Source organism: Bos taurus, chromosome 5 (genome assembly GCF_002263795.3).
Source record: "Bos taurus isolate L1 Dominette 01449 registration number 42190680 breed Hereford chromosome 5, ARS-UCD2.0, whole genome shotgun sequence".
Lineage (NCBI taxonomy): Eukaryota > Metazoa > Chordata > Mammalia > Artiodactyla > Bovidae > Bos > Bos taurus.
The window spans coordinates 87,671,343-87,815,521 of NC_037332.1; the positions used below are offsets into that span (position 1 = coordinate 87,671,343).

General features: G+C 37.6%; 1 protein-coding gene and 1 non-coding gene across 17 annotated transcripts; one reads left to right on the top strand and one right to left on the bottom strand.

Moving 5' to 3' along the window:
* Positions 1-20,384: 20,384 nt before the first annotated feature.
* Positions 20,385-112,186, top strand: C2CD5 (C2 calcium dependent domain containing 5). 16 transcript variants are annotated; one of them, XR_009494401.1, is made up of 28 exons: positions 20,385-20,569; positions 20,730-20,848; positions 33,367-33,453; positions 35,355-35,526; positions 37,583-37,678; positions 40,250-40,405; positions 41,880-42,078; positions 47,144-47,295; positions 52,400-52,485; positions 58,250-58,358; positions 61,341-61,406; positions 70,335-70,449; positions 73,817-73,912; positions 79,505-79,696; positions 83,072-83,258; positions 85,038-85,202; positions 87,013-87,153; positions 89,048-89,111; positions 89,499-89,560; positions 89,786-89,884; positions 90,510-90,599; positions 91,078-91,165; positions 92,230-92,316; positions 103,800-103,850; positions 104,747-104,848; positions 106,165-106,355; positions 108,243-108,367; positions 110,017-110,122. XR_009494401.1 is itself a non-coding variant. In XM_059886435.1 (28 exons), the coding sequence occupies exons 2-28, from the start codon at positions 20,759-20,761 to the stop codon at positions 111,017-111,019; spliced, it is 3,195 nt and encodes a 1,064-aa protein (XP_059742418.1). In that variant the 5' UTR covers positions 20,385-20,569; positions 20,730-20,758; the 3' UTR covers positions 111,020-112,186. The 16 variants fall into 16 exon arrangements, 15 of the variants coding, with proteins under 15 accessions (XP_059742418.1, XP_059742428.1, XP_059742416.1 ...); XM_059886435.1 differs by lacking the exons at positions 47,144-47,295; positions 108,243-108,367 and adding exons at positions 45,987-46,111; positions 110,888-112,186 and having other exon boundaries at positions 110,017-110,163; XM_059886445.1 differs by lacking the exons at positions 61,341-61,406; positions 108,243-108,367 and adding exons at positions 50,590-50,781; positions 110,888-112,186 and having other exon boundaries at positions 110,017-110,163.
* Positions 28,029-28,101, bottom strand: TRNAG-CCC (transfer RNA glycine (anticodon CCC)). Its single transcript has one exon. It is a non-coding gene; the product is annotated as a tRNA-Gly (tRNA).
* Positions 112,187-144,179: the final 31,993 nt, after the last annotated feature.

Genomic DNA, 144,179 nt, shown 5'->3' on the forward strand with positions numbered 1-144,179 from the left:
TGCAATCGCCATCTGTAGTGATTTCGGAGCCCAAGAAAATAAAGTCAGCCACAGTTTCTTCATCTATTTGCCATGAAGTAATGGGACCAGATGCCATGATCATAGTTTTCTAAATGTTCAGCTTTAAGCCAACTTTTTCATTCTCCTCTTTCACTTTAATCAAGAGGCTCTTTAGTTCTTCACTTTCTGCCATAAGGGTGGTGTCATCTGCATATCTGAGGTTATTGATATTTCTCCTGGCAATCTTGATTCCAGCTTGTGCTTCCTCCAGCCCAGCGTTTCTCCTATGTAGTCTGCATATAAGTTAAATAAGCAGGGTGACAATATACAGCCTTGACATACTCCTTTCCCTATTTGGAACCAGTCTGTTTTTCCATGTCCAGTTCTAATTGTTGCTTCCTGACCTGCATACAGGTTTCTCAAGAGGTAGGTCAGGTAGTCTGGTATTCCCATTTCCTTCAGAATTTTCCATAGTTTATTGTGATCCACACAGTCAAAGGCTTTGGCATAGTCAATAAAGCAGAAATAGATGTTTTTCTGGAACTCTCTTGCTTTTTCAATGATCGTGCAGATGTTGGCAATTTGATCTCTGGTTCCTCTGCCTTTTCTAAAACCAGTTTCAACATCTGGAAGTTCACGTGTGTTGAATGCATGTGTTAGGGAGGGGGAAGTTTCCTCTTCTCCCCTTCTTGTGTTCTTGTAACTGGAGTAATAATAAAATTGACACACGACTGATTCATATGAGAAAAAGGAACACAATTTGATTCATGCACATGGTAGTCCCATATAAATGACACCTAAGAAGTAATGAAAACAGGCAACTTTTATACTTTTTATACAAAGAAACAATAAATTTGTGAGGAATTGACCTGACAAAGAAATTTAGGTTTGGGGCCCCCAATTAGTGAAACATCTGAACTGCATTTGGGCTTGGGGTAGTAAATTTTAAAAGTGGCCAGGTTTATTTACAGAGGCTTCTCAGCCCCAATTTCCTACCTCAGGACATAAGAATGTCCTTCTGCCTCCAGGTGAAAGAAGGGCATCTTTCACATGAGACATTTATTTCCTGCTTTCAGGGAGACAGAGAGGAGAGTCAGAGTGGCCCTGTTGCATTGGACATTTCTTTAGCAACATTGTTTCAAAATAATCAATATGCTATTGAGGTACATTTTGGAGTGAAGTAGTCTGAACCCCAATACATGTAACATTTCAATTGAAAAAAGCCTGCCTTTCAAGGCCCTAAGTATAAAAAAATAAACTTTTTAAATGGTATCATTTTAAGTATCAAGTTCACTTTGCAAGGAAAGAGGAGACTGGGTCATGACAATGGTTCCTGACTGTTAGGTGGACTTTGGAAACTTCGAAGGCAAGAAATTTCAGTGACAGACTGTTTCTGCCCTACTGGAATGCTGGCTATGTCTACCATATTAGAGCCAGTCTACCCCACCACAGGATGGAGCACATTCTCAGGAGACCTGAGACCCCCTAGTTAACAGCCAGTGTCGAACCCCCAGTCTTGCAAATTCCAGCGTTCTTGCAAGAACAGCCATTCTTGCAAATATGTAGCTGCATGAGTGGGTCGGCAAAATTGACAGAGGAGCCATCCAACCAACTCAGAATTGGCATAAGAAATCCTTGCTGTAAAGTCACTGGGTTTTGGGATGCTTAAAGCAGATTGGGACAGTTGAGGAAGACTTCATGAAACTCAATGTTTTAAAAAAGAAACAATAGTCCCAAAATAGAGTCATTTATGCTAAGTCCACGTCACCAAATCAAGACTTAATACCTAATCTAATTGCTGTCTTAACTCCCTTGGAATGTGATCTTTAACCAGTTAGCCTGAAATTACCTGTCAGCACTAACTGAAGCAATTTGGCCAATAGGTACTTTCTCTCCCCTTAGAAAGGTGATCCTGTCTGAAACTGCATTGTTTGTTAATAATTTTCTATTTCTACCCCCTTTCTGCCTTTAAAAACCTTTCCTTTTCCATAACTCAAGGGAGCTCCTATCTGTTTACTAGATGGGTGTTGCCTGATTCATGGATTGTTTAATAAAGCCAATTTGATGCTTATATTGACTCGGTTGAATTTTTGTTCTTTAAAAATATTACAAAACTTAACTCATTTTTCTTGATTTTCGTTTTCCCCCTTTTCTAGTAACAGTGCCTTCATTTCTGTGTCCTCATGTTTCAAAACTTGAGGCAGTCTTTTTCTTTCATTTTATTTCCCTTTAATGTGCAGAGCTATGTCTCATCAATTCTTCCTTAATAATTTCCGACTCTACTTTCCTTTCCACTAACAGTTACCATGTTTATGCTAATTTAATGGCTAAAGCACAGCAATGATTCTTTGGCCTTCAGCAGTTCAATTTATCCTGAATCCTCATGGAATTTTCATTTAGTAAAATATTGCTCTAATTATGCCTCTTTCCTCCAAAAAAATCCTTGGATGGCTTCCTTTGCTGACATAACAATGTTCTTGTTCCTTCGATTTATTGATCAAATCACCTCCCTCCCAATTCTGGTGGCCATTTGTTGCCCTGGGGATAACCTATCCTTCTTACATGTTACCACTTTTCTCCAAAATCCAGCCATAACTCTAGTCATTATTTCTAGACTATTCCATCAGCATTCTTTCTTCAATAGTTTTGCTCTTGATTTTTTTCTCAAAGGAACCCCCACTGCTAATCCTCAAATTGCCAACTCAAATCTGTCTTTTATGTGAGGCTTCTTCCGTGACTTTTCTCAGATTCCTTAAGTCCTTTAATATTTTGTCCAAACCATTCAGTTAACACCCAAAAGGTTGCTCAGTGGTAAATAATCTGCCTACAATGCAAGAGACTGCTTGCAATGGAGCAGACATGGATTCAATCCCTGGGTTGGGAAGATCCTCTGGAGAAGGAAATGGCAAAGTACTCCAGTATTCTTGCCTGGGAAATACCACAAACAGAGGAGCATGGCGGGCTACAATTTATGGGGTCACCAAGAGTCGGACATGACTTAGCGACTAATCAACAACATGTAGTCATTTATTATAGTTAACATTTTTCATGTGTAATAAATGTTTCATCCACATACCTGAACTACAAACTTCTGGAGATCAAGATCCATACCTTACACCTGTATAAGGATAAAGCATCGTCAGTAAATAGTAACTGGTGCTAAAGGAAGCAGTAGATTTGCATAATTGGGGAGAGAAAGGGCATTCTAGAGGAACAACAGGGACAATAAAATATGCAGTTTGTTCCAGAGACTAGAAAGATGATATCAAATAAAGGGTCAATTTAAGTCCCTAACAACAGCAACGATAAAAGCAGTGCTCAACTATCCTTCCACTTGCTTACTTTTCTCCAAGGCACATCGGGGCTCATTTTTGCCTCAGGACTTCAACACTTGTTGTGGAAAATATGATAACCAAAACAGAATTTTAAAATTACTTTGTTGTTTGCAAGAGGTGTGTTACAGGAAGGAAAGAGGGGGCGTGTTCACTAACCGTAGGCAAATTACCACTGAACCCCAGTTCCTTAACATATGACAGGATCTATTTATACCTGTCCGCCCACCTCCCAGCCTCTCTTCCTCAGAGTTGTCTTGTGGCTTAGCACAAGGAAACGCCTCCCTAAATGAGCAGGGTGGCAGAAGAGAGGGCCCTGTAGTCAAAAGTTCTAAAGAGCTGTTTAAAAAGGGTGCTGTTTGCATATATTTGAAAGATTCATGCAGTTGGTCCAATAAAACACTCAGTAACCACTATTTACATGAGCCCTTAAATTCTCTAACAATCGACATGTAGTGGTGTCACCATTCAACAAATTCATTTATTCAACAAATATTCTCTGAGTGCCAACTATGAGATAAACACTATGCTAGGAGAAACATGCCTCACAATAAAAAATATGAAAAATTTATATACAGAGAAGTCTTATGAGGTGGCTCAGTTGGTAAAAAATCTGCCTGCAATGTAGAAGAGACCTAAGTTCGATCCCTGGGTCAGGAAGATCCCCCGGAGAAGGGAATGGCAGCCCACTCCAGTATTCTTGTCAGGAGAATTCCATGGATAGAGGAGCCTGGTGGGCTACTATCCATGCAGTCACAAAGAGTGGGACACGAAGAGCAAGTAACATTTTCAAGGGCAGGAATATACCACCAAGGCAGCACAGAGGTAAAGAATCTGCCTGCCAATGCTAGGAAACACAGGAGATGTGGTTTCAATTCCTGGGTTGGGGAGATGCCCTGGAGAAGCAAATGGCAACCCATTCCAGTATTCTTGCCTGGAAAATTCCAAGGACAGAGAATATACTGTTGAGAATATTGACCAGTCAAGAGCTGGTTGGGCAATATTAATAGATAAATGTTCATTAAAAAAATATTGTGAACAGTTCACTTTGTAATGTTGAAATGATCAACAGGAAGAGATCACAATTTTATTTCTGTGTCCTCTGAATAACAGCCTCAATATATATAAAACAAAAAAAAATTGATAGAACTGTAATGGAAAATAAATAAATCCACAATCATAATAGTTTATTAAGGAGAAGCTAATTTCTTTACCATCCCTTCTCCCTCTACATCGTTACATTGTGTATTCCCCTCCTTTTTTCCTGATAGTATCTTCTAAAAGGGCTATTTTCAAGTTATTCTATTTAAAATAATTCCTATTATTCTTTACTGTGCCTATACTTGCCTGAGATTACAGTATTCGTTTACCTACTTCCTAATTTCTCCTCTATTGAAATATATCCCATGAGGGTAGTGATAATATTTCTCCTTCACCATGAAATCTTTGGTTCCCTGAACAGTTTCTGCCACATAAAAATGTTTGCTGAATAAATGAGTAGCTAAACAATAGTCAATGGTTGTTGGATACTTCTGTGTTCCAGAAACTGTTTTTTTATGTTTTTTTTTGAAGAATTACTTACTTATGGCTGTGCTGGGTCTTAGTGGCTGCTCCTGCTTTTCTCTAGTTGCAGAGGGGGCTACTCTCTTGTGGTACAAGAGCGTCTCGTTGCAGTGGCTTCTCTTGTTGCAAAGTGCGGGCTCTAGGGCAAGGGGGCTGCAGCAGTTGCGGCTCCCAGGCTCCAGAGCACAGGCTTAGTAGTTGTGGCCTATACGCTTAGTTGCTCCACGGCATGTGGGATCTTCCTGGACCAGGGATCAAATCCGTGTCTCCCGTATTAACAGGCAGATTCTTTACCACTGAGCCACCAGGGAAGTCCCTCCAGAAAGTTTAAATGCATTATTGAAATGCTCCCAGTACTTCTTAATTTTATAGAAATCCTTAGTTTTTACAGTGTAAGTAATTTACTCAGTCTCAAACAGTAAATGAGGAGTTAAACATTTAAATCCAGGGCTCTTGTCTCCTTGCAAGTCCTTAGCATTTCATCAAACTTGAGAATCTGTCACAGGGACATGACATTTTATTCATTTAATAAAAATATACTGTATTGCCTACTGTGTGTAATCTGCCAGCAATGCAATGATGAGACAGAAATGGACAGTGCTTGATTTCACAGGGCTTATTACCAGGGCAGAGGGCTTTAAACAACTACTCACGTAATTAATTATTTAGTTACAATTATTTTAACATTAAAAGGGGTAACTTAAAGTACTACACAATGCTGACCTAATCTGGGAATGCAGGGAAGGTTTCTTTGAAAAAATGCCAATTGTGTTGAAATTAATTCCCACTCATCTTTCAACTTAAATGTCTTGAGCACCCTAGACACAGGATGAGTAAAATAATTCACGGTAGACTTAATTTTAAAAGAAAACATTTATTAATTCTATATATTTCTTGTAGGGGTGAAAAAATTTCTAGGTTCTTGGGTTGGTCTAATAATTAAATAAGATAGAATAACAGGAGAAAAACACATTTAAATATATATGTACAAGAGACCCTCAGAGACAATGATGGTCAAAATCTGTCAGGAAATTGAGGATTATATAAGGCTGTGTCCTCTTCAGCTAAGGAGACACAGGTAGGGGCCTGGGACTTCAAAAGGAGGAAGACAAGTCCCCAGAACATGAGAAGAGTTTGGCTTGCCACACACAAGTCTTTCAGATAGAGAAGTCATCTCTGAACTGATTCAGCTAGATACATATATTTTCCTTTACAGTTTATTATAAGGTATTGAATATAGTTCCCTGTGCTATACACCCCAGACTGGTAATATTTTAATTTTACTATTCCTTTATTTATGAACTGGAATATATCTATAAAGAAAAACTTTCCCTTATATATTATTCCCTTAGGTTATCCTGAGGTGAAATTCTTCTAGAAAAGGCAAGATAATACTTTATTCATTCTCTTTAGTTTCTGTTCTCAGAATAAAGTGTTTGTTTCCTAGCATTCTCCAAAGGGAACAATGAGGCTTTTTATTCTATTGCTGTAAATATTATGAACATTGGATTTTTACACATTTGATGTGTTCCAACAAAATATACATGCTATTAAATTTGATGTGGCCCAATAATAAATATATATATATACACACATATATTCAATATGGATATTATTACTAAAGATTTGATCATATAAAACAGATTAAGATTTCTTTGTAGTTATTTTCATCCCTGGGATTCTTTGCAGTAGGGATACATAGATGAACTTCTATGTTGTAAAGACATTTGGTTTTTTGTGTGTGTGGTTAATTTACCGTTTTCCTCTTTGAGACCCACGGACTGTAGCCCGCCAGGCTCCTCTGTCCATGGTATTTCCCAGGCAAGAATACTGAGTGGGTAGCCATTTCTATCTCCAGGGTGATCTTCCCGACCCAGGGATTGAACCCAGGTCTCCTGCATTGCTGCTGCTGCTGCTAAGTTACTCCAGTCGTGTCTGACTCTGTGCGACCCCAGAGACGGCAGCCCACCAGGCTCCCCTGTCCCTGGGATTCTCCAGGCAAGAACACTGGAGTGGGTTGCCATTTCCTTCTCCAATGCATGAAAGTGAAAAGTGAAAGTGAAGTTGCTCAGTTGAGTCCGACTCCTAGTGACCTCATGGACTGCAGCCTACCAGGCTCCTCCGTCCATGGGATTTTCCAGGTAAGAGTACTGGAGTGGGGTGCCATTGCCTTCTCCGCTCCTGCATTGCAGGCAGATTCTTTACCATCTGAGCTACGAGGCAAGCACCTTCTATATAGTTAGATTTGCCTTATTTTGATTTCAATTAAAAACATTTTTTTTGTACTTTGTTTCCAAAGCCTGTGCGACAGAATAAAGTACTTTTCTAAAAAGGCTAGCTTCTTTCCTATCTTCTCTCTCTCCTCACAGGTAACCATTTTTATTAGTTTTAATTTATTCTTTGCTTCAAAATAATATATGTGAATACTTTTCTATTTATTATTATTCCTCCCCTTCCTTCGAGAAAAGATATTTGGTGGTTGTTTTTTTTTCCCCCTCAACTTGGTTGTTTTCAAAACATGCTTCTTTTTTTCATGCTTAGCCTGTATATCCTGGTAATTGTTCCTCAGTAGTATATAGATACTGTCTTTACTCATATTACAGTTGCATACTATTCATATTAAATATGCAAATGACATAGTACTTTATTCAGCCTTTCATGATTTTCAGTCTTTTTCATGATAGGTGTATGTGTTCTTAGTCTTTTGCTGTTACAAAGAGTGCTATCATTAATAGCCTTGTGCACACAATCTTCTGTGTTTTTGTTAGTGTTTCTTTGGGATATGTTTCTCGAAGTGGGATTTTTGCATCAAACAAAAATTCATTTGTAATTGTGCTAAATATCCCCACATTCTTCTCCACATGGATTATGTTTTGGCATTCCCACCAGAAATGTATGATATATGTTTCCCTGCAGCTTTGCCAACAGAGTATGTTTGTCAAACTTTTGGGTTTTTTTCCTACCAGATATATAAGAAACGACAATTCATTATGGTATTATTTGCACCTTTTAAAATTATGAGCATATTTTATATGCTCCAGGACCATTCGATTTTCTTTTTTTTCTTTGTTTGCCCCTGCTCTGCGAAGCTCTGGGGATTCTAATTCCCAGACCAGGGATTGAACCTGTGCCCTTGTCAGTGAAAATCCTAAGCACTGGACTGCCAGAGAATTCCCTGATTTTCTCTTTTCAGGTGGTTCAGGGTACAGAATCTGCCTGCCAATGCTGGAGATGCAAAAGAGAGATGTGGGTTTGATCCCTGGGTCAGAAAGATTCCCTGAAGTAGGAAATGGTAACCCACTCCAGCATTCTTGCCTGGGAAATCCCACAGACAGAGGAACCTGGCAGGCAAAGGCCCATGGATCACAGAGTCAGACATGACTGAACACCCACAAACAGGATGGACATGAACTATGTTTATACTTCTTAGTCATTAAAGATCTTTTTTAGAAGCTCTTTATATACAGAGCTATTAATCCTTTTTCTGTGATATAAGTTCCAACTACTATGATGTGAGGAACATGTTCAATTTTTCCTTTTCCATACAGCTATTTAGTTATCTCAACATTAATTATTAAGAAACGGAAAATGGTATTGTTTAAAGGAGACCAATGCAGTTGGAATAGGTCAGTGGGAGGGAGGGTCATGAAAATTAAGCTAGTAAAGTTAGGCTTCCCTTGTAGCTTAGTCGGTAAAGAACTTGCCTGCAGTGCAGACCTGGGTTAGATCCCTGGGTTGGGAAGATCCCCTGGTGAAGGAAATGGCAACCCACTCCAGTATCCTTGCCTGGAAAATCTCATGGACAGAGGAGCCTCGTGGGCTGCAGTCCATGGAGTTGCAACGAGTCAGGCACGACTGAGCAACTAACACTTACTTAGTGTTTGTAGGGGCCAAATCACATAAAATCTTATAGTATACTTTAGAAATTTTGGTTTTTCTCTTTGTAGCAGTAGACAAATATTCAATAGTAATATATATCAGGAGATGTTTGAGCAAACTTCCTTTGGCTAGGTGTGGTGGTGGTGAGTCAATTTCTTTACCCAAGTGGGAGTGAAGACAAGCCACAGGAGTTAAGTAGGAACTAAAGTCCCAAGGTATGTAGCTGAATTTATTCTTGGAATATTCAGATCCCTACATCAGCTGAGTTTTGTTGTTCCAACCCCATAGGTATTGCTAAAATTTCAACTGGTTGCATCTGAATTGCAGTAGCTGTCTGTATGTATGTTGCCTGTAACGTGTGAAGTTACTTTCTCCTGTGGGAAGCAACTCAATCCATAGCAGGTCTAGAAATCCTTTACGCAACTGTTTGGAACAGACTGCAAGTGTGTCATATCACGGTGAGCTGTACAGGGATACTAGCCATAGATTAGGTTCACTTCTGTTCTTCCCATCAATTGCAGTAATTAGTAACTGCCTCACTTCTTACCATCCCTCCTTTAAATAGTCCACAGTGAGTTCAGCCTAGGAGCTGAATCTTGCTCATTACAGATTTTAGTAAATATATATCTCTAGCTTTACTTTTCAAGATACATTGGAACATTATTGAACATCTCCTCTAACAATAGGAAAATACTGGACATTAACAAAGGGGTTGAGAAATTTATACCAGTGTAATTCGATTAATGTTACATTCAGTGTCTCTGTGAAGATAATGGCCTATAGGGTCAGGAAAACTCTATTAATGTCATGTAACTGGCAAAGGAAAAATAATCTGCATCAGAGGAAATACAGTGGCTGAGTTAAAACTTTTAAGGGTCAGTATCTAATTTGTATATGACTTCCCAGGTGGCTCAGTGGTAAAGACTCAGCCTTCCAAGGCAGGAGACGTGAGTTCAATCTCTGGGTCAGGAAGATCCCCTGCAGAAAGGAATAGCTACCCATTCCAGTATTCTTCCCTGGAGAAAACAATGGATAGAAGAGCCTGGTGGGCTACAGTCCAAGGGGTGGCATAGAGTCAGACAAAACTGAGCATGCATACACAGGAGGCAGTCTAACTTGTATAACTTGTAATGAATTATGGTGAATTGGGATCTATTTCAGTCTGTGGATACTGAAACAAAACAATTCATTTGAATAACAATCCCTTAGAAATGGAATAATCTACCATTAGGTGATAGGGTAACACAGGTGGAAAGTCATAGTTTGGCTTTAAACAAACCCATCAAGGCAAATATTAAACTAAAAAGCCACTTCTGATCTCCCTAAGTTTTGAACATTTTTACTTTCTTATAAAGAAAAGTCTCTGACAAGAAAAAAGGGATGTCATCTAATCTTTGGCAAAAATATTCCCCTAAAATAGAGTGATGCAAATATATTTGCTATTTAAAAACATCTCTTTGGCGGCTTCATAGATTTAAAACAAAAGTGGAAGTGGGGTTACCAGACATCCAGGTGATAAATAGTGAAGGAAGTAGATGGATTTGAAAGATACTTATTGGAAGGACTGATACTAAAGCTAAAACTCCAGTACTTTGGCCACCTCATGGGAAGAGTTGACTCATTGGAAAAGACTCTGATGCTGGGAGGGATTGGGGGCAGGAAGAGAAGGGGACTACAGAGGATGAGATGGCTGGATGGCATCACCGACTTGATGGACATGAGTTTGAATAAACTCTGGGAGTTGGTGATGGACAGGGAGGCCTGGTGTGCTGTGATTCATGGGGTCCCAAAGAGTCGACATGACTGAGCGACTGAACTGAACTGAACTGAACTAGGAGTAAAAAGCCACAGGACTTGGCAATTCTTTGAGTGTTAAGGGTAAGAGGAAGAGTCCAAGGTAATTATCAATTGTGGTTAGAGTTTTCCAGAAAGATCTTCAATTCAGTTCAGTCTCTCAGTCGTGTCCAACTCTTTGCGACCCCATGAATTGCAGCATGCCAGGCCTCCCTGTCCATCACCAACTCCTGGAGTTCACTCAAACCCATGTCCATGGAGTCGGTGATGTCATTCAGTCATCTTATCCTCTGCCGTCCCCTTCTCCTCCTGCCCTCAATCCCTCCCAGCATCAGAGTCTTTTCCAATGAGTCAACTCTTCCCATGAGGTGGCCAAAGTACTGGAGTTTCAGCTTCAGCATCAGTCCTTCCAAAGAACACCCAGGACTGATCTCCTTCAGAATGGACTGGTTGGATCTCCCTGTAGTCCAAGAGACTCCCTCTTCTCCAACATAACAGTTCAAAGGCATAAATTCTTCAGCGCTCAGCTTTCTTCACAGTCCAACTCTCACATCCATACATGACCACTGGAAAAATCATAGCCTTGACTAGATGGACCTTTGTTGGCAAAGTAATGTCTCTGCTTTTGAATATGCTATCTAGGTTGGTCATAACTTTCCTTCCAAGGAGTAAGCATTTTTTAATTTCATGGCTGCAATCACCATCTGCAGTGATTTTGGAGCCCCAAAAAATAAAGTCTGACACTGTTTCCACTGTTTCCCCATCTGTTTCCCATGAAGTGATGGGACCGGATGCCATAATCTTCGTTTTCTGAATGTTGAGCTTTAAGCCAACTTTTTCACTCTCCTCTTTCACTTTCATCAAGAGGCTTTTGAGTTCCTCTTCACTTTCTGCCATAAGGGTGGTGTCATCTGCGTATCTGAGGTTATTGATATTTCTCCCAGCAATCTTGATTCCAGCTTGTGCTTCTTCCAGCCTAGCGTTTCTCATGATGTATTCTGCATGTAAGTTAAATAAGCAGGGTGACAGTATACAGCCTTGACATACTCCTTTCCCTATTTGGAACCAGTCTGTTGTTCCATGTCCAGTTCTAACTGTTGCTTCCTGACCTGCATATAGGTTTCTCAAGAGGCAGGTCAGGTAGTCTGGTATTCCCATCTCTTTCAGAATTTTCCACAGTTTATTGTGATCCACACAAAGGCTTTGAGTGTCAAGGCATAGTCAATAAAGCAGAAGTAGATGTTTTTCTGGAATTCTCTTCCTTTTTCCATGATCCAGCAGATCTTGGCAATTTGATCTCTGGTTCCTCTGCCTTTAGCTTGAACATCTGGAAGTTCATGGTTCACGTATTGCTGAAGCCTGGTTTGGAGAGTTTTGAGCATTACTTTACTAGCGTGTGAGATGAGTGCAATTGTGCAATAGTTTGAACATCCTTTGGCATTGACTTTCTTTGGAATTGGAATGAAAACTGACCTTTTCCAGGCCTGTGGCCACTGCTGAGTCTTCCAAATCTGCTGACATATTAAGTGCAGCACTTTTAAAGCATCATCTTTCAGGATTTGGAATAGCTCAACTGGAATTCCATCACCTCCACTAGCTTTGTTCGTAGTGATGGTTTCTAAGGTCCACTTGACTTCATATTATAGGATGTCTGGCTCTAGGTGAGTGATCACACCATGGTGATTATCTGGGTCATGAAAATCTTTGTTGTACAGTTCTTCTGTGTATTCTTGCCACCTCTTCTTAATATCTTCTGCTTCTGTTAGAAAGATCTTAAATGGACATAAATGGAAATCCTCTAGGCTTTGCAATATAGGCACTAATAAATGGAGTTTGTCACAATAAGAAATAATAAGCTTGTCAAAATAAGAAAGTCAAGGCCTTTAACCTACCCATTACACGTGGGTGACTTGGCTCATTGAGAGCATTGTTGGTTACTGACACCAAACAATGTGTTCCACTTCAATAATGGAACAATCTGGAGAACATCTTACTCAATGTGGTCAGGATGTCCACCATTATGGCTTTATGAGATTCAGAGGAACCAGTGGGAAGATGATCCTACTTAGCTGCCTATTTGGCTCATTTTTATGCTTACTATGGAGAAGGAAATGACAACCCACTCCAGTACTCTTGCCTGGAAAATCCCATGGACGGAGGAGCCTGGTAGGCTGCAGTCCATGGGGTCGCTAAGAGTTGGACACGACTGAGCGACTTCACTTTCACTTTTCACTTTCATGCATTGGAGAAGGAAATGGCAACCCACACCAGTGTTCTTGCCTGGAGAATCCCAGGGACAGGGGAGCCTGGCGGGCTGCCATCTATGGGGTCGCACAGAGTCGGACATGACTGAAGTGTCTTAGCAGCAGCAGCAGCGGAAGAGAAAGTGAGAGTGAAGTCGCTCAGTCAAGGTGCCTTGATCTTCGTTTTCTGAATGTTGAGCTTGAAGCCAACTTTTTCACTCTCCACTTTCACTTTCATCAAGAGGTTTTTTAGTTCCTCTTCACTTTCTGCCGTAAGAGTGGTGTCATCTGCTTATCTGAGGTTATTGATATTTCTCCTGGCAATCTTGATTTCAGACTGTGTTTCTTCCATTCCAGCATTTCTCATGATGTACTCTGTATATAAGTTAAATAAACAGGGTGACAGTATACAGCCTTGATGAACTCCTTTTCCTATTTGGAACCAGTCTGTTGTTCCATGTCCAGTTCTAACTGTTGCTTCCTGACCTGCATACACATTTCTCAAGAGGCAGATCAGGTGGTCTGGTATTCCCATCCCTTTCAGAATTTAGGACAGCACATGTAGACAACCCTTGAGAGGCTTAACTTTGAGGGGATGGAGAGAGATGAAAGGATTTTAGGAAATCAGGAAAGAGCGAGCAATGTATTAATACTGTAAGTGTTACTTAAATTTAATTCAACAAGTATTTTCTTGATCACATGAAGGGCAGGGAACTGAGAACTGAGAGATGAGTGAGCAGAAAGAAGTCCTCAAGTTGCTCAAAGTTGAATGGGGAGAGACAGGCCAAAAATTATGTATATGGACAGTGCAATATTACACGTGTTAGATTCAGTGATAGCATTGTACGTTTATTAGGAAGGAGAACAGGGAAGACATCTAAGTTACATTTAAACTGAGTCATGAATTTTTAGGTGTCCCTGGTAGCTCAGCTGGTAAAGAATCCGCCTATAATGCAGGAGACCCTGATTCGATTCCTGGGTCGGGAAGATCAGCTGGAGAAGGTATAGGCTACCCACTCAAGTATTCTTGGGCTTCCCTGGTGACTCAGACAGTAAAGAATCTGCCTGCAATGCAGGAGACCTGGGTTCCATCCCTGGGTTGAGAACATCCCCTGGAGGATGGTATGGCAACCCACTCCAATATTCTTGCCTGGAGAATCCCCATGGACTGTATGTAGCCTGCTAGGCTCCTCTGTCCATTGCTTCACAAAGAGTTGGACATGATTGAGCGACTAAGCACAGCACACACATGAATTTTTAAATGTTTTATATGATTACTATCTCAGAAAGGCATTTCAAGCAGAGAGAAAAGCATAATTTATTGAAAAACTACATGTAGCCTTTACATAAGAAGGGTTCTTGGAATGGCACTGTCTAGATATAAATCCTGCCTCCAAGTTACCAGCTCTATGACTTTGGGTAATCACCGTGTGTTTGCCAAGCCTCAGTTTCCTCATCTATAAAATGAAAGCTGATAATTACTATCTCAGGTTTTTAGGGAGGCTTAAAAGTTGAGATGCGCTGACTGTTGCACATCAAATATTCAATATACATTAACTTTGGTTAATATGGTAGGATATAAAATGTAAAAAGTGTGAGAGGGTATGAAGCTAAAGAGGTAATCAGGAAGCAGATCATGATGGATTTGTCAGGAAAGTCAGTATTGTTCACAGAACTAATTAAAAGAAACCAGTACAATTATTAGATGACAAACTGAAGCCAGATTTAATTCTGCTAAAAAAAAAAAAAACTTCAGGAAGCATCTTAATTATAATCTCCTGTTGATAAGCCTAAGGCAACAGCTATGTACAAGTACCTCTCAGGCTACTAATTAGGAGGCTGAATGACTAATTTCTAATTGTGCAATTTACAAATTTTTTTATTACAACATCCTGTAACATAACGCAGTATTTTTCCATTAAGATTGTTGCTAAACTTCATTTATCTAATTCTTCTCTTTATATATATATTTTTTGGTATTAAAAAATGATACTATAGCTACATTTTGATTTCAGCAAAAAAGCTCTTTCACCTCTACCATTGAAACAAAATAAAACAAACCAAGATTAGCTGATCATGTACTTATTATAGCTGACCTTGAGAGTATTGTAAGGGCATTTTAAGTGTAGAGTTACACTCCACAAAAACTGCAGGTAGATTTAAGGAAATTTGCATTGAAACTGTTGCCTCTATTCATTTGTCATAGTTTGGATGGGTAAAGGTTTCTCTAGTTTAATCTTTTAGACTTTAATTTTGAGGTAGTCTTTCTTTTTTTTGGAGGGGGGAGTTCAACTTCTTACTTACATGAACAGTATTCCTTCTGTAAAGAAATTTTTCCTTTGAAAAGATAATTCTGGGTCACCACTGTCTAGTATACTTAATTTAACCTGTTGAGTATTTTTTTTTAATTGAGGTAAAACTAACATATAACACTGTATTAATTTCAGGTATACAACATAATAATTTGATATTTCTGCTTTATTGACTATGCCAAAGCCTTTGACTGTGTGGATCACAATAAACTGTGGAAAATTCTGAAAGAAATGGGAACACCAGACCACCTGACCTGCCTCTGGAGAAACCTATATGCAGGTCAGGAAGCAACAGTTAGAACTGGACGTGGAACAACAGACTGGTTCCAAATAGGAAAAGGAGTACGTCAAGGCTGTATATTGTCACCCTGCTTATTTAACTTATATGCAGAATACATCATGAGAAACGCTAGGCTGGAAGAAGCACAAGCTGGAATCAAGATTGCTGGGAGAAATATCAATAACCTCAGATACGCAGATGACACCACCCTTATGGCAGAAAGTGAAGAGGAACTCAAAAGCCTCTTGATGAAAGTGAAAGAGGAGAGTGAAAAAGTTGGCTTAAAGCTCAACATTCAGAAAACCAAGATCATGGCATCTGGTCCCATCACTTCATGGGAAATAGATGGAGAAACAGTGGAAACAGTGTCAGACTTTATTTTTCTGGGCTTCAAAATCACTGCAGATGGTGATTGCAGCCATGAAATTAAAAGACGCTTACTCCTTGGAAGGAAAGTTATGACCAACCTAGATAGCATATTCAAAAGCAGAGACATTACTTTGCCAACAAAGATCCGTCTAGTCAAGGCTATGGTTTTTCCCGTGGTCATGTATGGATGTGAGAGTTGGACTGTGAAGAAAGCTGAGCGCCAAAGAATTGATGCTTTTGAACTGTGGTGTTGGAGAAGACTCTTGAGAGTCCCTTGGACTGCAAGGAGATCCAACCACTCCATTCTAAAGAAGATCAGTCCTGGGTGTTCTTTGGAAGGACTGATGCTAAAGCTGAAAGTTCAACACTTTGGCCACCTCATGCAAAGAGTTGACTCCTTGGAAAAGACTCTGATGCTGGAAGGGATTGGGGGCAGGAGAAGGGGATGACAGAGGATGAGATGACTGAATGACATCACCGACTCCATGGACATGAGTTTGAGTCAACTCCGGGAGTTGGTGATGGATAGGGAGGCCTGGTGTGCTGCAATTCATGGGGTCGCAAAGAGTTGGACACTACTGAGCGACTGAAATGATGAAGTGATCAACACAGTAAGTCTAGTTACCATCCATCACTATACAATTGACCACTTTCACCATTTTGCTCTCAGCCCTCTTGTCCTCTAATCATCAGTTTTTTTTCTGTGAGTTTGGTTTTGCTTTGTCTGTTCTCTGTTCATTTTTTTTTTAGATCCTGCATGTATGTGAAATCATATGGTATTTGTCTTTCTCTGACTTATTTCACTTAGCATGATACCCTTAATGTCCATTCATGTTGTCACAAATGGCAAAATTACCTTGTTTATGACTGACTAGTGTTTTATTGTATATACACAGGACATAGGTTGCTTTCGTATGTTGGCTAGTTTGTAAATAATGCTGCAATTAAAATGGATGCATCTTTTCAAATTAGTGTTTTTGTGTTCAGTAGACAAATATCCATAAGCTTGATCATATCATAGTTCAATTTTTAATTTTTTGAGGTACCTCCATAATGTTTTCCATAGTGACTGTACCAATTTACACTCCCACCAACAATGCGCATGGACTCCCTTCTCCACATCCTCTTCAACACTTGTTAACTTTTGCCATTTTGAGAGTAGTCTAATATTGTGTGCTGATATCTCAATGTAGTTTGATTTGCATTTCCATGATAGTGATGTTGAACACCTTTTCATGTGCCTGTTTACCACCTACATGTCTTCTCTGGAAAAATGTCTATTTAGATCCTTTGTCCATTTTAAAATCAGATTATTTTATTTACTATTGTTTGCGTTCGACATTTTAGATACTAACCCCTCATTAGATATATATTTGCACTTCTATTCAGTAGGATGCCTTTTCATTTTGTGGATGATTTCCTTTATTGTGCAGCTTTTTAGTCTGATGTAAGCTCACTTATTTTTGCTTTTGTTGCCTTTAGTTTTGCATGCAGTGTGCAGTTGTGTCCGACTCTTTGCAACCCTTTGGACTGTAGCCTGCTAGGCTCCTCTGTCCATGGGGTTTTCCAGGCAAGAATACTGGACTGGGATACCATTCCTCCTCTAGGGATCTTCCTGACCCAGGGATCAAAACTGCATCTCCTACGTCTCCTGAATTGCAGGTGGATTCCTTTACCCGCTGAACCATCGGGAAAGCCCTAAAAGGCTTTGCTTTCGGATTCAGTCTAAAAATTTAATGCCAAGACCAAAGTCAAGGACCTCATTGCCTATGTTTTCTTCTAGAGGTTTTATGGTTTCAGGTCTTATATTTAAGGCTTTAATCCATTTTAAGTTAACTGTTGTGTATAGTGTAAGATAGTGGTCTAGTTTCGTACATTGCACGTACTTATAAAATTCTCCAATGTATACTCTTGGCTCCTTTATGGAAATTGCCCATACACTTGTGGGTCTATTTATTGCTTTGTATTCTGTTCCACTAATCTGTGTGCCTATGTTTATGACAACATCACTCTATAACTTTGCAGTATAGTTTGAAATTGGGCAGTGTGATACCTCTTTCTCAAGGTTGCTTTGGCTATTTGTGGGGTTTTTTTGTTTGTTTGTTTGATTCCATAAAAATTTTAGAATTGTTTCTTCTAGTCCTGTGGAACATGGCTTTGTAACTTTGATAGGGATTGCATTGAATCTATACAATGCTTTTGGTAATATGGACATTTTAACAACAGTAATTCTTCCAATGTATGAGCATGGAATATTCTTCAATATTTTGTGTCTTCTTTCATCAATGTCTTAACAGTTTTCAGTATACAAGTCTTTCATCTCTTTGGTTAAATTTATTTCTAGATACTTTATTCTTTTTGATAGTTGTAAATGGAATTTTAATTTCTCTGATAGTTTTAAAGAAAGCAATAGGTTTCTATATATTGATTTTGTATCCTGCAACTATAGAGAATTCATGTTAGTTCTAACAATGTTTTCCATGGAGTCTTTCTTTATACAGTATCACATCATCTGTAAATAGTAAGTTTTACTTCTTGCCTTCCAATTTGGATGCCTATCTTGTTGAGTATTTTCAAAGTTAAAAATATCATCTTGATATCTTCATCTGGAATTTTCCACTCCTGATGAATCCCAGTGGTATAATATTTCTACTGAAATTGCTAATGCTCATTCTGGTATTTAACATGCCATGCATCGTTAACGCTGTTTTTGATACTTTTATGGAGTGATTTGTGTTACCTCATATGTGTGTTTCAATTTCTCTTTTTCTGATGGTCTGAACCTATAAATTAGGCTTGATTTTAGCAAGTTTATGTATATATACAATTGGGTCGAGTCTTCAAACTGTTTAATCAAGTACGTCCAATTAGCTGAACATAATTTCCTATGGGGTGTGTATTAGTTGCTCAGTCGTGTCTGACTCTTTTAGTCCCCTGACTATAGACCACCAGGCTCCTCTGTCCATGGGATTCTCCAGGCAAGAATACTGGAGTGGGTTGCCATTTCCTTCTCCAGGGGATCTTTCCAACCCAGGGATAGAACCGAGGTCTTCTGCATTGTAAGCAGATTCTTTACCATCTGAGCCACCAGAAAAGCCCAACTTCCAATGGTAGGAGGTCCTGAAATTCGGCAGAACTGTAGATGTTTGCTGCCGCTGCTGCTAAGTCGCTTCAGTCGTGTCCGACTCTGTGCGACCCCATAGACGGCAGCCCACTAGGCTCCTCTGTCCCTGGGATTCTCCAGGCAAGAATACTGGAGTGGGTTGCCATTTCCTTCTCCAATGTATGAAAGTGAAAAGTGAAAGTGAAGTCACTCAGTCGTGTCCGACTCTTAGCGACCCCATGGACTGCAGCCTACCAGGCTCCTCTGTCCATGGGATTTTCCAGGCAAGAGTACTGGAGTGGGGTGCCATAACCACACTGAAATGAACTAAGATTGGAGGGCAATTCCCTTCAAGAAGTTATAAGAGTGTCAGTGCAGGGGCAAGCTATAGCCGCTCAGCTTTATAGCCATTGGTTAGCACCCAATGGGCTCCTCCTCCAAGCAGTTGACAGGGAGCAACTGTCAACCCGCAGCTGTTACTGGTTCTGCTCAGTGATTTGGACTTCCCTGGTGGCTCAGACCCATAAAGAATATGCCTGCAATATGGGAGACCCAAGTTCGGGAAGATATTGTGGAGAAGGGAATGGCTACCCGCTCCAGTATTCCTGCCTGGAGAATCCCATGGACAGAGGAACCTGGCCGGCTACAGTCCATGGGGTCGCAAAGAGTCAGACACGACTGAGCGACTAACACTAACAGAGTGGGCCCCTCTCCCACTGTATAAAAGGAGCCTGAATTGAGATTAAGCAGAGGTAGCTTTTTGAGGCCTTAGTCGGCCATCTTCTCAGTCTGCTAACTTTCCAATTAAAATCGTTATTTTTTCTTCCAACAACTCATCTCCTGATTGATTGGCCCGATTTATGGCCAGCATAACCAGCCTGCGATGACCTAAGGGTACGAGGCAAATTCCTGCAAGAAGTGCCTTTGGATTTCAAAAATTTTCTGTCCAAAATCTACCTTAACATCTGTAACCCAGTACACGTGTATATGACTGAATAAAGAATGTTACTATAAAATACTCGACTATCTTACTCCAATACTTACTCGACTACCCGAGAGGTTCCTGAAATTTCTCACTCTATTTCATGTAAGACAAAAACTGTAGCCCTTCCAGGTAGAAACCAGGTAAGCTGATTTCACGAACTACTAAATGGTCGTTAAAGGCAAACTGAAACCGCTCCTCTATCCGTCTCTGCTGCTGCCTGGTCTCTCCTGGCCCTTTGGAAACGCGGCGCTGGCTGCCGGGAAGGTAACGGCCCGCGGAGAGGTTAGGAGCTGCACCTGCGGTCCGCCCTTGACCGGTAGACCGGTTTCCTCTCCGGAAGCAGCTGGGCTGCAACTCACAGCCCGCGCTCGCTGGATGATGCGGAGCTCCACCAGTTTCCCTGCCCTCCGCTTCCTCGAAGTCCGTCCCGCCTCTCATCTGCTCTCAGTCAATTTCGCATCTCCTCTGCGAGGTGGGCCGAGCGCCGAGCAATCGATGCCTCCTCCTCCGCCCCGGGAGCCGCCATTTTGGGGGGAGGAGAAACACAAGTAGGGGCGGCAGCGGCTCAACGGGATGTCGACTGGCTCCTGCTTCTCTTGCCAGCGCTGTGGAGCTCGGGCAGAAGCCTCCATAGGGGCCACTCCTCCGCCTGCCTCTCCGGAATGAGGCCTAAGTTCCCGCACCGGAAGGCCCCCTTTCTCCTCCAAGAGTAAGTAGCACCAGGCGGCGCAGCGCGCCCCCGCGCGCCCTCCTCTGTCAGTTACCCCGCGCGTCCCCGCGGCCGCGCGCCGTTCCCTGCGCGCTCCCGCCCTCCCCCTCCCCCTCCCAGGCTGGGCGCTCGGCGCAGACTCGCTTGTTTGTGTCTGCAGGAGCCCGAGAAGAGGCCGAAGCCGAGACGATGCCTGGGAAGCTGAAGGTGAAAATCGTGGCCGGGCGCCATTTACCAGTGATGGACCGAGCTAGTGACCTGACTGATGCCTTCGTGGAGGTTGGTGCAAGGTCCTGCCCCTCCAAACACAGGGAGCGCCAAGCCCTGTGAAGGATCCTAGCCACCTTGCCCGCAGTCCCTCAGCCCGTTCCCCGCCCACCGGCCTGCCGGGTGCGGTGCTTAGCCAGCCCTCCCTGGAGAGCTGGCTGCTGAGGCTGCAGCCCATGTAATGGGTGCACGGCTCGCAGGCGTCAGCGGCACGCTCAGCCGCGAGGGAAGGCTGTTACTGCTCTGTCTGCAGGGGTGACCCTGATGTCAGGACTCCTAACAGGCCACCCGCCAGTCAGGAGATCGCAAGGCGTGGCCAGGCGGCCACTGAAACACACACACACACACACCCACACCCACATCCACCCTTCTCTGGGGGCAGGGTACCTGGTTTTTTAATGTTAGAGTGATGGAGATATTTAAGAATGTAGATACAGTCTGTTATGGACTCGGGAGAGCTGCAAGGCGATCTCCTCTTTAGCATAGTGATTTCTGAATCATCAATGCAAGTTCTGAAACCCAAGTGTAACACTTTTCTGCTCTTGTATAGACTGGTAGGTCTGATGAGCTGTTTCAGGGTAATTTAGTGCCTTGAGGTAGGAAGCCAATTAAGTGCCATGGGTTTAAATTGCAAAATTGCTTTTTAAATCTAATGATTAGTTTAAAACTCATGCAAATTAGCACAGGCCTGGGGCGCAGAAAGTAATAATCCAGAGTCTGAAAGAAGCCTAGTAATACTGTAATAAAAAATTGTCAGGACGAGCCAGAGCATTAGAACAGTAATTGTTTGGGCTATTAATGCTTCGAGTTGATAGATACATGATAATATACAGCCTGATTCCATCTCAATATAAAATACTGTTCATGGTCCCTAAAGATTCTCTAACTCAGTCAAATATTGACACAAACATTTACATTCTTAGTTTCAACTTCATTTTTATTTGAGCAACAGTTACTGAGTATGTTCTTGGGCCAGATGATAAGTCATGGGGTTGCACAGATTGCAAAAGCATAGTCTTTGCTCTCAGGTATATCAGAGACTGACCTGCACAGTTTAGGTTAATAAATAGTAGCTAACATGTGTTGAGTCTTGTTATTGCCAGGTCTGTGCTAAGTATTTTTCAATTCTTAGTCTTTATATCTTAAATTTTAGTCTTACGTCTTAGTCTTTATATCGGACTTCCCTGCTAGCTCAGGCCGTAAAGAAGCTGCATGCAGTGCAGGAGACCCAGGTTTGATCCTTGAGTTGGGAAGATCCCCTGGAGAAGGGAATGGTTACCCACTCCAGTATACTTGCCTGGAGAATTCCACAGACAGAGGAGCCTGGAGGGCTACAGCCCATGGGTTCGAAGAGTTGGACACGAGTGCGGGACTAACACACAACCCAGCCTTTGTATCAGTCCTACTGTTGTATTATTTCCCATTTACAGTGGAAGTACTGGAAGGACACAACAGATTGGTTTGTTTTAATAGCATATGAACTTTTGTTTCCAAGCAATATGTACATATAATCAATTAAAACATATCTGGAAAGAATCATGATACCTGAGAAATGCTATGAAGACTTGCTGGTGCAAAGGAACCTGGCAAGTTCAGGAGCCAGGGGAAAATGTTCTGAGATAACATTTGCATTGTCAACCTGTATTGACTGTTTTTACAATTAAAAATGCTTTACAACTTGGAAAAATCCTAGGAACAGTAAGTATTTTGCCGAGGTAACTTAACCTTGTAATTCTCCATAGCCTTGTGGTCTGTTAATCCACTGTGCTCATACTGCCTTTCCGGACAAGATGATGGGTGTTTTCTGTAGACTCTGGAAACTTAATTCTGTCTCTGAAGGTTGAGGGGTCTTCCTAAGAAAGAGACATCAGAGCTGGGCTTTGTAGAATACCCAGAATTTTCCAGGCAGAGTGAAAAGGCGCAGAACATCAAAGGCACCGAGTGGGATACGTGGTGTGTGAGGAGACCAACTTAGTTTGTGATGTGCTTGGTGTCAGAAGGGATATGTGGGTAGTGGAGCTTTGGGGGGTTAAAGCTAGAAAGGTAGGTTTGCGCCAACCTCATTTTCTGTATTAAAGACAATTTTCCTTTATTTTTTTGAGTGTAGGGTCGTTTGGGGAAGTTTTTCAAGCAGAAATGAAATAAGATCATTTTTGTATTAGGTTGTTTCTTTCTAGGATGACTTGAATGGTGATGTTATTGATAGCCTGGATAGATGAGAGACGAGGCAAGGAGATCAGTTGAGAAGGTGGTAAAATTATCCAGACAATGTGTGCGTGTTTAGATGATAGTGGGAATGAATTAAAGGAGAAAGATTTGAGGGACGTTTCTGAGGTAACATTCTCAGGCCTTGGTAACAAATGGTGTTTGCTGGAGAGGGAGGAGTTGGATTTAATGGTGACTCATTCATTCCTTCTTTCAACAAATAGTTACTGAGTGTCTGCTGTTTGCCAAGCCTTGTGGTAGTCACCGATCTAGCCGATGCATATGTGATAGTGAATAAAATATTCTTGGTTCCTGTTTTTATGGACTGTATATTTTGGTGGGAGAACCAGATGTTAAAAAGTAAAGGAAACTTAAATTTATAATTAGAAATAGTGGTGAGAGTCATGAAAGAAAAGTGATAGAGAATCTCAGGGGGTTTACCCTCACTGTTCACCTGAAATTATCACGACATTGTTAATCGGCTGTACGCCAATCCAAAATAAAAGGTTTTAAAATGGAGAAGGCAATGGCACCCCACTCCAGTACTTTTGCCTGGAAAATTCCATGGACGGAGGAGCCTGGTGGCTACAGTCCATGGGGTCGATAAGAGTCGGACACGACTGAGCGACTTCACTTTCACTTTTCACTTTTCATGCATTGGAGAAGGAAATGGCAACCCACTCCAGTGTTCTTGCCTGGAGAATCCCAGGGACGGGGGAGCCTGGTGGGCTGCCGTCTATGGGGTCATACAGAGGCGGACACGACTGAAGCGACTTAGCGATTAGCGACAGAATAGATGCTGCCTTGAATTCTGTAAAGCAAATACTACTTTTCCTATTGGTATTTATTGTAGATCAAACATTCATTTCACCAAAAAAAAAAAAATTTTTTTTTGCCCTGACGTAAGGTATACAAATAAATCAATCTAATAATAGTTTGCTTTTTGCATCAAAAAGTGTGTGGATGGATGTGTTAGTTTTTCCTTGTTTCTTTCTTCCACCTAAATGGTATGGAAGGAACAAAGTACGTGGTAGAAGTCACAGCATTTCTTTCACCACAGAGACAGAGTATGTGATTTATTAGCTAAACTTGTCTATATCCTGAACTACTTCTATTATTTTTGCTTTTTGCCTACTCCTTTTTTCCTGTCAGAGGCTAAGTATATTTCCCATGTGTAAAATGGGACCTAAGAAAGTGAGATGCAGTACAATCAAGATTTGGTCACATCTCAGTGCAAATCAGTGAACAAATCAACTCATAATTTTTACAGATGTAAGAAAGATACTAAAGGTACCCCGGCTGACCCATTTTACACATGAGAAAACTGGACCTCCTTTTTTACATCATCATCAGTTCAGTTCAGTCGCTCAGTCATCATACCTTTTCATTTTTTCCCTAAATGTACTAATTTCTCCTGCCATGCTTTGGCAAATCTGATTTGTTTTTCTTTGTTTCACACTCATATTTGGTACCATGGATCACTCTATAAACTGGTCATCAGTGGATATTCTAAAACCACAAGTATAGAGACCTTGCAAAGAATTCCTGCCCAAGAGGGACTATGCCATGCATCCAGTATTATCTGACCTCAATTTTTTAAGCTACAGATTTTAAAGTTTCTGTTCTTCAACCTGTAATTGTTCTCGATCTTCTAATAAATGAAGTGGCAGCTCCAAAAAAAAAAAAAAAGGTTTAAAAAAAATTAAATACCATGTACTTGTACCCTTTTAGAAGTACTAGACTGTTAAAATTTAATTTTGCATAGTCACTGTCCTGGAGTAAAAAAATAAATATATGCAGATACTCTTTTCTAATTGTCAGTAACTATTAAAAAAGAAGAAGAATCTCTGGAACTTTTGGTTGGATTATCAAGGGAGGCCCCCGAGAAAGTGCCAACTAGGCACAGACCTGCTGGATGAGAAGGAATAGCTGCTTGGTGGCAGTGGCGGTGTATGTGTGTGTAGCGGAGGGGCTGGAGGAGAAGGAAACCTCAGCAGAGGGAAGATCCTGAGGATTTGCTTATTGCAGGAAGTGAGGGAAGAGATGTGTGCTGGCAAGTAATAAGGGAAGGAGCGAGTGCTGTGAGAGAACACTGGACAGTTAATCAGGGAGCCAATTGTGCAGGATCCTAGAGGCCATGACTGAAGTTTGGTTTTGATTGTCAGTTCAGTGGGAAGCACTTATTAAAATGAGTATTTCTGTTATTGTCTAGAGAATGGACTGCAGAGGGGAAAGAGCAAAAGCAGTCAACTAGTTAGGAGATTTCATAATAGTTCAAAAAAGAGATCGTGAGGGTCAAGGTGATGGTTTTGGTAATAGAAGTGGATGGATTCCAGATACACTTTGAAAGTAGACAGTAGAGGACTTGGTAGGTTGGAGTAGGGGCCAGGGAAAGGGAGATGTAGAGATGATTCCTAGCCTTCTGGTGTCACTGGAGTAATTTTCTCAGTCTCCATGGGGTTCAGAGAGATTGGCTGAGTGGGTTGAGCATCAGCTTCCGTTTGGGCATGTTCAGTTTGAAGTGTCTTTGGGTCCTTTAATTGGAGTTATTTAGGAGAAAAGGTTGGATTTGTGAGGATGGTGTTCTGAAGAGAGGTATGAGTTAAAAATAAGCTCCCACAGTCCAATACTTCTCAACTCTGTGAGACCCAATCTCGCATTTATATAGCAGGTATTTTGGAATCTTCCCTTTACTATCTTTACATGCTTACAGTTCTAAATAATCAATATAATGCTCTAACTGTAATATGATACAGAAATAAAAGTATTTTATAATATGTATTTTAATATGGACATACTTGTTAATGACCATAGTAGAAGACATGAAGTAGTCAGATTGAGTCCATGATATTTATTGAGGCTTTGTATATATCAGATACTGTACTGGCTATAGTACAGCATGCAAGGATAGAGCAGTGAGCAAAACAATTTCTGTAGTCCTGGAATGTAGGTTTTAGTGGGAGGAGAGAGTTAATCAGGAAAATTGTTAAGTAAGAGAGAAACTATGCAAGGTGGTGAGAAGTGCCCCATGTGGAGAAAATAAAGCAGGGATTCAGGATAGCAAATACCTCACCTCCACGTACGATCTCCTGAACACGGCTGCTCCTCGAACAGAGTGAGACAGTTGTGTAGTGCTGGCATCTCAGATGGGCCTTCACGGCCATAGGTGATCTGGGTTTCCAAAATAGTCAGCTCATGGGAAAAAAGTTGTCCACTGATTTTTACAGTGGTCATATTTCTTGACAATTATGTATATTAAAGTGAGTGTATATTTAAACCACACTATAATACTTATATTTGTAAAACTGATTTAGGTTCTAGGTAGGTTTTTGACCCATCTGGCTATCTGGTGCGGACATTTTGATAGTCATGACATTGGACAAGTCTTCATTGTTGGGGACTGTCTCTTGAATTGCAGGACACCTAGCATCTCTGAGCTTCTTCGCTTAATAGTACTACTGTTTGTCCCCAAAATACCTGGTGGCAATTTTTAAAGTTCCATTAGAAGTTGGTTCTGTCCCTTTTGCAAACCACTGACTAAGGGGGAGAGAAGAGGGAGCAAGAAGAAGGATGGATCCTTGAACAAATTTGACATTAAGAATTTATTAGAAGTTGAGGATTGTGGAATGGAAACATACTGTCAGCCAGTGATTTTAGGAGAGAATCAGGAAAGTAATGTCTCAGATGGCATTGACACTCAGAAGGAGTGACAAGGCCGGAAACGCATACTGTAGAAAAGTAAGTACGCAGGAGGGCTTCGCGGGTGGTGCTAGTGGTACAGAACCCACCTGCCAAGACGGCAGACATAATAAGAGACCCACGTTTGATCCCTGGGTTGGGAAGAGCCCCTGGAGGAGGGCATGGCAACCCACTCCATGGGAGAACCCCATGGACAGAGGAGCCTGGTGGGCTACAGTCCACAGGGTCGCAAAGAGCTGGACACAACTGAAGCGACTCAGCACACACGCACTGTACACAGGAATAAGGAAGTAGGGGTGGCATGAATAGGCAACTGTTTCAAGAAATAAGGCTGTGAGGGAAGAGGAGAAACAGTGTGATATTGAGGGGGTATGCAGCTTTTAGTACTTAAAAAATAAATTAGAAGATATTAGAACATATTTGTGTGCTAGTAGGAATAATCCAGCAGAAGGGGAAAGATTAATGCAGGAAAAAGGGGATAATGAAGGATTATAATATAATAAAGGGATACATTGTATGGGGTAGACTCTAAGTACTGTATGAACACATAGGAAAGGAGCATAATGAAGTCTGGGCTGGTGATAAGAAGCCTTTGTGCTGGACTGGAAGGATAGTAACATCTCCACAGGCAGAGAGGAAAAGGGAGCATTTTTTGGATGAATAGGACAAACTTGATAAAAGCAAAAGGAGGTGATAGAGCACATGTCATTGAAGAGAGGGTTCTTGTTGAATAGAACTGGGAAATAAAATTTGGCTGAGTAAAGGGGATACGGGCCCCCTGGTGGCTCAGATGGATACAGATTACCAAGGGGTCTGAAAAGGACGGGGAGAAGTCTGTACGGTGGATGCTCTCTTAACCAGTTTCTACCAGCTGACTCATTACGGTCTCCAGTGCTCTGCGTTTCTACCATAAACACATTTTTGAATACCTCGTATCATTAGATTCTGCTCCAGTGTGCCTGTTTCTCTCATCAGTTCTGATATATTACTAAGAGGCAGTTGTGTTTATTTATGCCCTACCCTATTTATGCCAACTCCATTTGTTATTGTTATTTGTTTAAACCTCATACAAATCAGTGATTTAAGTGGGATGATGAAGTTGATAATGCTGTGTAAAGATTTATGGATACAGTTGCTAAAAGTTACTCCTGAATTAGATGAAGATTTTAAAATGAGTATTTTCTATCCATAGTTTTTTACCAGCAATTTTAAGTCTACTGCATGAAAAAAAAAAATTATTTGTTTATATGGCCACACCAGGTCTTTAGCTATGGCATGTACAATCTAGGTCCCTGACCAGGGGTCGAACCTGGGCCCCCTGCATTGGGAGTTCAGAGTCTTAGCCACTGGACTACCAGGGAAGTCCCTCTACCACATTATAAGGAAACCCAAACTGGTAAACACAGATGATACATTATGAGTGTTGTTTATGCAAAAAAGATGCCACAGAACTATCAGCAGTGGATCCTTACTCAAAGATGAGGCCTTTAGTCTTAAGATAAAAGATAGAGAAGTGAATATTTGTTTGCCTGTTTTATTTGAAAATGTTTATTGCTTGTATCATTTTTAATTATTATCTGACTACAAATTATTTGACTGACTACTCAGATATTGGTCCTGGTTGTATTGGTTGAGGGAATTTCTGCTGTATTTGATGTGAGGCTTTCAGGAAGCCAATGAAGACCAAGTAGTACTTAAAGATGATTATTAAATGGGAATCTCCAGGATGAATGGGATGGGATTCTGTACAAGGGAAGTATTAATCAAAATATATCCCAGTATTAATGTGCATGTTACAAACTGTTCTGCTAAACTACATTATCATGTGGTGTTTACCCAGGAGCCTTTGAAGGAACTGGGAGCGGAAAAGAAATTAATAGTTAATGAGCATCTTCTACCAGACATTTTGCTAGGTCTCTACATGCATTATCCTGATTAATGCTTACAGCAACTCCTCTTTTCAGAGGAGGAAGCAGCTTTAAATAACAGGTTAAATAACTTTCTCAAGGTAATTTAGCTAATGAGTGGGGAAAGAGAATGCCTTTACCTTACCAGGGAATCTCGTTAAAATCCCTGATGTTCTTTAGCTAAATGGTGAGGCATTCATTTAATTGCTGAGTAATAAAATCTCCTTTGAATTAAATAAGACCAAATGAACTCTGATTCTTCTTTAGTAGGTGGGGAATCACCGCATTGTTGGCAGAGTACCCGCTCTAGCCTTTTTCTTCTAAAATCTTTTGTTGGTTTAGAGTAGTATGGGGACTATTAGATTTTTACTGTAGATGAAATGGACAGTTGACCGTCCCCACCCCCCCCCCCCAAAAAAAAGCACATTATGGCACTACATGGTAGTGGGACAGAACTCAAGAGGGTGCCAAAATCATAACTTAGGGAATGATATGCTGGTTTTTGGCAGTTGAGCCAAAACCCTTGGGTACATTTGGCTTTTGAATGGTGTTGAATGGTATTATGAATCCTAGTGATATTTTACTTCAAATAAAGTAGTTTTTACGTAAATTAAAAAATAAATATTTCTTTGGTGTTTTGAATATTGAAATGTAATAAACATTAAAGAAGTAGTAATCAGGTTTCTTCTGAGGGGTCTTTTTCCTCATTTCATTTCTTTTACATTTGTGGTTTAAAAGTGAAAAGATAGTTACAGAGTAATACAGTTGGCCCTTCATGGCCCTGGGGTCTGCTTCCTTGGAGTCAACCAACTGCAGGTAGAAAATATTTGGGAAAAAAAATTCCAGAAAGTTCCAAAAGGCAGCAGTTGAATTTTTTGTGTGTGGCAGCTGTTTACATAGTATGGGCTTCCCAGGTGGCATTAGCAGTAAAGAACCTACCTGCCAATGCAGGAGACATGAGACAAGGGTAGGGTTGAATCCCTGGGTTGGGAAGATCTGCTGGAGAAGGGGATGGCAACACAATAGTCTTGCCTTGAGAATCCCATGGCCAGAGGAGCCTGGCAGGCTATAGTCCAGAGAGTCACAGAGAGACAGGACTGAAGTGACTTAGCATATACACATGTTGTATTTACAGCTATTTACATAGCATTTTGGAGAAGGAAGTGGCAACCCACTCCAGTATTCTTGCCTGGAGAATTCCTTGGACAGAGGAGCCTGGTGGGCCACAGTCCATAGGGTCGCAAAGAGGACAGGGCTGAAGCGACTTAGCACAGGGCTTCAGCCATGTCCTCTTTGCGACCCTCTGGACTAGAGATGATTTCAAGTGTACAGGAAATTATGTGCAGATACCGTACCATTTTATATAAGGGACCTGAGCATCCACAGATTTGGATATCTGGGGGTTGGATGAGGGGTAGGGAGGAGTCCTGGAACCAATACCTGGGTACTGAGAGACAGCTGAGCACGAATAACTCCTGTTACAAAAGATTTAGATACTCAGATGTAAACTTGAAAGTCCCATACTTCTTGCTACACTGTACTGTGTTATCTGCTCCCTTATCAGTTCCTTCTTCAGAGATCATTGCTGTCTCTTTTTTGGCATGTCTATATCTACTCCTCCCTCTAAAAAAAAAGCAACTCTTACATATCATATGTTTCTTGTTTTTTTCATATTCCCCTCCCAGCATATATAGTTAACCCCGTTCTTTAGTAGGGAGTGTGTGATTTAGTCCCTTTCTTGTTCTCACTAGGTTTTTGTGTATTTTTTGGAGGAGGAGCCACATGTGAAAGTACTACTTGAGGATAAATTCCTGGACGTGAATCCAGAGTTCTGTAATTCGAATCTAAACAGAGTTTTTGCCATTTGAATTTATTTTTGATGTTTTTGACTTTTAAAATAGCCCATTTAAAAAATAGGTAATATACATGCATGTCAAAATTCCAGCAGGTGCAAAATGAGTCAGCCTCTCATTGCCTCTCTTTCAACTGATCTGTTTTGTTCTGTTCAGTGGCCTCTGTTAACATTTGTTGTATATCCTTCCAGAAATAATGCGTGCACATATAGGCATATGTCATATGCCTTATGACATTTTGTCATTTTTTTCCTCCACAAAGAATACCATACACACTGCCCTGCAGTAGAGATGTATCATAGACATTGTTCCTTTTAAAAATTTTTTAAATTCAAATTATTTTGGCTGCACTGGGCTCTTTGGTTCAGCACACAGACTTCTCTGCTTGCAGCACATGGGCTTAGTCGTGGTATGTGGGATCTTAGTTCCCCGACCAGGGATCAAACCTGGGCCCTTAGACATTGTTCTGTACTAGTGTTTGGAGAACGGCTTCATTTTTCTCTTTAGCACTGCATCATGCAGCTTTCCCATACTTGATTTAGCCAGTTCCCAATTGATGGACATCTAGGTTACTTCCAGTCATTTGCCACCATCATGCTGCTTGTATATGTCATTGTGCATCTCTGTATGAGTTTAAAGGGTATGGGCATTTAACATTTTGATAACTGTTGTCAGATTGCACTTTGTGAAGATTGTTCAGAGTTGCACTTACAGCAACAAGAGTACGAGTATGAAACACTCACACTGTTTTTTCGGACTTTGGACCTCTACCAACCCAAGCAGTCAACGTGTTGGTTTAGTTTGTTTTCATCTTTTGATATATTAAAAAGACATCTACGTTCCATTTCTTTGAATTTCTTTTTTTCAGTTGGTTTATTGATCTTTTTCTTACTGCTTTGTAGGAACTTGTTAGAAATCAAGGAAATTAGCTGTTTGTGACATGTTGGCAAATCCTTTTTCTCAGTTTTCTTATTTATCATAGTCCTTACCAAGCGTGATGGAGTAGGAAATGGCAAATCAGTATTCTTGCCTGGAAAATTCCATGAACAGAGGAGCCTGGCTGGCTACAGTTCATGGGATCGCAGAGTGGGACACGACTGAGCAACTAAGCGCACTCACCGTGCAAGAACTTACTATTTTTGTGTAATTTCTTAAACTTTTTCTACTCTCTGATGCAACTACCTAGGTACAAAATGGTGGGTATCATCCCTGATAATTTAAATTGTGTGATAAAATGTACAGAAGATAATGACTATAGTTTTGGGTATTTTGCTTTTAGAATATTTTCTGGACTGATTAAACATTAATGTCTGCCAGCATTATAATACCAAAAGTAGGATTGTCAGTCAGGGAGGAAAGGAGATTTCATGGGTAATCTGACTGAACCAACATTTCCTGAGTATCTACAATGTGCAAAATTCTTTATTGGGTATTGGGATAAACCTTTAGTGAATTTTGAGGGTGGGACATACACACTGGTGAAAACTGATAGAACTGGGAAAGAGCTTGGCAAGATCAAATTTAGGAAAGATGAGACAGTCTAGGAAGTAGTTTCTTATCTGTTTTGCTCTTAAGCTTCCTGACCGCTTCTCAAGTCCAGTCTAAGGTTTCACAATCTCCATTCTTTGTTAGAAATGTCCCAGGGATTTAGCCTGCTTTCCGTCTTCTTCATTTCCTTATTTACTTTTTCTTTTTGATTTAGTGCCCACCAAGACTGACTGTGAAACCAGATAGACTCCCCATCCAACCCCTTTTATTGTCCCCTGACGTAGGAACATAAAACCCATAATGACCATAGTTATTGCTGATCACTGATGCTGGGAGGGATTGGAGGCAGGAGGAGAAGGGGACGACAGAGGATGAGATGGCTGGATGGCATCACTGACTCGATGCACATGAGTCTGAGTGAACTCCGGGAGTTGGTGATGGACAGGGAGGCCTGGCGTTCTGCGATTCATGGGGTCGCGAAGAGTTGGACACGACTGAGCGACTGAACTGAACCGATGTATACACAAGTAAAGATTAAAAAAAATAACAAATATGAGGAAGTAAGAAAATAGGGGAGTATATGTTACCAAGTTCCTGTAATAATAGGCTGTAGTTCTGGATTCCCTTGATAAGCTGGTAAGACAGTTGTCCTTTTTACCTTCTGATTTGTTTTGCTGGTCCTCCACCCTTAAGACTTTCCTCTTTTGTTTAAGCTCCTGTTTAGTGAACGCCGTGTTGAGTACTTCCTCCATACGGACTTGGTGGTGGATTAGCCACTAAGTCTTGTGCCACACTTGTGGCCTCATGGACTGTAGCCCACCAGGCTCCTCTGTCCTGGGATTTTCCAGGCAAGAATAGTAGAGTGGGTTGCCATTTCTTTCTCCAGGAGATCTTACCGACTAGGGATTGAACTTGGGTCTCCTGCATTGCAGGTGGATTCTTTACAGACTCAGCCACCAGGGAAGCTCTCACACTGACATAATGGTCTGATTTTAATTTCCCCATGCCGTGCTGTGCTTCATCACTCAGTTGTGTCCTACTCTTTATGACCCCCGTGGACTGTAGCCTACCAGGCTCCTCTGTCCTTGGGGAGTCTCCAGGCAAGAATACTGGAGTGGGTTGCCATGCCCTCCTCCAGGGGATCTTCCTGACCCAGGGATCGGCAGAGCTAGTCAAACAGAACAGTGGGCAAGCCCTTGTTCCCAGGTGTAATCTATCAACTTACCTGGGCCTATCCTATTTTCTCCCCTTTCATCTCAGGGATAGTTGTCTTTTTCCCCCTGCATGGTTAATCTTCCCATTGCTTAGCTGACGTTAAATTTTATTTTTATTCACATTTTTGATCTTTATATTTGAATTATTTCTCATTTGTTTTTAGGTAAAATTTGGTAATACTACCTTTAAAACAGATGTGTATCTCAAGTCCCTCAACCCTCAGTGGAACTCAGAGTGGTTTAAATTTGAGGTAAGTTTTTAAATGTCAGCATTTTTTGTGTGTGTATTTTTGATATGACCCTTTTTTCTCCTCTCTCCAGGAATGATTGCACTACCTTTTATTTCAGGTAATGTAGTTTTTGTACACCAGGAAAATATTTCCTGTGTGTGTGCTCAGTCACTCAATTGTGTCTCTTTTCGGCCCCATTGGCCTCTGCCCATGGGATTCTCCAGGTAAGATTACTGCAGTGGGTTGCATCTTCCAGGGCATCTTCTCAACCCAGTGATCAAACCTGCATCTCCTGCATTGGCAGGTATATTCTTTACCACTAGTGCCAGCTGGGAAGCCCTGCTGCTGCTAAGTCGCTTCAGTCATGTCCGACTCTGTGCGACCCCAGAGATGGCAGCCCAATGGCAGCCCACCAGGCTCCCCCATCCCTGGGATTCTCCAGGCAAGAACACTGGAGTGGGTTGCCATTTCCTTCTTCAATGCATGAAAGTGAAAAGTGAAAGTGAAGTCGCTTAGTCATGTCCGACTCTTAGCGACCCCATGGACTGCAGCCTACCAGGCTTCTCCGTCCATGGGATTTTCCAGGCAAGAGTACTGGAGTGGGGTGCCATTGATTTCTCTGTGGGAAGCCCTACGAATATTGAATTTTCAAAAAAATTATGTTACAGTTTAGAAAAATGGTGTATGAATAGGAGAGCCCAGATTAAAAAGGTATTATATTATTATGTAATAATTTTCCTCTGGATTTTAGCATATACCAAAAAACACATATGCACTGTGTATAGATTAAAAGTTTTTGAATTTTGTAAAAATATGTCATAAATATTACCATTTTAACCATTTTTAAGTGTACAATACAACAGCATTAATTGCATTTACCTGCATACAATGATACGCAAGCATCACCACTATTTCCAAAACTTTTTGGTCACTTCAGAGAAACCACTCATTCAGCACCAACTCCCTATGCCCTCCTCTCCCCTGCCCCTTGTAGCCTCTCATCTACTCTCTGTCTCTGAAGTTGCCTATGTAAGTATTTCATGTAAGTGGAATCATAAGTATTTGTCCTTTTGTGTGTGGCTTCTTTCACTTAACATGATGTTTTCAGGGTTCATCTGTGTTGTGCAGTGTGTATCCAAATTTCATTTCTTTTTATGGCGGAATAATATTTCATCTTATGAACATACCATATTTTGTTTATTCTCTTTATCTGTTGTTGAACACTTGGATTTGTTTCTGCCTTTTGGCTGTTGTGACTAATGCCACACCAGTGAACACTGGTATACAAGGATCTGTTTGAATCTTTGTTTTCAGTTCTTTTGGATATATACCTAGAAGTGGAGTGGGTGAGTCATATGGTAATTTCTGTGTTTAGCTTTTTAAAGAACTGCCAAACTTTTCCACAGTGGTTGCACCATTTTGCATTCCCACCAGCATGTCTTGAGAGTTTCAGTTTTTCCATATTCTTGTCCATATTTATTTATTTTAAAAATGTAAGTCATCCTAATAGGAAGGATAATTTAATTATATAAATTATCCTATAAATTATATACATTATTATATAATTTTAATGTGCATTTTTATTATGAATGAGGTGAGTTTGATTTCTTATGGCTAAGGCTCATTTGCATTTTTTTACTTTGAACTGTACCAAAGGAAGATATGTAGATTTTTGAGGTAGACTTCACCAGACTTGATGACCATTTTAATACAAAGAATGTAAATGTGAGGTGGTATCTCATTGGTTTTCTTCTGCATTTCTCTGATGACTAGTCTCTCTACCTTTACTTGGAGATAAATCTGTGTGATTTTTTTTTTCCCCAGAGATAAGTAATCTTCTACATTATGCATACATTTATGGTAATGAAGATTTTTATTATATTTTTATTATAAGATTTAACTTTTAAAGTATCCTTTTTTAGGTGGATGATGAAGATTTACAAGATGAACCTCTCCAGATCACAGTTCTTGACCATGATACATATAGTGCAAACGATGCCATTGGTAAAGTGTACATTGACATTGATCCTTTACTCTACAGTGAGGCTGCAACTGTCATCTCAGGATGGTTTCCAATTTATGATACCATTCACGGTAAGCAGTACATTTTAAGAAAATAAGTCACGATGTTTTTTAAAAAATTAAATCTTCAAAATTATTTTTGGTCGTGCCAGGTCTTTGTTGCTGCGTGGGCTTTTCTCTAGTTGAGGTAAGTGAGGGCTTCTCTGTTGTTATGGAGCATGGGCTCCAGGTGCCCGGGCTTCAGTGGTTGTGGCTCATGGGTTCCAGAGCTCAGGCTCAGCAGTTGTGGTGCATGGGTGTTGCCCTGGGTGTCATATGGGGTCTTCCTGGACCAGGGATTTGAACCCATGTCCCCATTGGCAGGCCTATACTTAATCACTGGACCACCAGGGAAGTCCTCACAATCTTTTAATTTATCTTAAAGACTTTTGTGCTAAATTTGGTTTTTTTAAAAATATGACTTTTGTTTTAATAGACATGTGGTAGTATGTATTGTTGGTAGAGTTGTAACTTTTCTGACTGTAATTTGGAATAATGCTTGCTGAATTTGTGCAATATAATAAGCAAATACATCATTTGAAAATCATCTAATATTAGTACTCTGTTTCTAAAGCATACTTTAAAATGAATGATTTTGAAACTTTGTAAAAATTCTTGAAAGGAAGAAAAGTGTTCAAAGGCTTTTTGTTACCTAAAGTAAAGTTCTCAAAGTATGGTCTAGGGACATCTGTGTGTCCCTGAGATACTTTCACAGGCCCTGAGAAGTGAGATGAGAACTGTTTTCGGCATGATACTTACATGTATGTCATTTGCCGTTTTTAGCCTCATTTTCTTAGGAGGGTACAATGGAGCTTTCTAGAGGTATCTTAGATAGCATATGCAAAAGCAGAGACATTACTTTGCCAACAAAGGTTCGTCTAGTCAAGGCTATGGTTTTTCCTGTGGTCATGTATGGATGTGAGAGTTGGACTGTGAAGAAGGCTGAGCGCCGAAGAATTGATGCTTTTGAACTGTGGTGTTGGAGAAGACTCTTGAGAGTCCCTTGGACTGCAAGGAGATCCAACCAGTCCATTCTGAAGGAGATCAGCCCTGGGATTTCTTTGGAAGGAATGATGCTAAAGCTGAAACTCCAGTACTTTGGCTACCTCATGCGAAGAGTTGACTCATTGGAAAAGACTCTGATGGTGGGAGGGATTGGGGGCAAGAGGAGAAGGGGACAACAGAGGATGAGATGGCTGGATGGCATCACTGACTCGATGGACGTGAGTCTCGGTGAACTCCGGGAGTTGGTGATGGACAGAGAGGCCTGGTGTGCTGCGATTCATGGGGTCGCAAAGAGTCGGACATGACTGAGCGACTGATCTGATCTGATGTGATCTGATGATAATATCATGTTACCACACACTGAATGCAGAGCAGAAATGAGAATCTAAATATTTCATTAAGTTACGCACTATAAAGGTTCGAAAAAATGTAATGCCATTCTTATCATTAAACATTTTTTTGTTTTTCAAAATATAGTTATTTTTATAAAAATGTTTATTTTGACATAGATTTCCTGTTTAAATGAAGTAATAAGTAAATATTTTTCTGAATTCTCAGTTTAGATTTGTAACATGGTAAATATTGAAGATAGGTTTTGACCCACATAGACAAAGACTCTTTGAGATCCTCAATAGTTTTTGAGATTAGAGGGGCCCAGTGATCAAAAAGTTGAGAACCACTAACCTAAAAATAATGTCATCTCTTTAAAAGGGCAGATGGACCCATAAGAAACTGGCAGATACTTCTGCCTACAGTCTTGTACTTTTTGCCTATTTTACATTTTTGATCTGGCAATTCCATCGATAGTAGTTTATTATAAGAAGTAAGATATTTGATGAGATTTGTGTGTATTGTGACATTATTCATATTCTGTATTTTTACTGATATTTAAAATGGTAAAATAAGTTGGGAACAATATTTACTTAGAGCATCTGTAGAACAAAAATAATTAGGAAACAAGGTTAGCATTGCTATTATGATCGATACATTATTTTAAAATCATTAATTGGCATTTATTTGCTGATTATTTAATTATACTTTATTTTCTAAAGGTAGAAACTTGATTTTCCTTTTGAAATTACAGGTATCCGTGGGGAAATCAATGTAGTTGTCAAAGTAGACCTCTTCAATGATTTAAATCGATTCAGGCAGTCATCATGTGGAGTCAAATTCTTTTGCAGTAAGTAAATATATTTTATTACTCATTTGACAGGAAATTTAATGCATTTATTAATAAATATGAGAAATTTTGTTAATTTATACATATTTATATTAATAAATATGAAAATGTATTAATAAATACGTTAAGTGTGAGAAATCAAATTAATATTTCAGAAGGCTGACAGAAAACCTATTTATACTTTGGTCTTAATGTCAAAGAGAAAATTGCTAGTTTTTCAAAACTAATTGCTGTAGTTCTGGAAACTTATCTGATTTTAAAGTAGATGATAGCCAATTTTCACAAGTTCATAGAAAGTTTTTTCTAGAAAAATCCAGTAGGGCATGTCTGTGCATGTGGTTGTCATGACGATGTCCCTGTGGCCTACAGGGAGGCTGCCTTTGGTTGTTCCCCCCTTCCCTGACTTCTCTAGTCTCTATGCCAGCCTCCGCCCAGGCCCACAGAGCGTGATTAGAAGGAATCACATTAGTCACTGCGGGTTACAGTACTTAACACCATTAGAAAGAGTAACAGGTGAGGATTTTTGAATCTTTTTCAGAATTTTTAAAGAAGAATCCATATGTTAATGAGAGAATATTTACTTAAACCTTATGTTTAGTGATACTGGGTTTGAGGTGGAGAATTGATTGGTAAAGCACTACATAAGAAATATTTAAGAAGGACTGGAAACAAGATTGAAGATAAAGGTGAAAAGTTTTTTCCTGCAATGCAACAAATTAATTCAGCCTTAGAGAAATTAGATATGGGAATGCAAAGTGTGCTAGCATTTGGTACAGTCTTAACTCCAAATGCAATAATTAAGGGAATAAACCCAAACTGATATATAATGAGCCCACAGTTCATCCAGGCTACATGCTGAAAGAAAATCAGTGCATTCTTAAACTAGGTGTGAGCCCATGTGTAATATAAAACATTGTGATATAAAACAGCTGATATACTGTATTTGAACATAGCCTACGCTATCTTGATGTCAGCAGGTAGTCAGTGGTCAGAGACAACACGAGGGGAGAGAACTTGTTGCACTTTCTCAATCAATGAAGACAAATCCCATTAATATCTACATTTGGGAAACATACTGGATGAGGCTACATGTGTGGAATATTCAGACCTAATTCAAATAGGTTGTTCAAAATCAGACAATATAGATGTGGAACCATTTGTGGTGGATGGACATGTATATCTTGCAGAAGTCTGACATGGCTTTAAAAAGCAGAATTATTTAAAAAGCATAATTACAGGACACTAACTTATAGAGAAGATTGCAAGCTACTCATCTGGTTTGAGTTTTACTCTTGTACCAGTAGTCAACAAAATCTTAAAATAATTTGCACATATTTGTCTTATTTTATAAAAATTAATATTTTATTGCCTATTACATTTTTTTCATAAATTAGAACAAGTTATTTTTGTCAAATGTGTAAAAGATCTGACTATAATTAAGCTTTGACTAACTGTCCCAAAAAAGAAAAATCCAGTGGCATTTTATGTTGGTATAGGATGCTAAAAGATAGGAGTGGAGTACCGTGGTACTATCCAGAACGACATAAACACCTACAGGTATGGAGCCCTACAAATGCCATGAAATATAGGGTTGCAATTAAGCAGTTCTGGGCAATTCATAGCCAGCCTGAACTAACAAGGTTGAAAACGCCTAAATAATTGAATTCGTTTCAAGGTACATGAATGGCTTGAAACTAATGACTCCACCACAAATGGCTCCATGTCAGTATTGTCTGATTTTGAACAGCCTATATGAATTAAGTGTAAATACGCCACACATGTAACCTTATCAGATTTGTTTCCCAGATGTTGATATTAATGGCATTTTTTTAATTGGTTGAGAAAACGTGAATTCTCGAATTCTCCCCTTTTTGATAAATCCACTGAGCTTTGTTGTTCTCAGTATTGAATGAGTCTGTTAAGTAGTGTAGTGACTACTGAACCAGTTGGCCATGGAGCCATGGATTATTAGGAACTACAAACCTGTAGGACTTCTCAGATTAAGTCAGAAAGGTAATGGTGTGATTTTTGAGGCTGCATTATGAGGTGTTTTTAAACTTTTTAAAAGGGCTTCCAGTAATTAGAGGTTTTTGGTATTCATTATTTGCTTTCTGATGTTTTGTATAATACCTACTTAGCTCAGTTGAATTTTGACTTTTTTTATATTCTGTATTGAATACTACTTAAGATGGTGTGTAGCTATTTTCTGTATTATAAAAGTAAAGTTTGTATCTACTATGCTTATATGAGAAAGGTGAGAAGCCTCATGAAAGAAAATTATTGTTTCTAAGAATAATCATTAGAATCAATAGATTGGAAGAATCAATTAGAATCAATTGATTCTTGATTATTCTAATATTATTCGAATAATAATATTCTAATATTATTCTAATCAAGAATCATTAGAATCAGTTGTTTGATTGGAAGTATTATTATGGTTATACTGAGGTTATCACAGTCAAAGATGTTCTTGTAGTATGTATCCACAAGGTAAGAACTAGTTGTACATTTTTAAAGGGTTGAATTTAACTTTGTGATAAACAGAGCATAATAAATAATTTTTTTTAACAGCAACATCCATTCCAAAATGCTATAGAGCTGTAATAATTCATGGATTTGTAGAAGAACTTGTGGTCAATGAAGACCCAGAGTATCAATGGATTGATCGAATTCGCACGCCAAGGGCATCAAATGAGGCCAGACAGAGGCTCATTTCTTTAATGTCAGGTATTTGAAAAATAATAATAATAACTTCATGGCTGATTGACTTAATCCTCGAGAATTCTTCACTTCCTTTTGACATTTTACTAAAACTTTACAATGAAGACTGAATTGTAACTGACTGTTTCCCTATCCTTGGCCCCATTCTGCTAAACACATGTGCATTGTTGTCTTATAACAAGAAATCTGAATCAGAAGCTTATGGTTCCTTTTTTCTAGGTGGTGAAAGGAAATTGCGCTTATGAAGTGGAAGAGAGGGAAGTAGTTTCCCTCCTTTGAGTGTTTATTTGTATGCAGAGCTTAGGTGATCTCTCTGAGGCTTCCTGTTTGCGTGCGTGCTCAGTTACTTCAGTGGTGTCTGACTCTTTGCAAGCCCATGGACTGCAGCCCACCAGACTCCTCTGTCCATGGCATTATCCTGGCAAGAATACTGGACTGGGTTGCCATGCCCTCCTCCAGGGACTCTTCCAACCCAGGGATTGAACCCACGTCTCCTACATAATAGATAATTTTTCCTGTATTGTGGGCAGATTCTTTACTGCTGAGCCACCAGGAAAGCCCCTAGGCTTTTTGTTTAAATGTCTTTTCATAGTCCTTCTCTGACAATTTATACCTCCTTTTATCCCCTACTCCCCTGCCACTCTTACCCCATTACTTTATTTTCCTTTGAAGAACTTATTTCCATCTAAAGTTTGTATTTATATGTATGTGTGTGTGACTGCATACGCACACACACGCACATACATTCATTCTCTCATATATATCAGATAATAAACACAAATGTGTTTATAATAAATTTGCATATTTAAATAGAAATATAGATATATTTATAGTTATTAATATATTATTAAGTATATTAAACATGTACTTAATATGTATAATTTTTTAATATAATTGATGAAATTTTAAATATTTAAATATTTAATGTTTGAATGCATATGCATGTTATATTTAATATGTTACTGTTAATATATTAATTTAATTAAATGTTTTTTGTATTTAGTCTACATATTAAGAAATATATAATTTATTATATTTATTTATAATATATTAGAGTATATTATGTGCTGTATATTCTATGTATTTTATTTATATTATATATAATACTTGTTTACTTGTTTTTTATCTGTTTCTCCCCCTAGTATGTAAATCCCACTAGTTTTAGGGCTTTATCTTTCTTGTTCCCCTCTGTATCTCTAGCACAGAAGAAAAGAATGCCAGGCGCACAGTATACGGTGAGAAATTATTTAGTAAATGAATGCACGAATGAGTGAACCTTACTTAGCACATCTGTAAAATGTAGCTAGTAATATCTTACCTCCTTGACTATAGGAGTATGTACCAGGTAATCTTCTAGGTTCCCTTCAAGTTCTCAAAATCTGTGATTTTTCTGAACTCTTTCAAATCACCACCATACCCAGCTTTGTATTTTGAAACATACAGATAAAAAGCTGACTGAATTTTCTTCCCTTTTTTGTAGGTGAACTGCAGAGGAAGATTGGCTTAAAAGTTCTTGAAATGAGAGGAAATGCGGTTGTTGGGTACTTACAGTGTTTTGATCTGGAAGGCGAATCTGGGTTAGTGGTACGAGCCATAGGAACAGCGTGTACGCTGGATAAATTAAGTAGCCCAGCAGCATTCCTTCCTGCATGTAATTCCCCGTCCAAAGAAATGAAGGAGTAAGTATGAATTGATGAATTGTTCTTATGGAGCTTTTTATCTTTTGCTTACATATTTTCATTTGATTTGGGACAGTAGAGTTGTTCAAAATACATTTTTTCCTGTGGCAATTTTACTTATCAGAGATGACTATCACAATTTGAAACTTAGATCTTTCTAGTATTTTTTATACTGTCTTGTGAAATTCATATTAAATAATGTATAATTAAACTTGTTCTACATCTTTAGGCACTGTGTACCTAAAGCATAAAATGAACTTTTATGCATTGTGGGGAATTTTACTTGTTTTATGGGAAATGGTTAATACCCCATACCTCATAATCCAATTATGCATATTATTAGCAACATAGTATAGACAGCAGGGACGAGACCTGTTCAGGGGTCTCAAACTTCAGTGTCTACAGAGGTCAAGCAATTTATATAAATAAAATAATTGGGTATAATTAAATGGTGAATACTGGCACTACATAGAGCAGATGTTGGCAAACTTTTTCTGTAAAAGACCAAACAGTAAATAGATAGTAAATATTTCATGCACTGGACATATAGTTTTGATCTTTATTTATCAAAAAAAATTTAAAAAAAAGGAATTTGGTGATTTTGACCTTTAGGAAGTTTAGTTGATTTTGACCTTTAGGAAGTTTAGGAAGTTAGAGTCTCACATTTAAAAAAAAAAAAACTCCATCTGATCCAACAAAACATTTCTGTTGGCTTGATTTGGCTTATGTGTCATCGTTTATGCTTAAGGCAGAGATTCTCAACATGGTGGTGGTGCTATCAAGAAGGAGTACTTGAAATGAAAAGTTTCTGTTGTAATGTCTGGGGTAAGGTGGATGATTCTGTTGGAGACCAGAAATGCTGCCTGTTCTGCAGAGCAAGGGACAACTTATATAACAAAGACTTGTTTTATACTAAAAATGCTGATAGTATTTCCACTGAGAGCCATTGCTGTAGAGATTCTTGTAGATCACAGGTCAAAAAACTTGTTTTGGTAAATGACCAGAATGGGAATAGCAAGGACTCAACTTTGCTGTTGTTGCAAGAAAGCAGCCAACAGTAGTTTGCAAATGAATGGGTGTGTCTTTCATTCCAATAAAACTTACTTATTTTTGAAAAATGGATGGCAAGATGGATTTGGTCTGTACTGTGTGGTGTGCTGACCTCTGACTTTCATCATCAGGGAGTCAGAGTTCTGTAGTAAAAAAACCGAAAATGTTTCCTAGTTCAGCAGTAAAGAGAGGTTGCCTAGAAAGCAATCACAATGTTTTTTCAAACAGTCTTTATAAAGGTGAAATTTTTCTCTTTGTCTCAACTTAACTCTTTTTAATTATTTCTTTATGCTGACCTTTAGTTATTTGAATTAAATTTTAGTCACAAGAGGGAGGACAGTATTGCGTATGCTACCTAATTTTATTTAGAAGTATTGATAAGTGCAATTGTTTTAAATAAATTGAGTGAATTTGCTTTATATTCCATTTAAAATATGTCTTAAAAAAGCTGTGAACTACCTTATGCTATAGATGAAGTTGGATGGCAGGTATAACCTTTTGGGGGATTGAGATTTTTTTCTTTCCATAGCAAATTTACTTGAAGACCTGGGTCCCTCCTCCTTCCGCCACCCTCCTGCTTTATCTGTACTGCCTGAAGGGGCCTGGCCTTTACAACTGTGATGTCTGAAGTTTTCCTCTTTTCACTAAATTACTTAGTGGAAATAAAGCTGCAGTACCTGTTGTTGTCTTAAAATGATATATGGATAGTAGAGAAATACATTTTGCCTGCATTCAGGGAGAGTTCCATTTATAGTAAGCCTGAGCTTGTCTAAGTTTTCTCTTTTTTCTAATTTTGTTGCAGCCATTTGCCTTAAATTTTCAGATATTCACACCATGAAGAATTTAAGTGGCTTCATTAAGATTTTCTGATGGCATCTTATTACTTAAGTCACGTTATTTAAAAAAAAAAAAACACTTTCAACCAGCTTCTTTGTCTTTTTGATAAAGAATTAGTTTGGGTGCTAGTTTAAAATTGTTTTATGAGTCATCTGATTGTATTACTTTGCTATTTAATTTTAACTTTGTTGATTCTAGACAGGAATTTGATAAAGGTAATTTGGATTATGTTCTTGTCTGAATGGACTTAATGTTAAGAAATACCACTGACATATTCTTGTAAGGCAACCTCTCATATAAGACCAATAAGAATTAGGGCTCCAAGAATACATTATGGTGATGCTCCTTCCACTGTGCTTGGATTTTAATTCGATGTAATAATTTGAACATTTAACAGTGTTCATTTTATTTTGCTTTTATTAACCATGTGTTCTACTCCATCAGTTTGTTTTCATTTTAGATGTTTAGTGTATTACAGAGTATAAATCTCTTTGGTGTTTCCTAGTTGAACTATCTTAATGGTAGAAAGTGCATTTAAATATGATTTATCAATTCCCTACTCTTTTTTAAAAAGTACTTTTTAGGAGCTTTTAGTTATAGTTTCTCTTCTGTATGGCACTGATTCTTATACTTTTTAACCATTAGTCTCTGGAGCAGAGAAAGAAAAAAACAAAACCTCACTTAGTTGCTTGTATAGAAATTGGTCACCCATGAGATATTTGATTTTTATCCATTAAACACTTAAAAATTTAAGTTAGCAACAAAAGCAGAAACATTTGTCCTGCAGTAAAAGCAGTGATATTTTCAGAAAGTAGATGGTCTGTAAAGGACCACTGTTGCCAGTTAATGAGAACTCATGTTTGAATCTTGACAAACTGTGACTTGGGAATGTTTACTGGGAGATGGAAAAGGAAGAAAGGCCAGGAAAAGTTGGGCTCTTAAACTACTATTAATTTGAATTCTAAAAAATGGGAGCATGAGAGCTTTTCAGAGTATAGTCACTTATTTGTTTCTCCCCATTGGGAGAAACATAAGGGAAGGAATTGCACAGTGAAATAATTGATTATATGAAGTCCAGGAATCTTAATTATATAATATGCCTTTTTTTCTCTCCTTTTTGGCCATCCATTGAAACTGCTCTTTCAGCTAAATTTCTTTGTGAAAATTTTAAATGTCATAGATGAATGTATATCTGTGTATCTGGTCTAAATATGTATCTTTACCTGTACATAGATGTGATCTGTTGCAAGATATAGTTGATATCCTACAAAGTTTCAGTTTAGAATTTAGTTGAAATAAATTCTGTTTAAGTTTAAATAATATTTTCTGTTTGAAAGTTACAGAAGAGTCATTTATATTGTTTAATGTTTTTATTTTTTAAGAGTAGTGTTCCTTTGCTTTGTTTTCTTCCCATTGTAACCTGATTTTAAGGTAGATATTTGGTGTGCAGAAATATGGATGATTGGATATACATATATATACATTCTATTCACTTATTTATCTTTATGCTGTCATTTTTCATATTCTAATGTACCCCAGTCTTGATATTCTAGACAGAAACAGTTCTGTTATTAAACTTTCTTTATAGAAAAATATAATTAATTATATTAGCAATTATTCATATCTCAGTTTCAAAGTCCGTGTAAGAACTTCATATTTGACTTTCATTTTTATGGGTATTTTCTTCCTGAAATACTGTTCAGTAAGCTCAGTGATGATCAAAATAATAACAGGCATTTTAAAGTAACTGAAAATCCAAATCATAGTCTTTTTCTTATTTAATTCCACTGACAGTTCTGCTTGCTGTTTTTCTATTCACAGTCATAATTTATTAATCTGATTTCTAACAAATTAATATCTAGCTCTTCTTTTTTATCTCAACTTGTTTTGTGCATGCTAGGGATTAAAAAAATAATTCCTCTCCCCTAACTAAAGCTCATTTTAAACTGTTTTAACATAACTTTGCTATCTGTTGTATGTATTGTTTTCTTTTCTTCCACTTTGACCACAAACTCCCTCAGGTCTCCGCTGGTTCATCCTCCAAGCCATGGATGCCGCTCGACTCACAACAGCCCAATTCACACTGCTACTGGCTCACGACTTACTCAGAACTTCTCTGTGTCTGTTCCCACTCTCATCTATACTGGTACGAGACTGCTCAGACTCCAGAGCTGGGGAAGCAGGCCACGGGCAGAGTGGCTGCAGAGGGCAGGCAGGCAGGTAGCGTAGGCAGGCCCCCGCTAGTCTTTGCTTCCTCCTTTTCTCACTCCTAGTCCAGCGGCAGTGAAGAATCCTGTATTTAGCCGCTGCAGAGGCTCTAACTACATGGAAGTGAAAGTGTTCTTCCAGCTTCCAAAGTCTCTTCCATAGATCCTCTAAGACCCCTATCTTGTGTGTGTGTGTGTGTATATATATATATACACACACATATATATACACATACATATAGATACTGTGAGTTTTGGGAGAATCTTCCAGTGTATATTTTTGCCATTATTTCTGCATTAGAAATAAAATAGATAATTGGAATCTAAATGAAATAGCTGCCAAAGCTTCCAATTTGCTTATTTTCTTTATGTACAAAGCTTGTTACAGTAGGGTCTGTTTCGTTCTGTGGAAGAGAGCTATTGGAAAACAGGTAAGCGACTCTTGTGCATAAAATGCGATGTCTCTATGTAACTGTATTCATTTTCCACTCTGCTGTGTTTTTAGCTGTGGCACTCTTGATGCTATAGGATAAGGAAACATGTTTTTTTTCCAAGATACCCGTGTGTGCAAATATAAAAACTATTGTGAATATTTACACACACCATTTGCAGTCACCATTTTTTATTTTGTAACTTAAAAAAGCATTGTTTGTTTGAAAATATTTTTAATCATGTATTGATCCTTTTTGTTTATTTCTTCTTTTAATATTTTTTTACCCCTTGAGTCTGCCATTTCATGCTTTTTTGCTTTTTCCCTTGGCTTATTAACTGTTTCAATGCAGATAATTACTTATCTGGAGAATGGTGAATGGTTAAACAACAGTTGGATGCCTTTGGCCTCAGACCCAGCTCCACATTTAAGAAATGACTACTGGCCCTGCCCCAATCCTTCCCTGGTGTTTGGATCATGCTGCCTCTGTCAGGTCCTTTGGCACATGATTGCTTAATATTTCTCCACCTTCTTCTGGCAGGATTCCCTTCAATGAAGATCCCAATCCCAATACTCACTCATCAGGACCCTCAACCCCTCTGAAAAACCAAACTTATTCCTTTTCACCTTCCAAGTCCTACAGTCGACAGTCCTCTTCTTCTGACACAGATTTGAGTTTGACACCCAAAACTGGTAAGGCACTTCCACTCACCTTTTCTTTTGTTCTTTTATTTTCCAAATTTGTTTTTTGTTCCTTATTAGCTTTCCATCCAAGCCTTTCTTCCTGTTTTTGGCATTTAAGTTAAAAGCTAATGGAAATACTGATCATTTTCAGTGATTACAATTAAAATGTGAAAACTTTGTATAGTTCAGAAGTTATTTTGTTTAAAGCATGACATTTTGTTGATTTAACTATAGTTTAGATATGAAGTCCAGGATTTATTTTTGCATGTAGGTATTTTTCATTTCATGCTCAAATTAAGAGGAATAACATCTCAAAGCATTTGAATAGAAAGTAACACTAGTAGCTTGCAGTCCAGTTCCTCATGCAGTATAAACAGTTTTGAATTCATTGTTTCTATTTTGAAATTTAATTCTAAGATTTTATTATGAAAAAAACCTTAAGAACAGCTGATATTGTTATACTGGAGTATATATATTTATTAGCTTTTATTTAAAATGTATGGTTTTGCTAGTCGTATTCTCTAGGTTAGAAAATAGCATTTATGCTTTACTTATTCTTGCATATTTCTCAGTATATGAAATTTATAATTTTTCCCTCTCCTGTTTGTATTTTGCTGATCTCTCAGTTTTGTGAATATGTTTTATGATAAAAATTGATTAATGAATCAAATTAGTTTCTTATGCCTTAAAATAAAATTAGCTTATTTAAATCATCAAATTAATATTCTTAAGAAAAATAAAAGATAAATGAAACATTTAAAAGTTAATCGTTTGCAGTTTTTGCAAATAGCATGTTTGGGAGTTTCCTTGACAGATTGAGGAAAACGTTTTGCCTAGTTCATGTGTTATTTTTAATTTGTAATCTTTAGTAACTATTTTTATGTTAGACAAGAAATTTAGAAAATTTTATGAAATTTTTATTTGAAATTTTTGATTTTATGAAAATAAGGAGAAGATTTTATGAAAATAAGGAGAAGAAATCTAATTCTAGAACCAGTGCTACTTTCAAAGTAAAGATAGGGTGTTTTTAAAAAGCCTGTAGTCATAATATCTAGAGAAGGAAATAACAGCAGACTCTAGTATTCTTGCCTGAGAAATACCATGGGTGGAGGCACCTGGCAGACTAGGGTCCATAGGGTCACAAGAGTTGGACACAGTTTAGTGACTAAACCACCACCACCAGACACAATATTATTTTTTATAAATGTAGTCACAAAATGTAAAGAAGATAATTATTAATACCTAATTCTTTGAAAAGCATTACTTTATTTTTACATGTATAACTATGAACAAAAACAAAAAAATGTGATATTTGATAGTAATGGATGCTGTGGAATGTGGCATCTTAACCATATTGGTGTCATAAAAACAGAATCATTGAAATTGTAGGGAATTGGGGGTGTTTTTTTTTGTTTTGTTTTTTTAAATTTTGTTTTTAAGTAAAGAATAAGATTCTGGCTTTGAGATTCATAATATCAAAACAATAAGGACGTAGCATAACATTTGATGAGTAGTTTCTTAATTTTTTGAGACTTTGTCCACTGCTTGTTCATTTTTGTATTCCAAGCCACTTTTCAGTATTCCTTATCTTTTTTTTGCCATGCTACAGACACATTTTTTAAAGTATTTTCCTTTGTCTTTCTGTTTCTTTTTAATTGATCAGGAAAACCAAATCTAGTGAAGATTGTCAAGTAATAAATTAACCAAACCAGACTTCTATTCCCTTAGCTTTCTAGTAGGCAATCAATTGTATTATCAATGGAAACTTTTTTTGTATTTTCTAGCTCCAAATTTTTGGTTTTTAAAAATTCATTTACAAAAAAAGTATTGTTCTCATGTATTTCTATATAAGCTGCTTCTAAGTAAATTATTTTGTTTTGCCTGTAACTATTCACTACATCAGTTGCATTTTCATAGGATATTAACAGTTTTTAGGTGCTTGTCCTAATCATGGGTCCTTAATACTTCTGAAAAAGTGAAAGTGAAAGTGTTAGTTGCTCAGTCCTGTCTGCCTCTTTGCAACTGCATGGGCTATAGCCCGCCAGGCTCCTCTGTCCATGGGATTCTCCAGGCAAGAATACTGGAGTGGGTTGCCATTCCCTTCTCCAGGGGGTCTTCCTGACCCAGGGATTGAACCCAGGTCTCCTGCATTGCAGGCAGATTCTTTATCGTCTGAGCCACTAGGAAGTATTCCTATTTTTCATGGAGATTGAAAGTGCCAAAACTGTGAATGTTCTAAAATTTCTAGAGCTGTAGGTCAGCATGTATTTCATGATAGATTGGTTGCTCATGATTGATAATTATATGTACATTGGGAAACAAAAACAGAATAGAATAAAGTTAATAGAACTTAGACTGAGAAAGTTGTTTTTCTGTTTGTAGATAAAGCTCTCATCCACCTTCAGATGAGTCTTGTTTTAAAAAAATTTCACACTTATTTCTGTAGATTTTTATTTTTTGACATTTTACCAGATTTTATTTTCATGTTTTTTTTTCAAGTATTCAACTAGGAGAAGTGGAATTTTAGAATGCTAGTGTTAAGATACTGATGTGACATCTGACTCAAGCTAATTTTTACTTTTTTTTGATCAGGCTTTTTGCCATGTGTGTTTTTTGTGGTTCAGAGCATATTCCTTTGACTCTCAGGTACTCAGATCTTTGTAAATGCAAACAGTGCTATGATCAGATTTGAGTATTTAAAATTTTAGAGGAAAAAGAAAAGCATTAACATACATCCTGAAGCATGACAGAAGGTAGTTAATATTGTATTTATTTAAACTTAATGATGGCTATCTGCTTAATGTGGTAGCAGGTGTTTGATTTTTTTTTTAAATTCAATTAAAATACTCATAAGTCATGTGTTTTAGCTAGTAACATTGGAAGAACTATACTCTTACCTCTTTAAAAAGGTTTTTGTATTTGAGACAACAAATTTCTGGCTTTAAAAAATGTGATACATTTTGATCTTAAACAGTCTTAAGCAAAAAAATGGGAAGTAATTTAAATGTTTTTAAGGAGTCAGCTAAAAGTAATCAGAATGGCATAAAATCCTGTTGATTGATTTAAAAATGTTTAATGAGTGCAGAGTTTGTAAAGGTTTTGTTAAGTTTTAGACTATGCCTTTTATTTCTATTACGTTGAACAGATGATCTTGCTAATGACTTCATATGCTTAACTGTAATTTGTGTACGCATTTTACAGTTCATTTTACTGTTACGTTTTGCTTCACCATTGCTTTCCTTATCCTGCATTTTCTGGTCATCTTCTGAATCTGCATCTTTTCTCTGCTACTTTCCTCCACAGCACCTTACCCACAGGGGCCTAGGATTTACCTGTGTCCCAGCTCCCCCTCTCTCCCTTGTGGGTCCCTTCATCTTAAAAAGTCCTGTCTCCTCCTCTCGGAATCTAGCCTTCCCCCTCATCCTTCTAGCCTTGTCAGCCCAGTTCTGAGGAAAAGTGTTTCTTTCAGTGAAGAGCTGTTCCTGGCTGCTTCTGGTAGGATCATATTATGTCAGCTTTTTAATCCCTTTATTCGAAATCATTTTTGAAAAAAATTAATTATTTCATACTATACAGAAGTATTGAGTATTTGACACAGGATGTATTTCTTATTTTTCTTATTGGCAGACAGTAAAATTACCATGAGAACACGATTGAGGATTACTTGATGGATAATTATGGATATTCTGCTAAATAATCTTATGTATTAAAAATTGTATGTCTAAGTGCTTAGAGCTGCATATTTCCAGTAATTATTAGGTTCTCATTACTAGAATTTCTGTTCTAGATGCTTTTACTTTCTTTCCCTTCACACCAACTCCATTCACGTTGGACCTATGCCATCATGTTGCTAAACCATATGGTTACATTAGTAAATTATTCTGTTTGAATCAGTTTAAGTCTCATTTTAGTGATATTCTTTCATTATCTATTTTTTTTCTTGTCCATTGCATTAATTTTCAAGTTATTCTGCTCTATTTTCTGATATTTCGTTTATCTCTACCAAATTACATTTTATTTCATGGCTTTCAATATGCTTCATATGAAGATCTTAGTTTTGTTTCTGTGTTTAGTATTGTATGGTCTCTAAAAATTATGTTTAGGTTACTACAAGAAAAATACATTTCTTTTTAATTTTTAAAGAACAAAATGGGACTATACACATGCTAACTTTGTTTCCTTATCCAAGAACAGCTAAAAATATAAAAGTAAATTAGTTCCTTTCTTAAGTCATTGTAGTAAATATGCTTGCATGTATCTTCAGATTTAAAAGGTGGGACTAAATTATTAATTTTAGTTTGTAGAGCACTGGCTTCTCACCTGCCCCCTGCTTTCTTTAATTCTTTGACCATAGTTGGTCTATTAGTACTATCAAAAGAACAAAATAAGGAAAGACATTTAAACTTATGCCTTAAAAATAAATACGTCTAAGAGCTTGGGAAATGTAATTCTTTCATCCATAACCATGTACATTTGTGATGTGTCTATTCTATGTCTGCAATTTTTAGTTTTTAAAAACTTTATGCCAATTTTTGCAAATGAGTGTTATGATATGAATATTAGTGCTATTTTGTAATGAATATTATGTTTATGAATGCAAAATTATCAGAAAATAGATGTGACTATATTTCAAAATTGCCTAAAATTCATACTCCTTAGAGAATTTTGGAATATTTTAAGCTCAATTAGTGCTTTCTCTATATATATATTTAGTTTGAAACAAACATTTAATGTTTCTCTTATTTCTTTTAGTACTTTTCACTTGTTAGCAGGGTATAAATAATTGATATTACATTGATTTTTTTATTAGAAGATTCAGCTTTGAAAATTGAATATTACATAAAAAAGTTTATCACCTTAATGTAATTTTAAAAATGATTTTTAGAATAAATTAAGTCCACACTCACTGTAATCAGAATTTTGACATCTTGCTTCTAAAGAAAACCTTGTGAATAAAAAAGAGTATGTGCTTAGTTGCCATCACAAATACTTAAAATGTTTAGATTTTTGTTTTTAACAGATTTTGTTCATGATGTTTATGAAGATAAATGCAATTAAACTTTCTATGTCTCTAGTTGTTTTTGGTCGTTATTTACATACTGATGTTCTGTAGGAATGGGAAGTGGTAGTGCTGGAAAAGAAGGGGGGCCCTTTAAAGCTCTTTTAAGACAACAGACTCAATCAGCATTGGAACAGAGGGTAAGGTTCACTCAATATTCTTTCTTCTTACACTGTTAATATGATTTTATTCTCATGCTTCTATGTACTTACTTGTTTCCATATACTAGTTTTGATTAATATTATAATTTCAGTCCAAAAGGTATCATAATAATTTGCTTATAAATGATTACTTTTAATTTGGAATAATTCTATAACTATTTTGGTCTTATCTCCCAAAGTTATATTAGAAATAGTCTGTTTGGAAATATCCACTGAATAATGAAATCATTTCTAATTTTACATTAGAGTTTAATATATAAAAGGAAATAGTGGATAATTTTCTAGAAAAAAGTTTATTAGTGTTGTATTAAAAATAATTCTTTAGTATATTAATATAGATTTGCTGAGATGAATTTTATCAGTGGCCAGTCTCTTTGGGATTAAGAAATGCAGATTCCATATTTTTACAGATTAACATAGATAATATGATTGTTCAGTATGTGAATACATCTGTATTAAGTACTGTAAATTTATTTAATTAAATATGCTGTATGAAGAGCTAAAGTGTTTGGATGATTTTCTCTCTTTATTTTTTTGTATAAACTTCATTGCTAAGGGAGGATCGCCTCATAGGTTCTGTAGAAGGCGGGTATGTTTCTGAACATGTGTGAGAGCCTATTTCATGTATTGGTAGCTTTTCTAGTTTTAATCTTGGTCATTTAAGTTTTATTTAAGCATTTAACAAATGTTGCCAGCTTTTTTTCTTTTTATAATGCAAAATTGTTTGTTTTTTGTTTTAATTTAATGGCACTATGAGACTCATTTTTTCCCCCCCTAACTAATACAGTGCATGGTTTTATATGTCATGTCAGTTATTTTAAGGCACAGTTCCATAGCTTTCATTATGTCTGATTTGGAAGTTACAAGCATTTACAGAATTTTCTTTTACATGTTCCGTTTTATACTACAGTAAAAAAAAAAGATGAAACATATCAAATGCCTGTAAAAGGATGCATTTTATAAAACAAAGGTATTTATTTGCTAGAAGTTGGCTTTCGACAAGAGTGTTTTTCAGATGCTATTATTATAAACAATACAACAAGTAATTTTTTTAGACTTTCTTTCCTTGTGCTGAAAGTATCTATGCGTGCAGTTTGCCTGTTATGAAAGTCTGGAGAGAACAGAGCTGAACTAAACTTGGGACTTTGGTAGGACTTGGGTGGTACCTGGTTCTTTGCCTTTGAGCTACTACTCTTACATCGGCAGGCATATCGTGCCAACGGCTGCCATCAAGTAGCTCACCTAAACATTCAAACTATACATTGAAACCAAATATAAAGAAAGACTAACAGCGTGGGGAAGAGGATCAGAGTTAAAGTGTGTGTGTCACTTACAGTTTTTAGGCCAGAGAACTCTTATTGCCTACCCCCTCCCAGTTTTACATTTTCTGGAGTCCCTTACGCTAGGAATATTTTCTGTAATCTAATTACCATTCTAGAATTCACATGAACAGAGAAACTTGACTTGCCTTGACGTTTGATATAATGAGACTTTGCCTGTGTGTTGAGTCCGTGACTCTCCTGTCTGTACTAAGAGCTTTAAAAAGCACCTAGTTTTAAAAGACAAAAGAAATACTAATCATTGAAAAGGTTTTGGATTTAGTTTGGATAAAATTTATGTTTTCAAATATGCTTTCAAACATTCTTAAACTTTTGGGCGCTTTAACACATTAGACATACATTACTAGATAATCCTCGAGGCATTAGCAGCAGAGATGTGGAGGTCTATAGTTTTCGTTTACCACTCTGTAAACCTTAGTTGGCAATATATTTACATTATCAAACCTTGCAGTGGCAGTGAGTTGTATGTGTGAGCCTCCCTCTCTACCCTGTGTACATAATGGGTAGAAAAAGCATTGTCATGCTTGGCTTCCCCATTTACCTGTGGCTGCCATCAGTATGGGAAAATTTGTGCAGAAATAATGTAGAATTCTTCCTATATGTGGTCACTTATGCTTTAACTCTGCCAAGTTGAACACTAGATCAAGTTGAACATATGATCTATTTATCATTTTATATATTCATTTTTAAAATATTCACTTCTGCCCCTTGCTACCCTTAATATATTATATGGCCTTTTGTTTCTTGTGGAAAAGAGGAACTTTATTTGTCCATCGTCTTTTATTTTGAGTTACTCAAGTAGCAGTTATCAAAAATAAAAGTGCTTTTTTCTTCCTCACAAAAGCATTAAAAAATGAATTGACAAGATCGTGGTAATTGGTATCAGATTATTGGGAGGTAAAAGTTTAGATTAAGGTTCTGCCTGTGAAGTATTTGCTGTGAAGCAAATAGATTTATTTTTCCAATATGATTCTTTTTTAACTTGCCAGAAAAATGAAGTTACTTTTTAGATTCTGGAATGTGTATTTTTCTTCAATAAAGAATCCTAATTGACTTAGTTTAGTTTAGTATTTCCCAAATGTATTTTACCATGAAGTCCTTCCATTTAAAATGCCTGTTAGGAACCCACTTTGGAAAACTTAGATTTAAAATGGATTCTTTTGATAAATTATGATATTTTTTGAAGTAGGGATAAAATTATATGATAAATCATTGTAGGAACCTAGTGGGGACTTTTGTATCTAGAAAGTTTTCTGTGGTGTCTTGGGATAATAAAAAAATCTCTGATTTCAAAAAATGAAATTGATTAAATATCTTTTGAGAAAAATCCTATTTAAATCTTTAAAAAAAATTCCATTTGTTCTCAGAATTTTCAGGTAGCCTGCCTCTGAGCACATGCTATTAAATGATTTATGCTGCATGCACTTGGCTTATGTCAAAGCATCAATGTATGAAGTCTTATCTAGGCTCCACAGGGCAAAATAAGGGCTTTCCAGAGAAAATGTGGTCCCTGGCATTCCCATCTGGACACTGAAGGCAGGGTGTGCTTGGGCGGATCTTAACGAAGCTGTCCTTTTCAGTGGAGGAGAGCCTATGGATTCATCAGGTGTAGTAATAGACTAGAGATTAAAATCAATTCTTTTACTCAGTGATTTAACCAGCAATGGTAAGAAGCCAGGTGACAAAGTTTGTGGCTCAGAGAGTGTAGGCCTCCTCATTTCAGTGTTTCACCTGAACCCTGGATTTGATAGGACATCCATCTCAGGGTATGGTAACATCTGTGAAGCCTAGTTTTGAGGTACTGTGTACAGGACTGGCACATTGGAAGTGCTCCATAATAGTTACTGGTGATGCTGGTGGGAGGACAGCTATTTAACCTTCAGTTGAGATACTGGCGGTAAGCTCTTCTGAAAGTGTTGTTTGCCAATCATAGTTTGGGTTGAATAACAATGCCATTTTAATTCTAGGTTAAGTTTGTTGGTTTGTTTTTGGCCACGCCCTGTGGCATGCGGGATCCTAGCCCTAACCGTGGGTGGAACTCATGCCCCCTGCAGTGAAAGTGCGAGTCCTAAGCACTGAACTTTCAGGGAAGTCCCTCCAAGGTTAAGTTTTGTGTTAAACTGGGGGAGTGTGCTGCCTGGATGAACTGGGGACAGTTAGGACAGAGTCTAAGTTGGCAGGGCATCGTCCACCTCTGAGGTCAGCTGGTCCCTACTACTTCTGCTCTGACCAGCTCTGGAGTGAGCTGTCTCCAGATCCTGTCTCCCCATCCTGTTCTTCCATATTCTGAAGTTTGGGGAGAAGGGTCAGAGACTCCCAAATAGAAAAATCATTTAGGTTCATTTTCTTTTTCTATCTTATCTAAAATCTTATATGCATATTTCCAGCATGGAATTTACTTATTTCTCAAGTTTAGGTGGAAGTACTACGTTCCATTTAGCTTCCAAAATTTGCATTTTCACTGTTATCCAAAATATTTAAAATGTTAAATATAAAGATAAAGTGTAACATGCTTTTTGGGCTTTACCACAGTAGTTTGAGGAAATTTAAAAATTTTTAAATTAAAAACAAATCTTAAGGATCTTAAGGACACAACTCAGAGACTGAACAAAAGACTCATGTTTCCAATAGTATGACCTTATCTGTACATTTCTCATTTAAAATTTATATGTAAAAAATTTAGGTGGAAATAAGGGGGCCTCTACCTATCAACTGGGTCAGACCTGTCCACTTCCACTGTTTTTTTACTCCCTTTTTACATAGCATAGGTTTTTCTTGCCTTTGTTAAAGATTACTTTTAAATTTTAATGAATTTATTTCTGAATATGAGTGTGTGTGTGCACACACTCACACATGTATATATATTTTAATACTATACCTCATGGGTTATTGGGGTGTGCAGGACTGTTTGCCTGTGTGCTAAATGACTCCAAGTTGCTTTGCTGTGTGAATTATGGTCAGTTCATATCCCCATGCTTTAAACAGCCAGTCAGTAGTCTTGCTGTGGTTAATGTGCCTGCTTCTTGTAGTATTCTGTATCTCTTTATCTCCCAACTTTTATTTGCTGCATTTAATCTGCTATGGTCCAGAAAAAAAAGATACCAGTAGATTTTAGAATATAATTGTAATGTTATACACTTGTAATTACCGTATATCATTGTATGAATATAGTCTATGGGGATCTCTTAGGAATGAAATACATGAAGTTTAGTCCTTGCAACTTTAACAGTTCATTTGATTGTTGAGAACTCTGTTTTGCTTAATTTCCAGTTCTCAGTTATGTTCTGAATAGCTGAGGCTACTGCTAAGTGACTTGTGGTTAAGTGAGCTACGTTAATCTTGGCCGCCAGACAGGTCGGATATTGTTTTCCTTTCTTGCATCCAGTTTTTATCATATGAGCGGCCTCAGAAACTCTCCTTTCCTTTGGCTGCTGTTTCAGTAAATTTTCTTTCTCTGCTTTACCATTTCTCTGTTGCCTGCATCTCTTCATTTCTAGACTTCCCTGGTGGCTCAGACGGTTAAGCGTCTGTCTACAATGTGGGAGACCTGGGTTCGATCCCTGGATCGGGAAGTTCCCTGGAGAAGGAAATGGCAATCCACTCCAGTGCTATTGCCTGGAAAATGCCATGGACAGAGGAGCCTGGCAAAGAGTCGAACTTTTCTAAGTTGACAAATTTGATGTCCGAGAGAGAGAGAGAGGAGAATAAATCTTGGAAGAACTTGTAGAATTTGATTGCCTCCCTTGCTGTCATCTACATACCTCTCCCTTCTTAATTTGCATTTATATATTTAGATTTTTTTTCCTGCTGCCCCCTTGTTGATAGAGGAAATAAGCCCACACAATAATTCTCTGCCTACCTGAACTTGACATTGGCTCTTCTCTTCACCTTTCAATGTAGGGTTAACCTGCTCTGCTCATCCTCTCCCTCCTCCTCCCTCAGCCCCACCTTGTTTTAGACCTCCTGCCCCAGAACTTCAGAGTCTGCCAGTAGCCTGGAACAGGGTAGGTGTCTGAGGGAGACTCTGCCCCGTCGAGAAGTAGACGTGGATTGTGGTTCTGGCAGATTCCCCATCTCATTGCTAAGTTGGATCGCAATAGGCGATTGAGAGGAAGGAAGAGTGTGTTCAAATATCTCAAATTGAAACTCTGAGAATTTTTTTTTTTTTCTCGTTTAGAAGTGATAAAAAAGGTGTTCGGATTCTCTATAACATAATACATATGGGAAAATGGATTGGGAACTCAACATCCAAGGAAGCTTTTCATTACAAAGCATCTGTAATGTATAATTGGTAGCCTTTTGTTAAGGGGTAGAATTCATTTCTTTATGACAGGCTTTTTAACAGGCATGCATTTGTACTTCACACATGGTCAGGCATATTTTTCCCCCATTCTTTCTACTAGGAATTTCCATTTTTCACCCTGACGGCATTTCCTCCTGGATTCCTTGTGCATGTTGGGGGTGTTGTTAGTGCACGCTCTGTGAAGCTTTTGGATCGTATCCACAATCCTGGTATGTTCTCTAAACATTTGTTTTCTGTGTTTCATTTACTTACACTGTGATTATTATTAACACTGATTTTGATAGTTTTTTAAGCTGAATTTATCCAAAAAGAAAAATGACGAAAAAAGTATAAACTAGCACACATTGCTTATAAATATTTGCAGCAATCTTAACTAAAAATAAACTAAGTAGAAGTGTATATTTCAGTTACTTTTTTTAATACAAAGCAAATCTTGATTCATTTTTGGCCAAGGTATATCACTCTGAGGCAATCCTTAAATCACTTTTGAGTCAGCTGTTTTCTTTGACTCAGGCAGATAACGAAATTTACAATTTGATCATTGTGGCCATTAGCTTAAGAGGTTAGGTTAGTTCTTTTCACTGGAATAATTCTTTATGGGTTGTTTGAGTAATTTTCTTATTCATAAAAGAAGTCTTAGTTTGAAATGTATAAATTGTGTAGAGAACCTAAAAGTTTTAAAAAAATAATTATTGTCTCTGGGTCCTTGGTTTCTTTCAGTAGCTATTTATTCCATTTAAGCAAACAGGAGAAAATGGCAACTCACTTCTTTAAGACATGAACCTTGATTATAAAAGAGAAAAAAAGCATGCAAGTCCCGGTAATTTCAGACCCTTGGATTAGAAATGCTTTGCTGATTTTTCTAAATCTAAAATAAGCATGAGAAGTATAGTAGGAACTTTCCCTGTGGAACTTGTTCTTGCATCTCTCATTGACTGGATGCCCAGTAACTTGCTCAGGTCACTTATTATTTTGATGACATACCTTAAACTTGAAGTTATGTTAGTATTCTTACCTGGCATGTATGCGAATGTGTTTTTGAAAATTGAAATGGTCACTTCCAGTAACCTCTTCGGGGCCTTGTACTGACAGCTATGAAAAAAGAAAAATGCTTTGAAATTACTGTATGCAAAACTCAAGTAGTGATTTTGAGGATACAAAGCATTACCGTTCTTTTAGATTTTTAAAAAATTTAATCTGGGCCCCATAGTTTGATGTCATTTGAATTAAAACAGAATGGAATTTTTCTAGACCCTGAATGGAATTGCAGAAAAGCAATACTATTTGGGATTAGTTAAACTCCTAACGTTGGGCAAATACATATTTTAAGTGCCAGTCTTCTCTTTTTCTTCTCTGGTTTATTATTTTTTTCCCCTGTATCTCATTTTTGGGGTCAATTTAAAATCTTTTCTTCATGCAGTATTTTATGCATTCTGTAGTAATTAAATGGAGAAGGCAATGGCACCCCACTCCAGTACTCTTGCCTGGAAAATCCCATGGACAGAGGAGCCTGGAAGGCTGCAGTCCATGGGGTCGCTAAGGGTTGGACACAACTGAGCGACTTCACTTTCACTTTTCGCTTTCATGCATTGGAGAAGGAAATGGCAACCCACTCCAGTGTTCTTACCTTGAGAATCCCGGGGATGGGGGAGCCTGGTGGGCTGCCGTCTATGGGGTCGCACAGAGTCGGACACGACTGAAGCGACTTAGCAGCAGCAGCAGCAGCAGCAGCAATTAAAGGCAAATTTAGACTGATGCCAGTTTTAATGGATTGAGATCTTGAAAACTATGCCAAGTTTCATATCTGTGCATTTAGGAGCTTGAATTATTTGAGAAGTGCAAGGAAATACTGAGTTAAGATACCTGACACTAACTGGGTGACCCAAGGCCAGTTAGCTGAGTTTCTGTGTACCCTTGACTCAAGTATTTTGATAGCTGGCATCCACCAACTCCAAATAGCTCCAAAAATGGTTATAGGAATATATTCAGTTGTTCGTGATGGAAGCATTTAGACTTCATCATTGCTTCCATGTACTCTGAGTAAGCTGTAGAATCTAGGAGAAGAAACAAAGGTTATTTAAACCAAATTTAAGTAGAGAGCCAAATTTTAAATTGCATTACTTAAAAAAAAAACCCAAAAACCTGCTTTTGAGCGTTTTCTATACTTGCCAGTTTATTTTTAGTTGTGTAAGAAATATAAAATTCCAGGCCCAGGGAAGAAAAAACAAGTTCTTCCTTCTTATAAAATATGATTTGTATATTGTAACTATAGCACATCCATTTTCTTCCTCTCCTTCCCTATCAGAATATTTTTTCAGTTTACGTGGAGAAATTCTCAGTTACTGATGGTTTATTTTCCAGAAGATTATGGGCATATATAATACATATAAATACTTGTAATGTTATAAATATTGTATTTCAGTTTTGTTTTTATTTTCAGTTAAATACAGATCATATTCTAATGGCCCTAATATTATATTATTTTGATACAATTATCACATTATTTGGATTGTTTTTTATATATGTATTGTGCCTGAAAAAGGAACATTTGTTTAACATTTTGTTAATCTTCAGGCCCCGTAAATAATTATGTGTGAAAAAATTTTAATTTGTTTACAGAAGCTAAATGTCAGAACAAAACTCAGTTAGCATCTACCATAATAAAGATTTATTAATTTTATGATTCTGAGTTACTCTGCTGAAAGAAAATTATGACAGATGAGATAACACGCGCTAATGTTAAAAGACCTATATTTGCACTCTCAGATGAATCTTGCGGCTATTTTTTGACTAGTGAATATGGGAAATTTTCATTTCACACTAAGTATAAAAGGAAAAGCCTTATTTTAAAACGACTACCACCTGCTAACTATTGATTATTATTTTGGAGTTACTTCTTTAGAACTTCCTCTTCTTCAATATTAAACAAACAGGTCATACAATAAGGGAGAGAATGGGATGGTTTTAAAAGGTAATTGTCTGAAATAATAATTAGACTTCAGTTAATGTTAGATTACTATAGCATGTTCCTTCTTCTCTATTTCTACTTCTTATTAACTCTGCTGTCTGTGTCTTTCTAGTTCCTGTCAAGTGGTGTTGTCAATTGTGTTCTTATTTGTAGTATTTTTTGTTTTTTTTTCCTACTATTCTGCACCTAAAACTGATCTACTAATTTGCTGTTTTGAACTCAGCCTTTGTCGGAATTATGGGTAACACAAGATCTTACAAACTGCTAGACTGGAATAGTTTCAATTCAGGTATTTTAATGGTCATTCAGTACTACATATGCTGACAAAAATTATGGCAGCTCAGTGAAGTTTTTAGAAATGTTCTCAATTAAATAGGCTTAATGTCAATTCAGTTAATACAGATACATTTTGGAATACATATGTGATAACTTTTGTAATTTCCTTGGAAATACAAACATAAAAATGTTTTTACTAAAATGAATTAATCAAAACCATAGAAATACCATGAATTATGAATGACTTCTGTTAGGTGATGAACTTTCAGAGTGATAATTTTAAATTTATTACATTTTTGTACAGTTTTTTTCATACCAGGTGAATGATACTAGATTAGCTTTATCATTAAGGGAATAGTAATTATTTAAACTTCAATTTAGATTTGAATATATTTAGTGTTCTATAAATATTATAAAAGTATAACTGTATTTTTAATTTTTTAAAATTTATTTTAATTGGAGGCTAATTCCTTTACAATATTGTGGTGGTTTTGCTGTATTTTTATTTATAATTCTAGAAGTGTTCTAAAATTTGGTAAGTAGGAGCAGATTTTGGGGGGATTAACAGCTTTCATAAGCTTTCCTCTCTCCCTTTCCAAATAGAATATATTTTTTCTTTTTAAGTAATTTTACATATGAATATAGTTTGTAGCTTTTAAAGAAACTTAAGATAGCTTTACAGCTGATGATGTGGTTTAGAGTCAAAACAATTTTTCTTTTTGATTAAAAGCATGTTCTCTTAACATAAAAATGTAGATATTTATATTAACTCTATTTTAGAATTAAATAATAGAGCTATTTTGATTCAGTCTCAGAAACTGGCATTTTCCTAAAGAACTTTTTTAGTTGTGTCAGAAAGTACATCTATTTACAGAAAAACAAAAGCAGAAGCACCAAGAGGCTCAACATTTGAGATAATATTCCATAGTCTTTTCAGTATTATAAACTTCTTTTGTTTTTAGGAGTCCAGGAGTAAGTTCTGATGTAAGTAGTGCATGTTTGACTCTGAAGTAACTCATGTTCATCATGTGGATTTAACCTAAAGTCAGTCTAGTAAACAAGCTGATCTGGTCCAACCTTTGCAGATTTGGACTGACGTCAGTTGGTAAATCTTTGAGGAAATTACCTCTATTTCCTATCTAAGTTTTTGCCAGCATGTATCACATTGGTTAGAGTTAAAGTAATCTCTTGTAATGTCATGCTTTATATTGGTTTCTTTAATGAGAAATTAAAAATGTCCTGCTGGATTCATTTAATAAGAATATATTTTAGAAAAACATGGGCAGATTATGGTGGTGGGCAGAGAAAAGGCTAGTTACATAAGAATAGAACATTGAGGCATCATCATTAATAATTTAAGGAGCTGAAAGTTTGTGAGGGCAACGATGTTTAAGATGAGAGATATAATAGATGATAGAACTGTTTTGAAATGTGGAAAAGGCAAAAGTTTTTAAAGACACAGTAAAGACTTTGTTCCCTGTAAACAGAATTTGGTGAGGAGGAACATGGTTGAGGAAGCAGTATATCTTGCCATCATTTAAAATAAAATCCAGTAGGAAGTGTAAGAAAGAAAAGATGGATATGTTACAGCATATTAAAATAACATAAAAAGTGATGCTTTCAGTTTAATATGCTTATAGTTTTATGTTTTTGATTGGGGGTATTTAGAGTCTTTCTGATAAGAATTGGTACATACTTAGAAACCAGGGTTTTTCTGATACTAGTTTCAGAAAAATAGCTTGATAGTTCTGCAAAAAAAGTTATATATTTGGTAAATGTATTCAAATCCTTTATATATTTTTCTGTGTAATTAGGCAATATTTAGCCACTCCTGTCCTGAATTACCACAGAAAATCAAAAATTGTAGAAAAGTAGTTGTTGATACAGTTTCTATTAATGCTAGAAATTATTTATCAATACTATATTTCCTGGTCTCTGATACCAGCTATAATATGACATATCATTGACTTCATAAAAGTCTTCTAAGAAAAAAGAGGAACACGTGGTAGTCAAATGTACTAATTATTCGACATTTTTATTTCAGAAACATTAAAATGTGGAACAGTATAGGAAAACATTTTATATCACACAATAGTGTTTCATGCAAAACAGTAAACCATGTGGGCAGTTATTAGAATTTATTTTGTACTATGCAATTTGTTAGATAAGAGATGTGCAAAGGTGCCTGTCCCCCTATTTTTATATTCTGGGAGGATAGACGAATATGTAAACGGCTTACTGTGTAGTATGGTGTGATAGTAGATTCAGAGTTAAAGAGAAAGTTACGATTAACTCTGTGTGGCAGGGTACCTTATAGAGGTAGTAATCTTGAGCTCAGTTTTGGATAGTATATGAAGATTCACTTAGATTTATATTTCAGACAGTGCATTTGGAACCATGTTAATATATTCTTTGAGTTTAGTTCTGAAACTTCAAGCATTTGCAAAACAATATCGTAGCCATTACTCATTCAATGAAGTTTATTACATAGCTAGTTCATACTTTTTGTTTGCTATTAATACAAAATGTCTTAGTTTACCTTTTTTCCCCACCCCCTTTTCTTCTGCTTTGTCCTGTTAGTTTGTGTATTTTTATAGAGCAGGAAGAAAGGAACTCAGTATTTGAAAATTTATTCAAAACTCTTACCTTTTATTACCTTGTTTCTTTTTCTTTGGCCTGTTAATACACTGAGAAAGATAAAATGAACCTTGCTACTGGAAGGAGAATGTAACATTTAAAGATCTTGTGTGTGACATGCCAGGGAGGAGATTCTCAGAAGACGGAGTAGTCAGATTTGCATTAAATTGCTGCCTGCTGGTTCAGAATGAATTTAAAAGCAGCAAGACTAGAGAGATCCCAGTTAGTGCAGCGCAGGAGTCCTAGCCAGATTGTGACCTGGGATCTGATGGTGACAGGAGAGCTAAAGTTTTGTGGTGCACTTACTACGTACTATTCTAAGATTTTATGGTAGTAGCTCATTTAGTCCTCAAGCACAGTGCTCACATACGTGTTCTCATTTTGGACGTGAGCAGTATGAAACATAGCCATTTGTCCGAGGTCAAATAGGGAGTGACTGAGCCCCAGGTTGAACCTTGCAATTTTGGCTTCAGGGCTTAAACTCTTAACCACAAGTTTACAAACTGTTTAGAATGGGAAGCCTGCAGGACTTGGTAATTAAAGGAGAATGTGGTGAGTGAAACAGGCTCTGTGCAATTGTCAGCTGAGAGAGAGAGAAGGGTAATGATTGTCCCACATGTCTGCAAGTCTTAACATCCCAGGGGACAAATGATTCCTATCTTTTAGAAACTCAAGTCTGTTTGAAAGTTCAGTTGTAAATAATATTTTAAGAGTAAATCCTGATAGCCCTAGCTCATTGCTTCTCAAATGGCTGTAATCTATTTTTCTTCTGAGTTTACCACTAGAAGTATTTCTGAATAGGTCACACATAGTTTCTTACTTATAACAGTCTCAGTGAGTTGAGGAAAATTTGTTATTCTTTCCTGTGTAGGATGCATGTCAATTTAGATAACTTTTTTAGAAGTGACAAGAGGAAATTAAAATACGTGTATAATGTCATTTGAAAAATACAAGTTTGAAGTAGCTTATGAACTTAGACAATATTTTTAAGTGTTTTTAAGCCCTGAGTTAGTAAAGCAAGATGTTTGAATAGCCTTTCTTTTGTTTTTGAGAATATTCTAAAAATATTTTTTCTTTTTTTACTGTTTTAGACAGATCGTAGGTTTTAAGACTTATTAGACTGGAAATTTTCTCAATCTTACAATGAATGAACTTAAGCTAATGATAGATTTAGTGGTTTAAATTTAGAAAATGTTACTCTTTTTCTCTTTTTTGTTTTCAGAAATATAGTTAGAAATTTGACTTTATTTTGGAGGCAAAATTAATAGTTAACATCTAAAAATGTAGTTACTACTTTAAAAATATGTAACAGAATATGAGTCAGCTGAGGAAATACTTATATAAGGAAATATTTATATAGAATATACTTATCACTCTGATCATTCAAATTTTTCTCCAATAGATGTTTGTCAAGTGCCTACATGTCTTAAGCACAATTCTGGGATTGGAAATAACCAGGGTTCACCCAGGCAGACCTCCTGTTTACATACTAGTCTAGTCTGTTTCTTACACTACTTTGCTGTGTGTGTGTGAGAGAGAGAGAGAGAGAGTTAAATGGAGATAGACTTTCTTGGAATTTGAATTCTACTGATGATCTCAGCAATCATTATTTTTCTACATCTGAGGGACATTCATGAGCAGATGTGCAAAGTAAGCCTAAAGTAGTTAAGCAGCATTTGGTTTTCAGTATTTTAATAAGGTTTTCAGAAAGTAGATACATAGAGTTCAAGAAGGCATAAATATAGCATGCATGACTTGTGAGCTTTCCTTTATAATGTGACATAAATGTAATATTTAATTTTCTTTCTATATATAATGTAACTGGATATTCATTACTTTTCTACTATCTGTAAAAAAAAAAGTCAGATGGGTAATCTCCTTAAGTGGGAAGTTTCACTCTTCATATATATGAAATATGTAAAATGTAACTGGATATTCCATTACATTATTATAATGTAACATGTAAATGTAATGTATCATTCTCTGTATAAAATAATGTAACTGGTCACCAGTTACATTATATATATAAAGAATGAAATGTCACAGTCAAGGAGTAAATTACATATTTGACTTTTTTTTTTTAAACAAATAGTAATGACTGCAGCTTGGTCCAACATGGATTGTATCTGAGCCACCATCCTAATATTCCAAATTACCACATCTTGAAGTTCACTCTCAGTTTGCACATTACTTCTTCTATAATGAGATTCTTCTTTTTAGTCTGTACTGAATCCCCAACCAGTTTGAGGTTCTATACTTCCTTGAACCTGGACTCTCTAATTTCTGTTCTATTAGTGGAAATTTATCTTCTTCAAAAGGTGGTTTTGCGTTGGACTATTACTTTCAGACATTTGAGAAGGTAGCTTTTTGTGCTGTCCATTAACAAGATACATTGTCCTTTTTCTGAAAATCCTATCTAACACTTTATCTTGTTTATTTAAAAATTAGATTGAATAACTGCCCATTTCCTTTTTTATTTTCTTTCAACTTGATTAAAAGGTTTCCAGGGACAGAATTATTCTCTTCTAGACCTATATGAAAATAGAACTACATTTAACTCTTCATGTAGTCAGCATTTCTTAGTTGCAAATGTGTAATTGCCTAAAATCTCGAAGGAATTGACTTTTATAAAGGCATATTGTGTTGGGTTGTTCACTTCTTTACTTTTTGAGGGGTAAACTATTACTGTCATTTTAGGAATCTTTACCAGTGTCACCTGTACTTTAGAAACAAGATTAAATACTAAAAAGATGGCAAGATATCAAGCTATGGCCATGCTCTAGACAAGTAATAGAAAAACAAATTAACTGTGGTGTCAACATAAGTGTGAGGACATTACCCTCGTAAGAGGCATCAGTGAGGCATTGATCTAGAACTCAATTCTTGCTTGCAATTAAAAGAATATAGTAAAAGATCTGTGATAATTATCTATGTATAGTTCTGACCCTTAGAAGAAAAATACAAAATAGTATGAAATATAATTTATATAATAAGTAACTTTTCATATCTCCTAAAATGATAATCTTTTTACGATTATCAATAATTCTATAGATTCTTGGAAGGAGCATGGTATTTTAAGTGAAGATATTTTTTCTTCACATCTCTGAAACGTTAATTTGCAACCCTCACATCTCAGCTGTATATCCTTCAAGTGACCAAATTGTATCCAGTTTCATATAAGGTGTGTATAGTTGCCAGTAAATTTTTAAGCCAGGTTCTTTGTTTTGCCTTTTACAGAAGTATGGTAAATCCTCAGTTTTTACTTTTGTAGGGTGAATAAAACAGTTCAGATTCACTAATGTATTTCCTATAAGAAGTATAATTAGCAGTTTTTAAGATTTCCATTAGTAGGGATTAAATACTCTGATTTTTGTTTCTGAATTTTCAGTACTAGTAAGTTAGACTGAATCATGATTGCTACTTGAATATTCTGTGGCTCATCTCTGGCATTAAATATAAGATAGGCTTTGAAGAGAAGTTTAATTTTTCTGTAATATTAAATAAATTGATTTTTCTTAATTGTATCTTAATTAACCCCTAAATTTAATAGCCAAAAAATTCATCCTTTGACTTCTTGCTCACAGTTGTAGGTAATTATTTTAATCCAATTCCTAGTTTGTGATGAAGTGCTCCCTACTGTATGCTTGCCTTGCTTTCACCTAGAATCTAGGGCCATTACTTTCTGTAACCATTTCAGTGAGCTGCCATAGTTTTCAGTCTGTACTGTCACCTGATCCAAGCATGCGCCAAAGTTTCCACTGTTTCTGGCTCCCGTCTGCTGAATCTGCTTTGCAAAACCCTTTGTTCTTTGAGCTTTTGCTTTAGCCAAAAACCAAATTTAAGAAATTCTTTGGAGTGTGGACATAACACCATTTGCTTCCTTAGCCCTCCTGTATGTAACTCTTTAGCTTTTATTAAACTTGTAAATACTGTATTAACTACAGCAGCGGCATCCCCATGTGCAATTGTGTGGCTCGTGTGTCAAAATAAAGGCTGCTTGTGAACTTGTCAGAAGAGTATGAATGCTCTACTTGCGCTGCATTCAGCTTTTTGTTGGTTTTTTGTTTGTTTTTTTAAATCAGCCACTTATTCTTTCATAGTGTTTGGTTTAATTATCTGATTATTTTATGTGTTATACCAAGGTAAGTTTGATGTAGATAAACTTTGTATTCTGTGTGGTTACATGTATCTCATAGTAATTATGATTACATACTTTTTCCATTTAGGCATGCTGGCCTTTCTAAATAAATAGATCTCGAACTTGAAATAAGTAGCTTCTTCCAAATTTTTCATTAATTTAAAAAAATATAATACTGTTGATTACATCCTGTAAAATTTTTAAAGCAGAAAACTGCCATGTATCACTATGTAGCAAGATGTAGGCTAACCTAATGTGAGAAAATCTAATTTATAAAAACGGAGTATATGATTATTTGATTTAGTAAATATTATTGTAAACTTCCAGAATGATTTGAAAAGTAAATTGCAGGTTTTACTATTATGTTTTAGAAAGTCAACTTTTCATTTTACATAATTTTTCAGGAAAATAATTTTTTTCTAAGCTGAGATATAGTTCTCTTATTTTTGCTATCTTTTTCGAAAATCATAAGTAACTTGATAGATGGAGCAACTAGTTGAATGATAGTTTGTCTTATGATATAAAATTTCCCTATTAGGAAAAGATGATGTTCATAGATGTCCAAATTAATCTGGAAACTTGTATGTCCTAAAAAGAGAGAATGGATATGAAAGTGTTTTTGTGCTCTTAATGTCTACATTTCAGCTAGGAATATGAACAAATTCTTTAACGTAGTAGCATATGTGCAAAATAGGGCCACCTAATTGTCTCACCCATTTCTGAATTCGTAATATTGATTGCTAACACCATATTGTAGTATTTTCTATTTCTTTTCCTTCTTTATCTCGTACTTTGATCTTTTCCTTGGTTTCCTGGAGTTTTGTGTTTCTTTCTTCTCTTCTGAAAGAAAGTTTTAGGGTAGCACGGTCTTGGATCTAAGACTAACGCAAGAACTGGCTGGCATCATTTGTAGTTCTGGTTTTTATCTCCTCACTTCTTTTTGCTGATCTCCCTGTGGGGGAAACAAAATTCCACCATAGGAATGTGAGCTATAACAAGGCTTTTACCCTTTCTTTACTTTGCTGTCTTCAGTATTTCACTAGTGAGTATGATTCTACTTATTCTACTTATTTTGAAAAACGTATTTGAAAACTGCATATGTACAGAAACTCAGAAGGCTTTTGGATTGTTGGATTTTTAGTCGTAATAGTGCCTTTTTAGTGTGAAAGATTTACAGTAAGAGCTTAGCATCTTATTTAGAGTTGATCAGGTTTTTTCTTTTCCAAATTGTTCCCAAATGGAATTGGCCACAAAAAAAGAAACAATTTAGGATATGCTGATTATAGACCGTTTCTGTTTTTAACATCTTTGGGCATGAAAAGCTAACTATATATGCAGCTGCTGTTCATCAGTAGTTTGCAGCTAAATGCAAGTAATTAGAAAGTGTATGTGACAGATGTTCCATCTATAATGCTCCATTGCAAGCAATGTTGGGCTACTCTATGGTAATAAAATGTGATTCTGTGATTTGAAAGCATTTTCTTAATGACAGAGCTATATATGGAGTTGCAGTGTTCTTTCTGAAATTTGTCCTTATGTACATTAACTAGATTCTTCGTACTAATGTTTTCAATGTATTTGCTTTCTTTATTTTGAACTGGCCAGTCCCTTTATTTCTTGTCACTTTGCTTCAGGACCCACATCTCTTTAGAAGGATGGCTATAGATGGCTTTCTGCTTTTTAATGTTGATAAATCTATGCCTTGCAGAGAACCCAGAATGTATTGCATTATTAAAAATTAAGTACAGGAAATGAAATCAGAATTTAAAATAAATTTATGGATATGACTCAAGGTGCTCACTCAGTGAGGTGAGACATAGGAAGTCATTTTAGTTTAAGATTAGAGTCTGAAAACTCTGGGTCTACCTTTCAAATTGTATTTCATAAAACAGATCCCTATAGATAGCCCTAAAGCAAAAAAGCAAATAGAACTAGATGATTTATTTTCTAGCACCTGAGTTTAAAATGTTAAACTTCTTGAGACGTAGCATTAAATGAAAATGTTAATAAGCTTTTTGAGAAGTAGCATTTTAAAGATGTGAAGTTTGAAAACCTGTTGTAGAATAGTAGTTCTTTGCCTTCCAGAGTATGCGTACTTTAAATATTTCTTGTTCAAATAGACAATATGCTATTGAGTAGTGAACTGATTTAAAATTTATTTTTCAGATGAACCAGAAACTCGAGATGCATGGTGGGCAGAAATCAGACAAGAAATAAAATCCCATGCCAAAGCATTAGGCTGTCATGCTGTAGTGGGCTACAGTGAATCAACTAGCATCTGGTAAATGATAATAACAACTTGATTTTCTAGATGCTGTGGTTTACAGATTGTCATCTGAAAGGGGAAAAGCTTTATGCAGATACGGAGAAAAGAAGAAAAGTGGATTGATCCAGTTAGTGTGGGCTTTTTTAGAATACATCAAGAGGAAATTCGTATGCTATCTTTACTGCTTAGTTAATGTGAAACTTCAGGAAAATTGTTCTGCTCCTCCAAGCCTCAGTTATACATTGGAGACAGTAACTACCTGTCAGTTAAGGTTATTGAGGCATTAAATGAGAATATAATACTGGCACACAGCAAGTATTAACTCCAAGCCTACTTTACTCCAGTTTGTGACTCCACCAGCTCTTTCCTCTGGGATTTTGAAACTCTTAATCTATTGTAAACAAACCGCCGTGTGTCTTTCAAGTTCATTTGTAAACTCTTTCTGCCTTCATTAATTAACTATAACTTAACTTTTTCCTACCAACAAATCTCCCTAATGCTACCCAGTTAGGAAGGGACTTCCATACTCTCAGTTCTCAATTTCTTTTTCTCCTGTCTTTCATTTGGACAACTTCTTCCCCATTTAAGTCCGTGCCAATCCACTGTTCAGGATTTTCTACCTCCAAAACTTTTTTCTGCTTTTTTTTTTCCTGCCCATCTCCTCCAGTTAAACACAATTATCTCCCTTCTAACAGTCTGTCATTGTGCTTTCTCATTCTCAAGTCCTCTATCCTTAGTTGACTTTCAACCTTATTTTGACTTCATTATTGCATGAAACTGTTCCTCTTTAAAAATTTGAAACCATAAAATTTCACTCTTGGATCACAACCTGATATTTTCCTACTCATCCTATTTGCTTATTTATTTCTGGTTTATTTTGGCCCTTCTCTTAATCAAGAGTTTTCCCAGTTCCTTACTTAGGTTCTGACTTTACTTGCTGTCTGCCATCCTTGAACCCTACTTTCCACTCCTTCAGAAGTTGGTAATAGATGTCATCTAGACACTGTTTGCGGAGAAGGCAATGGCATCCCACTCCAGTACTCTTGCCTGGAAAATCCCATGGATGGAGGAGCCTGGAAGGCTGAAGTCCATGGGGTCGCTGAGGGTCGGACACGACTGAGCGACTTCACTTTCACTTTTCACTTTCATGCATTGGAGAAGGAAATGGCAACCCACTCCAGTGTTCTTGCCTGGAGAATCCTAGGGACAGGGGGAGCCTGGTAGGCTGCCGTCTATGGGGTTGCACAGAGTCGGACACAACTGAAGTGACTTAGCAGCAGCAGCAGACACTGTTTGACTTTAGGCTGTCTTATTTTTCCACCTTCTGTTGGGTAATTCTTAACTGCCAGCTATTACATGGATAACTTTCTTGTGGTGGTGCTGATCATTTTTGTTGGAGAAAAAATGATTAGACTGTAATAAATGAGGATGTTACAGAGCCATGCTGTTTAATTCTCTAAGGATCCTTTTTTTTTCTTTGCAGACTATATATTATACTCTTTTTAAAAAACAACTTTAGTGATATATAATAGGCATATAATCTCACATGTTTAAAGTACATTACTTTGAAAAGTTCTAACATAACTTTTATGTGAAACCATAAAACTCATGAAACCATTATTATCATGAAACCATTAGCATCAGTCATGAAACCATAAAACCATTAGTGTCATTGAGACAGTCAACACATATATCACCCCCAAAGCTTCTCTATATTCCTTTGTACTCTCTCCCTTCAGTCCCTTCTCATCCCACCCCTGTCATAGGATATACTGCTGATCTGCTTTCTATCACTAGAATAAGTTTTCACTTTTACAAAATTTTATGTAAATAGAATCTTAACATTATGCACTCCTTTTTGTTTAATTTCACTCAGCATGTTTAAGTTGAGATTAAATTGAGTGTCATCCCTGTAACAGCAAGAACCTGTTCCTTTTCATTGCTGAGTAGTACTCCTTTGTATATATTATACTCTTGAACTGCTCTATTCTCATTGTAGCTGTTCTACTTTTGTTAACCTACTAACCTTGTTAGGCTTATCCTGCCTTTCTTCCCAGTAGATAGTCTTGCTCTATTTGTGGATTTATTTTCATATACTTTCAGCTCTTAGGGGTATAGTTTTAGAAGACATAGTTCTTACCATCAGATTCACATTCTCCTGGAGAATTATGACAAGCATAATACATTTTATGGTAGAGATATCCCAGGATATCTTAGGATCCTAGAGGGCTATAGGAGGATTGGAAGAAAGTTTTAATGAAGTAACTGAAGCTTGAACTGTATCTTGAGAGATGAGTTATATCAATGAAGAGAAAAGGCATAGGGAGGGTTTTCAGGGTGAAAAGAGTAGCATGTGGAGAAGGCCAGAGGTGTGGATTCAGTTGCTGGAGATAAGTCACAGATGCAGGAGTCTACAGAAATGAGTCCAATTCATTTGTTTAGAAGTTTGCATTCACCTGATGTAAGCTTCTGTTTTCCCTGGAGACCTCAGAAATTTTGTATTTAAATCCTGTCTTTACTAGTTTTTTTCTGTTCTAACCCATCCTACTTACTATTACTGGTTTAGTTCCCTGCAGTGCACACCTTGAAATGCACACCTGCTCTAGTAGCTCTTTGATTCAGTGCCTTCTGTGGCTTTATGTTTTTTTTATATTCTCAATGTGCATTTAACCGTTAGAAGCCTGGCCTCTTGCAGATCATTTCTTTTATGGCCTTGCTTCTTATCCATTTACTTTGTTTCAAGTGTATTGTCCCTAGGTTGCTACTTTTCCCATTAGCTTTGGGTGATCTCATTCATAATTCAATAATTATGTTGATTGTTTTTTGGCTTTCAAGTTGGGTAATATGTAATAAAGAGTTTCAGATAATTCTTTGGAAAATCGGTTTTTATCATATATATAATATGATGTAGCTTAAGCTCTGTCTAGTATACTTTGGATGTTTGTGTCAGTTGTCTTTTTATTATTAAGTTTAAATTAAGCTAAAGCAATATAGATATTTACATAGTTGTGCTTTTAGAATAATTTTAATAAAATTCAATATTCATTTAAAGAGTATTTTATTACAGTTTAATGGGCTATTGCTGGATTCAGCAATATAGTTTGTTACTACTATTATTTTGAAACATTCCAGTCTTTATAAGCTTTGCCATATTTTAAAGAAATTGTCACTAATACTAATCTTTTACAATTTTTAAGTGGCAAAGAATACTCTTCCTCTTCATTTTAACTATATTACTTCTATTTTCTATCCTAGATTTAGGAGGTAATCCAGTGATAATAATATTTAGTAAAGTCTATCTTAAATTTAAATTGTCACCTTGGTAAGTTAGACTGCCTGAAAATATTAACTTGGTTACATTTTTTTTTTTTTTCTCTCGTAGTGAAGAGGTCTGTATTTTATCTGCATCCGGCACGGCAGCTGTACTGAACCCTAGATTTTTGCAGGATGGCACCGTGGAGGGCTGTTTGGAACAGAGGTTGTCACGACAGCATGGCTTATTTTCCTTAAGGGTAGAGAAGGGAAAGTTTGACTTTCTTCTTCTCAGAGCTGGGATAATCCTTCTTTATGAGGGCGGGTTACACGGGTGCGGTGCAGAAATCAGGACCAGGCACTTGACTGATTTTTACCTAATCCATAGCAACACCATAGCAACAAACAAGTATTGGGTTCTGCACTGCATGACGCACACTGTTATTTCTAACACCTCAGTAAATGGCACATATGATTACCAATTGAAGAATTTCAGGTATATGTTTTTGTGTTTGCTACAATGTAGAAATAATTTCTTTTGAGTTTTCTCTTCCTTTCTTTTCCTTTTGTTCTACCTCCAAAATAGGAAAAGGTCATGACACAATTTCCATAAAGAAAATTCCTAATTATAAAACAGACACTATGTTGTATGAAAATTATATATAAAAGCTTCAATTATGTATAAAAATCTTGTGAAATATGACTTTAAGATATGTAAAAGAGAAAGTAAAAATGAAAGCATTGGGTAAAATGAGACTGCTTTTTGGTTTATTTGATTATTGGTTCCTTTAATCTGTTAGTGTCCATAAATAAAAAGATGAGGTTATCAACTATATATACAAAAAGCTGTAAGTTTGATACCAGAGCTTGCCTGAATAATATAAATCTTAAATACTTCTTACCTAACACTATGCATATTTTTCCCCAGTATTAATGTATAATATATATTAAGGAAGAAAGCCAAAAAAAAAAATCTATACGTTATCAAATTTACTATAAATTTGAAAGTCTCTATGTAGCCAAGAAAAATGTGTTACAAAGACCTTGGTTAGTTTCTTTTGTCAGTATTAAAAATGGATTTTGACCATAATATTTTTCAGAGCATTAAAAGTCATGGTAAATAATAGGAAAGTGAAGGTTGGACATTTTGAAGTATACTAAACAATTGGAATATTCTGTTGAGGAAACTGACTTTGCCAGTGAGTTGTCCCAGGGCTGCCATATAGTTCTTGCTTATGTCAGTAGCTTCCATTCTGTAGTAGGTAGAAGCCTAATTTAATGAACAGCCTTTCTCATGCAGTTTGGTTGTTTCCATATAATGGCTTAGATGGACACATGAAATTATTAGCGCTTACTAAAGAAAATTTGAAAAAATGTAGGAGAGTAGAAGGAAGAAAAAAATTCCCTAGGATGTCAGTATTTAGAGATTATCCATTTTGTACATTTCATATTTCAAATGTTTTCATACTTTTTTTGCATTTCTTCTTATTTGGGATGATTTTGATCACCTCCTCCTGTACAGTATTATGAACCTCCACCCATAGTTCTTCAGGCACTCTTTCATATCTAATTCCTTAACTCTATTTGTCACTTCCACTGCATAATCTTAAGGGATTTGATTTAATCATACGTAAATGGTCTAGTGGTTTTCCCTACTTTCTTCAATTTAAGTCTGAATTTTGCAATAAGAAGTTCATGATTGGAACCACAGTCAGCTCCTGCTCTTGTTTTTGCTGACTGTATAGAGCTTTTCCATCTTCAGCTGCAAAAATCTGATTTTGGTGTTGACCATCTGGTGATGTTCATGAGTAGAGTAGTCTTTTGTGTTGTTGGAAGAGGGAGTTTGCCATGACCAATGCATTCTCTTGGCAAAACTCTTTTAGCCTTTGCCCTGCTTCATTTTATACTCTTAAGGCCAAACTTGCCTGTTACTACAGGTATTTCATGACTTCCTACTTTTGCATTCCCATCCCCTATGATGAAATGGACATCTTTTTTGGTGTTAGTTCTAGAAGGTCTTGTAGGTCTTCACAGAACCATTCAGCTTCTTTAGCATAAGTGGTTGGGGCATAGATTTGGATAACTGTGCTATTGAATGGTTTGTCTTGGAAATAAACAGAGATCATTCTATCATTTTTGATATTGTACCCAAGTACTGCATTTCAGACTCTCTTGTTGACTATGAGGGCTACTCCATTTCTTCTAAGGGATTCTTGCCCACTAGTAGATATAATAGATACAATGTAGATATAATAGTAGATTTAATGGTCATCTGAATTAAATTCGCCCATTCCAGTCCATTTTAGTTTACTGATTCCTGAAATGTTGATGTTCACTCTTGCCATCTCCCGTTTGAACACTTCCAATTAACCTTGATTCATGGACATAACATTCCAGGTTAGGAATGTTTTCTATGCAATATTGTACTTTACAGCATCAGACTTTACATCCATCACCAGTCACAAAATGCAAAAAGGCAACATGGTTGTCTGAGGAAGCCTTACAAATAGCTGAGCAAAGAAGATAAGTGAAAGGCAAAGGAGAAAAGGAAAGATATATCCATCTGAATGCAGAGGTCCAAAAAATAGCAAGGAGAGATAAGAAAGCCTTCCTCAGCGATCAGTGCAAAGAAATAGAGGAAAACAATAGAATGGGAAAGACTAGAGATCTCTTTAAGAAAATTAGAGACACCAAGGGAACATTTCATGCAAAGATGGGCACAATAAAGGACAGAAATGGTATGGACCTAACAGAAGCAGATGATATTAAGAGGTGGCAAGAATACACAGAAGAACTATACAAAAAAGATCTTAATGACCCAGATAACCACAATGGTGTGATCACTCACGTAGAGCCAGACGTCCTGAAATGTGAAGTCAAGTGGGCCTTAGGAAGCATCACTATGAACAAAGCTAGTGGAGATAATGGAATTCCAGTTGAGCTATTTCAAATCCTGAAAGATGATGCTGTGAAAGTGCTGCACTCAATATGCCAGCAAATTTGGAAAACTCAGCAGTGGCCACAGGACTGGAAAAGGTCAGTTTTCATTCCAATCCCAAAGAAAGGCAATGCCAAAGAATGTTCAAACTACCGCACAATTGCACTCATCTCACACACTAGCAAAGTAATGCTCAAAATTCTCCAAGCTAGGTTTCAACGTTACGTGAACCATGAACTTCCAGATGTTCAAGCTGAATTTAGAAAAGGCAGAGGAACCAGAGACCAAATTGCCAACATCCACTGGATCATAGAAAAAGCAAAAGAATTCCAGAAAAAATCTGTTTCATTGACTGCGCCAAAGCCTTTGTGTAGATCACAACAAATTGTGGAAAATTCTTAAGCAACAGTTAGAACTGGACATGGAACCAGCAACAGACTGGTTCCAAATAGGGAAAGGAGTACATCAAGCCTATATATTGTTACCCTGCTTATTTAACGTATATGCAGAGTACATTATGCAAAATGCCAGACCTGGGTTAAGCACAAGCTGAAATCAAGATTGCCGGGAGAAATATCAATAACCTCAGATATGCAGATGACACCACCATTATCGCAGAAAGTAAAGAGAAACTAAAGAACCTCTTGATGAAGTGAAAGAGGAGAGTGGAAAAAACTGGCTTAAAACTCAGCATTCAGGAAACTAAGATCATGGCATCTGGTCCCATCACTTAATGGCAAATAAATGGAAAACAATGGAAATAGTGACAGACTTTATTTTATTGGGCTCCAAAATCGCTGCAGGTGGTGATTACAGCCATGAAATTAAAAAACGCTTGCTCCTTGGAAGAAAAGCTATGACCAACCTAGACAACATATTAAGAAGCAGAGACATTACTTTTCTGACTAAAGTCCATCTAGTCAAAGGCATGGTTTTTCCGGTAGTCATGTATGGATGTGAGAGGTAGACCATTCAAGGAAGCTGAATGCCAAAGAATTGATGCTTTTAAACTGTGATCTTGGAGAAGACTCTTGATATTTCCTTGTACAGTAAGGAGATCAAACCAGTCAATCCTAAAGGAAATCAAACCTGAGTATTCATTGGAAGGACTGATGCTAAAGCTGAAGCTCCAATAACTGACTCATTGGAAAAGACCCTGATGCTGGGAAAGATTGAAGGCGGGAGGAGAAGGGAACGACAGAGGATGAGATGGTTGGATGGCATCACCAACTTGATGGACAGGAGTTTGAGCAAGCTCTGGCAGTTGGTGATGGACCGGGAAGCCTCATGTCATGCAGTCCATGGGGTCACAAAGAGACACGAGTGAGTGACTAAACTGAACTGAACGTCATACATTTTAGCACTTTTATTCTTTATGCTTTATGATGTTACACCACCTGTGTTCAAATTTCTGGGAGTTATTTGGTTAAAAGTTGTCCCAAATTTTCATCTTTCTGTGGCCCCCTTGTACCACATGGCCTTTGGATTCAAACTGACTTTAAAATCTGATGTCTGCTACTTAGTACTTTTTGTGACTGAGCAAATTACTTAGCATCTCAGCTTGGTTTCAGGCCAAGTGAAACTAGGTTTTGTTTCCCCATGCTTGGCAGTATATCGAAAGGGGTGTTCATGTAGCTATAGTTTTCTTAATCTTTAACAAAAAAAATAGAACGTTTCTGAGTAGATACTGTTGTTCCAGTTTTATAGAGGAGACTCTCAGAGGTTAAATGACTTGCTTAGGCTCACAGCTCTTCTCATATCTGTTTCCCCTGTTACTTCTAATAAGCCAGAATGCCATCCCACCAGTAAAAGAATAATATCTGGGAGAAACTTAATAATTTAGAGGCTTATTCTGTGAAATAATGTATACAAAGAATCTATGCAAAGCCTGATTCCTGGGAAATATAGTAACTTGTAAACTTTTAGATGAAACAGAATTGAGAACCCACATCTCTTCAGATTCATGGATGTGACTGTGAAATCCTGCTGTTCTCCGTGGAGTTTCCCTCTTCCCTTCCTATTCTCCTGATTTCTTCAGATTTAATGACTGGAAAAAGATTTTATCATTCTAAAGTGATTTCATAAACAGCCTATTACAGTAGACATTTTACAATGAATGGGAAGGTTGTGGGTTATTTTTTTCTGCTTCATGTATGATAAATGTTCATTTCTGAAACACAGGTGTTTTGGTTTCTCTGAAAGGCTACAACAGACATTAGAAATTAGAAACTTTAGAGTGTGCCTAGCTTTGACTTTTTTCCCCCTCTTAAATACATTTGTTTCTAACTGTAGATTTTTTTCAGATTGGTAAAGTTTTTTCCCTTAGGAATTATTTTCTGATTTTATGTGTATTATCTTTTCAGATAATAAAAGCATATCACTCTTATTATCTAGCCATTTTTAAAAATATTTAATTTTTAATTGATTGATGATTGGTTTGCAATATTGGTTTGATTTCTGTCACATATCAACCATTCATTTTTATGTTGCATCCTAAAGAAAAAACCATTGGAATAATAGTGGTTTTTGTCAGGTCATCAAACATAAGAATTGAGGGAAGGGATATATGTATACCAATGGCTGATTCATGTTGAGGTTTGACAGAAAACAACAAAATTCTGTAAAGCAATTATCCTTCAATTAAAAAAATAAAAAAAACATAATTGATAGAAAATGCCTCTCTACTTGTATAAGCCTCTTCTTTCATAACAGTGTGTGGTTCTGATTTCCTGTTTATTTCTTATCAATCATAGTAGTACCTATTATGGTCAAAGTTATGATATAGTTTGTACACAGGTACTGGATAGAGAATATTTGTTTTTGGAAAAATGCGTAGAATTTTTCAAGAATGCCTTTTTTCCCCTTAATGTATCCATATAGGCTAGAAGAAAATTTGCCTGCAGGCTGTGGATTTTGCCATATACCATATGATGAACTGAATATGCCATTTCCAGCTCATCTCACATACTGCAATAACTGCAGGAAACAAAAAGTTCCTGATGTTCTCTTCACAACCATAGACCTCCCAGTGGATGCAACAGTTATTGGAAAAGGTTGTCTCATTCAAGCAAGGTATGTTTGTGAAGACAGTACTTGGGGTCCTTGAAGGAATGTAGAGTATGAAGTCAAATAGACATATTTGATCCATATGATTTTATTGTATGGAAAATTGGAAGGAAAAATAATCCTCTTTATGAGACTCAGATAAACTTTAATGCAAAAGCAGTCTTAAAAATTGAAATTAGGTACAAATGTTTATTATTATGAAGATTATTAACTAACCTGTCACAGGTGAGGGATGTGACTCAGTATGCTTTAATGACGTTAAATATCTGATACATTTTGGAAGTTGACTTTTTGTTCTTTTTAAGAATGGTGCTATGTGGTTTTTTTTTTTTTTTTTTTTTTTTAACAATTTCAGTTAGCTGTTAAGAGTTCTCTTTAAAGTGTGCTGGAATAGGAAATTGGAAGGCACACAGGAAACAGCTGCAGCTATCTAGGTCACTAACAACTGCCAGGCTGCCAAATCCATGGAGCATTTCTGTCTTCATTTTACTTAAGGTCTCAGCAATAATCACACAGCTGATCGTTTTCTCCTTGAAATTCATGACTTCACAATGCCACATGTCCTCTTTTTTCCTGCCTTTATATGTAGTCTTCATTCCTCCTCATTTCTTGTTCCTTGAGAGCCATGAGTTCAGACCCTCTTCTCGAAGCTCTCTCGCTAGTTGAAGTCATCAACTCCTATATATCTGTATTCTGTCTGTAAGTCTAGGACTCCTAAATTTATAGCTCTAGTTCAGAACTTTCTTCTGAGCTTCAGACCCATATACTTTGCTGTCTACTTTATACCCCACTTTCATAAGCATCTCATACTTGTTCCATATTGAACTGCTGATTTTATCCATTTCTCTCATATTGGTCTTTCCTGTTTTCATAAGTGATACTTGCTCTATTCAGTTCTTCATTGCAAATATGGTATTCTTAGACATTGTTCTCTTTCCTAACCTCCCCACATCAGAGTTATTTATATTTCTAATGTATTTCCTTTTTGCTTTCATTCCGTCTTGCATCTTAGACCTTCCATTTAGAATAGTTTTTCTTTCACCTGAGTTATCTCCTTGAGTATTTTTTTGATGGATCTGTTGATGGTGAACAATTTTTACGTGTTTGAAAATGAGCCTATTTTATCTTTAAACAGTATCTTTGGCTAGCAGTTATTTTCTTTAAGCACATTGAAAATACTCTTCCACTGCCTTCTGGCCTTCATTGCAACTGTTGAGAAATAACCTCTTAGACTAACTGTTCTTCTTTTGAAGTTTGTCTATTTTTTTCCCTCAGGCTGTGTGCAAGCTATTTTATTTGTCTTCAGTTTTCTTCAGTTTCCCTGTAGAGTATTAGGTATGGAGTTCTCTTTATCCTAATTGCTATACCTTGGACATCTTGAATTTATAGATTGGTATCTTTCATGTGTTTTAAAAAATTTTAGGTTAGTTCTGTGATTCATCTGTTCTCTCGTCTTGATATTCCAATTAAAGTATGTGTGTCTTTCTGACCGCCTCTTCTATGTCTGTTACTTTCTTATCTATATTTTTAATCTTTTTATTTCTTTATGTTATATTTTGGATATTTTCTTATCTTTCAGTTCTTTAGTTTTGTCTTCAGCTGTCTTTAATATGCTGTTATGCCTAATAATTGGGTTTAAAATTTTTGATTTTTTATTTCCAGAAGTTGTATTTTATTCTTTTTCAAATCTGATATCACATACTATAGTCTGTGTTTAATTCTGTAACTGATTATTTTAATATCTAAAACATTTTTTTTTCTGTTGTTTCTGCTGCTTATTGTTCATTGTGTTTTACTTGCTTTGGCAAATATTGTAAAAAGTCCTGTGTTCACCTAGCTTCCCCGACTGGTGACATCTTACACAGCTGTAGTAGGGTATCAGCTAGGATATTGACACTGTTATAATGGTTTTAACTATGCTCCAGACCTGAATCAGTTTTACATTTGTAATACTTGCATTCATTTAAGTATTTGTGTACGTGTGTGTATATATATGTCTATGCAGTTTTATCCAACAAATAGATGGTGTAAACCACCGTCACAGTCAAGATCCACAGCTGTTTACCACCACGAAAGAACTTCCTTCTGCTGCCCACTTATATTTATACCCTGTATTGCCCCTTGCCCTGGTCCTGTGATGCTTTTAGGAAGATTTTTAAAAGTACATAGTTTATCCAGTTTTTTTTTTTTTTTCCTTGTTTTAGGTAGTCTTCTTCAGCAGTTCTCAGAGTGTGGCCCTTAGACCAATAGCATCACCATCCTGGGGGAATGTATAGAAATGCTTGTTGAGGCTCTGTGCCAGAACTGTTGATTTGGAAACCCTAGGGATGGAGCCCGGCAATTGTTTTTTAACAACTACTGGCCTGAGCAGCCTGGCTTACCAGTTTGGGGATCTTCTCTTCATCTTTTCAGTCAACTTTTTAGTCCAAGCTTTTGTTGTCTGTCACCTAAGTAGCTCTTGTTCACCATTCCCACATCAGTTCTCTTTGCACCATTCTCTGTGTAGCAGTATAAATGGTGTCCTAAAATATACATTAGATCATGTTACTTCTTAAAATCTATCTGGCGTTCCCATTGCTGGTAGAATAAAATCAAACTCCTCACCATGACCAGTCCTAACATATTCATGCCCATGCTTAACTGCATCCTCCTCTGTGCTGCCCTCACCTTTGCTCACTTCACTGGAGCTGCAGTGGTCTCCTTTTGGTTCTTGTAATATGCCAACTTCATTCCATCATTGTCTTTCTCCAGCAGTCCCAATTCTATTTTGCCTTTAAGATCCTGGCTCAGGTGTTATCTCTGCGCTGAGGCCTTCTGTCCAGTTATTCTTTCTTCCCCTGGTTTATTTTCTGCACACACCTGATTCTTAAGTGTTGTCTGCAGTTGGCTTTGTTTCTTTGCCTTTTTTTATTATTATTATTCCTCCCCTGGAATACAGTCATGAGCAGGGTCTCTGTGTTTTATTCCTTGATCATTGCTCACCACCTAGAACAGTGCCTGGCATGTAGTAGATACTCAAGTTTTATATTCTTTTAATGAGTAAATTAACTGTTTTCTCTATTGTCCACCCATTATATGATCATGTGGAGTTATGAAACCTAAGATTTAAAATTATATTCTCTGATGATTTTGATTACTGTTTGTTTCATTTCTAGAGATTTTGAGATTTTTTTTTTCATTTTGTTTATCAAAATGGGACTTTTACCAAAAGTGTATACAGTGAAAAAATGGCAGAAAGGATTATTGATAAAACATAATAAGCCCATCTGAAGCAAGTAAATGTTTTTAATCAAGCACATTTTTATGAAGTTTTAAAAATTGGGTATTGCTTAAGATGGTATCAGGAACACTATCCACTGACTACATTATTTTCCTTAATAGATTGTGTCGCTTAAAAAAGAAGGCACAGGCAGAAGCAAATGCCACAGCCATCAGTAATCTCTTGCCATTTATGGAATATGAAGTGCATACTCAGCTAATGAATAAACTAAAACTCAAAGCAATGAATGCTTTATTTGGACTGAGAATTCAGATCACAGTGGGTGAAAATATGTTGATGGGCTTAGCGGTAAGTTTCAAGATGTTTTGTTTTTGTTTTGTGATTCATGTAGTTGTAGATTCTGTTTTGAGATTCAAAGAGTCTTTTAAGAAGACTTAGCTATTGGCATTAAGACTTCTAAAGGCTAGGGACATTATAAGAAGAAAAGAAACCCAGTGATAGACTTTCAGATACTTTTATATTTCTTTATGAAATTATTTTGAAATTAAATTAATAAACTATTATATAAATTTATATTTATGTTATTATTCTATTTTTGTATTCAGATTATAATTCTTATAGTCACATTTCTAAGAATTACCATGTAGACCTTATTTTGTAAGTTGGCCACCATTGTCTGGACTTTATTATTGTTTATACTTGCTAACATAGGGTTTTTCCTTCTCAGCATTGTTAACATTCCTGCCTCAAATACTGCCTTTTCTGATTCTTACTGATCTTTTCTTCTTAATCACTAGGGACACTCATTGTAACTAGTGGAGACTTTTTTAGTCTGTACACCTGAATCTCAAGGTCCCAAGAGTAGCTTTCATAATAGGTAATCTCTGATGAGTGTCTCCTGGGTATGTGGCACTGCACTGCTCTGGAAGGAATGTGACATTATCTTAACTTTACAAGAGAAGACAGATGCCATAATAGATTGAGACTTGTCCAAAGTGATATGGTTGTACATACCAGAACTCAGTTTCAAATGCAGGCCTGTCTAGTTCCAGAGTTTGTGTTCTCAGCTATGCTGGGTTGTTGCCTCATTAGTGAATGCAGTTAAGAAAGTGTTAAGAGATGGTGCTCTCAGGCTTCATATGGTGCGGAGGGCATTCTAAGTTTGAGCATCAGAGACTGGGTTGTGAGTCCAGTCATGGACATGTGAACAAACCAGGAGAAAGAGCTTCTGGGGACCAGACTTCATAGAGCACCACACGCTTTCCAGGATGGACTTTAACAAAATTGGCAGTTGCTTAAAAATTTTAGTAACAACAACAGCTCGTACAATTTATGCAACTATCCAGAGTTAAAAGAATTGTCTTCTCTTTTCTCCATTCTACTCCTTTGATGTTAATGATTTGCTGTGGGTACTTTTATACATTTTTTTTTTGCTTTCTTTCCTTACAGAAACATATTTAAACATAAAGCACATATGTGTGTGTGTTTTATCTTGTTTTGTATTTCCCCTAATAGGTTTTCAGTACTAATGACATGCAGTACTGTTACAAAGTCAGAATTTTATTTAATTAAATATTTAAAATAAATCTGTATCAGGTTTTCTTTCTTGGTGATTATGAAGTTAGGATGATATAGTGGAAAGTTCTTGGTTTTAAGAGTTTGAAACACATTCACATCTCTTCTCCACATTTATTGATGTGATCTTGAGTAAGCTTCCTATCCTTTCTGAACTTCAGTTTCTTTACTTGCTTTGCATAAGTTTCTTTTTTACTTTTGCCATTTTAAAGATAAACTACTCATTCATGAAATACTTATTTTATTACAATTTTCAATCGTATTTTCCTGAGCTGTTTCTTTCTGTGCACATTACAGTCCAGTTGTGTGTGCAGAGCCAAGGAAATTGTCCTTTCACTACTGTCTGACCTACCCAGGGTTCTCACTGGGAGTAACCAACCCCTGTGCTACCAGTTCTGGTTTTCTGTGTTCTTTTACATATGTCCTGTGCGAACACTGGTGCTAATTATCTTTTTCCTACAGGACAAGGACCATATTTCTGAATATGAATACTGAAGGACTGTTATGATTTAGATATTTTTTTCCTCATTATTCCCCCATTATTTTTACCAGTCGGCCACCGGTGTGTACTTAGCAGCTTTACCAACGCCTGGTGGTATTCAGATTGCTGGAAAGACTCCTAATGATGGCTCATACGAGCAGCATATATCTCATATGCAGAAGAAGATAAATGACACGATTGCCAAGAATAAAGAGTTGTATGAAATCAATCCTCCGGTAAGTGAAATAAATCTCCATTGTGAATACATAAGTTATTGTCTAAATTTGCTGTCCCTATTACTCATTCTTTCTTCTTCCTTTACATCCATGCTCAAATGTCTTATTTTTTAGGGAAGCCAACTCCAAACACCCTATTTAAAAAATGGTAACTGTCCCATCAATTTTTGGTACTTCCCATCTCCCTTCAGTGTTTTATTGTTTTCTGTTTCTCTTATTTCTGTGTGTCTTTATGTGTGAAGTATGTTTTTGTGTATTGCTTGTTGCTCCTGGGCTTCCCTGATAGCTCAGTTAGTAAAGAATCTGCCTGCAATGCAGGAGACCTCGGTTTAAATCAGGAAGATCTACTGTAGAAGGGCTAGGCTATCTCCAGTACTCCTGGGCTTCCCTGGTGGCTCAGCTAATAAAGAATCCACTTGCAATATGGGAGACCTGGGTTTGATTCCTGGGTTGGAAAGATCCCCTGGAGAACGGAAAGGCTACCCACTCCAGTATTCTGGCCTAGAGAATTCCAAGGACTGTATAGTCCATGGCGTCACAAAGAGATGGACACGACTGAGTGACTTTCACTTACTTGCCTGATGCTCTCAGTAGAATGAAGCTGCATCAGGGCTGTATTCCTAGTGGCTCAACCAATTCCTCCTAGTAGTAGCCTCCTGATAGATAAGTTCTTGTTAAGTAACCAAATAAATGGTTTAAAATTTTCTTTGTTTAGTATAAAGAAAGATTGCTTGTCTATGGCAAAAATACTAAAAAATGCAGGGTCTTTTCTTTCTCACTTTGTAGTCACTGTAACAGGCACCCTGTCAGATTTATGTAGGGCAGATTAATGTGGAAAGCAAGTAAGGTAATGGATATGAAGGTGCTGTGGAGTAGCTGAGTTAGGAAACTGCGGTGGCAGTCTTATGTAAGGTATGCACTAGCAGAGAACGTTGAAAACAGTTTGGAAAAACCTTTTTAAAAATAATTTCCTTGGTCTTTTTTTTTTTTTTAAGATAGCTCTGTTATACCAACAGCAAGCTTTGTCTTTTACATTTGTGTTCACATATCCACTTTGTGTTGATATCCTTGTGGCCAGCAGCTGTTTAGAACCTCTAGTTAGCTGCGATCTTTGGCTATAAAATAGGTAAAAACTTACAAACCCATAAAAGATTGCACCATACATTTACCTTAAAAAGATCATTGTAACTGTCAAAATTTATTTAGCTTAATAAGTTGCATGGCAAATACATGTATAATATATGTATTATGTGTACAAACACAAACATAGATACGTATGTCATATACCACATTTTACTATTTGGGGCCTTGAAAAACTAACACTGCATAAGATATAAAAGATTAGAATGTTATTTTGGTACATAATCTTTAATTCTTTATGAGTTATTTAGGACTTTCAAATGTTGAGTAGAAAACACTGTGAGCTGGAAAAACGGCTAGTTCCCTACCAGTTGTAGTGTCCTCTTTGTACACTAGATGTCAGTGTTGCCTTGCTGTGTCTGATAGTTTCTGGATTATTGTATCAAGGCGGTGGTGGTTGTTTAGTCCCCAAGTTGTGTCTGACTAAAAGAGATAGACATGTATTCTATAAAAGTTTAATTATTCCTAAAGATTATAATTAAATATAGACTAGAAATACATTTTACAGACCCGCCCCGTAGTTTTCTATTAATATGCAAATTTAAAACCAGACCGAAGCATACAAATATTAAATCATTGTGTTGAATACCTGAAACTGCTATGTTACATGTCAACGGAAGCTCCATTAAACAGAAAAAGATACGATATAAAGCAATTATATTTCTTTTAGGAGATATCTGAAGAGATTATAGGATCCCCCATTCCAGAACCTAGACAACGCTCAAGACTTTTGAGATCTCAGTCAGAAAGCTCTGATGAAGTTACAGAATTGGACCTTTCACATGGGAAAAAAGATGCCTTTGTTTTGGAGGTATTATTGCATTGAAATAATTTCTAAAAGTTTTTGGACGATAAGATACATACTTTTGCAATCAAATCCTAAATTGGTGCGATTTTTATCATTACAACTGTTATAAATGTCAGAAGAATGTTTTCTTACAGAAATTACAACAAATTTGAAGATATCAAGACTTGGTAATATATCTTTTGTTTAACACCAGATGACTGATTAAATAATGTAGATGGTTTGAGAAGAATTAATGCTGGGGTTGAAATAAAAACATTAAACTTTTGGAGCTATTTTTGTAAATTTGAATTAATTTAAATAAGGTTCTATTCCTTCACTTACTATAGTTCTTATCTACTTTATAGGTTATAATGTTACTATAACATTTTTACATGTAAACATAATAATATAAGCACTGTAGTGTTTTCTTGCCGAGTTCAGAATATGTAATCGAATTTTCATTGTACAAAGACATTCAGAACTGACTTTCCTGAAGAATAAATGTGACATGAAAGGTTTATGGAACCTCTGCTTTCACAGATCTGCTTCCCAGGCACTCCCCTGTAGAATACTTAGCTTTAAAAGGGTTGATGATCTTTCTTTGATCCTGAAGGAAAGGAAAATAAATGAAGATACTGAGAAGTGTTTCCTGGTAAGGTGACAGTTGAGAGAACAAATCCGACATCTGCATCTCAGTAAAGCAGGAAGGTGATAGTAGAATTGAACTGGGTTGAGATTGGAGGCTTGAAGAGTCTAGAACAGTGCCTGTGAATGATTAGGATGTCAGCTGTAGAAGATGCTCAAGGCTTAACTGAAATAAGAGTGTTACCTTGTAGAAAACTCAAACTATATGACTTTGTACACTTTTCTCATAATTTCTACAGTCTGAGAATGGAAAAAGAAAAGTGTAGTAGGTCAGTGAAAGATTAAGAACAAGCTCCAGGGTTCTGTTTCGAGCAGTGCTACTCAGTGTCCTGTGAAGTGGCATTGGCACCAGCTGGGAGTTTGTAAGAAATTCAGACCCTGGGGCCCCTACTCAGACCTCAAACATGAATATTTCAATGTGGGGCCCAGGAATCTTTCACAAACCTCTAGATGATTCTTAGCATTACTTAAACCTTGATCCAGAGCATTTTTGATACTTCTGATCCTTGGATTCTAGCTAATTGGAGAATGGAAGTGCTTCAAGTGTGGACAAGAAGGCAAGGTGTAGATTCAGTAAAAGAAGGGACAGAGAGACACAGGGGTTGTGTTTGGAGAGTGCTTGAGATCTTGGTGTGAAATGTTTTGGGGAATACCACAGTTGAGGTATGGCCGTGACTGAAGCAAAGTGTAAGTGAAAGTGATTCTTGACACCTCAAGGGTATGAGATAGGACTTAGACCCCCAAGGTACAGAGGAATGTCTATATATGTCCAGTTGGATATGTTCACTATTTATAATTCACAACAGAATATTGAGATGTAAGAAAAATGGAATTTGTACTTATTCTTTTAAGATATACCTTTAAATTTATCCCTATGTAATTCTGTTTTAAAGCAGTTCCATATTTAGCCAAAAGATTTTTTAAAGTTACACTTTATTAGTTTAAACAGAGGTAGTGATTATTTATGTTCTCTTGTAAATCTTTTGAAACATGCCCTCAAAAAGTCTTGAGAAAAGGCTTGATTTTTTTTTAACCCAGTGTACTTTGTAATGTAAGATATTTCATTTAGAAGTATTTATAATTATTATTGCAGTAAAGTTTATAGATTTTAGAAAAGTTTTTTCAAATTTTATGCTTTAACTTAGGGGAAATGGCTCTACTTTTCCTTGACGCTTTATGTTTTCTATTTAATAAATAATAAAAATAATCTTAAAAATTTGAAATAACTATATATTTATTATTTATGTGATAGGTTTAATCTTTTCATTTTCAGATTGATGACACAGATGCTATGGAAGATGTACATTCTCTCCTCACTGATGTCCCACCTCCTTCAGGTAAATAGAGAAAAATTACCTGAGAGGAGACTAATTTTGCATATCAGTATTTCGGTTCATAATTGTTATAGCACTAACTTTAAAGGCTTTGTCAGTGTTACATTCTGTCATGTTCTTTGCTGCCCAAGATCAAAAACACAGTGTTTAAAAATATTTACATTAGAACTTGTGAGCTGATTTTTAATCCTTTTATGTTTATCATTACCCCCAAAACCATGCTGATTTATTAACGTGGTCTGAAGTTTCCCAGAGGTATAGAGTTTTAGAAGAAAAGAATGAGTAGATTTTACAGTTAGGACTTCATGTAATAATTGAAATATGTTATCCTTTAACAACAAGAATAAATGAAATAGTATCATAAGTTTTAACTCTAATTTATTTTGACAGGCTTTTATAGTTGTAATACAGAAATCATGCCTGGTATAAATAATTGGACATCTGAAATACAGGTAAACCTTTTATTCTTAATTTTAAACAAGTATAGCATGTGTGATTTTGGCAAGTTTTTTCTTAACATGTGTCTTCTTTTTACCTCCTTATTGCAATTAAATCTTATCTTTTTAGAAAATAATTATTATAGTAGTAGTATGGTAGTTATTGTTTATTTTATTTTCTGTTACAGTATATAGTTAAAAATAATGAAATGACATGCCATTATATCTTCCCATATTTAGATGTTTACATCAGTAAGAGTAATCCGATTAAGCAGCCTTAACCTGACTAATCAAGCCCTTAATAAGAACTTTAATGATCTCTGTGAAAACTTGCTTAAGGTAGGAAACTTCTGACTAACTATACCTTAGTTAAAATGCCTAAGGATCATGAGATTTAAAAAGAAAAGTGCTTGTATTGTCTGGAATACCTTGCACAGTGGTAGGGACAATTATTTTTATTTATTTGTCAGTCTTAACTTGCCACCAAGTAAAATGCCAAAGTTGTCCTCTCCATCCTAATATGCCATAGTATAAAAGATATATATTTTGAGTTATTTCATAGCTTTAAACTGCATAAAAATCTGTATTTATAAATTTTTAAAATCCCTCTTTCTTATGTTTTTATGACTTAGAAATATGACTAAATATTACTGTCTGCTCAGATATTAAAACTGTATTCATTTTTTAATATCTCCATTTTTTATTTTTTTAATTAATTTATTTTAATTGGAAGATAATTACTTTACAATATCGTGATGGTTTTTGCTTTATATCAACATGAATCAGCCATGGGTATACATGTGTCCCCCCCACCCAAACTGTATTCTTAATGAAAGAATAGACAAAACAGAAATGTTTTAATCTTTTGAATTTTATTTGCCACAGTAAAATATGCATTAAAAATCATTTTTTATGGATTTTTAAATTACAAGAAGTGATATTACTAATATTTTCTTTTGTGTAGAGCCTGTATTTTAAACTCCGGTCTATGATCCCCTGCTGCCTCTGCCATGTCAATTTTACAGTCTCTCTCCCTGAAGATGAATTAATTCAGGTAATTACAGTTTAGTCTATTATTAAAAAGATTTCTTTGATCTGTTTTAATATTATACATTTGCCATAATTGAGAAGTATAAACTGCTTTATTTCAAAATATTTTTAAACATGTTAGTATGAGTCAGACCTTATCTGTCCGTTTTACTTTTGTGAACTCTAGTTATCTAAAGGTGGAATCACATGTGTGTTCCAGCGTAATACCCACTGGGAGTTCTGTCTCAGTGTGACTTCTGCAGTCTCCATCCTTTAGAGAAGGTTCTTGAGCTTTTTTGGAATACCTAGGTTTCGGTGTACATGTTGGGCTTAGTTGTAGTCTGAATATCTGAGTTTATGTGCAGTTCCGGTTAAGAATCTTAACCAGTAAAACTAAAGGCAGATTAGCCAGTTTGTATAAGTTGTATGTAGTGAGAAAGATCTGTGAGAAGATGATTTTGGGAATGATTACTTCGCTCATCATATTGTTTCTGTGATTCTAGGTTACAGTCACAGCCGTTGCAATAACTTTTGACAAAAATCAGGCTTTACAGACTACAAAAACACACGCTGAGAAGTTATTGCAAAGAGGTAAACCTGTGGTAGATGGGAGTATGGTTCAGTGAAAAAAATATATTTGTCTGTTTTATAGTTCAGTGAAAAAATATAGAGGATAGGTAACTAAATGATATGTTTTTTGGTAAGATACTGTTACTTTTTCTGTTTTCTTTATCAGGATAACTGTATGGATAAGCATATGACTGGCTTTTTTTTGTTTCACACATGGATAGGTGGTTCACTGCTGATTACACAGAAAATGTGGCTGTTTTTTAGACTTAGATTGTATCATTAATTCTTCAGCAATTTAGAGGCTCTGAAAAAAAAGAAACTTTCTGAAGTTTAATGACTTGCTGGCTAAATAAATATCTAAAATATTTTAAGTTGAATATATTACACCTATATGCTGCTGCTGCTGCTGCTGCTGCTAAGTCGCTTCAGTCGTGTCCGACTCTGTGTGACCCCATAGATGGCAGCCCACCAGGCTCCGCCGTCCCTAGGATTCTCCAGGCAAGAACACTGGAGTGGGTTGCCATTTCCTTCTCCAATGCATGAAAGTGAAAAGTGAAAGTGAAGTCGCTCAGTCATGTCTGACTCTTAGTGACCCCATGGACTGCAGCCCACCAGGCTCTTCCATCCATGGGGTTTTCCAGGCAAGAGTACTGGAGTGGGGTGCCATTGCCTTCTCCGATTACACCTATATAGTATTGATTAAATGTCAGATTGAAAGATGTGTTAAATGATGATGTGTTCAGATACTTATCAAAAATAAATAGACAGTAACTGGTTTAAGTATTATAGAACTACTATAGTATCAATACAAAAGTAGGATAGTAATAATTATTAGTGAGTGCTTATTCTTTGAAAGGCATTGTGCTAAGAGGTTTATATGTATCATCCTTTCTAAATCTTAACAGTCCCACCTGGAAAGATAGCAACCACTCTCAGTGTCTGCACGTGAAGGTAGAAAGCAAGGAGAAAATAACCAGAATAAATTGAGTTGGGGAAAAATACATATATTATCCCAGATTCTTAATTTTTAAAAAATTAATAAGAGATCATTACATAGTAATTTATATTTTTTCTTGCTTCTCTAGCCTCTACAGATAATGAAGAACTTCTGCAGTTTCCCCTGGAACTCTGTTCAGATTCACTTCCTTCTCATCCTTTTCCACCAGCTAAAGGTTGGTTAAGCAAGAGAAATGCAAGCACAAATACTAGTTTCTAGATGCTTTTACTTGCTTCTTGATTGTAGGTGATCTTAACTTAATTTTGAAATGGAGATTTGTTCTTCATTCCCCATTGTATGTTTCTTCATGTTCATAAAGGGGAGGGAGTACTGTTGCTTTCATTTTGATTTCTCTAGTAATCTCATCATAACTTATTAAGGTAATTTTTCATATAATATTCTGTTCTAATACCTCAAATATATTAAAGTTTTATTTTCAGAGATTTGGATTTCCCAAAGTTAACTGTTCACATATGGTATTTTTGATATTTTTATCTGGTGAATTTTTTCCAGCAACATTGTAACCTCTTGCAGAAACTTCTAGATTTTCTTAGACAACAAAATACTTATTTTCTTCAGAAGCTATGTGGAGAGAGGTTTTGGGCAAGGATTAGTGCAAGTGAGAAAGGGATGAGCTTTCTGTCTTTCGGGTATCTTATATTTGAGGAACATTTTTTCAAATGCAAAATGATTATCCCTTAATTCAGTAACATTAGGTATATTTATATCTCTACAATCTTGGAGAAAAATGGGAGGTAGTTTTTTCCATTTCTCTTGTGATTTCAATGTAATTCTTACAAAAATTTCAGAATTACTGTACCTTATCTTAGAGCAGTTTATATACAATAAATGTTTGTGTTTTTCCTAAATTTTTTATTCTGAGAAATGATGCATTCATTATTTAAAATCAGATGGCCTTTCTAATGTTTACATTTTATCATGCATATGATTTCTATTTGTCAGTTACTTTATCTGATATGAAGTTAGTTATAATACATAATAGCTTTAAATTCACATTGTGTATATATCAGTAGAGTCTTTACTAAATCAGTTCAGAGTCTATGAAGATAAATAGATCTTGACTCATATTTTGGAGCTGAAAAAGTTAAGCTACTTTCAGATTTGGAACTTTCTAACATGGTTACCATGTGGTTCTTTTTCCTTTTTGTCCAAATAAAATTCTCATTTAGAACTTCATAGAGAATTTCTTTTAAAAAAAAAAAAAGAAGGGATAAATCCAAAGATAATCTGAGTTCAGATTTATAACTTAAATATAGCTTTTAGAACAAAAAGCAGAACAGTCTAGAATCTTCCTTGAACTGACTTCATAAGATTTTTTTTTTTTAAACATCTGCTTTCTATAGAAACTTACATTTAACACAGGGTTAGTTTCAAACTACTTTTAGTTTTCACTTAGTTTATCCTTACCCAGCAGTGGTGAGGAGGGGGCAACTAAAACCAATAACCCTATCAGCAATAAGGTTTGATTAGTTGCTAATCTATAAAAATATTTATTTGTGGAGTTGAGGTCCCTGTCAGCTCTATTTTACCATGTTGTTAATAGCTCCTGAAATCTGCGGAAGATTAAATTTAAACTCTGTAAATTAACCATGTCTATATTGATAACTTACAGTTTCAGTAATAGCTTTCAAAATGTTTTCAAAGGTAATTAAAACTAATGCTTTTTGTAGTAATCAGTGTATTTTGCACAAATGATACTCTGTGAACTGAAAAACAAAGAAGAATTTGAGCAGAATAAGTTATATCTAAACAATACCTAAAATATTTGCAGTTTATTTTAAGGAGCATGGGAAAGGGCCATAAAGTGGACTAATAAAGCAAGAGACCTGGCTTTTTTCTCATTTCTGCTCCTGATGATATCAGATGTGAGAACTTGGGCCAGTTAATCTGCAGTTAAGCCACTGAAGTCTCAGTTCTTCATTTGTAAAATGTGAAAAGATGAAGATTCTCTCCAGCCTTTAAAATTCTCGGATTTTTTTGAGTTTCTATGGTGTATGGTTCTTCAATTATTACTAAAAACAAAAGCTAAATTATGCCTGAGGTCACATTGAGCTTCTTTGAGTTCATTTTCCAAATAGCTTCAAATCAGTTAAACCAATGATTTTTAAACTCTGTCCCTCCAAACCCTAGAATTTCTTCAGAGGTGCCTTGTGGCCTTCCAAGAGGCAAGGTGTCGGGGTTAGTGCTGGCTCACCTACCTCTGAACTAGAGTAGCTTTGATTCACTGTGCTTTCTGTGTTCGCTTTCTGTGTGATTTTGTTAGAAGAAAGGGTTTCAAAAAGTTTGAAAATCACTGAATGAGATCCTGCTGCCTTTATCATCATCGTTGTCACCGTTATCAGCTTCATAATAATATCATCACATCTAATACTTTTACATATATATATATATAAAACTTTTAATACTAAGTACTTAACTGTAAAACCTACGTGCCTTTCTTTGAATGTTATATTTTAAATTCATCAGTGAATACTAAAAAGTTTACCTGTGCATTTTTTTTAAAGTCGTGTATACTGTGGTTTATGTTGCATGCTTACTTATTGTCTTTGCTTCCTGACGTCTCTCCAGGAGAACGTGTGCTATGCTATATACATTAGAAGAAGTTATTTCAAAATATTTTAGAAAATTTGAGGATAGAATGGCTTTTGAAAGGTAGGAAACATGTAATAATAGAGTGTTATATCATGAATGTAGTAGCTGAGTATTTTAACATGAAGACAGGCTTTGAATAGAGAATAGAAATATCTGGAAACAGTTAAGCTTAGCAGTTTAGAGGAAATAGGTGGGAGATAGAAAGGCAAGGATGGGAAATAAATGTTAAAAAAAAAAAAAACTTTACTTTCTTTCTGCAACCAGAGGCTTAAAAATTGACAACTGATATGATAAATAAATATAGTTTTTATAGTTAGGTCAGTTAGCTAAGCTGACTGAGGTTTATCTTTTTTAATTCTGAAAACTTTGAATACTAATTTATTTTCCAAGTTCTCATCACAAATGAGATGATTTATGAAAATTTTTATTTTTTTAGTTGACAGAGTAGTGTCAAGAGCTATGCACAGTATGTTTATTAATACTTCCATCTTTTCACTTGTAGATAAACCTTTACTTATCTTTTGGTGTTACTGAAAATGAGAGACTCTTTGAAGAGAATATGTTTCAATTATGTGTATTCTAATTGACTGTGTAGAGTAAGCCTGGGCCTGAGTTGTCCATCCATGTTCAGTTTTTTTCCCCTTCTATGTTTTGTTATACTTGGTTTTGTTTCTCAAGGTAAACAAAACAGTTTTGATGTGTGTCTCAAATTATGGTTGATTTCATGTTACCTTGCTAGTTATCTTGATTTTTCTGATTTGAAATATCAAAAAGTAATTTTTGATATTTAAGTAATTTTAGTAATTTAAGTAATTTCTTAAAGAACATTATCAAGTGAAGGTCATCAAAATTCTCTGAATACTGTGAGGAACAGAGATGATGTGGCATCACCATAAATTACTTTTTTTTCATATGAACCTGTGTTATAAGAAAAAAAGATAACAATAGCAATTTTTTAAAATTTTATTTTATTTAACTTTACAATATTGTATTGGTTTTGCCATATATCAAAATGAATCTGCCACAGGTATACATGTGTTCCCCATCCTGAACCCTCCTCCCTCCCCATACCATCCCTCTGGGTCGTCCCAGTGCACCAGCCCCAAGCATCCAGTATCGTGCATCAAACCTGGACTGGCAACTCGTCTCATATATGATATTATACATATTTCAATGCCATTCTCCCAAATCATCCCACCCTCTCCCTCTCCCACAGAGTCCAAAAGACTGTTCTATACATCAGTGTCTCTTTTGCTGTCTCGTATACAGGGTTATTGTTACCATCTTTCTAAATTCCATATATATGCGTTAGTATACTGTATTGGTGTTTTTCTTTCTGGCTTACTTTACTCTGTATAATAGGCTCCAGTTTCATCCACCTCATTAGAACTGATTCAAATGTATTCTTTTTAATGGCTGAGTAATACTCCATTGTGTATATGTACCACAGCTTTCTTATCCATTCATCTGCTGATGGACATCTAGGTTGCTTCCATGTCCTGGCTATTATAAACAGTGCTGTGATGAACATTGGGGTACATGTGTCTCTTTCCCTTCTGGTTTCCTCAGTGTGTATGCCCAGCAGTGGGATTGCTGGATCATAAGGCAGTTCTATTTCCAGTTTTTTAAGGAATCTCCACACTGTTCTCCATAGTGGCTGTACTAGTTTGCATTCCCACCAACAGTGTAAGAGGGTTCCCTTTTCTCCACACCCTCTCCAGCATTTATTGCTTGTAGACTTTTGGATCGCAGCCATTCTGACTGGCGTGAAATGATACCTCATAGTGGTTTTGATTTGCATTTCTCTGATAATGAGTGATGTTGAGCATCTTTTCATGTGTTTGTTAGCCATCTGTATGTCTTCTTTGGAGAAATGTCTATTTAGTTCTTTGGCCCATTTTTTGATTGGGTCATTTATTTTTCTGGAATTGAGCTGTAGGAGTTGCTTGTATATTTTTGAGATTAGTTGTTTGTCTATTGTGTCATTTGCTATTATTTTCTCCCATTCTGAAGGCTGTCTTTTCACCTTGCTTATAGTTTCCTTTGTTGTGCAGAAGCTTTTAAGTTTAACTAGGTCCCCTTTGTTTATTTTTGCTTTTATTTCCAATATTCTGGGAGGTGGGTCATAGAGGATCCTGCTGTGATGTATGTCGGAGAGTGTTTTGCCCATGTTCTTCTCTAGGAGTTTTATAGTTTCTGGTCTTACGTTGAGATCTTTAATCCATTTTGAGTTTATTTTTGTGTATGGTGTTAGAAAGTGGTCTAGTTTCATTCTTTTACAAGTGGTTGACCAGTTTTCCCAGCACCACTTGTTAAAGAGATTGTCTTTAATCCATTGTATATTCTTGCCTCCTTTGTCAAAGATAAGATGTCCATATGTGCGTGGATTTATCTCTGGGCTTTCTTTTTGTTCCATTGATCTATATTTCTGTCTTTGTGCCAGTACCATACTGTCTTGATGACTGTGGCTTTGTAGTAGAGCCTGAAGTCAGGCAGGTTGATTCCTCCAGTTCCATTCTTCTTTCTCAAGATCGCTTTGGCTATTCGAGGTTTTTTGTATTTCCATACAAATTGTGAAATTATTTGTTCTAGCTCTGTGAAGAATACCGTTGGTAGCTTGATAGGGATTGCATTGAATCTATAAATTGCTTTGGGTAGTATACTCATTTTCAGTATATTGATTCTTCCAATCCATGAACATGGTATATTTCTCCATCTATTAGTGTCCTCTTTGATTTCTTTGACCAGTGTTTTGTAGTTTTCTATATATAGGTCTTTAGTTTCTTTAGGTAGATATATTCCTAAGTATTTTATTCTTTTCATTGCAATGGTGAATGGAATTGTTTCCTTAATTTTCTCTTTCTATTTTCTCATTATTAGTGTATAGGAATGCAAGGGATTTCTGTGTGTTGATTTTATATCCTGAAACTTTACTATATTCATTGATTAGTTCTAGTAATTTTCTGGTGGAGTCTTTAGGATCATGTCACCTGTAAACAGTGAGAGTTTTACTTTTTCTTTTTCAATTTGGATTCCTTTTATTTCTTTTTCTGCTCTGATTGCTGTGGCCAGAACTTCCAAAACTATGTTGAATAGTAATGGTGAAAGTGGGCACCCTTGTCTTGTTCCTGACTTTAGAGGAAATGCTTTCAATTTTTCACCATTGAGGATAATGTTTGCTGTGGGTTTGTCATATATAGCTTTTATTATGTTGAGGTATGTTCCTTCTATTCCTGCTTTCTGGAGAGTTTTTATCATAAATTTTTATGGCACTTTCATAATATTTTTCCCCTTCATTAATATCTATATGTCAATTTTTTTAATATGTCACTTCACTCTGAAATGGTTTTTAAGAGAATTTTAAAATCATATATATTTTATGAAGTGAAAGTGAAAAAAGATTGAGCAAATATAGTAAAAATAGAGAATCTGAGTAAATTAATCTGGGTAAAAGATGTGTATAATTTTTTTATATAAAAGATTAGCATATTGCTTTAGTAGATACACATTTAAAGACCTGAATCTTGAGATATTAGATACCATATTGTGGGACTTTAAGAACTTACGTTAGACAAACGTGTGTGAATCATATACCACTATATACACACACATATATAAATAGATATCAAATACTTTATAAATCTAATCTATATCAGGATAATGGTTTTCACTAAAATTCTGAGAATTTAAGGCTATAAAAGTGTTTAATTGAGTCACTTTTAGTGTTTGTATACTGTTGGATGAAACTGTATAGAGGAAACATTTTTTTATTACTCCCTACCCCCCATGCTTATTTCTGCTGTCACTTGGCTTTATGCTGGGGTGGTATCCTCACGTTCAGTTGCATTAACTAGAGGCTGGGAGGAGTTCTCTTTTCACTGAGCAGTTGCTGACTAATGTGACAAACATAGGTCACATTCTGGATTTCAGTAAAAAAGAAAACTTACACCCCTCAATGCATTGTACTCCATAATTAGGTATCCACATTGGAACCTTTTTCCTTTATTTTTACAGTAGACTATTGGAGTTTACTTTTTTGTTAAACCAAATTTGATTTTAAAATATAGTTTAATATTTTAAACTTAAATGACTTGCTTTAAATTATTGTAAACTAGTTATTAGAAATATAAATCTATAAGAATTACAGAAATTAGCTTTTAGTTTTTCCTACCAACTAATGGTTCTGAATTCTTACAAGTATATATAATTCTTTATATTAACTAAAGTTTTTTTATATTAACAGTTCATTGCATGTCTGTTTTTTCTCTCTTATTTTTTAAGATATATTTAGTCACTATGACCAAATGGTGGGCTTCCCTGGTAGCTCAGCTGGTAAAGAATCTACCTGCAATGCAGGAGACCCCAGTTCAATTCCTGGGTCAGGAAGATCCCCTGGAGAAGGGATAGGCTACCCACTCCAGTATTCTTGGGCTTCCCTGGTGGCTCAGATGGTGAAGAATCTGCCTGCCATGCGGGAAACCTGGGTTTGATCCCTGGGTTGGGAAGATCCCCTGGAGGAGGGCATGGCAGCCCACTCCAGAATTCTTGCCTGGAGAATCCCCATGGACAGAAGTGCTTTGCAGGCTACAGAGTTGGGCAGGACTGAGAGACTAAGCACACGTGACCAAACGCTGAAAGTGTGAAAGTGAAGTCGCTCAGTCGTGTCCGACTCTTTGCGACCCCACAAACTGTAGCCTACCAGGCTTCTCTGTCCATGAGATTTTCCAGGCAATAGTACTGGAGTGGATTGCCATTTCCTTCTCCAGGGGATCTTCCCAAACCAGGGCTCGAACCTGGGTCTCTCACATTGTAGACAGACGCTTTACCGTCTGAGCCACCAGGGAAATCTATTAAAAATGCTAAATTTTCCTTGTTATTGGTGGCCACAGCAATCAGTAGGGGATCCTGAAAGGAGAAAGATACTGAGGGGAAAGAGAATGAATAGGAACTCTATAAAGAGTGGAAAATGTGAAAATTGCACCTAAGAAGTGTGAAGGAAGCAAAGAGTTGGATGAAGAAGTAGAGATAGGGAATCTTAGCTTCTTCAAGGCAGCCCGAGGGCAGTAAAAGCCAATCAGGAATCGAGGGAGTGAAAAGCAAAGAAAGTTGAATTGGGCTACTGACCAAAACCCAGGATTATTTGGGGAAAAAAGATAACAAAGGATAGTAGTGAGAGGAGTGAATGATGGGGACTAAAGAAGAAAAGCAAGTGGGTTAAGATACTGTACACCTTTAATTGGAAGTTTTAATGATTCAAATAGGGCAACTAATTGTCTTTTGTCATATATGTATTATCTGTGTATTCTAGTTGAATTTTTTTCTTCTAGTGAAAAACAACTTATATTTTTCTCCATGCCTTAATAATTTTTAACTGTAATATGTCAATTTCATTATCAAACCACCAATATTTGAAGACCATTAGGGTCCAGGTATATACTGAATGTTTACATACATCATTTGTCTCACTCAGTCATTAAGCCAGATACTGATCAGTGCATTAAGGAAATGCCTAAAGGAACATAAAACCAAATTTTGATCATCATAGTTTAAAACTGAGCATGTTTAAATAGGAAAATAAAGCAATATAGTTTAGAGACTCCAGATTGCACATAGTTTTATCTGCCAGAGAATCTTTTCAGAGTTTGCAGGAATTTTTTCAGCTTTAATACTTTTCTTAGGGTGACAGGAAAAGAATGTCTCAAAGACTTTTTTAATTATTCAGAGCAAAGATGATCTGTAAAATTTAATGATAGTAAATTGTCAGAAGAGTAGTCAGTGTAAGACTTTATCGTGACTAGTACATCCCTTTGTCATTGGTATGACAGATTGTTTAGGAGGATGGAGGCATCTCAAACTTCGGAAGCACTGGCAGGGGTATAATTGAAGGAGGAAGAATTCTTGCTACATTTTCTTTTTGTTTTTCATCTGTATGCTCATTTCCACTAAACCACTTTAATCTGGATTAATCCCCCTCCCCACTCTGCTCAGGCCTGTTAAAAGTCATTAGAGTATACTAAGGAAATAGTTCTATATGTTGTTCTGCTTGCCTTGTTAACTTTCCAGCATTGTTTTTTTTTTGAGGGATCATCACTATCACTTAGTAGATTTTTTGAATAGCAAAATTGTATTCAGTGGGCAAGGAAATGGTAAGAGAACTGGGTTGCTGTGTGGCTTGATTTAAACTCTCTTTGCGGCTTCAGTGGGGACCTGACATACGAAGTGTTTGTCTCAAAGTCTTCCACAGAGATATACAAATGGCCAGAACTGAGCATTGGCTCCCCAGCAAAGCCTCAAGGACATTTAAAAAGTTTCTACTTCTGAGTATGAAATCTGTTGCCTTTTTAAAGTACTGGCTTAGAGATTGCATGGGGCTTCCCCGATGGCTCAGCAATAGAGAATCTGCCTGCAGTGCAGGGAACAGGAGATGCGGGTTTGACCCGTGGGTGGGGAAGAGCCCCTGAGAAGGAAACAGCAACCTACTGCAGTTTTCTTGCCTTAGAGAATCCCGTGGACAGAGGAGCCTGGTAGGCTATGGTCCATGGGGTCACAAAGAGTCAGACACAATTGAGCATGCACGCACTAGAGATTGCAGAGGGCTTCCCTAGTAGCTCAGACGGTAAAGCATCTTCCTGCAATGCAGGAGACCTGAGTTCGATCCCTGGGTCGGGAAGATCCCCTGGAGAAGGAAATGGCAATCCACTCCAGTATCCTTGCCTAGAAAATCCCATGGACAGAAGAGCCTGGTAGGCTGTACAGTCCATGGGATCACAAAGAGTCAGATACTACTGAGCAACTAACACACACACCACCAGAATTTCTGCTTTGTCAGTGAGCCAGACAGCTAATGTCTATGCCACCTTCTCTTGAAAAGGCTGTTACCTGGGAAGCCAAACAGTAATCAGAAGGGGCAGAGAGCCTGAGGTCATTAGATGTTTGAGGTGTTCAGACCAGTCCAAAGTGCTGAAGTCCACAGGACTAGCTTCTCTTGGGCCTTTTCTCTGATGGAAAAAAATGAGTGTCCAGGCAAACGTGGCAGAAGGTGAACCTGCTCTCCTTCAGTGAGGTCAGAGGTCTCCTGACTCATTCACATTTGAGGGCTGGGAATAAATACTTTTGCTCTCTTGGTTCTCTTCTTCTCCACTTTTGTAAAACTTTGGGGAAAGTAGTAAGTGTAGTAAGTGTACATGATAAAAAATTCAAACCCTGCAAAAAGACCACATTGTCCAAAATAAAGCTCCCTTCTCCCTTCATTTTCCTTCCCAAGAGGCAAGTGCTTCTAATAGCTATATTGTCTCTCTTTGCAAAGATGTTCTATTTATCCTTAAAAAAAAAAAAAAAAACACAGATAATCTACAGACCATTGTATACCTTTACTTTTTAACACTTGACATATTTGAAGATGGGAGCAGATAGATTCTACATGTATAAGCTCTTTTTGTGGACATTTCATATACAGTTGCTACCAGGGAATTCCATATTGCCAAGATAATATGAAGGTATAGAGGATAATTTAGTCATTTTCATGTTTTCTCTTAGCTTCCTCTCCCTTCTTCCCATCCCCACACGATAAAACTAGGGTCTTTAATGCCAACTGTATTTTCTGTGTCTGTACTCAGTGAGGCTGTGCTGCCCAGGACCTCTGGGAGTCCTGGAACTCTCCTGGGATATGTGAGCCTGGGGTGGGCCACTTACTTTCCCAGCTTCTGCATTGGATCAGCTGTTGCTAGAAATTGAGTGTCAGTTCTGTTTAGTCTTCCTGCTGTAGGTCCTGTCTCCTTCTGGGCTTCCAGTACCCCTCAGGATCCCGAATCAGGAGGACACTCCCTCGAGAACTTCATGATGGTCAGGGCACACCCAGTGTGATCCCCTCACAAGTCATTTTGTGAACTTCTCCTCATGATCCCTTTTATTGGACAGCTGTGTATCTCAAGAGGAATGTTGACCACTGTACTCTCTCCAGTATTAGCTCGTGGTCACTAGCCTTAGGGAAAAAGAGGTGGAGTGGGGATGGGAGATATGTCATTGTCCCCCAGTTGGCAGATACATTCTGTATACTTCTGATTTTTGAAAAGTACAACTTTTACAAATTTAAGAATATTACCCCCAAAATCACCATATGACACAGACACAAAAATATTATATATTTACTTATTACTTAGTTTATAATAATAAAAAATGGCTGACCCAAATTATTCTTAGTGTTTTTATGAGTTATTTCTGTCTTGGCAACACTATATATCTTCAGTTATGAGATTCTTAGAAACAAAAATTCAAATATGCTAGTGTGGGTAGAGCCTGAAAATTAGAAATAGATGATGACTTTTTTTTTTTTAATGTAGTGCTGTTTGAATTGTACAGTTCCTTAAATATCTATGATAAAAATATAAACTTTCAGGAAGAATTCAAGATGTTGCTTTTGTGAGCGTACTAGAAAGGAGGTTATAGTTTGGGATTCCTAGTTATTTCTGTGAAAAGTAGTCACCTTTTAGTTCCATAAAGTCATGATAGTTTCAGAGGAAGCTGTTGAAAGTGAAAGCTTTGAATGAGGGGGTTGGTGGTGAGGTGGGTGGGGCGGGGCTAATGTATGGTGTGTGTTTATCTATGAGACACAGGTCATTGCTTTGTCTGTAGCTCTTAATCTTACTGGCTTTTCCCCCATAGACATTTACCTTCCCTCTTTCATTTCAGATTTTCTTCCCAGTACATCGACCCTTTTCTCTGTTCAGGTTTCCCACATCCTGCTTCCGTCCCGCTAACATTTGTTACTGTGTTGGTATTTTCTAACATGTAGACTTTCTGGAACTTTCTTTGTGTTATAATAACAAGTAATCTTTCTTGGCATGGTGTTTATTAACCGAGCTAGTTTTCATATATCAATAGAAACTGCCATTTTAAACCTAAGTACTTCTATTTGGTTTGCTTTTATAATGAGGCCATAAAAATTTTCTCCTATTCATCTGGTTTTTAGAGAGTATTAACCAAGAGCAAAGAGATACTGGCTTGTACTTAGCATCCAAGCTAATGTTGTTCATATTGTCTTACTAGAACACCTGGAGAGTGCAAGTTCTAACTCAGGTATACCAGCTGCACAGAGAGGTGAGTTTGTCTAATGAAGCCAATAGTCACCAAAGGTGTGAAATTCTAGCGTGGTGGTGCATAAGCATACAGACATCGAAGAAGTGCTCTGGACAATGGGATAGACACCAAAATGTGGCTTTGTTGTAGTTAGATTGTGAAATTCAAGTAATATTTACGCCATCTAGCATTTTAGTAGTGTCCCAGTTTCTAAATATAAGACTTTAGCTTTTTAATATTATTTTTTAGCTCAACAGTAGTAAAAGATATCCTTTGGAAAAGGAGAACTTGTTGGGCTCACACTTGATCCTCACTCCATGTTAATAGAAGTTTTGTTGCCAAAATCAGATGTGGAAATAGAATATTCATAAAAATGACCCTTTGGCTTCCTTGTTACTACTGGTAGAAAGAAGATCGTTTGCAAAAAATAAGTTAACTAGTGATTTTTTTTCATGTATCCTTTAGCATTTGATTCTCATTATTTATTTATTCATTTATTTTTTTGATTTCAGGGCAAAAACAGGGCAAGGAATTACTCACAAAGTTCTGATTGTAAATTAAAGTCCTAAGTATAAACAGCTAAAAACAGTGTAAAATAAAAACAAGGGAAAGGAAGTTAGTTAAAACGCAGCACGTGACCCTTTCCTTGATCTTGGTAGACCCGCTTCTGTTCCCGCTAAGAGACCACACAGCTCTGACATCACCAGAGATGCTCAGCCAACCGACAACTTGGCTTTGGACAGATCAGTGTCTAAAGCTTGATTCTTTACTATCTCTCTCAACCTGACTTGAAAAGGACCACCTTTCCCCCTAAGTTACAGTTAAATTACATCATCGAGAGGAGTGTTGTGATGAGTAAGAGACGTCATCCATATTTTTTCTTTGTTTTTTCTTTTGTTTTCTGTCTGTGTTTTCAGCAACGTCAGTTGATTACAGTTCCTTTGCAGACAGATGCAGCAGCTGGATAGAGCTCATTAAACTGAAAGCTCAGACCATAAGGCGCGGATCAATTAAGACAAGTAGGCGGATGTTTCTACCACGTTGTGATTTGAGAAGCATATCCGTGATTTCCCAGTGGTGAAGGCTGGCCCTGACTACTCAGTAATAACATTGCCAATCAATCATGTGTTGGAGTGTGAAAGCTGCAGATGCTAATTGTCATTTAGCAAAAGCTTTTGAAGGGCCTTTAGATGTTTAAATTGTAGCTGCAGGGTTGTGTTGTTAGTATTTTATTTTAGGAAGGTATTCTTAGATGTATATAAATAGATATTATGTCACATAGTGGAAGGAAATTAATGAGCTTTTATTGAAGAGACTCTTTCAGGGCCCAAGGTACTCGGTAGTATATGGCATCTGTCAGATTACTAAGAGTAATGTCTAGAGTGAGAGTAGAAGGTATCTCCAGAGAGAAAGTGGCCAACTCTTACCTCACTGCTAGACTCAGCATCAGGACTAAGATTTTTTTTTTTTTTTTAATCTATACTCCATGTGTTTTGGTAGACTTTGAGGTAAATGTATTTGAGTGAAAGAGTTGACATTAAAGGGAAGGAACTGTATTTAGGGGGAAGCTCACAGGCTATGAAACCAACCAGGTCTGGTTTTGAATCCTAAAAGTGTCATTTTAATAGCTGTGTGACCTTGGCAAGTTATTTAAGTTTTGTGAGCCTCAGTTTCCTCGTGTGTTAAATGGGGATGACAACACCTATGTCGCTGCGTTGCTGTGAAAATTACACACACACACACGTGTGTGTGTGTCTGGTTCATGGTAGTTATTTGATAAGCAGTAGGTATTTGTTATTTTATGAACAATTAACTTTTAGACAGCCAAGGTCATTTGTTAAATTTTTTAAATGACAACTTTGATCGAGAAGGTTTGGAAAAGAAACCTGCTACAACTAGTTAAGATAAGGTTTATCTACAAGTTGACAATGAAGAAGTCGTCTGAAAAAGAGATGGAAAAACTGCACTGGGAAATGTAACAACTTTCACACTCTCGTAATAATTTGTTCCTACAGCAGATTTTTTAATGCTCTACCGCTTTTTCTTTGTCTTCACTTTATAACGATCATTGTGTGTGTAGCTACACCGCATCGACATTTTCTTTTGCAGGAATGCCATTTTTCTTCCCAAAGATTCCATTCCAGCATTTCCTCTTACGTTTTTCTTTCTCTCTCTATTTGTAACTGCATGCAGTGCATGATAATTTCTTTTCTTTCATGACATGGCTTAGCCTCACAGACAGCTGAATGTTGTCACCACTTATTTGGAAACACTAGGGAATCATTGAGTCACCAACATGTGATCTTGATGCTTTCTCTTCTCTTTCCAATTTTAGCAGTGACAGTTGAAAAAGCAAGTCCAATGGGTGAAGGAAACTTCCGGAATCGTTCTGCTCCCCCTTGTGCAAATTCCACCGTTGGGGTTGTTAAGATGACACCTCTTTCTTTCATTCCTGGAGCAAAAATAACAAAATATCTTGGGATAATTAACATGTTTTTCATTCGGGAAACCACTTCTCTACGTGAGGTAATTTTATAGTTGTTATTTCATTGTGTGTGTGAATTTTCTGTGGTTGAAAGTAGTAGTATCAAAACTAAACATGTTTCAAATTGTTTTTTTGCCAAAAGTAACACACACACACACACACACACACTTTTTGCCATAACCTGTCTGGATTGGCTGTAGATTAGGCTCAGATGGTAAAAGTGTCTGCCAGCAATGCAGGAGACCCAGGTTCAATTCCTGGGTCAGGAAGATGCCCTGGAGAAGGAAATGGCTGCTGCTACTGCTAAGTCGCTTCAGTTGTGTCTGACTCTGTGCGAACCCATAGATAGCAGCCCGCCAGGTTCCCCGGTCCCTGGGATTCTCCAGGCAAGAACACTGGAATGGGTTGCTATTTCCTTCTCCAATGCATGAAAGTAAAAAGTGAAAGTGAAGTCGCTCAGTTGTGTCCAACTCTTAGAGACCCCATGGACTGCAGCCTACCAGGCTCCTCCGTCCATGGGATTTTCCAGGCAAGAGTACTGGAGTGGGGTGCCATTGCCTTCTCCAAGGAAATGGCAACCCCACTCTAATATTCTTGCCTGGAAAATTCCATGGACAGAGGAGCCTGGTAGGCTATAGTCCACAGGGTCGCAAAAAGTTGGACGTGACTGAGCGACTTCATTTTCACTTTCAGTATTATCACAAGAGTTGTGTTGGGTTTAAATTCATTTGTTATTAGAAGTTACAGATCCTTATCAGATGGTAAATTAAAAAAAATAAATGTATCCATGTTTGATAGAGGTTTAAAACAGCCCTGAAAGAATAGCTTAGTTTCTCAGTAGGTATTTGCCTGAGATGGATTTAAATGGCAATTTTTAAGAGTTCACATTAAATAGTAGGGGACTGTATCCTGAATAGATGTCTTTGGAGGTTTTTTTATATCATTTAGTTCTGTCGTTTTCTCCTGACAAAGAAGGAGGCTGCTTGTTTTCTCCTCTAGCCATCAGTGTTATTTGTTCAAGTTCTACCTCACACTGGGTATCATTAAACTTTAATTTGTTTTTTAAGTAACAGCAGTTATAATCTCTTGCTTGATGAGGTCAGAATTAAGAATCAGAGTCAGCCTATTATATCTTGCATTACAGAAGAATTTAAACTCAGGAAAAGATTATATTTCTATTTGTCTTATGTTTCTTGAGCAGGGCTGCTAAACAAATTAATATAGTGAGTAGGGAAAATGTTTAATTATTTAAATGTGAAACCCAATAAACTCTTCAAAATTTACTTTAGCAGAAGTTTGTATTTTTTAAAAGTGTGTCAATTATAAACACAACTTAATTGTGTTTTTCCCCCCCTTGTTTCACCAGCAGTGTTTCTATGCCTTCTTGGAAATGGCAGCCTGCTTACTAACTCAGGCTCACCCTCCTGCACCCAGCAGAGTGCCTGGTGCAGAGTAACCACAAGCCGTTTTTGTGTAAATGAGGGAGTGACTTCTGACAGATTAATTAATTAGATAGATGTTTCCTTTAAGAAAAATTATTTTTATAATCATATTCTAACTGTGTTGAGATGGAAAAGAAACTATCTCGATATTCTCAAAAACCTTTTAATATAGAATTAAAATAGGCAACACTTAAATCCATTGAGGTTTGACAAATTTGGGTTTGAGAAGCTGTCATAGATTGGTGAATTAACCTTTTCCAGTTGCACATGGATATTATACTGTTGAATGCGTAAAATTTTCTTTCCAAAGTGTCTTTTCAACTGCTGAAGCAACCATACCCCGAAATGTTGCTTCACAGATTTTCCTTCAACAGAGATTTATAATACCAGCTGTAATATAGTTAATAGTATAATATGTAGTATATGCATGCATGTGGGCTAATTTGCTTCAGTTGTGTCTGGCTGTTTGCAACCCCATGACTGTAGCCCACCAGGCGTCTCTGAACATGAGATTCTCAAGGAAAGAATACTGGACTGGGTCGCCATATTCTACAGGGGATCTTCCTGACCCAGGGATTAACCCACATCTCTTACGTCTCCTGCTTTGGCAGGTGGGTTCTTGACCACTAGTGCTACCTGAGAAGCCTGTATATAGTGTAATATCTGAAATCTGTTCATTCCTTGTTGAGTTATTTGCTTTCAATTACATAATATTAGAATTTACCCCTCTGTAGTGTCTTTTACTCTAAGAATTTTTTGATTTTATATGTAAGAGGAAAACTGATGAAAGTAGAAGAAAAGACTGTCCTGGACTGTGATTGAGTCAGAGGGAGGCTGAAGCAACTCCTTTAATTCCTTAATGACAAACTTTATGTAGGATCCTGTAGCTTTTCAGAAAAATGTGACCTAGACAAATGCTTTTTCTAACAGTGTATTAAATTTTGCCCTTACCTTCCAATTTGAAGTTGGAAATTTCTTCCTAGACTGTAAAAAACCTTCAGTAAAATTTGTGGGAAATTTAGATTGTAAAGCGTTCTAAGCTATCAGCTAGCCTTTGGTTTCTGTCTTGTTTGGTTTTGAACACTGCAAAAGTTCCCCAAATTGTTGGATTTCCTTCCATGACAAATATGTATAGATCACTGGGTACATGCCCCTGTTGAAACAGGTGTTAGCGTATATAGTTGTGAGCATGGCAGATGCGGTCCCTGGCATGATGGAATTTAGTGGAGTAAATCATCATCATGTGGTGAATAGATAGCTCTTAGTAATAGTAAGTCATATAAAGAAATACAACAAGGGCTCTCAGAGAATATTAACAGGACAATGTAATTTAGGTCTGATGGGGTAGATTGCCAGAGAAGGCAATAGCACCCCACTCCAGTACTCTTGCCTGGAAAATCCCATGGATGGAGGAGGCTGGTAGGCTGCAGTCCATGGGGTCGCGAATCAGACACAACTGAGCGACTTCACTTTCACTTTTCACTTTCATGCATTGGAGAAGGAAATGGCAACCCACTCCAGTGTTCTTGCCTGGAGAATCCCAGGGATGGGGGAGCCTGGTGGGCTGCCGTCTATGGGGTCACACAGAGTCGGACACGATTGAAGCGACTTAGCAGCAACAGCAGCGGGGTAGATTGCTCTGAAGAAGTCACGTGTAAACCAGGACCTGAAGAATTGAGTATGAGTTACCCTGGTGGAAAATTGGGTATGGACCTTTCATGTACGATGACCCCGAGGCTGGAAAAGGTGTCAAACCTTCAAGAAACTGTAAAAGACAAGTGTGACTTGGAACATGGTTCATTTTCAAAGTGGGAGATAGGGATAGCAGGGAAGTCTCATTGTGTATATTTACCATCAATTTATTTGAATGATGACGGGAACAGCTTCATAGAGGGAGGTGTTGACGGTGGAGGAACAGTTAGAACTCTTGCTCTGCCATCTGTCCACTAGCTCTGTGTTCCACCTTCATCATGGACACATCACATGAGCTTCAGTTTCATCGTCTCTAAAATCAAGATAGTAATCCCTGTTGGGATTATGACACACCTTAATGACTGAACACCAACAATAATCCCTGTTGTAGACATGTGTTAGGTAAAGGTTTTTCATTCATGCAACAGATCTGCATGGTGAAGGAAATTAAAAGGACCATCCATTATAGTAAGATCACTTAAACTGTTTTAATATATATTCTTTGATGTTTTATGTACATTCATTTACCCAGGTATATAGTTTGGTTTGCTTGTGCATTGTCCTTTAGGAAGGTGGGGTCAGTGGTTTTCTCCATGCTTTTATCGCTGAAGTGTTTGCAATGGTGCGTGCACACGTGGCTGCGCTGGGAGGGAACGCTGTCGTCTCCTACATAATGAAGCAGTGTGTCTTCATGGAGAATCCAAACAAAAACCAGGTGAGGTGGAGTTAAAAACCTCTGATGGGGAGACCCTACGAATTCACCCTATGGCCTTTTCACCTCCCATCCGCCTCCAAAAAAGAGAATTGTTCCTCAGAGCTCTTTGATTCCAGAGGCTTAAAACATGTTTTAGTAAATATTTTGGTAACTGTGGTCATACATAGGTCAGGTGTTGTTTTCACATCCCCAGTGACTAGTTAGTAGTCTGAAATACCTCTGGAAGTTTTGCTCCTAAATTACTTTTCCCACCACCTTCTTAGGGGGGGTGTTTTTGGGATCCAGTGATGGCTAATGGAGGACAGTTAAAGATGCCCTGTGGTTTGAGCTGTGATGCTGTCCACTTCTGACTGCCCTGCTGGTAAAGAGTACATCCTGATGGGGCCACACTGTTAATTCTAATAAGTAATATAATTTTGTTAATGAGGATAGGGGAGTGTTACTTAGGTTAAATTTTAGAATAGATTTCTCTTATCAGCTTTGTTAACATAATAATTCACTTACAACTGTTAAACATAGTCCTTTAAAAAATTAAATAACTATATTAATGAATTTTTTTGTTTCCTTTCCTATGCATTGCCTTCTTAGCCTTTGCTCATTTTTTTCTTGAACTGTATGCCTGTTTCTGCTCTACAGAAACAGTAGAACATAAACACTGCCCCCAGCGTAACAGGAGAGTATGAGCGTGTTACTGAAATGTGACTGAAATGTGTTATTCTTTTAGGCACAGTGTCTTATAAACGTCAGTGGTGATGCGGTGGTTTTTGTTCGTGAATCTGAATTAGAAGTGGTGTCTACTCCGCAGCCTGCTGCCAGTTGCCAGCCCTCATGTACTGGAGGAGAAGTCACAACCTGAAGTCAGTTAGAAAGAGCTCAACTAAATGACATTCATCAATTTCCTTTGTCATTCATTTATCGTACTAGACATAAAAAATGAACTTAATATGAGAGAATTAAGAAAGAATTGATCCCATATGAGAATGTTTGATTTGAATGGGATCGCTTGGAGGCATGAGAATTTTCGAATCTTGACGTTTTTTTTAACCAAGGCTAGACAGACAGGCCTTATGGAGGCTTGACTCCCCAGGAAGTTCAGATAAATTTCTCTGAGAACTGTAGCAAAGATGCAAGCTATTTATAATTTATGTTGATTTTAATAAAATCGTAATTTAAATTATCAGGAAATTAGGCTAGCTATCCTGGTGTAATTTATAAAAATTAAGCAAGAAATTAACAAATTGTTAATAAATAATCTGATTTGAGGAATGTATGGGGAAAATGGAGAAAAGTTTTCAGAAAACTCTGAGTTTATTAATGTGTTATTTTGATGAAGAATCTGGTAACAGCTGAAAGGGAAAAGTACTTTAGCCATCTTTGAAAAAGGAGTTAAGCTTCTGTGACTTGTATCTTAATTGCTGCAAAAGTAAAATCTGTTTATCAGAGCCAATGTCCTTTTATCGGAAGCTTAATAATATCTCTAAGGAAGGAGGCAAAAATTACTATATAACTTCATTTTTACCCAAGTTTCAATTTGTGTTTAATTTTTCTGGAAGGGGCTTGGCTTCAACTGGGAAGAACAGGCCAATGAGTTTTGTTGGAGTAGTTAAAATATGATTGATCTAGTTGGAACATAAAATTATTTTCTAATAAAGTCATACTGAACTCTTACAAATAAACAGAATTTTAGTACTATCTTATTAGGGGTTTGGGGTGGTGAGGTAGACTGTATTTGGCATAGAATTTGGAAATGTAACTTGAATGTAAATATGCTGCAGAATGTTGAATGTATAGATAGAAATACTTTTTTTTTTGTCAATGCCAAATACATATTACAGATGAACCTTTAAAAGTACATTCCTCCTTTGGACAATAAAATTTCTTTTTAAAACTCATGATTTTGCTCTTCCAGGATAACAACTGCCCTAAAGATTAGGAGTCATTTCCTTGTTATCACAGGTGTCAATATTTTTCTGTATTTTGTTTATAATTTTATTTTTTAAATAAAAGATTTTATAAACTGGAATATTCCTAAATCTGTTTTTTTGCCCCTTTGTAGTATTGTCAGTGGTCAGAAACCACTTTCCATATGATCATCTTCATTTCTTTAGTCAACAATCTTCTGTTGTATGTCTGTTCTTCATTTGGAGGAGAAATACACTTGTAATTGTGCCACTTTCGTTGTTGGTGGTAGGAAACCTGCACGGTTAAGTGAGAAAATGTGTGTAGCTTGGGATGAAGGTGGCTTCCCCAAGAGGATAATACTTAAGCTCATTCTGGAAAAACAGGTACTTGGAATTGACTGACTTGTTCATAGTTTTATCCATCCATACAACAGCTATTTTGTGATTCCTGAGTATGTTTCTGAGTTCTTTCTTGACAGGGGCTTAATAATGTAGCTCACTGGTTGAGTGCCTGTTTTGTGTCATATCCTGTGCATGTTGTTGTTGTTCAATCACTAAGTCATGTTTAACTCTGCGACCCCGTGGACTGCAGCATGCCTGGCTCCTGTCCTCCACTACATTCTGGAGTTTGCTCAAATTCATGTCAGCTGAGTCAGTGATGCTATCTGCTAGTTGTCTGATCCTCTGCTGTCCCCTTCTCTTTTTGCCTTCAATTTTCCCCAGCATCAGGGTCTTTTCCAATGAGTTAGCTCTTCCCGTCAGGTGGCCAAAGTATTGGAGCTTCAGCAACAGTCCTTCCAATGAATATTGAGAGTTGATTTCCTTTAGGTTTGTGCATGTACCTTATTACTAATGTTTAAAACATAATACTGGCTGTTTTTGTTTTACCTTTTGAGACCAAAATGTATTTCCATTTTGGTCTCAACATTTGGATACTTAACAGAGGCACAGACTGATTTCTAGAAAAGCTAGAGTTTCTATAACTACTCAGGTTTTCTGTCTGCTGACACAGGCCATTTGCTCAATGTGGGTCACATGTGAGGTAGTCAGCCCATGCCAGAAATGGCTCCTTCTGGAAAGGCTGATGTTACCTGATGCCGAAAGAGTTGCTGCTGTTCATTGTGTGTAAGTTCCCTCAGAAACATCATTTTAGACAAACATACTGGGACTTAATCTTTTGGAAATATTGAGGCCAGTGACAGGACTTTAGCACACCTTGTAGTATCTCATTCTCTATTGGTACTCCAAAGCTTAAACTATACAAGTTATCCAATCCTTTGTTAGATTTGCTAAACTCACTGTCCCATTTCCTCACTTCCCGTGTGTCTGTGTTTAGTCACTCAGTTATCTCCAACTCTTTGTGACCCCATGGACTGTACCCCACCAGGCGCCTTTGTCCATGGAATTTCCCAGGCAAGAATACTGGAGTGGGTTTCCATATTCTTTTCCAAGGGGATTTTCCCTACCCAGGAATTGAACCTGCATCTCCTATGTCTCCAGCGTTGTAGGAGGATTCTTCACCTGCTGAGCCATGCAGGAAGCCCTACTCTGCCATAAACCATCACCAGGTTTCCATCATCTGATCTACCCCTAAATTTGAACTTGGCAAGGATGCAAGTATTGGACTGCAGTATCAGGTAGCTAAGAAGCTTCATGCATACACAAACAGTTTTTCATAAATTGGATCAAGTACCTAATTTTTAAGTATATTGGTGTTTGTTTGTTTTTTTTACCTTTTCACCTGGTTTTCTCTTCCCCCATCTTATCCCTCCCAATCCATGTTAATAACCTAGTATGTATTCTTACATATTACAATATGCTAATATATAATTTACATTCAATAAAATTTATCTATTTTAAGTGTATGAGTCAAAGTTTGACAAATAGATTCAGTTGTGTAACCAAGATAACATTTCATCACCAAGGAGAATGCCTTGTGCCCCTTTGTAGTCAGTTAACTTACCCCCTCCATGTCAATACGATCTTGTGCTTGGTAACTTTCACTTAGTATGAGGCATCCCATTTGGACAACATTTTTGGCTATTATGAATAAAACTTTTATTTAAGTTCACACTTTCTTGTGAAACTTGTGTTTCTGTTCTATGAGGTCTTTCAAACAGTACTGTGAGAATCTGATCTAAGCTCTGGAACTCTTCTCCAGAAAAATAAGCACAGAGGTGAAATTTTGCACACTATTTCAGGTTTGTTGAAGCCCCATTGTTGAGCTCAAGTTAAATTTAGTACAGGCCCCAGGTGGCGCTAGGGGTGAAGAACAATGCAGGAGACATAAGGGGCGTGGGTTCCATCTCTGCATGTGGAAGATCCCCTGGAGGAGGGCATGGCAACCCACCCTAGTATTGCCTAGAGAACCCTATGGACAGAGAAGCCTGGTGGGCTACAGTCCATGGGGTCAGAGTCAGACATGACTGAAGCAACTTAGCACAGCACAGCATATGGAGGGGAATAAGGAACCAGGCTGAAGGAAACATTAGGAAGATTTGGGTAAATCCTGTCCTAAAATGTTTGCCTCTTCTCCAGTAGAAAAGACATTTTTAAGATTAGACGTTTAAATATTTGAAAGATGTATATTTATGGTAGGCAGGATGATGTCCCCCCGGCCTCCCACCTCCCAGCAAAGATGTGCACAGCCTAACCTGCAGGGCCTGTGAACATATTACCTTACGTGACAAAAGGGACTTCACAGATAGGGTCAAAGCTAAAGACCTAGAGATGGGCGAATTATCTAAGTTTATCTGTGAAAGTCCTAGAACCTAATCTTTCTTCTTGAAATTCAGCAATGGCAGGTTGAGTTTACCTCTCAAAGAGGGATAGGAGACTAGGTCGTAGAGATTCTTTTGAGAGGTGAACTCAACTGCCATTGCTGACTTTCAAGAAGAAAGAAGAGAGCTATAAACCAAGGAATGTGGGTGGCATCTCAATGCTGGGAATGGCCACCAGCTGACAGCTAGCCAGGAAACAGGGTTCTCAGTTCTACACCTGCAAGAACTGAATGTTGCCTCACCTCAAATGGAGGAGGAAATAGATTCTTTCCTTTGAGCCTGCAGAAAGGGGTTTTAGCCTAGGGAGACTCACATCAGACTTAATGACCTGTGGAACTGTAAGCTAAACTTGTATAAGTCACTAAGTTTGCAGTCATTTTTTAATAGTAGGAATAGTAAACTAATACAAGTTCTCATAAGTTTAAACTGAAGAGATATAGTTCAAATATCAAATACAGTGCTCTTTATGAGTGACTAAGCACAATAACCTCAGATATGCAGATGACACCACCCTTATGGCAGAAAGTGAAGAGGAACTAAAAATCCTCTTGATGAAAATGAAAGTGGAGAGCGAAAAAGTTGGCTTAAAGCTCAACATTCAGAAAATGAAGATCATGGCATCCAGTCCCATCACTTCATGGAAAATAGATGGGGAAACAGTGGAAACAGTGTCAGACTTTATTTTTGAGGGCTCCAAAATCACTGCAGATGGTGACTGCAGCCATGAAATTAAAAGAGGCTTACTCCTTGGAAGGAAAGTTATGACCAACCTAGATAGCATATTCAAAAGCAGAGACATTACTTTGCCAACAAAGGTTCGTCTAGTCAAGGCTATGGTTTTTCCAGCAGTCATGTATGGCTGTGAGAGTTCGCCGGACCCCGGCAAGAGTTGGACTGTGAAGAAGGCTGAGCGCCGAAGAATTGATGCTTTTGAACTGTGGTGTTGGAGAAGACTCTTAAGAGTCCCTTGGACTGCAAGGAGATCCAACCAGTCCATTCTGAAGGAGATCAGCCCTGGAATTTCTTTGGAAGGAATGATGCTAAAGCTGAAACTCCAGTACTTTGGCCACCTCATGCGAAGAGTTGACTCCTTGGAAAAGACTGTGATGCTGGGAGGGATTGGGGGCAGGAGGAGAAGGGGACGACAGAGGATGAGATGGCTGGATGGCATCACTGACTCGATGGACGTGAGTCTGGGTGAACTCCGGGAGTTGGTGATGGACAGGAAGGCCTGGTGTGCTGCGATTCATGGGGTCGCAAAGAGTCGGACACGACTGAGCGACTGAACTGAACTGAAGCACAGCACATGGTAATAACATCTAATACAAAATGCTTCACTAACTCAAGGTACGAGTATAGTTGTATCTCTTTTGTTTTCCAATTAATTTTTTAATACTCATTGACTAAGCAGAAATTCATGATCTCCAGTCTTTGAAGTTGCCTTCAATTCTAGGTCTCAGCCCCCAAAGCACTCAGCTCTCAGAACCTCTTTGGTTTGCACTTGCTTCTCATTGCCACATGGTGTCACTGTTGTAACGGGTTCCACACAGTAGAGCAGACGATGCTGGTTTTTCTGCAGTGAGGATGTCAAACTGGCCAAGATGCGCATGTATGTTTCCAGGATTCTTTAGCAAGTAATTTTCTTCATGCCTGCTCCATCTGAGGAAACCTGCCAAAATTCAGTTTATGGTGCTCAACTGTTTATTGAGTTCTGAGAGTTACAAATTCTAGATATCAGGGTTTTTTTTTTTTTAATATGTACTTTGCAAACATTTCCCCTCAGTTTGTGGCTTATTTTGCATTCTTTAAACATTATCTCTGAGGAATAGAAATTTTAAATTTCGGTGAGGTCTAATTCTTTTTTTTTTTGTTTTGTAATTTGTGTGGTGTTCTAAGAAATTTTTGCCTAATGAACCTCGAAAACATTTTCTAGAAATTTCAGTTTTTGCCTCTACATTTAAGTACATGATCATTTCAATTTACATTTGTATATGGTATAAGGTAGGGGTCAAGGATTTATTCATTGATTCATTCCTTTGCTTGCATATGGATGTTGAATTGCTCCAGCAATGACAATGTTGACTAGCTCTGCTACACTGGATTGACAGGACCTCTTGGTTGAGAACTGATTTTTAGTATATACAAATATTGATTATTTACATTGGTATTGCATCCTGCATCCAGGATGTATTGATTCACTAGCTTTTTCTGTATTTCTTTGGAGTTTTTATGTGGAGGATCATTTTTATGACTGTACATGGGGACGGTTTTATTTATTCCTTTGAATCTAGTGTATATTTATTTTTCTTGTTCCTTACTTAATTGGCTTTATTAGTAATTATCTTATTAAATTATTAAGTATAATGTAGAATGATAAGAGTGGATATTCTAACCTTGTTCCAGATCTCAGGGGGCGAAGAAGCATATTTTCAAAGAAGCAGCTTTTGGTTTCATTGATTTTTCTCTACTGTTTTCCCCTCTGTATTCAGACTCTGTGTCTGCTTTTACCTTTATATTTCCTTCTTTATACTTGCTTTTGGTTTAATTTTCTCTTATTTTTCTAGTTTCTTAAGGCAGAAGCTTAGATCATGGATTTGAGGCCTCTTTTCTAATGTAAAATTGAATGTGACACATTTCTCTATATACACTCCTTGAAGAGGCTCCCCAAATTTTTATATTTTTCTTAAATTCAAAATAGTTCACAATTTTCCTTTTAACTTCCTCTTGAACTAATGAGTTGTTTAAAAGAGTGTTAATTTCCAAATATTTAGGGATTTTTCCAGTTATTTTTTTGTGGTGATAGCCAGATTGAGTCTTTCAGCAATTTTGAAGTTTATAATACATGATGTTCGTAGTGATGCTTTCTAAGGCCCATTTGACTTCACATTCCAGGATGTCTGGCCTTTGACTGTGTGGATCACAATAAACTGTAGAAAATTCTGAAAGAGATGGGAATACCAGGCCACCTGACCTGCCTCTTGAGAAATCTGTATGCAGGTCAAGAAGCAACAGTTAGAACTGGACATGGAACAACAGACTGGTTCCAAACAGGAAACTGAGTACGTCAAGGCTGTATATTGTCACCCTGCTTATTTAACTTCTATGCAGAGTACATCATGAGAAACGCTGGACTGGAAGAAACACAAGCTGGAATCAAGATTGCTGGGAGAAATATCAATAACCTCAGATATGCAGATGACACCACCCTTATGGCAGAAAGTGAAGAGGAACTAAAAAGCCTCTTGATGAAAGTGAAAGTGGAGAGTAAAAAAGTTGGCTTAAAGCTCAACATTCAGAAAATGAAGATCATGGCATCTGGTCCCATCACTTCATGGGAAGTAGATGGGGAAACAGTGGAAACAGTGTCAGACTTTATTTTTTGGGCTCCAAAATCACTGCAGATGGTGACTGCAGCCATGAAATTAAAAGAGGCTTACTCCTTGGAAGGAAAGTTATGTCCAACCTAGATAGCATATTCAAAAGCAGAGACATTACTTTGCCAACAAAGGTCCATCTAGTCAAGGCTATGGTTTTTCCTGTGGTCCTGTATGGATGTGAGAGTTGGACTGTGAAGAAGGCTGTGTGCTGAAGAATTGATGCCTTTGAACTGTGGTGTTGGAGAAGACTCTTGAGAGTCCCTTGGACTGCAAGGAGATCCAACCAGTCCATTCTGAAGGAGATCAGCCCTGGGATTTCTTTGGAAGGAATGATGCTAAAGCTGAAACTCCAGTACTTTGGCCACCTCATGCAAAGAGTTGACTCCTTGGAAAAGACTCTGATGCTGGGAGGGATTGGGGGCAGGAGGAGAAGGGGACAACAGAGGATGAGATGGCTGGATGGCATCACTGACTGGATGGACGTGAGTCTGAGTGAACTCCGGGAGTTGGTGATGGACAGGGAGGCCTGGCGTGCTGCGATTCATGGGGTCACAAAGAGTCGGACATGACTGAGCGACTGAACTGAGCTGAACTGAATACATGATGTTGACTGTAATAACTATGCTGTGCGTTGGAGCTCCAAGACTTACTTATCTATTGTTTGCAAGTTTTTACCCTTAAAGAGCATCTCCCCAATGCCCCCACTGGTTCCCCATCCTGAGCTCTGATAACTACCATCCTATTCTCTGTTTCTATGAGTTCAACTTTTCATTTTAAAATGTTTACTGTTTATTTAGCTTATTGATACAATTGATGTGTAACCTTGTGTAAGGTTAGGGTGCGCAATTTTTTATTAATTTGTTACATTTATGTATTGCAATATGATTGCCACCATACTGTTAACTAATACCTCTATTTGCTCATGTAATTATCATTTCTTTTTTGTGATGGGAATAATTAAGATCTAGTCTCTTGGCAAGTGTTATGTTTGAAACACAGTATGTTGTCTATAATCACTATACTATAACAAGTTTTATTTTTTTAAGATTCTACATACCTTACAGTATTTGTGTCTTTGTCTGACTTATCTCACTCAGCATAATATCCTCAAGGTCAGATTTTCTGATTTCATTTTGTCTTCAAAATTGACATATAAATTTTGCCTCTTCTTAATATAGCTTTGGTGGTTGCTCTAGACTCTTCAATATGTATTTTCATATTTATCACAGTCTACCATCAAATAATAGTATAGCAGCATAACTTTGCAGTTCAAGAATATTCTTTGAATGATTGAAATCAATTTTACTTTTCATTTTTTTCCCTTTGGACTTTATCAGCTTCCTAGGGTGAACATTTAGCTTGTTTATTGTCACTCTTAGTTAGATACGCTTTCTAACTAATACACTCTTAGTTAGATACACTTAGATACACTCTCATAAGTGTATCTAAAGTTATAAATTCCCCTGCAATTGCTTTTTTATCATCCCGCACGTTTAATTCAGTATCTCTAGATTTTTACCTGAATATTAGCAATTACCATTATGATGTCTTCATTAGAAGTGTATTCTTAGTTTCCAAAAGCATGTTCTTGTTGTTGTTTTCTTTGGTGTTTTCTAATTAAGTTGCACTATGATAAGATATTGTGATCTCAATAAGTTCTTTGAAAATTGTTGAAAATTCCCTGGTTGTTTTTCTGTTCAGTTTATGTAACTGTTTCATATGCACTTGAAAAGAAAATTCATTTGTTGCAAGCAAGTTGTATATCTCTATATCATCTATCTGTCATCTATCATCATGGCTCTATTAAATCAAGCTTATTAATAACGTTATTGAATCTTCTACATCCTTACCACTATTTTTGTCCCCTTGACCTGTCAATTTCTGAAAGAGGTGACTGTGGTGCATTGATTACACTGATGGCCCTAAATAATGGCCTCCAGGTAACCAGGCATTTAGCATATGACTTTGTGGCTCCTACCATCAAGAGGTGGACTCTATTTCCCCAGATTTTGAGGAAACAGACTGGCCTCCTGCTTTGCAAAGGCCAATGGGATAAAGCAGGAGTATATTTGCTTACACTGCACTTGGATCACACATGTACTCTACTGTGAGTTTCTGCTTTCTCTCTGGAACCTCTACCATGCCATGCAAACAGGCCCTGGCTAGTCTGCTAGAAGCTGAGGAACTTTGTGAAGCAAAAATAAGTCCTTCTGAGTCCATCCCACACTTGAATTAATTAACTGTTAGGTAGATTCATAAATAGTAATGAATGACAATTGCTTTAAGCCAGAGAGTTTGAGGGTAATTTTTATGAAGGAATAACTAACTGATACATAATTTAAAAAATTTTCCACTGTAATTATGTAGTTGTCAATTATTACTAATGATGACATTTTGGAGAATGTGACTTTAAGTCTATTATCTCTGAATTAGGCAGACTTATCTGGTTCCTAACAGTGTAGAGTAACCACAGGATTCCTTCCTTACTGAGGCGCAAAACAGAACAGAGCAGAATTTGTGTTCTCTACTGATAGATCAGATCAGATCAGATCAGTCGCTCAGTCATGTCCGACTCTTTGCGACCCCATGAATTGCAGCACGCCAGGCCTCCCTGTCCATCACCAACTCCCGGAGTTCACTCAGACTCACGTCCATCGAGTCAGTGATGCCATCCAGCCATCTCATCCTCTGTCGTCCCCTTCTCCTCCTGCCCTCAATCCCTCCTAGCATCAGAGTCTTTTCCAATGAGTCAACTCTTCGCATGAGGTAGCCAAAGTACTGGAGTTTCAGCTTTAGCATCATTCCTTCCAAAGAAATCCCAGGGCTGATCTCCTTCAGAATGGACTGGTTGGATCTCCTTGCAGTCCAAGGGACTCTCAAGAGTCTTCTCCAACACCACAGTTCAAAAGCATCAATTCTTCGGTGCTCAGCCTTCTTCACAGTCCAACTCTTACAGCCATACATGACCACAGGAAAAACCATAGCCTTGACTAGACGGACCTTTGTTGGCAAAGTAATATCTCTGCTTTTGAATATGCTATCTAGGTTGGTCATAACTTTCCTTCCAAGGAGTAAGTGTCTTTTAATTTCATGGCTGCAGTCACCATCTGCAGTAATTTTGGAGCCCCCCAAAATAAAGTCTGACACTATTTCCACTGTTTCCCCATCTATTTCCCATGAAGTGATGGGACCGGATGCCATGATCTTCGTTTTCTGAATGTTGAGCTTTAAGCCAACTTTTTCACTCTTCACTTTCAATTTCATCAAGAGGCTTTTTAGTTCCTCTTCACTTTCTGCCATAAGGGTGGTGTCATCTGCATATCTGAGGTTTTTGATAGCTGATCCCAAAGATTAGAAGAGACTGAGCTGTAGCTAGAGAAAGCCTGCATTCAGAGTGGAAGGACACTTATGGACACTTGTGGTTACATGTAGGACCCACCTGGATTAACCAGGATAACCTCCCCATCTCAAGATCCTTAATCCCGTCAGCAAAGCCCCTTTGGTGTATAAAATAATATTCACAGATCTGGATTTAGGGCATGGCTGTCTCTGGGGCCCTTTAAGGAGCCTACCACATATATGTTTTTTTTTTCTTAAAAAAAAATTGCCTATTTATTTGTCTGCATCAGGTCTTAGATGTGGCACTCTGGATCTTCTGAGCATCATGCAGGTTCTTTCATTGCAGTGCAGGGTCTTCTCTCTAGTTATGGCACATGGGCTCAGTAGTTGCGGCACAGGGTATGTGACATGTGGTTCCCCAAGCAGGGATCAAACTTGCGTCCCCTGCATTGCAAGGCAGATTCTTAACCACTGGACCATGAGATAAGTCCTCATGTACCCATTCTTAGTATGTTATTTCTCTAACAAGTCGAAACTTTTGAGTGTTCCTATATTTCTCCCAAATAAGCAAAGATTTAATGTTACTGTCTATGATTTTTAATTCTCACACTTTAAAACATAAACAAATTGTGGTTGTTTCTGAGTTTTATGTATTTATGGAGATTACTGATGTACTTTTCTGATATCTACTTAGCATTGCTTTTTGTGTACCATTCCTTTTTTCTGGGTTTATTTTCATTCTTGCATCACAAGTATATTTATTAGAATTTAGTTTGCTCGGGTCCTGTGCATATTTAAAATTTTGTATCTGAAATTTTTTTGTTCCACCTTCACTATGTAGTATAGTTGACTCTATAATTCTAGGTTCACAATATTTTTCCCTCCGAAGAGTACCATATTTTCTAGCAGAGCACCAGATACCTAGGGGTGAATGAATGAATGAACTTTACAGATATTAAGAGAACAGAAGAGTGAAAATAATCATTAGGATGAAAACATGGACTGGCGTTCAGAAGAACTGGCCTTAAATGCCAGAGCTCCTTATCACAGTTTGGTTTAGACAAAGCCACTTAACATAACAATCTCACTTGAAAATGGGGATATTAATCTGTGCCCTAAATCACAATGGTCTTGTGAGTTTCCAAATAAAAAGAAAATAATGGATCTGAACATTCTTTGTGAATTGTGAAATTTTACAATATCTGAGTAATCAATTACTTGTTATATTAATTATTTTTATAATAAGTAATTGATTACTCAGAAATGGTGACTGCATTTCATGGCATCCATGAAAAAGACTCTTGCTTCATGGAAGAAAAGTTATGACAAACCTAGACAGCATATTAAAAAGCAGAGACATAACTTTGCCAACAAAGATCCATCTAGTCAAAGGTATGGTTTTTCCAGTAGTCATGTATGAATGTGAGTTGAACTATAAAGAAAGTTGAGCGTCAAAGAATTGTTGCTTTTGAACTGTGGTGTTGGAGAAGATTCTTGAGAGTCCCTTGAACAGCAAGGAGATCCAACCAACTCAATGGACATGAGTTTGAGTAAATTTCGGGAGTTGGTGATGGTGCAGTCCATGGGGTCACAAAGAGTCGGACACAACTGAGCGACTGAACTGAACTGAACTGAAAAGCATTTCCAAAACGCTGATTTAAATCTACATCCACTTACTGGGCTTGAGAGTGTCTCTTTCAAGTGATTCAGAGTATTTGACAAGGTTGATATTTTTTTTTTTTATTGCTAAACAAGTAAATGATTATGTTTCACAAACATAACTTTGACCTGTGAGATTTAATTACATCAATTAGTAAAAAGTATATTGCCACAGCAAGGGGCTTCCCTGATAGTTCAGTTGGTAAAGAATCCACCTGCAATGCAGGAGATCCCCAGTTCAGTTCCTGAGTTGGGAAGATCTGCTGGAGAAGGGATAGTGAATACCCACTGTAGTATTCTGGCCTGGAGAATTCCATGCAGTGTATAGTCCAAGGGGTCGTAAAGAGTTGGACACGACTGAGCAACTTTCACTTCACTTTCATATTGCCACAGCAAAATATATTGTGTATCTGAAGACTCTTCTCTAGTATATCAGTACAGCATTTCCATAGTGATGGTTTTTGAAGTAACTTTATGTGTAAAAGGTTAATTAGAAGCCTTGATATTCCTAGCAGTAATGTTTTCTTGACAGGAAATTATTTATTTGAGACTGTTTAAGGGAGTTGATGAGATCTGTAGAGAAGATGACAGATGAAGCTTCGAATGAATAATGAACCAGAATCTGTAATGGTTAGAAAACATTTTGCATTGCAGTTAGTCGCACATAGCACTTTATCCTCACAGGTAAGATTTTCAAAGAAAATCTGTGAAATTTTCTTTGAAAATCTTACTAGGCTTCAGGTTGAGGGAACAAGATGGATTCTTTATGGCATAAGAATGAAGGTAACTATTCCATACCCATAAGACAAAAAGGCACACATGCATGTTTTAATAGCAGAGTCACCTGGGTGAATTGCTCTTGCCTGCCTTGGGTGGTGTTTGCTAGGTGTTTTTAGAGAAACAATCTAAATAGAAAGGACCTATTTACAGACGTTCTCATCTCTTTCTCCCTCTCTGAAGTTGAGGAAATTGAGGAATAATCATTTCTATTTTTGCTTGGTCACATTCAGTTATGTTGGATGGACCTTTGCCAAAATTTCCATTGATCAGTCTCCTAATCCTCCACTTTGAAATAAAGTACTCAGCCATTATTGGATCCCAGGATAGATAGAAGAGATACTTATTGGTCCCTAAGATTTTCCTCCACACATTGGCATAAATACCTCATTTACCAGAGTGGTTATAATGATGGAAATAAAAGATGAAGCATCAGTTTGTAATGGGTGGAAGGAGGTGGGGAGCAGCTGGGTTCCGTGGACTGATTGCTATTCATAACCTTAGGCATTTTCCAGAAAGGCCTTTCACATTTATTCTTATCGTGTTTCAGAGGCATGGACCCTAAGGGATTACCACTTAATGTCTCTAGCTGGGAAACTATAGGCCAGTTTTCTTGGATGCTCATTGGGATGGACATAGATACCACTTTATCCCTCAGATTTTAGGTCTTAAACTACTAATAACCTATTTACAGTTTCTTTTATTTTGCTTCAACTGATCTTAGTATATTAAGAGTTCTGCCACTCTTCTAATGCAGTGAATGGTACATAGTAAGGGCAGAGTAAATATTTATTACAAGTAAAATGAATGAGAAGCTTTTGTTTCTTCTTTTAAAAAAATCAAAATGCAATTCAAGATAAACTTTTAAGCATAAAGCTGTTTAAGGTAAAAACCAGTTATATCTCTTAGTGCTTGTGTATCTCTAATAAATTTTATCATTTTGGCATCATGCTCCCTGAGTTTTCATCTGTCCTAGGAGTTGCCTTGTGTGTCTTTTTTTTTTAATTAACTTAAAATTTTTTTTGATCCTAGTGTTTAAGAATCTTTTATTTGATCACTTTCTTCATACACTTGTTTGTTTGAATCTAATTTTCAGAACCTCTGATATTTTAAAACTAAGATCACAGGCCAAGAATCTTTTGGTCATTTTTAAGTAAACATCCTGATATTAAATACATGTTATCTAAATAGCAATCAATCAAGAGAAGAATAAAAAGCCAATGAGGTTGATTATCCCTCTGCCCAAACTCCAGATTGATACTCTTCCGTTCTGAAATTGTTGTTGTTCAGTCACTAAGTTGTGTCCCACTCTTTGTGGACACATGGACTGCAGTCCCCATGGACTGCAGCTCATCAGGATTCCCTGTCCTTCATCTCCCACAGTTTGCTCAAACTCATGTCCATTGAGTCAGTGTGATGTCATCCAACCAGTTCATGCTCTGTTGCCCCCTTCTCCTTTTGCCTTCAATCTTTCCCAGCATCAGGGTCTTTCAGTTCAGTTCAGTCACTCAGTCGTGTCCAAGTCTTTGCGACCCCATGGACTGCTGCACACCAGGCTTCCCTGTCCATCACCGACTTCCAGAGCTTGCTCAGACTCATGTCCATCAAGTCGGTGATGCCTTCCAACCACCTCATCCTCTGTCATGCCCTTCTCCTCCTGCCTTCAGTCTTTCACAGCATCAGGGTCTTTTACAATGAGTCAGTTTTTCACATCAAGTGGTCAAAGTATTGGAGTTTCAGCTTCAGCATCAGTCCTTCCAATGAATATTCAGGACTGATTTCCTTTAGGATTGACTGGTTGGATCTCCTTGCAGTCCATGGGAGTCTCAAGAGTCTTCTCCAACACCACAGTGCAAAAGCATCAATTCTTTGGCACTCAGCCTTCTCTATGGTCCAATTCTTACATCCATACATGACTACTGTAAAAACCATAGCTTTGATTAGACAGACCTTTGTTGGCAAAGTAATGTCTCTGTTTTTTAATATGCTGCCTAGGTTTGTCATAGCTTTTCTTCCAAGGAGCAAGAGTCTTTTAATTTCATGGCTGCAGTCACCATCTGCAGTGATTTTGGAGCCCAAGAAAATAAAATCAGTTTTGTCTGATTATTTAACGCTTTGGCAAAAGTTTTCACAGGAAAGTTGATATTAAGTAATTGTTTTTCTCCTTCCCTCCCTCTCTTCCTTTCCTCCCTCTCTCTTTTTCTTTCCCTTTCCATCTTCCTTCATTCTTCCTCCCTTCTTTCCTTCCTTCCTTCTTTCCTTCCCTCCTTTCATTCTTCATTTCACAAGGATTTGAGAGATTCATTTCTTCCAAAATCGCAATGAATCAAAGCTTCAGTGGTTTTTTTCTTTTTTAATTCATAAAACACTAGCCCTCTAAGGCATTTCCATTTAAAATGATGAGATAAAAAGTAGTTTGCTTTAAAGTCCACATTCGCTTTGAAATAAGAATTGTGCCTCCAGAGTGGGAAAAAAACCTATGGATAAGCTTTGGCACAGTAATTATACTCTCAGCCTGTGTAGGTATATTGGCAAAGGCACTGGTGTTCAGGAACTGGTGTCCAGGTGGGTGGCTCTTCCACTCACCTAGTATTATTACTTCTTCACCTTAAAGTCACCTCCTTAACTCCTTGATCTTTAAAGCCACCCAATCTCTCTCTTACACATCACCTAATACTAATTCTCTACATAGCCCTTATCACTTACTACTTGATATTTTTCTTATTTGTTTCTTGTGACTGATCCTCCCAGAATTTAAGCTTCAGAGACTTTATGTCTTTTTCTTTGCTAAATATCCAGCGTCTAGAAGAGAAGCAGGAGTATACCTATCTCACCAAATCTAGCATGATGTCAATTATAAGACACACCATCATTTTACATATGTATGTAAAAAACGCCACCACTTAAGCTATGGCACAATGTCTTCTTGTCACTTTAGATTTTTAATCTCAAAATATTGAAGAGCTCTTTTAGATTTATTTAGAAAGACCATAAATTTATCATACATCTTACCGAACACTTGAAAGATGAGAACATAAGCAAAACTAAACTGGTTAACCTATTCCTGAAACAACTTCTCACTCAGAATCCAACTCTCCAGTATCAATTTTCAATGAAAAGTTGCCAGTACACACACTTTTCACACAGTATTATTGTCTTTGTCATCAAGAGCATTAGCAAAGCAGTGTTTCTTAAAAGACTGAGCCATTATTGTCTTTGTGATTTTCTTCCCAGAGGGTAACATTTGCTCTGCAAGTTTTGATGCTTGTGGACAGTCAATGCCTGGCAGATAGCAACTCTAAAAGTCACCCAGATTTCAGAGTTGTCAAAATATGAAAAATTGTACATCCATGAATTGCCCGAATGGGTTATAGATACTCAATAAATAAATGCGTTTTGAATACTTGGAGAAATGAAGCTCTCTGTCCTTAGGCAAGCCAGTTTATTCCTTGAGTCTTGTTTTCTAATATAGAAAATTAAGGTGTGAGACTAGAAGCCCTCTAAGATCATTTTTTACTAAAAGAAAAATTGTCTCTTCTTTGTAAGTGGCTAGAGTTGTATAAATGTAAGACAGTGTAGTTCAGGTGAACTATTAAAAAAAAAATCCTCTAACTAATTTTGGTCTTCAAATGTTCAAAATTCCAGGTTAGACAATAAGAATCCCACCCATCTATTTCTTCAGGAGACTGATGGAAGGTGCAAGAGCTCAGCTCAAAAGATGTAAGTTATGTGGAGGGTGGGGATTCTCACCACACTTAACTGGTGCCTTTGCCTAGCTGCCCAGTTGCAGATGGTGAGTGAGTGTACAGCACCCAGAACACTGCCATCAGAGAGAGAAAAACATCATTGAGCGGGTTTCCAGACAGGAACAAATATATGTTTAACCTCTATATGGCTCGGGATGTAAAGAAGGGATGACCTGACCAAGACTCAGGTTCCAGACATTGTAAAAGGACTATCTGGTCTGACTGCTGGTGACCCAATGGGCATAAGTTAAAATATCTTGTCTGTCCAATTTTGTCTTGATTCTTTCTGTACATAGCCCTCAGGGTCTTATATCTCCAGACATGGCTGAATGGACACTTTGTGAATACAGAATTGCTCCTTTATAAGCCTGAAGGTAGTGCCTACAAATTTGGGGAGCAACTCCATGAACCACCAGATAACCCGTGTGTGTATGCACACCATCCAGCTAAGTATGTCTATAGGCACTGCCCAGAATGGCTACCTACACCAAGTAATCTCTATGGCCTTGAAATTGCTATAAACCTCGCTATGTTTCAGGAGGCCATATCTTAGACACAGTGACCTTCTGCACATCAGTGAGATGATTGAAACTAGAATAAGGAAACCTTGGATTGACTTCTCCTTTGTTTTTGCTATTACCGACAGTATCTGACTATTGTAAGTAACTGCTTCCTGCCTGTTTCTTTCTCTAGGTTACGAGATACTCCGCAGAGAACTGGGGAAGAACAATGGAGTACACATTCCTTTCTTTTTTTAATGCCATCCTGTAATAGATAATTTATCGTAGTTTTAGTGCCCCAGGAAACATTCCAGTTTTGTTACGTCCTGCAGAGAGAAGTTGTCGTAAACTTGCCTCCCAGACCCCTTCTTATATCTGGCATGGTGCTAACACCCCCCACTACCTTGGGACTCTGTTTCTCAGCATAATTTGAAATTCTACTTCCAAGTCAAAATCAAAGAAGGATTAGAAAGAAGCCCATTTCAATATTTAAAGACGACTTCAGGAATACTTATAATATCCCACCAGTTCTGAATGTATTGCATTTACTAAAAATTATTAAGTACCCTGCTAAATTATTTTGTTAATATTATCATCAAAAGTATTTAGTTATTGGTATTTCTGCAGGCACTGAAAATACCAAGTAATGATATACAGAATATATTTTCTCCTTTGAAACTGCAAAACCCTAGAGGTTCAGACTAATGGCTACACTCTTTCAGATACATTATTCATTATATACTAGCTTTCAAGAATCCTACATAATGGAAAACTACCTGCCACATTTCAAACCACATGTATGCTAATTTACACTATTAGCATTTTGAACAATCACTCTTGGTCAACTGTTTTCTTTTTTTTAATAATAAAGGCACTAAATATATATATATATATATATATATATTTGGTAAAGCTTAAAGAAAAATAACAAGTTAGGGAAATTTGACACAAAAACATTGACAGAATTTATTATTAGATGCAGGATAAACAAATAAAATGAAAGATGGGTAAGAGATTTATGTTCCAAGCCAATTGTTTGCTGCTAAGTCACTTCAGTCATGTCTGACTCTGTGTGACCCCACAGACGGCAGCCCACCAGGCTCCCCCGTCCCTGGGATTCTCCAGGCAAGAACACTGGAGTGGGTTGCCATTTCCTTCTCCAGTGCGTGAAAGTGGAAAGTGAAAGTGAAGTCGCTCAGTTGTGTCCGACTCCCAGCGACCCCATGGACTGCAGCCCACCAGGCTCCTCCATCCATGGGATTCTCCAGGCAAGAGAACTAGAGTGGGGTGCCATCACCTTCTCCATTTAAATACATCTTTTATTGTTTATGGTTCTGTGCAGATGCTAAGGCCTGAAATGGAGGTGATAAGAGATGTCTCCCAACTGAGGATGTGGAAAACATCACTTATCCATTTGCAGCTAACACCTTGGAGAAGATTAGATAGGATGCTTTTTCTAGGTAACTTTCTCCCCCTTCTTGGAAGCTTCCCAATGATTGTATATGGAATTATATGCCTGGTAAATTCGGGTTTACCAAGACCCATCTACTGTCCATTAAGTTTATTCTTTTTTACAGTTTTTTTTTTAACTTTTTATTTTGTATTGGAGTATAGCCAATTAACAATGTTGAAATAGTTTCAAGTGAATACCTAAGCAACTCAGCTGTACATATACACATGTATCCATTCTCCCCCAAACTCCCCTCCCATCCAGGCTGCCACATAACGCTGAGCAGAGTTTCCTGTGCTTTACAGTAGGTCCTTGTTGCTTATCCATTTTTAAATATTTTGCTACAGGTTTTAGTGAAGGATATTGAAAAGCATATTAAAATGCAGAGATGTTATTTTGCCTACAAAGCTCCATATAGGCAAAGCTATGGTTTTTCCAGTAGTCATATACAGATGTGAGAGCTGGACAATAAAAAAAAAAAAGTCTGAGCAAGGAAGAATTGATGCCTTCGAACTGTGGTGCTGGAGAAAACTCTTCGAAAGCAAGTCCCTTGGACAGCAAGGAGATCAAACCGGTCAATCCTAAAGGATATCAACCCTGAATATTCACTGGAAGGACTGATGCTGAAGCTGAAGCAAGGATAATCAAGGGAGGAGAATGTGAAATGTATGTATGTATGACTTCTTCTCCCCTGATCTCCTTCACCTGATACGAAGAGCTGACTCGTTGGAAAAGACCTTGATGATGGGAAAGATTGAGAAAGGTTGAGGGCAGGAGGAGAAGAGGATGACAGAGGATGAGATGGTTGGATGACATCACTGACTCAATGGACATGAGTTTGAACCAACTCTGGGATATGGTGCAGGACAGGGAAACCTGGCGTGCTGCAGTTCATGGGGTCACAAAGAGTCAGACACGACTGAGCAACTGAGCAGCAAATTAAAAACTCATCTCACATGTAAGTGTCCAAAAACCCTGGGAAGGCCTGAAATATTATCACATATAGAATAAATACAAAGAAGAGTTAAAATAACAACAAACCAGGTATAACTGTATTAGTGAACCTGAACACAGAGTTTTCAAGTCAAACTCTCCCCCAATAACCCCCTTACCCTGCTTTTAAGTCTCATTCATTTAGAATGCAACTAAAATCCTGCAAGATCCTATATGAATTGTCCCCAGGCACCCGCTCTGACAGAAGCTCCCAGCCATCCCGGCTTCCCCTGCTTTAAGGTGTCTCTTGTTCATCATTGCATCCCTTACATAGTTGTTCAGTTGCTAAGTCATGTCCAACTCCTTGCAACACCATGGACTGCAGCCTGCCAGGTGTCTCTGTCCTTCACCACCTCCCAGAGTTTGCATCAGTTCAGTGCAGTTCAGTTGCTCAGTCGTGTCCAACTGTTTGCAACCCCATGGACTGCAGCACGCCAGGCCTCCATGTCCATCACCAACTCCTGGAGTTCACCCAAACTCATATTCATTGAGTCGGTGATGCCATCCAACCATCTCATCCTCTGTCGGCCCTTTCTCCTCCTGTCCTCAATCTTTCCCAGCGTCAGGGTCTTTTCCAATGAGTCAGCTCTTCGCATCAGGTAGCCAAAGTATTGGAGTTTCAGCTTCAACATCAGTCCTTCCAATGAATATTCAGGACCGATCTCCTTTAGGATTGACTGGTTGGAGCTCCTTGCAGTCCAAGGGACTCTCAAGAATCTTCTCCAACACCACAGTTCAAAAATATCAATTCTTCAGCACTCAGCTTTCTTTATAGTCCAACTCACATCCATACATACTGGAAAAACCATAGCCTTGACTAGACGGACCTTTGTTGGCAAAGTAATGTCTCTGCTTTTGAATATGCTATCTAGATTGGTCATAACTTTCCTTCCAAGGAGTAAGCGTCTTTTAATTTCATGGCTGCAGTCACCATCTGTAGTGATTTGGGAGCCCCCAAAAATAAAGTCTGACACTGTTTCTACTGTTTCCCCATCTATTTCCCATGAAGTGATGGGACCAGATGCCATGATCTTCATTTTCTGAATGTTGAGCTTTAAGCGAACTTTTTCCCTCTCCTCTTTCACTTTCATCAAGAGGCTCTTTAGTTCTTCTTCACTTTCTGCCATAAGGGTGGTGTCATCGGCATATCTGAAGGTTACTGATATTTCTCCCAGCAATCTTGATTCCAGCTTGTGCTTTATCCAGCCCAGCATTTCTCAAGATATACTCTGCATGTACGTTAAATAAGCAGGGTGACAATATACGGCCTTGACATACTCCTTTCCCTATTTGGAACCAGTCTGTTGCTCCATGTCCAGTTCTGACTGTTGCTTCCTGACCTGCATATAGGTTTCTCCAAGAGGCAGGTCAGGTGGTCTGGTATTCCCATCTCTTTCAGAATTTTCCACAGTTTATTGTGATCCACACAGTCAAAGGCTTTAGCATAGTCAATAAAGCAGGAATGGATGTTTTTCTGGAATTCTCTTGCTTTTTTGATGATCCAGCAGATGTTGGCAATTTGATCTCTGGTTCCTCTGGCTTTTCTAAAACGAGCTTGTACATCTGGAAGTTCATGGTTCACGTATTGCTGAAGCCTGGCTTGGAAAATTTTGAGCATTACTTTACTAGTGTGTGAGATGAGTGCAATTGTGTGGTAGTTTGAGCATTATTTGGCGTTGCCTTTCTTAGAGATTGGAATGAAAACTGACATTTTCCACTCCTTGTTTCATTAATATTTACACAGGTCTACAAAAAAGGTAGAGACATATATACACATATATATAAATAATATATTTGGGTGCATATGTATATGTAATTACTTCTTTATTTTAAAATTATTTCTTTATTAGGCTGCAATGGACCTTCTTTGCAGCACACAGGCATGTCTCCAGTTGTGGCTCCAGGACTCTAGAGTGTATGGGCTCAGTAGCCCTGTGGCTTGTGAGATCTTAGTTCCCCCCAACAGGGATCAAACCCACTTTCCCCGCACTGGAAGGCACATTCTTAACCACTGGACCACCAGGGTTATTGATGTTATTAATTATACCCTGTGTAATTATTTAAATTGTAGTGCTTTATACTTTTCAAATTACCTTTACTTTCCCCCCTTTGATCTCTATCTTGTTTCCAGAAACTTTCTATCAGTTTCTACCAGTTTTCTAAAAACTCACCTATTCTTGATATCAGATTATTAAGAGGTTAGCAGTCAGTAAGAGTAGTTGATAAAATAAAGGAGTCAATCCTTGTGGCATGTTGGTGCCTTTGAGAAAATAAATTAGTACAGAAATAGATGGGAAAAAGTGTGTTTATTTTCCATTAGAAAATACATGAAAAAGTCAGTGGTTTGTTAGAGAAGGCAGACTGGATGTATTCAGTTCCTCTAAGGTAAAGGAGCTGCATTTAGGGGCTCCTTTAGGCTGTTGTCCATAATTCTCCTTTGTGAATCACAGACAGCAGTCTCAAATCAGAGCAAAAAGTCACACATCCTTAGATTGGAAAATCTGTCTTGTCTTTAAGCCTCTCTTGTATGGATGATGGTTCTATCCATCATGGTGTCATTTAATGAGATTGAAAGCCTGGGTCCCTGTGCCCTCAACAGGAAGAATAATTAACACGTGGCTTCAGATTCTGTTTATGCTTCTGCTGTGACTGGAAGTCATTTTCTAGGTTGGATGAAAATAATCTTTATTTTTTAAACTGATGTGTAGTTGCTGTACAATATTATACAAGTTAGAGGTATGCAATATAGTGACTCACAATTTTAAAGGTTATACTCCATTTACTGTTATTATAAAATATTGGCTATATTCTTTCTGTTGTACAATACATCCTTGTAACTTATTTTATATCTAATAGTTTTGTACCTCTTCCTCCTAACCCTTATATTGCCCCCTCCCTTCTCTCAAACTACTCGTTTGCTCTCCATATCTGTGGCTCTGCTTTCTCTTTTTGGTTATATTCACTAGTTTGTTTTATTTTTCTAGATTCTGCATATAGGTGATATCATACAATATATGTCCTCTCTCTGATTTATTTCATGTAGTGTAATGCCCTCCAATTCCATTCATGTTTCTGCAAATGGCAAAATTTCATTCTTTTTTAAGGCTGAGTAAATGTGAATGATGGCTTCCCTGGTGACTTAGCGATAAAGAGCCCGCAATGCAGGAGACTCAGGAGACTCAGGTTCGATCCCTGGGTTGGAAAGATCCCCTGGAGGAGGAAATGGCTGCCCACTCCAGTATCCTTGCCTGGAGAATCTGATGGACAGAGGAGCCTGGTGACTACAGTCCATGGGGTCACAAATAGTCGGACATGACTGAAGCAACTGAGCATGCAAATGTGAATGACACGAACGCTTTGAGGTAAAGAGGATAAGCCAGTAGTTTTCCTGAAGACCAAACAGGAAGGAATACACTGAAATAACAGGAAGGTTAGGACACCGGCTTCATCTGTGTTCTTCATTTCCACCTGAGCAAACCACCACAAAAACAGCTGACATTTATATCATGCTTCTTATATACAGTTACTACTTCAAAAGCTTTACATCTATTCAATTTTTAACTTTCATGCAACAGTTCAGGAAGGGATGAATTTTACTCTCCTCATTTTTTATTTTGTGGGCTCCATGAAACACAGAGTAATGAACTCTTTTCCCCAAAGTCACACAGCTAGCAGTGGCAAAACTGTCATTTCAATTTAAATTCTCTGAGTCCAACACTGCAATAAAACCTGGACAAAGCTCTCTGAATCTATTTCCCAAACATGAGTAACCACAGCTACTTCTATTTTTAACATCTTTTTATATGGCTTCCTCTTCTGCCACAAGAGAGGAACAAAAAGGGCAACTGATACTCTAAAACAACAAGTGTTTCTCCCCTAGGGTATTTCTTATGCTCCTCAAAGATACTAAGAACAAGAAATTCCTGTTGCTACTCCAGGGACATCAAGGAGGTGCCAGAATACTGTGTGGTTGCTGGCCTGGGAGCTGGAGGAGGGAGGTGTGAGAGCGTTAGAGGGGCTTTGAGTGCTTCTCCTGAGTCATCAGTGTTTTGGGTATTTACAAATTTTTTAAAAGATTTTTTTGACATAGACCATTTTTACTGAAAATCGCTCAGTCGTGTCTGACTCTGCAACCAGTCTGTGGAATTCTCCAGGCCAGAACACTGGAGTGGGTAGCCATTCCCTTCTCCAGGGGATCTTCCCAACTTGGGATCAAACCCAGGTCTCCTGCATTGCAGGCAGATTCTTTACAGCTGAGTTATCAGGAATGCCCAGTTAATAAACAAAAGTCTTTTAAAATTTAAAATTTACATTTTAAAATTAAAAAAATTTTAATTAATTAAAAAAAAGTCTTTATTGAATTTGCTTCAATATTGCTTCTGTCTTATGTTTTGCTCTTTTGGCTCTGAGGTACGTGGGATTTTAGCTCCCTGGCCAGGGATTGAACCTGCACCCCCTACATTGGAAGATGAAGTCTTAACTACTGGACCACCAGGGAAATCACAGGATATTTATGATTCTTACAAAAAAAAAAAAAAAAGGTGCACATTGGCTTTAATTCCACTCTGGATCATTGGAAGCTCCTAAAATAGAAATTATTGCAAATGCTCGGCAAACATGGGAAAAGAATCTTCGATCAGTCTTTTACTGGCTTACACATAAAAGCCATGTCTTGCTGATACTCTTTGTAGAACGTGAGATGTTTTGATATTTATGTTGTTGAAGTTATAAAAATAGAGAAGTGGAAAAATTGTAGAAGTAAATCAACAAGAACCACTTCCTAATACTGAACATATGCCCATTCTTACAGACAAAATCTTTTTTTTGGATGACGTGATTTTTCTTCTGCAAATCCAAATCTTTATTTTGTCTTTTTGCTCTTTGTACTGTAGAGCTTGGAAAAGGCGAATCTATTTTCGCATTTCAATAATAAGCCTCAACAGCCTCTGTTTAAATACTTCCTGTGATAAGAATCAAACAACTCAGAGGACAGATTTTCTATTTTAAGAAATACAGCTTGGAGTATGAGAACATTGATATCGACGGTTGGCAATTGTCAGAGCATGTTTTCGTGGTGTGTAAGGACAAAATATTCCTCATGACCTGTGGCTGAGGAAACGTCCATCTGACAAAAGTGTATGGAGGATATTGTTTGGGGTCTTTAACCACCAGGACTCCACAACTTCTTCTCCCCACAGCCTGTATCTGGCCCCATATTTAGCCTCTTGGTTGCCCAAATACTAGTGTTCATACTCTATGCTCACCCCAAGCTGGAACCTGAATCTAGGGACGTGCTTAACTATAGTTGCTTACTCCGTGACACCACTCTGCTGAGTTCTGGCCTAGAGTGATTCTTCTGGTAGCATGTTTAGAATAGCAAACTTCTGTAATTCTACTTCCTAATTTTCTTTTCTTAGAAATGTTATTTATTTACTTGGCTGTGCCGAGTCATGTGTTTCCCTGGTAACTCAGAGGTAAAGAAAGTGCCTGAAATGCAGGAGCCTTAGGAGGTGCAGATTCGAACCCTGGGTGGGGAAGATCCCCTGGAGAAGGGCGTGGCAACCCGCTGCAGTATTCTCGCCTGGAGAATCCCATGGACAGAGGAGCTATAGTCCATAGGGTTGCAACGAGTCAGATACGACTGAAGCGACTTAGCACTCATGTACACTGTCTTAGTTGCAGCACGTGGGATCTAGTTCTCTGACCAGGGATTGAACCCAGGCATTAAGAGTGTGGAGTCTTAGCCACTGGACCACCAGGGAAGTCCTGTCTATTTCCTAATTCTCTACTTGAGACAGTTTTTAATTTTTCTGACCTGAGGAGCCAGGCCTCTAGCACAAAGACCAGCCCTGTCTCAAAATCACATTGAAAAACTGTACTGGTAAACAAGAAAACTTCCCTTTTTAATTATAATAGTGATATGAACAGTGAAAACTCAAATGAGACAAGAGCTTCCTTTTAAAAAATAAAATAGCCATACTCTAGTTCCAAGTGTGGTTCTAAGACAATGGATACTACTCAACACTCATGTGGAAAAAAGAGCCAAAGAAGTAACAACTGGATGTAGACTGCATAACACTGGATTTGAAAGTCATCCAAGATGTGAGTGTGGTCCTGGAAGGTAAAGTTATGATAGCCCCAAATACCACAAGAGAATATTTGTTACAAGTGGTGCTGGAAGAATATGTATGGGAAGAAAACATTATCCATATTTTTAGTTGTTTTCCTTCAAGAGTGAGAGTGTAACAGATACCTACTTGAAACAGTGATATATTTTTCTTCCCTTTATTTTTTTAATTTTATTTTAAACTTTACAATATTGTATTAGTTTTGCCAAATATCGAAATGAATCCGCCACAGGTATACCTGTGTTCCGCATCCTGAACCCTCTTCCCTCCTCCCTCCCCATACCCTCCCTCTGGGTCGTCCCAGTGCACCAGCCCCAAGCATCCAGTATCGTGTCCCGGGACTTTCCACTTAATGAACCAGTGGGTTTCAGTTCTTCAGAAGAAGGGTGTGTGTGTTGTGCTAAGTTGCTTCAGTTGTGTCAAACTCTGTGCAGCTCTGTAGTCTGCCAGGTTCCTCTGTCCATAGGATTTCCCAGGCAAGAATACTAGAGTGGGTTGCTTTGCCCTCCTCCAGGGTATCTTCCCAATCTAGGGATTGAACCCAAGTCTCTCGTGTCCCCAGCATTGGCAGGTGGGTTCTTTACCACTAGCACCACCTGGGAAGCCCCTCAGTGGAAGGCTAGGACACACTACTTAATTGCTTGGATATTTATAGGACTCTTGCAAAAAGCAGGATCCTGGGAGGCAAGGTTTGATGAGAGAGAAAAGCTTTCTACATTTTCAAACTCCTTAAAGATTGGTGGTCTGAACTTCAGCTTTCACTAGGGATTGCAGGAAGAGGGAGCAGATGGGCTGAGATCTAGGAAGGATATTGATTGCACAGGGAAGAACCGGAGATCCCCAGGGGTGAGTGGAGAAAAGGAAGACAGAGGACATGGTCAGATCAATGACTCCTTCCTCCCTGTTTCACGTCAAGGCCTGGAAGTGAGGTATTAAAAACAACCAGGTAAGGTTTCGGGCATGTAAGAGAAGAAGGGCTTTCTCTCCATTTTTTCTGGGCACAGGCTGGAATTTCAAGTCCCCTCATTGGAAAAGACCCTGATGCTGGGAGGGATTGGGGGCAGGAGGAGAAGGGGACAACAGAGGATGAGATGGCTGGATGGCATCACCGACTCGATGGACATGAGTTTGAGTGAACTCCAGGAGTTGGTGATGGACAGGGAGGCCTGGTGTGCTGTGATTCACAGGGTCACAAAAAGTCAGACACGACTGAGTGACTGAACTGACTGACTGACTGACAGAAAGAAGAGCAACCAGCCAGGTGCATCCAGTTGACAGGTTAGAACAGATGTTGGGGGTGTTGTCGACTCCTCGCCTCTCCAACCAAGGCAGAGTTCAGTCATCGTGGAGGGACAAGCACAAGGATCTGATCAGGAAAGAGAAAAAACTGCAAGTTTTCCTCCCAGTGACTTTTAGCAACGAATAACAGAGACTGCAGTTTCGACCTCTGGGTCAGGAAAATCCCCTGGAGGAGGGCATGGCAACCCACTCCGGTATTCTTGCCTGGAAAATCCTATGGACAAAGGAGCCTGGTGGGCTTCAATCCATGGGATCACAAAAAGTTGAACATGACTTAGCACCTAAACAACAACAAACGAATAGAAAAATGCCCAGTGTCCAGGGAAGATCAGAAACAGCCTCAGAGAAGTCAAACAGTGCCGGGAGCCGGCATATTGCGTATTGAGTGCATATTGCATATTGAGTGCAGCACTTTCCACAGCATCATCTTTCAGGATCTGGAATAGCTCAACTGGAATTCTATCACTGCCGGGAGCCAGCGTGAGGAGCTCCACCATGACAAAGGTCATGAGAAAGGAGGCTTGGCATACGCAAAGGCGGGATTGAGCCTCAGGAGTCCCCCTGGAAATTCTCGAGCATCTACCACCAAAACCAGAGTCTGCCTACTTTCTGCTTTGTGCTTTCACCTACACCTCTGACTTTACGGGGGGCTGTCCCCCACTACCTCTCTGAAAAAAGAGTTAGCTTACAGCTCCAGTTAATAATTCCTGGGTGTGACAGTGTTTCAACCTACAACTCCTTTGGAAGTCCTCTAGCCTGCCTGAATAGGTTTTTCCGGCCACATGTGATTATTCAGAGCCTCCCAACTGTGAGAGGCAGGAGATGTTCTGAATTGTCTAAACACAGATTCCTTTGAGTAGTTAAAAGATTGATTAGAAATTGTATTGGTGAAGGGTTTTTCACTTATTGGGCCAATGTTTGCTGCCAAGTCTCCATACTCCTTACCTACTGTGTCCTTGGCAGTGTATTGACTGATATAATGGGTGTATAGAAATGTAAGTAGTAGCCTCAATGTTTGTAACCTTGGACCCTTGAGTTAGTTCTTTTCTTGATTGAGCCCACCTCACCTTTGCCCTATAGGAATGCAGCTTTGTCCAATGCTTTTTTGGAGGCTGGTGCCTGACTTTGGAATAATCACCTTTAGAGAAAAATAAGTTCCTTAAAATGTTAACAGGCCTCCTGGCCAGAAGATGATGTAAATCACCTGAACTTTTGCATATGATAAGTTTGAAAGCCTGGCTTCGATTAAAACCAGGAACTGCTGTCCTTGCATGACTCCACCCCTTCCCCCATTATCCTCTATGCATAACTTAAGGTATAAAAACTACTTTGGAAAATAAAGTGCAGGCCTTGTTCACCGAAACTTGGTCTCCCCATGTCGCTCTCTCTCTCAAATTCTGGCTGAGTCTCCATCTGGAGCGCGGAACCCGCCATGCTTGCTAATTATGCCTGGGCTTCTAAGATCCGACCGGGGAGGCCTTAGTGTCTCCTCTCCTTCGGGAGAATGGAAGGACGCCTGCGGCCTACGTAAGTGGTGCAAACTTCTTGTCTTGAAGTTTTATTGGTCTCCCGCGTAAACCAAGCTACTCAGCCTCTTTTCTCCACTGAATTTTCCTACTGAGCTATCCTCATTCTATTTCTCTTTATATCCTTAATTAACATTTAATTAAACAGTTGTTTCCTGATCCTCACCTACGCCGTCTCTCCTTCGACGTCTCTCCTTCTACCCTGGATCAGCCGGGGCTGGACCCTGGCAAAACAGGGTGAGAGCCCCAGGCCTCAGGATCCTTTCCTCCTCATCTCCGCCTCCACACATTCTCTGATAGAGGAAACATTCTGAACACCTGAGCAATCACCTGAAATAAAAAAAGTTAAACCCGAGTAGAATTTTAAACAATATGGGTGCCCAAGTTATATTTCATTGGCAAATTTAATTGCACTTTTTGCTTCAAACCTTTACAGGTCAAGATGGGAAAGCTTTCCTCGTTCTCTAGAAAAATAGAGAATGCCGTGCGTTTCGTATTTTTTCCCCCTCTTCTGAAAGTGTTGTAGAAATGCTGATTCCTCCACAGAAAACAAAACTCTAGATGTGCTTGTTAACTTTATTTGGTCCAGGCACTAACTCCTATTGAGTAAATTCTAAAATTCCAAAAATGATTTCATGTTTTCCATGATCACATCACCTTGTTGGACTGTAGCAAGGAGATCCCTGTATCCTTTTCAAGACCTGTTTCTTTTTTACTCCTGAAAGTGGAAGTGTTAGTTGCTCAGTTGTGTCTGACTCTTTGTGACTTACAGACTGTAACTCGTCAGGGAGGCTCCTCTGCCCATGAAGTTCTCCAGGCAAGAATACTGGAGTGGGTAGCCATTCCCTTCTCCAGGGGATCTTCCTGACCACACAGATTATATCTCAGATTCCCATTAACAGGTTGGGCTATTGGCTATGGCTATGGCTACATTCCAGCCAATGGAATGTAGAAGTGATTTATTTTTTTATTGAAATATAATTGCTTTACAATGTTGTGTTAGCTCCTGCTGCATGACGTAGTGACTCAGCTATGTATTATACATATATGCCCTCCGTCTTGGATCTCCCTCCCACTCCACCCCCCTCATCACTCATCTCAGTCATCACAGAGCACCGAGCTGAGCTTCTTGTTCTATATAATAGCTTCCCACCAGCTGTCTGTTTTACAGCTAGCTTCCCACTAGCTCTTTGTACTTATGTCAAACAATCTCTCAATTCCTCCCACCTTCCCTTTCCTGCTCTGTCCATATGTCCACTCTCTACATCTGCATCTCTATCCTAGCCCTGGAAATAGGTTCATCTGTGCCATTTTTCTAGATTCCACATACACACGTTCATACAGAAATTTGTTTTTCTCTTATGACTTACCTCACTCCATATGACTCTAGGTTCATCCACATCTCTACAAATGACCCAGTTTTATTCCTTTTGATGGCTGAGTAATATTCCATTTTATATATGTATCAGGCCTTCTTTATCCATTCACCTCTTGATGGACATTTAGGTTGTTTCCATGTCCTGTCTATTGTAAATGGATGGAAGCGATTTATGTTGCTTGGCGGTCTGGGCCCTAGAACCTCCTATACATTCCCTGTTACTTCCCTCACCTGTCATTTGTGTGCTGAAGATGTAGGTGAGGACTCATTGGCTGGAAAAGCTGATATATGCCTTGATCCCTGAACAATTGTGTTTGGAACAGAGCCCCAACCTCCACCTGTCAAGAATTATGAAGGATCTGGGATTTTACAAGACTCACAGGATAACTGGTGTATCTGCTACTGTTTCGTGGATCTTGGAAGAAGACATAAAACTCTGTAGTCAGAAACAAAAGACTTTACTATTCCTGGCAAAATCGGTAGCCAGAGCTTCCTGTTGGTTTTTATCTATTTTTCTTGTCTCCCAAGTTCTATTCAGGCTACACAGGACATGGGAGAGATGTCTCCACATGCAGTGAGCTATGTTATAGGGAAGGAAACTTAGCTTGGGGAAGTCACCACTTTTATTGTAAGCAGAATCAAGCCTGCCCTTTTCTGTGGAGAAGACATTACTTCGTCTTTCAAGGCTGACACAGTAACTATAACCCTGCGGACGGTCCTGGTAAAGAATGGTAAAGGTCTGACTGAAATTTGCAATGATGCTCAGAGTCCAGGCAGGACTGGATAGGAAACAAACTTCTATAAGGTTAAGCCATTGAGCTCCTGGGTTGCTGTAGTATTTGCCAGTCCTACCTGATACATGGATTTACCCAGAAAGAACCTTCCTTGCTCAACCCAGAAAGGTAGCAGTAATTTCTCCACTTCTGCCTCATTCCATAGATTTTATTTTCTTCTTCTTCTTTCTTCTTTTATTTTCTTCATCTGCAGCTGTTAAGCAGCCAGGGGCTATATTTGTAGACTAAAGAAGCTATGCATTTCTTTCTAAGGTAACTTTATCTTCAAAAATTATGACTAGAATGCAAGTATCAAGGTTTTGGTTTAATTAGATTCAGTGTTAATTTTTTTATTTAAACATCTACACTTGAAATATTTGATGAGTAGCAGTTTGGACAAATTGGCAAAGATTTTCAAGGTGTCCAACTAATGAGTCATTTCTAAACATAATAAATAAATACTATTACTTTTATTATACTAGTATTCATATACTAGTGGTAGTATTTGCCTGATTAGTGTTATTATTAAGTTTTTAATACCTATTTCTTTAACTCACAAAGGAAAAGTCAAGTGCTAAAAGTATTGTAATGACAAGTGTCATGGAAAAGAACTAACAGAATGACATTTTGCAATATCAGGGGCAAGATCATTAGAATATGTTCCTTCTCCATGAGTTACTATGGTGAGTTCTTTTGATGTTTAATGCTGAACTAGGAAAATTGCAAAGAAGATATAGTTTTCAGTGTCCTGAAAACTGGGACACATTTTACTTTATGCCAAAAGTAAAAGTCATATTTCTGGAAATAATATTTAACATCTAATAATAACAATATTTGGAAGAGGGCATGGCAACCCACTCCAGTATTCTTGCCTGGAGCATCCCATGGACAGAGGAGCCTTGTGGGCTACAGTCCAAAGGGTCGCAAAGAGTCAGACATGACTGAAGCAACTTGGCACACACCCAATAATATTATTTAACATTTCCACCACTGATATGAATTACGAGTGTCTGCTGTGTTCATAATGATTGGTTCTCTCCTGTTTTAAAGGTGAAACTGCTGACCTGTCACTGGCAGATTAAGCCATTTGAATGGCTTTCCAGTAATAGAGATAGATCCATACATTCTCAATGCCCTCCTTTTTTTGACCTATTTAAGGGCAAATTGCACAGTGTAGCCTGAAAACACAGAAAATTGGCCTACCTGGGGTACTGAACACACAACTTTGACCTGGTTGCTAATACATTAGCACCATTTTCTACTCAAAAGAGCAACTCTGTCACAGACTCAAGATCTCTGCCCCTGTAACATGTGTGTTCTTAATCAATTTTCTATTTTCACAGGGTCCTATGCAGGCTGTACTGTGACTCTATCACATTGAGTTATATTTCTGTTCAAGTAGAGAAGCATAAAAAATATATATTTTTTTATCCTAGAGGTGATCATTCTGGGATTTTATGTTTTGTATCTGGGTGATGTAATTTACAACTACCTCACCAACTTCCATGATGGATACCTGCTGTGCCAAGACTAGTAACTGTCTGTACTGATATATGGATGGATGCTATTTTCTGAACTGATTGGTTGATGTTTGTTTTCCCCAGAAGATTTATGTTGTCTATTAAATCTTCCACCACCATCTGGTATAATTAATGACTTGTGAAACTTGCCTCTTGTAGCCCCAAATCCATTGATGGCAGACAATGCAGGTGGGCATTCCATGAGATGAGCCAAGGTTTCAAAAATAAACATTTCCTCAGCCAGCAGGGGGCAGATATACAAAGAGCCCACCTGGAATTTATTCTCCTTCCCCATTCACTGTTCCAGAATCCCAGAACATGGGGCAGCAGCTAGATTTTGACTATGACTGAAACTGAAGCTTCACTTTAGTACACTGAAGCCTAGTCCAACCTATGTCATCACCCAGAGGTTTTGACGTCAGACTTATTTGTTATTTGCTAGTACCTTTGTTTTTTTGTTCTTTATTCACAACTCTTTACATTACTCTGTGCTCTATTCTGACCTGACAAATCGCCATCTTCTTCTATCTCATTTTTTTTCCCCCAGAAATAATGTATAATCATGATAAAACCATTCAAATATTAAAAAGTATTATAGAACATCCCTGGTGGTTTCAGTGGTTAATAATCCACTTGCCAACACAGGGGACATAAATTCGATCTCTCATCTGGAAAGATTCTACATGCTGTGGGGCAACTAAGCCTGTGCACCGCAGCTACTGAGACCACGAGCCACAACTAGTGAAGCATACGTGTTCTAGAACTTGTGCTCTGAAACAACAGCAGCCACCGCAATGAAAAGCCTGCACGCTGCAGCTAGAGAGTAGCCCCTACTTGCTGCAACTAGAGAAAAAGCCCGCATGCATCAGT

What these genes read in the sequence shown, in the direction of transcription:
- C2CD5 (XM_059886445.1), top strand. Translation starts at nt 20,759, where the DNA reads ATGCCTGGGAAGCTGAAGGTGAAAATCGTGGCCGGGCGCCATTTACCA. An exon ending in GAGTTTGACACCCAAAACTG is followed by an intron (nt 47,296 to 50,589) that starts GTAAGGCACTTC and finishes TTTCCTCCACAG; the next exon opens with CACCTTACCCACAGGGGCCT. An exon ending in TCTGTGAAAACTTGCTTAAG is followed by an intron (nt 89,885 to 90,509) that starts GTAGGAAACTTC and finishes TCTTTTGTGTAG; the next exon opens with AGCCTGTATTTTAAACTCCG.